The sequence below is a fragment of the Pelecanus crispus genome, chromosome 6 (assembly GCF_030463565.1).
Source record: "Pelecanus crispus isolate bPelCri1 chromosome 6, bPelCri1.pri, whole genome shotgun sequence".
Taxonomy (NCBI): domain Eukaryota; kingdom Metazoa; phylum Chordata; class Aves; order Pelecaniformes; family Pelecanidae; genus Pelecanus; species Pelecanus crispus.
In genome coordinates, this window is record NC_134648.1 from 3416980 (window position 1) to 3523066 (window position 106087).

Sequence of the window (106087 nt, forward strand, 5' to 3'; positions counted from 1 at the left end):
AGTATTTTCCTCCTCTCTTACAGGTTAATTATACTTTGAACCTTTTGATGTGCATTTTCAATCCAACAGGTGCTAGAAATGGTGATCTGATGTTGCACCTGAAAGAAGAACAGTCCTTTATTTCCCACTCTCTTGTCCTTCCATCTTTTTATTTCCCATCTGATTAAGAAAAGCAGACACTTAAAAGACAGTAATTTCTGCACAGTGACTTTTTCCACTGATGTACCACCATCTGTCAAGCTCTTGCTCATTTTAGATGAAAAAGTGGTATTAAAGCACTGACTCAATATACAGTTGGGGGAAGGTTTGTAGCAGAGAAGGTATCTCGTGTTAGACAAGCTGATAGGTTCCTTGTGCTTAAACCGTCTTAGGTTGCAGCATTTTTGCTCTACTATATGGCCAATGTCTCTTTTTTGATGGTTGGCACTTTTAAACCTGTTTGATTGCTGCATGGTCTGCATATGTAAAATACTCTTTTTTTTTTTTTTAATCACAAAAAGAAGCTCTGTATTTTGTCTGTCTGATAATAGTGTGAACAATAATTTTTAATATTTGGTTTTTGATAGCCTTGAACACTTTCTTGTCTAATCTGTCATATTTCTCCTTCCTTTCTCTTCTAGAAGCAGCTTGAGCAATGAGTCCTTGGGTTTTGCGCTCTAGAAGGACACTTCTTTTGCAAAGATCAACAGGAACATTGTTTAATTCTTATGGTGAGAATGCATGTAGCAAAGTAAGAGAATTTGCTATGGTAGCAAACAATTTTTAAAAAGAAGACTAGATTTCAAGTGGAAAGCATCCCTTTTGTCCCTCTCCTGGGAAAGGTAGATTAGTTACGTAGGCTGATTCTCATCTCACGCCTTTTACAAGCTAAAGGGTGATGCGAGGTTTCACATTTTGATATCTATTTGCATCTTCTAAGCCTGTGTGGTCTGACTGGTCAGCTCTCTCCTGCAGAAAGAGTTGTTGAACAGTGACTGTGGGTTGAACGTTGGCACTTCTACTGCTGGTGTATTACATCCAGATTTGATGGCCAGCCCTCGAAGATGGGTAACCAGAGCCACCAAAACCTTAGATCAAATACAATTCCATTTAGTGACAGTAAGACAATATAGTATAGGGTGCCAGTGATCAATTCTGCATACAAGTATCGCATCACTGCCAATAATTGGTTTTGCTTTAAGTTTGCATACGCTTGAAAGACAGCTCCATCTTTGCTCTGTAGAGCAAACAACCCTCATTAGGCTGTTACAAAATTTTCTGTAGCAGTAATGGGTCATTTGTGTGTGTAGCCTTGGTACGGTCTTGTGACTGTTCACTTTTACGTATGTCCCTACTCTTAAGTCAATGATTTTTGTACTCTGTGTAACAGTAATGTATGATAATTTCTTGACTCTTATTTATATCTAATTATGGCACTGTTACGGGATGGACTGGAATTTAGCTCTTTTCTAGTTGTAATGGCTAATTACAAGGAACTGCAGGGCTGGTGGGCAGTCACAGAATCACAGAACGGCTGAGGCTGGAAGGGACCTCTGGAAGTATCTGGTCCAACCCCCCATGCTCAAGCAGGGCCACCTAAAGCCAGTTGTCCAGGACCATGTCCAGTTGACTTTTGAATATTCCCAAGGATGGAGACTCCACCACCTCTCTGGGCAACCTGTGCCAGTGCTCGGTCACCCTCACAGTGAAAAAGTGTTTCCTGATGTTCGGAGGGAACCTCCTGTGTTTCAGTTTGTGCTCATTGCTTCTGGTCCTGTCACTGGGCACCACTGAAAAGAGCCTGGCTCCGTCCTCTTTGCACCCTCCCTTCAGGTATTTATATACATCGATAAGGTCCTCCCTGAACCTTCTCTAGGATGAGCGGTCCCAGCTCTCAGCCTCTCCTCATAGGAGAGATGCTCCAGTCCCTTCATCATCTTGGTAGCCCTTTGCTGTACTCTCTGCTGTATATCCATGTCCCTCTTGTACTGGGGAGCCCAGCACTGGACACAAGTACCCCAGATGTGGTCTCGCCAGCGCTGAGCAGAAGGGAAGGATCACCTCCCCTGACCTGCTGGCAATGCTGCTCCTAATGCAGCCCAGCATACCATTTGCTTTCTTTGTTGCAAGGGCACATCGCTGGCTCATGTTCAACTTGGTGTCCACCCGGACCCTCAAGTCCTCTTCTGCAAAGCTGCTTTCCAGCTGGTCAGCCCCCAGCATGTACTGGGGCCTGGGGTTATTCCCAGTCTTTGGGGTGGGTGTCACAAAAAGGGGCTTGAACCCCAGGGACTCCTAAGTTTAGGCCATCCTCACCGGGAAGTGCAAGTGCCAGATATTTTGTGTGGTTTAGCTGTGTCCTGTAAGATACAGGACAATGCAAGATATATTCAGGGTGAACTGCTGTATTACTGTGCCAACGTGCCTGGCGCTCTCTGCAGTGAGTGCTGGGTAACCCCTGTTGTCTGGGGTTTTTTTCATTTTGTTTTGTAATTATCTAAATGGTTTGCTCTGTTCTGAATTAGTGGCATGATTAAAAACTCATCCTTAGCTGTGTACCTTTGAGCATGCTTTTTTTGCCAATACACATAATTTATATACTAATGGCCATCTAACCATCAAAGAGTGTTCTTCCCTGCATCTGCTTCTCAATAGTCATTGCTCTCCTAATCACTAGTCCCTTTTTTGGGGCACAAGTTGGTGAAGGAGTTATTTTTCCCTATAGGCATATGAAGAAGGAGCTGGTAAATGGAAGCTGCAGTAGCAGCAAGCGGTGTGTGCAGAAATTCATTCTTGGGATCTGTCTTTGCTATTAATTCCTCCTTCAATCCCTCCTCCTACTTTCTGCCTTCTGCGTGGTGGTGACTAGCTGTCCTTTGACTTGAATTTGGGCATGGAGAGCATGGAAGCACGGTAGTACTGGTGGGAAGGTGGGGCTGATATACCTGGTTGGTATTTTGCTTTATCCTGAAGTCCATCCCTAGTTTTGCCATCGCTCCTCAAAGATAAGGTGGGCTATCTCCGTGCTATTTCAGGATGCAGGAAGCTGTGAAAAGAAGCAGATGCATGGAAAAAAACAGAGGCAGAGCAAGCAATTTCTTCCCACTTCTTGTTGGAGCGAGAGGAATGAGGAAGCTGACCAGCAAGGAGCTTTTGTTTTGTAAAAAGGAGGAGGAATTGCTGAGATAACGAAGCAGTCCCAACAGAGAGCTGCACGTTAAGTAACTCGCTATTGCGCTAACTGGGACATGTGGATACTGCTGTTACATAAACAATAAATGCATTTAATAACAGCAGTGTTCCTCCAGCTGGAAGAAGGTTTAATCTGTCTGAATCTCTACGTATCTCTGAGGGTCTTGCATCTTGCTGGTAAATGCAGTCAGTCCTAGGGATGGCATCGTAAGTTAGGCTGCAAGCTACACCTAAACAGCCAAGGCAGCGTTATCTGCAAGATGCCCACGTGTGTTTGGGCAGAAACTAGTGCATCGCGCTTTCTGACTCGGTAACACAACGTTAATATTGCACTAACAGGACTGTGATAACGGCATTCTGTGGTTTAGAGAGGGAGAAGAGAGCAGCTAATTTGGCTGTGGGATCCCCCAAAGAAGTAGGTTGTCATTTCCACTCCCATTTTTCCAAGAATAATTTATACATTGGGGTAAAATAAAGACCTGCAGATGATACTATCTTTATGTGTTTATATGCTGCATTGATTATTACAGGATGACAGCTTACAGCATAGGAAAAGCTGTTCTGGAGCCTAGAAAAGCAAAAGCTTAAAAATACTTTTGGTTTCTTTCATGTAAGTGGAATGAATAAAAAAAAAATGTTTGGAGCAAAGTTTCCGAACAGAAAGTTTTCTGAAATGAGAAACTAATTCTGAAGAGTCAATTAAGATGATGATACAGGTGTAGACATGAAGCAACAGGGACCTAAACACAGCGCGTTCCCCCAGGCAACACCGATACCCATGTCCCCATGCACGAGAGCTGAAAATTCTGTAATTCTTGCTTCCTTCAGAGAATACAGGGCGGGCTCTACTCAGAGACCTATCTTTCTTTACATGCAAGCTGTCTATACTGATATATTTTTGCGCAAACCTTCTGCTTCTGCTGCTCTTGGTTTTACCTCAAAGGCCCAGGTGTTTGGTTAGCTATGGCTGAGGACGGCCGTGCTGTAACAACGGCTGTTAGCAGAATTTCAATTGTTAGCAGAATTTCAATTGTTAGCAGAATTTCAATTGTTAGCAGAATAATTTCAATACTGCAGATACAATGCAGAGAAATCTCTGCTCAGAAAGGAAGGAGGAGGAAAAATTACCTGAATATAAAACTACGGTTTCATTAAAATGCACAATATTTTTGAATCACTGGGTAGCCCAACGGTGTTTTGAGGGCGCGACACGGTGCTTTTTTCCCCCATTTGTATGATTCCTTTACAGAAAGAAGCCTTTATTCTCCTGAGCGCTCTGCGCCGCACTCAAGCCCTCAGTGCTGTAGTCCATTTCATGCTCATACTCCTGTTTCCAGAGGTGCTAATGTCTTCCAGAGGACTTCAAGCACCCATCTTCAGCAGCTGTCATATTACTAAGTGGTCAAGGCATGGGTGAGAGCACGCACAATGCAGCATCATCATTTAGCTCGCATCGGAAACGAATGAAGATAGTCTGCAGTGTTGCACCAGGAAAACATTAAAGTGATTAAAGTGACAATTGCATCTTGAAATCTCATCACTTTTAAAGCCTGATGGGTTTCTTCCTTCCTGTTCCCAGTCATGTTAGTGTTGTAGTCTCCGGTAAATTAAGGCTTTCTCTCTGTTCCACATACTATAGGATGAAGTGATGCTTGTCTGGGAAATGCTGGGGCTGTAGCTGGGACACACCAGAAACCAGATAGTGCCAGATACTGCTAGAAAGCTGCAGTTTGCACCCAGATAAAATGACTATCTAAACTATTACAGGAGGCAAAATACAAAAGCTGCTGCCGTCAGACACAATGTATAGCTTGGTTTTGTACTTAGGAGTATGTTCTACCCCATAGAGAGCTGCAAGTGGTTCTTTTTTCCGCTTAGAAAAAGGACTTTCAATCCACTGGTCTCCCTGAAAGCAAGAGCAATATAGCTATTGTTATGAAAATTCCCCTCCCTAACTATATAGCAACCAGTCTTCATCGCATGAAAGGGTTTTACCTGTGTTAATACAGTTCCATTATACACTGGTGTGTGGTGAGGTAGTGGAATTTTACTGGAGACCTTGGCATTGTTCGTGTGTAAGCACAACAAACTAAAGGACAGCCTGGCCCTGGAAGGAAGGACTTCTTGGAAGCTTAGAGCTTTCCGTGAAGGATAAAAGATACCCCTGACCAACCAAGATAAGGCCAGCGTCGTCTTGCACCTGAACGTTTGAAGGGTGTAAGGACCCTGTGTAAAAACCGCACGCGGGGTGCCCCGATTTGGCTGGCACACCTCATGCATGTCAACCGTTTACTCCTGGATTTCTCTACGTTGCGTCCTTGCCTCTCTCCACGGCCGGCACGGGCCAGCTGCGAATTTTCGTGACGCTATAGAATCCTAGAATCCTAGAATCGTTGAGGTTGGAAAAGCCCTTTAAGGTCATCCAGTCCAACCATTGACCTACACTACCAAGTCCCCACTAAGCCAACCAAGGGTACGTGCACCTATACCCTTACTAACCTTGAGGACCTCTGCTGCAAGCGATTCCTTCTCTCTACAGGAAATTTATCAGAGAGCTTCACTTTTTCCTGGTGTTTAACTTCATCTTCCTTGCCAAAATTTAAGTCCATTACGATCAGTCGCACACATGCAAAGGACATTCTGGTCCTTTTTGCAGGGTCACCTTTCTCCCCCATGGGAATTCTTCATCGGACTGGGAAAGTACCACCAGCTCATCCAGCCCTTCCTCCAGCATTCTGGTCTTTTCCACTGAATAATTACCTTTATCTCATTTTTTTATTGTCTTGGAGGATCCGTTTTTTTTTCCCCTCGGGTAACTTTTTTTTTTCCTGCTTTTATTTGCTTGCCAGGATGACATTTTGAACGGTTTACAGCCCATTGTGCTTTAAAACAGCCCTAGGCTTCTGCCGGGAGGAGTACGGCATCTTCCTCATCGCCTCCGAGGGGCAGGCGCCCTTGCCGCCCCGGGGGGACCGGGGGAGACCGGGGGGAACCGGAGGGGACCGGGGGGGGACCAGAAGGGACCGAGGTGGACCGGGGGGAGACCGGGGGGAACGGGAGGGGACCGGGGCAGACCGGGAGGGATCGGGGGTGATGGGGAGGACCGGGGGGAACCGGAGGGGACCTGGGGGGGAACCGGAGGGGACCGGCGGGAGACCGGGGGGAGACCGGGGGTGATGGGGAGGACCGGGGGGAACCGGAGGGGACCGGGGGGGGGTCGGGGGGGACACCGGGGGAACCGGAGGGGGACCAGAAGGGACCGAGGTGGACCGGGGGGAGACCGGGGGGAACGGGAGGGGACCGGGGCAGACCAGGGGGGATCGGGGGGGGGAACCGGAGGGGACCGGGGGGGGTCGGGGGGGACACCGAGGGTGATGCGGAGGACCAGGGGGAACCGGAGGGGACCGGGGAGGGGTCGGGGGGGGCATCGGGGGAACCGGAGGGGGACCAGAATGGACCGAGGTGGACCGGGGGGAGACCGGGGGTGATGGGGAGGACCGGGGGGAACCGGAGGGGACCGGCGGGGACGGGGGGGAGACCGGGGGGAGACCGGGGGTGATGGGGAGGACCGGGGGGAACCGGAGGGGACCAGGGGGGGTCGGGGGGGACACCGGGGGAACCGGAAGGGACCGGGGGGGGACCAGAAGGGACCGAGGTAGACTGGGCGGAGACCAGGGGGAACGAGAGGGGACCGGGGCAGACCGGGGGGGATGGGGGGGGAACCGGAGGGGACCGGGGGGGGACCAGAAGGGACCGAGGTGGATCGGGGGGAGACAGGGGGGAACGGGACGGGACCGGGGCAGACCGGGGGGGATCGGGGGGGGAACCGGAGGGGACCGGGGGGAGACCGGGGCGAACCGGAGGGAGACCGGGGAGGGATCGAGGGGGGCCCCGGAGGGAGCGGGCGCCGCCGGCCGGGCTGCGGGCGGGCCGCGGTCCTCCGCGCCGCCGGGGGGCGCTGGCGCCGCCGGTGACGTCTCCCGCCGGGGCGTGGGGGCTGCGGGGCCGCGCTGAGGAGGCGGCGGCGGCGACGAGCGGCGGCGCTTGGCAGGGCCCGGCCGGCCGCCCCCGCCCCCCCGCAGGTGAGTGGGGCCGCAGGGGTCCGCTCCGCCGCGCTTTGTTCCCTTCCCGCCGCCGGCGGGCTCTGCTGGGCCTCGGCGAAGGGCGCCGCGCCTCTCCGGGCCCGTCGCCGCCTTCCGCGGGGGGGGGGGGGGGGGGGGGGGCGGCCGGAGCCCCTCGGGCCGCTGCCGTAGCAGGCCGTGCCCCGGCAGGGAGGCTCCGGGCCAGCCCGGGCCCTGCGGGGGTAGCGGCGGTCCCCTGCCTTGTGCCTGCGTCCGAACCGGGCGAAAAGGTGCCGTGCGTAAGGCGTTCGCCGCGGGGGGCCCCGCCGAAAGCGGGGGGGAAGGAAGGCGGCGGGGGGTGCCCTGCACCTCGGTCCCGGGCCGCCGGCAGCCCCGCACTGCGGGGGCGGCGGGAGGAGCAGCTGCGCCCGGCTGCGCTGCTGGAGTAGCGCATCCTCCGCACCGCACCGCACCTGCGCTGCAAACCTTGCTTCTGCAGTGCCGGTGCACTGTAGCGAACAGTGCTTCCCTTGTTGTTACAGCTCTAAGGGGAAAATGCCGTCAGTGTTATTAAGAAACGGCGTTCATAAGAGACACGAGTAATAGCTCTGTAAATGTAGTGTTGTGTTAACTTCACCGAGCGCTTGTGGATTGATGAACGAGGCTTCAGTGTTTGTGCTTCTTCGCTGTACGTCATGTGCTTGTGCAGTTTTTATCCAAGAGCTTTTAAGTCATAGGTGGCACAGAGCATTTGGAAACAAGCGTAGCTTATTCAGCAGAAGAACCGATAGCTTGGCGAGCCATCACGCAAGGATGAAAGCAAAAATGTGCAGATACAATAAGAAAATAATTATATTAAAATGCTCTTCTTTCGGTGCGCGTGTGTAAAGCGCAAAATTGCTCTAGGAAATGGATTTAAAATAATAAACCGCTTCCCTGAGTTTTTACACCATTCTGCTATTGTCTGCTTTTCTGCTGTAGTCTCGTGGAAGAGAGGAGAAAGGGGACTGCCGTTACCTGCCTTGGTAGTAAGAGGAGTGTTCTGCCTCAGCGTTTTCTTCCATCGTCTGTATTTCTGCAAGAGGAGGGGGAGAGGTCCTACTTAAGTAGCTTCGTAGTGAGAACTCAAATGAGTGCTCTTTGAAGCCATTTTTAATATCAGAATAATTTTTTTAATAGGAGTGGGGAAAGTTCAGCAAACATGGGTAGTTCTGTGGGAGTCAGTGGACTGTTTCTCTGCCTGGGTAATCATCCAAATAGGTATTTGTAACAGTGCAGTTTGATATTTTACCAGGTAGATTGGTCACCCTCAAGCTGTGGGACTTCGGTGACCACTTCAGTATGAGCTGCAGCTGAAATCTGTCCTGTGTGCTCCTGAGAGCCCCTTGTGCTGGGCCCTGTGATATCTGACTCAGGGCAGTTAAGTAGGCTGGAAACTACTGAGATGAATAATACATGGTTAGTTTTTTTTAGCTGGATTTGGCTGCAGCTAGCGCTGGGACAACAGAATGGATGAGTGTGAAGGCAAAGCTGCCAATGGGACTTTTCTTTTTGGTAACATCCTGTTATGATAAGAGCTAAAACCTTAATTGTACTTTGAGCATCGGGAGAAACTTGTTTCATAAAATTAAGCGGGCCTCTTGTATATTGTGGAATTTGTAAAAGGTTTGACTATCCTGCCTGTTGTTCTTCAGTGAGGAAGAGATTAATAGAAATGAGTGCATAGCGGATGGCAAAGAATGGCTGTCAACACAGTAGAATGGAATAGAATCGTTTAGGCTGGAAAAGACGTTTGAGATAATCAAGTCTGACCCAATATGCAAGATGAAGACTGTGATGGGATACTGGCAGTGATGAAGCAATGTGAAACTTTGAGGATGAGTGGTTTGAACTTACAGGGGAAAGACAAATTATCTGTCGCTGTGAAAGCTTCAGAGAGTGTAGCCACAGATAATTTGGACTCCTTGCTTCTCTTATGCTTGATGCCTGATAATGCTATGTCCAGGACATAGGCCGCCAAAGGAAGGACAATGGTGATAGAAAACTTAATTGGATTTTGTTTAGATGTACTGCAAGGGGAAGGGATCGAGCTGAGCAGTCCAGCATTCAGATTGCAGCTTCACCAGCTTCAGTGCTTTAACTTGCTGTCGCTACCCCAGAAGAAAAGCAAAAAACATTATTTGTTGACTTCATGCTGGGTAAGGAGAGTCTGTTGAGTTTGGTTTCCCAGCTTGATTTGGAAAACCCATCAATATTTAGTGTCCCTGAGGTAAATAAAAATACATCAGAATGTAACAGTTAAGGTATTCATGTAGGAATGGTGGCATGTGAAGTGAGCAAAAGTGATTGCATCGGTCAGAGCTGGAAATGAGCTAAAATATTCATAAATTAAATACAAACGCACCACCACGTTACATCTAGTGAGTCATTTTGGCCTCTTTGTACCTGGGTAACCTGTTTAGGTATCTGGAAATGAGTTTTTCACTGAGAACAGGTTTGATGTTATGGTGCTATGAGCTCCTCTGTGAGAGGAGGTTTTTACTTATAAGTTCGGTAATTCCCATCCCCAAGCCCATGTCTCATTTGTTGATTTTAATGTTAGAAAAGATTCTTAGCAGAATCCAGTTTGGCCTTGTAGATACTATAGGCCATAGATTGCAGTCTGTGGTTCCTGGTTTTAGCTTTGAAATGATAAATGGCTTTAAAAGCAGCCTCTGTCATCATTCTGCATACTTCTTAAGATAAGCTATGTGCTGATGCTTATTGTGAACTGTTTTCCAAATTCAGGAGTGATCTGTGTATGCATATTTCGTAAATCTCTAATCCAGATTAGAAAGCACAGGTTATTTTCCTCTGGATGTTGCTCCTTGAGAGTGAAAATTACTGAACAGGTACAGCTTCTCTTTTCACTTCATGCTGCTATTGGGAATATTATCCAGAGGCCGAGCAAGATATGTTAGTCTGCTCTTAAGATTATATCTCCAAGACACAATTTGGAATTTACCGCATGGGCTGTTTTGTAGATTTTGCCCATTTTTTTTCTCAGCCAAGTTTGTCACTATTTTTCAGTAAAAGTCTTAACCGTTGAGCTGCTTTGTACCTACTCGGTCTTTAGGATTTTGCTTTTTAAAACCTTCTTATGGCCTGCACTTGTGTTTGTTAGGAAGGTACAGCTTTCCACGGTCAGAAACTGCAATTATGTGTATGTCTGGTACTTTGGTGCCATTTAGAAATTTGTGGTACCTGATTGTGAGCAAAAGAAGTAAGGACTGCTTGCTGTTCCTGGGGTTTCAGATGCGGGCACTTTATGTGCTGAGCAGTGACCTCAAGGGTTGCAACACTCATTGTATTTTTCAGATATGCAGCAGTCACACAGCAGTTAATGCAGTTTGGTGTTCTTTAATGTGTTTAGTCTTATGTATGATTTTATAGAAATAAGCATTGATATAATCCCTCTTATATTGCAGTAGCAGGCAGTGTTTAAGGTCAGGTTAAATATTAGCGAACTATATGTGGCTTGTATCTTCTACTTATACGTGGAAGAAGCAACTATGCTGAATAATACTTCATGGCATTTACTCTTTAAAGACTTTGGATTATTTTTGATAGTATTGACATTTTACTGCCTAGCAGTTTTTAGAAAAGGCATATTATGCAATTCTACACATAGTTTCATTATTTCTCAACAACTAATAATGTGGTGGAGATCAGAAGTGCTGACAGAATTGAACAAATTAGTTTCAAGCGTTTTACAGTGAATATATGTAGAGAGAAGTACAAGTTAATTACAGTTATCTGAGAGTCACTAGTACTTACTGTGGTATTATTTCATTTATTTTTTCATAGTCATCGTGAAACTATGTGGAAATGGGGCGGTGGAGATGATTCTCCCTCCAAAACAGTAGTAAGTATTGAATTACTATTAAATAATATTTTCTTAAGAATTTCTGACTTGGAGAATCTTTAATTGATGATATACTAGTAGTATGTATTTGCTCTTTCGTTAATAAGTTGCTTAACTAGTTTTGCCTACAACCATGACGTGGTTGTAGGACTCTGAAAGTCGGGTTGGGTTCTTGCTTCCTGTCTGCTTGGTATTTAATCTCTCATGTGTAACACAGCTGCTCTATTCCTCTTCACTATGCTTATCTTGCTTTAAGTAAACATCTGTAGGAATTACATTAAGCTTTATCCCAAGTGTGTATTTTTGTGTGTGTTATGTTCAATATTGATATTTTGTTGCCGCTAGGTTCAGTAACACTACTGCTGGTTGTTACGATGCAAATCCAGTAAATGAGGAAATTCAGTTTTAGGTACCTAGGTGCTTTGATGGTTTTGCTGTATTTCAAACAAATATTCCTAAACCAGTTTCTAAGATTTATAACTTCATGTATCTATCAAACTTGCTAAAACCGGTCTGGTATAGGTACATATAGTATATGTAAGTTTTAGTATTGCACTCTGATAAGATTTGCTGACTGTGTTTAAAAAAAAAAAAACCAAACCAACCCAGACAAACACCAACGGGTGACTTTTTTGCAGAAGCAGTATTGTCTGCGCCATTTTGTTTGCTCAAAGTATACTTAATGTCTGCAGGCTGCCGGCTCACAAGATGCAAGAAGCATGTCGGTGACAGATTTGACTGAACAGCTGACAAGTACAGAACAGCTGGTAACACAACTAAAGGACCTTGTCAGAGAGAAGGATGCTGAGCTTCGAAATAAAGATCTTCAGTTAAAGGTAGCGTGTGTGTATCTTTGTCAAAAAGACCATTTAAAAAAACCCCTTCAGTCCTGTGTATCATGAGCTGTTTTCGTAGATACAGGCTTATAGTCAGTTATAGCAACTCTAGGAACACAGGAAGCGTTGGTCACAATTAGCTATTATGGTTCCTGGACGTTACTGCTTTTTGCCACTGTGTCTTCTGTTCCAAAATTGTAACTGGGTTTGGGTATTACACAGGCAACGTGTTCCTTGCGTGAGCAGATGCACTTAATAATTGCAAGGAAGAGACTGACTTTCTGAGAGCTAGAGGTGCATGGTCATGTTGGGCTAAATGTGGGAAAAAGCACCATCCAGATCGTTACTGGACATTTAGGGAGATGCCAGCTTACCTCAGACTGAATTTCTGTGGATAACTTTTTATTTCTTCTCCCACTATACCTGTCTTTTTGTTGTATAATGATCTTACTATTAATGCTGCTATATATTATCCTCTGCTTTTGACTGGCAGTAGGAAAGACGGAACGAGAAAGAATTTATATCTCGTATCCTGAAGAGTTTTGAGGGTTTGTTATTCTTTACTCTGTTGTTTTTGAAGCAGTCATGAGGTTGGTCTCTTCCTGCAAGAGACTATTTTTATACCGTTTAAAAAATCTCTTCTGTGGACACTAATGGCCAAGTATTAAAATACTGAATTTTCTATAACTCATTGTAAATTAAGTCGTCCTTTTAAACAAAATGAAATATGCTTTTATAGTATTATGAAGGTGTCTGTCTTTTTGCATCCAAAAAAACCCCCAACCTCTTCTTGTTAGAAAATCAAGTCCTGAATTTGTATTGCTATCAAAAAAGAAGAGAATTTCTAACATTATAATGCCCTGGATTCTCTACAATGATAATAACCGTGTGCAGAAAGTTTAGATGATGAAGGCAAGGTTGTTTCATATATGCAGACCTGTTGCATGTGACATAATGTCTCTTCAGGGGAGAGATTTGGTAGTCACTTTAGATACCTCTCTCTCTGAAGACTTGAAGGATGCATTTGTTCATGTAGCTAATTTAGTCCTTCATGACTTTGATGTTTGTAGGAGGAGAAGGAATCTGCTGATGCCAAACTTTCCAAGTTGAAGCTGCAAAACAAAGCCAAGGTTGCATCATTAACCGCGCGGTTGGAAGAACTTAAGAAACAGTTATCAGTATCAGGAGGCTTAGAGGCGAAAGTAGAACAAAAAAAGGTAAGTGTCCTTACATTTTAAAGCAGACAGAATTTCTCTAAGGCTGTAGACCGTTTTGTGTGCTGGACTCAAGTGTGAAACCAAAGTTCAAATTTTGAGCTGAGTCAGATTAGGATCAGGGTAGACTGTGTGGGTGCCGTCAGTCCATCTGTGTACTTCTATTTCATTCTTCTTTTATCTTTCTATAGAAAATTGTACATCCCTTTCAGATTGTTTTAGTAAAAAAATTCTTACTGGTATTCACCTTATTAGCAGCTCAAAGTTTTAACATATGTGAATCAGGAACGTAAGTTTTTGAGAAGAAATGAAAACAAAATCTAACTTGTTACTTTAATGTCCAAGATAAAAATGGAAATATAAAAATTTCCTTGGTAGCAAAACATAAGTTACGTGTAGGAACATCTCATTTAAGTGACCAGTGTTTTACTGTTAACAAAGATTCTCAGATCTGTTTGTAGTAGCGCGGTTGTATGAATAGACTTGTATTTCTTCAAAATAGCATATTTTGACTTCATACAGCCTCTAAAATAACTTTAGTGAGGCTTTAATATTTCTAGGGCATTTGTTTTTTAAAGGTGTGCTGAAAGGGAACAGAAACAGATCAGTTTGTTGAAGTCCCTAGGTGTCCTTGAAGACATGCAGTAGCTAATTATTTATGCTTCTGATCTGTTTTGCTAATAAAACATACTCTTAGCAATTGCACTTGATTTCTTTTGTAATGGCAAATAATTTCCGTAAGCCAGTAGTTATACCTACTGAAATTCTGATAAGAAACATTGTGCTTAGGAACAGTTTAATTTACACTTTCTTCCCCCAATAGTCCTTTTTTCCCCCTCAGAGTTATACGGACTACACTTGCCAGATTATATGGGTTACAATTGCCAGAGGAAATGAATGCCCTTAATGTACGTTCCAGTCCACTTTGCAGCAATAATTATCATTAATAATTTAAATAGAAAGATTTTTACAGGCTTGATACAAATTCCGTGCCTGATTTGTCTAACTTCTACATGGAATATGTAATATATAAGAGAACTGAAACACAAACAATGAGTAAAGTCCACTTTTTCTCAGCAATATTATCTGAATAGGTAGAGGTACAGAAGTCAGGTGTTAACCTATTTATGGAATGCAAAGCTCCCTGTTTTTGCAGGCATCAAAAGATGGTGACCAGGAAAATGCTGCAGCAAATCGTGGAAAAATATTAGTACTGAGAAGGAGAATTGAAGAACTAGAATCCCAAATCACACAAAAAAATGAAGAGTTACAAAAAAAGGTAGTGTTTTATATGATGCTGTGTGTGGCTTTTCACATTTGTGGTATAGGATTATGTTTAACTATATTTATTTAAATATATTTATATATTTAATTATATGTTACATTACTAAACAGATATTCTGAGAATTTTCTGTGGAGTAGACAGAGAAGGTTATATGCTACGACCTGCCCAAGCAAACACAGCGAGAATTCTGTCATTGTGTCTTCAGTGGGCAGTAAATCCTCAAGGATGCTTTTGTAGTTGTTTGAAAATGAATGGAATGGGATACACAAATAAGAACTTTATGGGTTAATGTTATATTTAAATCTTGTATTTTGAACAAAAATGCTCATTTGCTTCAATTTTTCTTGTTGCAAAAATAAGTCATAACAGGAAGAAATGTAGGCAAGGGATGATCTCATGTTATGGTTTGTAGCTGTTCTGTGCAGTGATGAGTTTTGTGGACATGACTGCTGACTGCGGAAAGCGGCAGGAATGTGAATGCTGCAGAAGTTCAGAGAGAAAGGCTCAGTAATTAAAGATTACACTTAAAATTGAACCAGGTTATAAATTCGATTGTAATGTTTTCAGTACCCTAAAACAGGCAATAAGGAAATAATGCAAACTGTTCTTCTGTGCTGTAGATGGTGGAACTATAAATTAGATTGCAAGCGATGCTGTCTTTTCGTTTTCAGAGCGTTGAACTGGAGGCCCAGCGCTGTCGTGGGGCTGAAATGGATGCCATGCTGGCAGAGAAAGAAAAGAAGTTAGCTGAAAGAGATGCTTATATCATCGATTTACAGACAGCGTGTGGATCAAGCGGTGTTGCCAGTGAAATACTCTTGCCCAGTGAAGAACTGAAGGTATATTAGCAGCTCAAATGTAAACTCTCCATAGAGGTTTCAAGGAATCAGCAAATTCTGATGTATTTTACGGTGGATCCTTCTCTGAAGCACAAATCCTCTGCAGTTATTCATGTGAATAAAAATTCTTTACTGATTATTTTCATTTATATTAGTAGATCTATATTTATTTACTTCTTTTGTCCGCACCATTTATACGTATTAGTATTGACTTCAGAATCTGCTGACAAATTTCATTCAAATTAAAACCAAACCTGAATTTTGAGTTTAATGTTGCTTTAACTGAGGGAGCGGCTAGGGGGTGGCTTCATGATGATTACTTTAGCTTTTTTCTGGGTCCATTCTTTTAATTGTCTTTTGATTTGCCTTCTAAAGAATCAGCTGGCTGTTAAAGAGTCATCACTACAAAGCATGCAGATTCTAGTTCAGAACCTTACCAAGAAGGTTGGAGACAGTGAAGAAAAATGTAGCTTGTTCCAGGAACAGATTGAGAGTCTTAAGAATATTCAGAACAAAGAAAGAGAGCATTTCCAAGGAAAAGAAGCTACATATATGGAAAATGTAAGTAAACACACTGTAAAAATATTTACAGTCTTTAGTGGAAGAAGTGGTATCTTGTCTGTAGCGTTTCTACCTCAATAGTTAAGAAATACCATTTTTAATTTGGGATGATTCTTCAGTAAAGATCTATATGGTGATCAGATGAAATGAGAATAACGAAGCAGTAGATGGTTTGTGCGGGTGATAATTGAAGTTGAAAGTTTTATGCAAGAAAGGAGTTTAACGATGCGGCTGGTGTTTGGGCACGGAGGAACTAGTGTGTAACAGTGAAATGAGTTGTGCAGAATTCTACTTGAAGAACCTCCAAATATCTCTTCCTTGTAGCACTACATCTGAAGGTGCAAAAATGCACACATACAGCAGCTGGTAGTGTTTTTGGATTATTGTAATCATTCTTGGCGCAAATGGCTATTTGGCAGATCACTTTCACTTGTGCTGTGAGCTATCTGGCACACTTTTCAGTATGATAGCATGGAAAAAAAATTGCGTTTTCCTTCTGACCAAAAAATAGTGGAAGAAGTTTGGTGTACTTAATGGGAAACTTTTCTAGAAGTTAGCAGCTGATTAACAGGCCAAGAGAAACAACGATAACTTTGTTAAATAGTACTTAAAAAAAAAAAAAAAGTGGTACTAGGGAGTGTATTACCCATTCCTTGATGTTGTCAGGCTCTTCCAACTCCCTTGGAAGCTAAATCTCAGATTTTAATGTGATGTGCCTGATCTTTCAGCATTTGACCTCTACCATGTATGAGACTATTCATCTCAGTATTTCCCACGTTGTTTGATGTCTGAGGTTGCTTTATCTGTAACAAAAATGCTACTTTTGATCCTGAACATGACCACATCTGTTCAGTAGCACACAGGGAATTAGTTTTGATACAGGAAAGAAAGAAAAAGACAAACAGCTGAGACTGTAAAAGAAATTTTGATGAGCACAATGTCATCACTCAGATATAAATCTGGGTAGGACTTTATGTGAATTTATTCAAAGTATCACTAGTGAGATTCCAAAAGTTATATCGAGTTCTTACAAAAATTGTAAGATAGCTAACAAACACACGTTGGGGGGTAGAATACAGGTTTTTGAGGAGGAGGCAGCTAGGTTTCAAAGCTGCCATTTGGGCTTAATTGATAGGAACTTGTTAGAAATGAACATCATCAGTGCAATCTTTTAGAAATTAGAAGTCTCGGAACAACGGCATCCAAAAAAGAAAGGTGGAGGTCTGTGATATTAATCAAAAATGAACGGCACCGTGCTTCTCATTTAAAGTTTGTTATTGTGGAATTGAGACAAATTTTCTGTAAGTTGGAGGTTTACCTGCATGCACCACTGACATCGATAATCACTGACTAATTAGTATATTTACTGTTAAGTGGATGCAAAATTCAGACTTAAGATAGAATACATTATCTTGCTGTACCTTTAGTTAGACAATTCAGCATACTTCTACTATAGCTTTGTGGTTTCATATTTACTTTCTGTGTGTTTTCATATTTACTTGCTATGTGTTTTTAGATACGCGTGTTTCAAAATATTATCCAGGAAAAAGAAACAGAACTGGAAGCACAGAGAGAAAAGCATGAGCAGGAGCTCTTTAAATTAGCTGCGAAATCTGATGCAAGTGCTGACCTAGAACAGGTATGTTGCTTTGGAAACTCAATAGCTTGCTTTGATTTAGTTAGACACGGGGATTTGGAATCATGTAGTTACTAACCTCTGTGGCAAAGTTCAGATGTCTGGTTGGGAAAATAAAGGTAAGTCGTCGTCTTTCTCCTGTGAAGGTTTTAACTCCTTTATTGATTGCTTTTTTTTTTTTTTTTCTTCCCCTGCTAGCTGCTAAAGGCCTTGAAACAGAAGCTCCATGAAAAGGAAGAAGTCATGCTGGGAAGGACACAGGTGATAGATGTCTTGCAGAAAGAGCTGGATGCCAAGGACCAGCAATTGAAAGTAAGAAATAGCATACGTGCACAACTAAACTCATCAGGTCAAATACAAGTTGAAAAAGCTGTTTGGTTGTGCACAAAAGATAATTTTGCATAACATATTTAGGCAGTTCTGTGGGAGGCTTTGACACGTGCTAATAATGCAACCATGGTTGTGCAAACAAATATTAATTCCAGTTAGGAAATTAACTTCAAGGAGAAGGAGATATATTTTTATATATATATATTTATATCTTTATATTACAAGGAGAGTCCATGTAATATAAAACTGTCAACTCTCACCCATAGTTTGTCTTGATCTGTTTTGGGAACTTGCCATGTAGGGAAGACTTTGCTGTCAAAAGATTTCAGCTTCTCTGGTTAGAGACTGCAGTGAGCCCCAAAGCTGAGGCTTTTTTTTTTTTCCCCTCAGAATGTTTTGGTAGTAGTATGCCTTTCCTTTTGCTGTATTTCTACTGATTGCAAAAGGTTCTTTGTGTTTAAGCACCTAGCATGAGCTCTGCTTATAGCCTTTGAGTGCTGCTGCTTCAGTTCAACGGTGTAGAAAAAGGACGTTGCAGTCTTTCAGATAGCAGAGTCCAAAAAGCCTGAAACAGCCACATTATAGCCTGTCCGGGGTGTCAGGTCCAGCATTTTAGCTATACTATTTCCAACAAATTTTCTGTTTACCAAGAGGGCTGCCAGAATCAAAATCTTACTAGAAATAGTTTCTGCTATGTACCCAGGTGGGTGTCCTGCTCAAGTAGCTAAGATCCATGGTATTTTAAGCCCGTTTCATTTGTGCTTCCCATTTGTTATGCCTCCTGCCTTATGCAGGGCTTTGTTTGGGTTTTTTTTTTTTTTTTTGGGTTAGATGCATCTTGCTACACTGATGCTCTGCAAGAACTGATGGCACCTAGTGCTAGTGCATTGAGGGGACAGAAATGCACACCTTGAGGGAAGATTTAACTATGACGACACAAACCTAAAGCATTTGAAACTGTAATGGAATCTCAGCTTTAGTATTAAAATAGCAGGAAGCCTTGCTTTATTTGCATAAGCAGTTTTAACCAGGTTTTGGAAATGTTCCCTCTGCTGTTTTGCACAGCTTCTTTACTTGGACAGTTTATATTTCTAGGTTTATGTATCATGAAAGTAGTTTGTTTTGAGCAGCAGGTCTAATGTGAGTGGACTGCTCTGTTACAGTGATCTGTAATCTTTTCTACCTCCGTATTAACTAATGTAAAGGCAGTAAAAGTAGAATAAACACCAACAGAAAGCTAGTTAGCAACAAAATATTGTAAAGAAGAACTAGATCAATTTGCCAACTTTAATTTTAATGGATGCAGGTGACAACACCTGGGTGGCATTGTAGTGAGCATCCTTAATCTTTGGGATCACTGTTAAAGATCTGCTTCTGTGTTTTTGGTGGTTTGTTTGGGGTTTTTTTTTATATATTCCATAGAACCAAACATTCTTTTTTTTACTCCATTTTCACATATGGGAGAGGTTGCATGTAGTTTGCACTCAAATAATGATGCCATTTTGCTAAAGTCCCCACTTCTGTCTTGGAAAGTCAGAGCTGAGTAGCTTTTTAGTAGAGCCAGGTTACCAACAGTAGCACTGATTTCTGGTTATAATGTATGTAGGAAAACAGATACAATATTTGACAGTGGTACTGAAAATACTTTGCATTAAAAAATAAAGGAGTTGTTTGGCTTGTTTGGTTTTTTTATTTTTGCAGGAGATTAATGAAAACCTGAAACGTCTTCTGTCTGAAAAAGAAAACCTCCAGTCTAAACTGGATGCTGAGAAACATGTAATGAGAGCCCAGTTAAGAGACATGATGGAGAAACATGAGCTTGAAATGACAAAAGTTAAGGAGAAATATAATGCTGAACTGCATGAAATTCAAGAGAAACATGAAACTGAGCTGCAAGAGAAAGATCAGGCCCTGTTTCAGCTGAAGAAACAAGTGGCAGAATTAAGTAGTAGCGGACGGACTAACTCAGAAGAAGTTAGAGATCTGGAGGCTGTAACCAAAGAGAAGATGGAAGATTTAGAAGGTATCCTACTTAAACAGTTGGTGCATATGAGGGGTTCCTTTGCCCCATGCTGTTACGTATTGTGTGCCAACTTCATACCTCTCGCAAGTAGAACTACGTTAAATTTGGTGGAAGAGTTACTGCCACACTAACCAAAAAGTATCAATGCTCAAATACTATAATAATGAGGGTTATAGGAATACCGGGATAATCACAGGAACTGTAGATTTCTTAGTACATCTCTTACTGTTGGGTTTTTCTTTAAATGCAGTTGTCTTGTATAACTGTGTAACTTCCAATTGCTAAAGGAATTAAAACACAGGTCTTGTATTAATAATCTTTCTAGAGTTTTAAATAATTTTTTGTGTCTTGTTTCTTAGTACTAGTGAAATTGAAAACAGAAGAGGCCAGCAAATCTGAAGCAAAGTTTCTGAAAATGAAGGCTTGGTCTAAATCAAGAATTAAGCAACTGGAGGATGAACTAAAAAATGTATGTGTGACGTTATGTTTAATATTACGTGCGTGTTTTTAAAAGTACTTTGCTGGGAGCTTTGACTGAAAAAAATAAAATATGTGGTAAATAGAATATTAAAATAATTTATTCAAAGTGTCTTTATGTATGAATAAATGTATAAAAATTGAATGGACATAAAATGTTGATACAGGATAAACTGTAACAAAAAATAGTACAAACTGGTGTTACCAGCATCCAGGAGTAAATCTGCTAGAGATTAGTTTATTGCACTCTCAAATATTAGAGAAACAGCTATTCTAACTGTTACTAAAAATCAGAAAAAAAAGTTGCACTGGCTTTGCTTTGTTTCCGGTGTTTTGGTGCATTTGAAAAACTCATAACTATTTTTTTCTTTTAGTTTTCATCAAAGAATAATGATGTATCTACCTTAAACAATCGTGTCTCAGAATTAGAAATTGAAAATGAAGAACTACAGTCAAAACTGCAATCGTTATATGAAATCAGGACTCAAAATGGTAAAAAAAACCCAAAATCTGTTTTTCTCTTGCAGATGATTCAAAGTAAAGAGACAAAGATAAATGAACTTTCTCATTTTCATTTTCAAAGTGTATCTTTGTTTTTAAACAGATTCTGAAATAACTTCATGTGACTTTGAACAATAGGATACAGTACTTAAGTCAGGGTTACAGCTCAGCTTTTCCTTCCCTAAATCTACTTGTGCATAGTACTTGTTGCGTTTCGGCTTAGGCAGAATATGTGTAAACTTTTCTGGGAAGTGGGAGAGGTGTCTTCTTAGGAGGAAAAATGAGACCAAACATACTTGGTAAATTTATCAGAGTATATACAATAAACTTTTGAGAACAGTGAGTTTCAAGTAAATTAAGAATTATATCAAATATTTTTCTTTTGTAAGGATTTGAGTGAGAATTTTTGCTTAAAACCTCAGATAGTTTAAAGTAGAGTTCTGTGAGAGATTTTTCTGTTTCACCTTGTGTTATTTTCTCTGACATCCTTTCTGTAAATGAAAAACAGTAGAGTTTTCAGTTCATCAGTCTAAATGGTTAGCAGGTTAGATTTAAAGCACTCATCAAGATTTAATAATCAAGAAGTCAGTTTCATGGATAGGCGGATAACACAGCCCAACAGAGGTTTTCTAACTGAAATGAATTATCATCTGAATTTTAATTTTGCATCTTTATTTTAAATTTTTATTGATCTTCCTATTAGTTTTGTGTCCTAATGAGCCAAATTTATTATGTTTTTATAGAAGAATTGCTGACTAAGCTGGAAATCTATGAAGAGCAGCAAAGGAAATTGCAAGCTGATCTTGACCAAGTTACAAAAAGGGCAGCTTCACAGGTTAGCTGTAGAATTTATTTGTATGAATTTCTGATTAACTCAAACAGTGGTAATTAGACTTGGAAAAGTGTGTTAGCTGGATTTTGGAGCTGAAAGTTAATTTAGTGATACATGGAACTGTCAGTGTCGGCAGCTGTTCAGTTGGGTAACAAGCTGACAGGTTTTGAGTTACTTAAAAAGATCGATTTCTACTTACTTTTCCACATATCTTAAATTACACTTTTTTCCAAGCAGTTTGCTATTTATTTAGTTGCATTTAGCATGAGTCATCAAAGTGTGGCTGTTACTTTATATACAATACAAATAACTTTCAGAAGGAAATAACAGCTGTAACCTTGACAAATGTACAGGTCTGGATAACAAAGAAAACTCTGCTAAAGGGCTTTAGATGGATTTATGCAGTAATCGTGGTAACTTTGTACAGACCTAGCAGCAGAGCCAGTTTGAAACAGTTAATTGTAGTTTGCTAAAAAAGAATTATTTTTCCCAAAGTTTGTGGAGAAGGTGAGTTTGTTTGGTAAAAAGCTTAAAACAGTTTTTATTTTGATGGGAAGGCAGAAATATTTTTATTCTGTTCGCGGGGAAAAAAGTTAATAGAGATTTGTTATCCCACATAAAGACAGTTGAATATTGTTTTACTTTGCAATATTGCTAAGATGAAAATGTGCAACAAAAATATTTTGGTTAAAAAAGCCATTTTTCATTTAAAAATATTTCAGATTAAAATCGCAACTGGCAGTAGCATTTTTGATACTTTACAAAGTGGTGAGGCTTGCTTTTTACATAATCTATGATAGCAATTATCACTTTCACAGATCTTTATTTATGCAAAGTGGTGAATTATGATGGGTTGTTTGCTCTGTGAACGGTTTGCCAGCTATAAGCATTGTTTACATTTGCAGTGGGATTTGGTAAATATATTTTCATGCGCAATTTCTCTTGTTAGGCCAGTGAATCAGGTAGTGTGGATGAATTGCCGAGTCAGCTCTTGGAATGGCAAGAAAATGTACCAGAGTCAGAGGAGTCCCATGATCAAGTCAGAGAAGAGAAATCTGCTATGGCCTTGAGGATGGCTCAGATTGAGGAGGAGAGAGAAGGTGAATTGTTTTATTTGCGATAAAATTATCATATTTATACATTTTATATATATATGTTTGGTAGCACACCACCATGACTCATTTATGTAGTCATAAGATTTGTATAGCTAGTGAAATTGCTTAAATTTGCAATTTTTGCTTTTTCCTATTTCTGTGAATCTGTTTTTCATACATTCACCTTTTTTGTATAATTTTTATGAGTAGATGTGCTCGTTCTGTTTGCCATTTGAGTTGCTGCTCTGTAAAACTGCTTGAATTTGCTTCAAAAGCTTATTATCTGCATATGAATGATCAGTGATAAACAGTTCACCATTGAAATCTTAAAGCTGCCTGCCCAGAACAAGCAGTGAAGGCATGGGGAACTACAGTGCTGGTTAGAATTTGATGAATGAAGGTGATGCTTTAGTCAAATGTACCCGAGACAGAGTTTCTCTTTAAATATAATTTATAGGAAACCTTTCCTAGAATATTTGGTAATCTGTTAGTAAGTGTCACTTGTATAGGTCAGCTGAATAACATTACCTGGCAATGGTTTGGAGCTAGTGAAAAATATGAAATTACCTACAGAAAAGAATATTTCAAGTAATCTCAGGTTTTATAGTTTTCTAAATTATTAATAAAACAGATGATGAGAAAGTGAAGCAGCTTATATTAAAACTTATAAAAGTCTGGTTAAATTTCAGATAGTTTTTACTGCTTTTTTCCATGCCGTCTAGTATTATATTATAATTCTTGTTCTGTTAGTTAACTGTGTGGGGATTAATGGCAAATTTTAATGTGTACAACCTACCATCATAATTAATACAGTTAGTTAATTTGAGCCTTCTGTTTTTAATCTGCGGTTGAATTATTTTTCATTTACATGATCAATTTGGAACTTCAGCATATAAGCATAGAAATGTTTTAAGGATCACGTCTCTTCTTTTTGAGCAATTTACGCATGTAATGCTTCGAAATTGAAAGAGAATAATAATCCCTTCATTAAAACTACCTGTTTTCTCATCTGTGGTAACTACAGATCCACAAGCAATAACAGTTGTAAAATTTCATCTGCATCAGTCCGTGTTTAATTTTGCAGTTTTTTTTTTCCCCTTGGGATAAGCATGATCTTTCTGTTTCTTTTTTCCTGCCGTTACACCTGATGAGCACTCAGCGTCCCTTCCCCCTCCACTCCTACCCTACACTGCGATTTGGTCAGCCAGTGAGAACATGGTTTCCCATCAGTTTTGTGCATGCAGGTTCCTGCAGCAATGGCAACTTGTAATGTACTGTTGCTGATTTCTTCTGTTGTTGCTTCTTTTGAGGAAATCGCCAACAGTACCTTATAAGACTTGCTGTTGATGGTATGTGGTTTTTAGCAATACATGTAACAAATGCTGGTTTTAACGTGAATTTTTTTTTTTTCTGGCTTGCGATATCTGTTTCTTCATTTATATTAACTGAATCGTCTTCATTTTTCTTTGTAGTAACAGCTGACTCCATATTTATGTTGTAACCTTATCTAGAGAAAAATTTCTTGGCTTGCTGCAAGTGGTTGTGGCTAAGTAAGAATCAAATTTATTTAAATATTCTTAGTAGTACTTGAAATTCTGTAGTATTTTTTTAAAAAAACAATTATATTCCATGCCATAAATTTCAGAACTTTGCATGTATTAATACTAGCTACCAATATTTTAAGAACATATAAACCCACTACTCATTCCATCATAGTCTATGACAATTTGGGGTGAATGTGTGGGGAGCTGCAGAAGCATAGAGGGTGACGGTATTGATTCCATTTATAGACTGGGGCTTGTTTCCTTTGCAAACCACTAAAGGCTGTGTTATTTAGTGTGAATAGCGACACAAGGAAATACAGATGCATCATTAGTTAGCTTAAATGTAGTGTGTATCTGAAGAAGGGTGTTCTAGGAAGTTTTTCAGTTTTTACGTTAGACATAATTGCAAATGAAAAGCTCCCTAAGCTGCTGTAAAACATTAGAAGATGTGTTTACTTACTAATTGTTGTTAAAGCAATGCTGAATTTAACTGAAAGTGTTTTAACATTTGCTTAAACGTTCTAAATCATTCTAAAGCTCCAATTTCTGTACTTTCATATTTCATGTGACAATGGTAATTTCATTCTTTTTTTCATTATCGAGTACTTAGGAGCCTAAATCTTTTGGGTTCCTAAAGGACAGTGTGTTACTCATTTTGATTATACTTAAAACCAGATTACCTCAATTTCAACTTCCAAGAAGTTGAATTCCCCCCACCCCCACCCCAAGCAGGGGTTAAGTTCTTACCTGGAATAATGCTTGCTCCTTGAATTGCTTGACTGACTTCAGTGACAGTTCTTGTAAACAGAAGTTCAAGGCATGTGACCAAAATTTGGCATTTATATTTACGGCTTTGAAGAAGTATGTATAATGATTAAAAAAAAAAAAATTGTAGAATCTACACTGGAAAATAAACAAAGGTGTGTAAAATGACTGCTGATAAAGTGACAGTGCCGGAAGCCAAAGTGTAATTAAAACCAGAAGTAAAAGCCAATTTAGCAGTCCTACTTTAAGAGAGTCATTAATATTTTTTTCTTTAACTTTTTTCCTCTAATCTTTTCTGACATGTTAACTATGTAATTTTGAAATATTACAGGAAGAACTTTAGTAAGTGTTACAGAGTTGTGTGTTAATGAAGTTTGTGGTATAAGTAATCCTTGGACAACTGGGATGAAAGTGGAGTATTTCCAGTAGGGCTGAATCTCCAAGTAGTTTCTGGTGTTTGCCTCACAGATGCATTGACACAAGTACTCTGAATTTTGCATGCTGTGAGGACAGCTGTGGAGTGATGTGGTTAAATGGAAAGCTAAATTGTAATTATCTAATTAATTTTCAGTTAAAGTATGGAGCCACCTTTACTTTCATTTCTTTTCCCTGGCTGTTCTGTTTTGTCTGCTTTGCATGAAACATCTATTTCCTAATCTGTTACCCCAAACATGTTTTGTCATATCACAAAACAGATGGGAATGTACTTTAAATGAAAAATCATTTCTAACAATGAACAGGATGCATACCTAAGCTTTCGTATTCTGAAGTTATTCAGTGTGTTTATTTACAAGTGATTCTGTATTTGTTTTAAAAAGAATGGTATTATTAATTTCTGATAAGATGGCTTGATGCCAGTTTGCAGTGTAACACATGCTTGTGACTTCCTCAAATTATCCGGCTTTGTAGGTCATACTAAAATGAAAATTGAAAGGGGCACATGTCATTTCTGTAAAAATGAATGTGATTGTTCAGATTACAAAAACCACATCTGTTTCAGCTGATACATTTATCATACAAATTAGGTATATTTTAACCTGATAAACTGAAATGAGGTGTAATTTGGCATTTTAATTGGTTGGCTTTTTTTTTAGTATCAGCATATAACCTCACCCTTTCCAGTTTCCTGTATAAAGTTTTCATTTAGAGCTGATGAAAGTAAAGTTAGACTTCAGTTTGCCGCTTCTTAGCGAGATATGCAGACTGTACTATGTGGAACATAAGAATAATGTTGGAGGGAAATCACAAGGTGAACGCAATGGATTGCTTCTTTAATCTTGTTCCTGTCAGTCATTCGTAGGGACTTCAGCCTGTCCCTGGTCTCTTTTCATGTAGTAGTGTCTGATATAAATGTAATTGCTTTCCTGTGGCACAAAACTGATTGAGGATGACTGGTTCTTTCCTGGCTGCTCTGATCCAGCCATAGTCTCAGGGCAACAGGAGCTGGAGGAGGAACTGGCCACAGTTCAAGGAATGGGCAGGCTGCAGCAGGCAAGAAGAAAAAGCAATCAGACCAGCAGGAAGCTTCAGGTGGGTTAAGAGATGAGTGTATTTTTACCTGTATGTTAATAAAAATATGGAAAGTACTACTATTTATATGGTGCTTTACACTTAAAAACATTAAGGGCTTAAGAACTTAGATTAGTTATGTAGCTGAAAACTTTGGTAACTTTAATGATTGTGTATGTAGCCAGAAGATGAGAAATTCCGATGGCGTTACACCTCTCTCTTCCTTGAGCAATGAGTCTACTTAATTTTACACTGAAAAATGTAAAATTTTTATACTGGCTCCTCACTATAAGAAGGACATTGAGTTGCTGGAGCGTGTCCAGAGAAGGGCAACGAAGCTGGTGAAGGGTCTGGAGCACAGGGCTGATGGGGAGCGGCTGAGGGAGCTGGGGGTGTTCAGCCTGGAGAAGAGGAGGCTGAGGGGAGACCTGATCGCTCTCTACAGCTGCCTGACAGGAGGGGGTAGTGAGGTGGGTGTTGGTCTCTTCTCCCAAGTAGTTAGAGATAGGACGAGAGGAAATGGGCTCAAGCTGCGCCAGGGGAGGTTTAGATTGGATATTAGGAAAAATTTCTTCACGGAAAGAGTAGTCAAGCATTGGAAGAGGCTGCCCAGAGAGGTGGTGGAGTCCCCATCCCTGGAAGCGTTCAAAAAACGGGCAGACGTGGCGCTTTGGGACATGGTTTAGTGGGCATGGGGGTGTTGGGTTGATGGTTGGAGTGAGGATCTTAGAGGTCTTTTCTGACCTTAGTGATACCTAGTTTTACTTTCATGAAAAAATAATCCATCCACCAAGCCAGGAAACATGAAATTGCTACTCTCCCCTTAACTGGTTTAGTGGTGGACTTGGTAGTGTTAGGTTAATGGTTGGACTGGATGATCTTAAAGGTCTTTTCCAACCTAAACAATTCTATGAAATAACGAGCTTCCCTCTGGAGTAATTCACATCCTTGAAGCTATGTGCATGCTTAATATGTTAAGGCCATTTTTGGTTTAAGTACAATCTTTACAAATCTCTTTGGTGGAGCTTTACTGAATAGCAAGTAGTGTCAGTTCATTCAGGTGTACTTTTAGGTAGTAGATGCTGTAACTTGCACAAAAAAAATGATAATTTTTCGTAAGAAGAATTAGGATGTCATTGTCATGTTAACATAGCATTGGAAGAATAATTTTATGTTTAGTTAGCTCCGATACTTTACCCTGAGATTCAGAGAACCCTACCAGCTGTAGAAATCAGGGGACCGATTAAGGTGTCCAAACATAGTTATCTATTGGCCTTTCAGATGCCTGAGGGTGTCATCAAAGGCCTGGCAGATACCATAGAAAACCTGTGGGAGACTTGGATTTTCTGGAAGTAATAGCTGGAAGCTGGGTGGGTTACCTCAGTGTCCACAGCGGTCCCGTATACTTACATTTAGGCACCTGAATCACTTGCTGAGTTTTAGGACTTTTAATTGAAACTACACTTAATAACAGAACACGTATTTTACCCTTGCTTCCTTTCTTCTTTAATTTAAACTTCATTCTCATGTTTTATGCATAGGGAGAGTACAACTTCGATAGAAAACAATGCTTTCAAGAATTGAACGTCACCTTGGATAGCACTGATTCAGCCGAAGGAGAAAATATGGGAGGTTGGTGGCCAGAGTACACTTCACCTAATGCAGGTGTGATAGCGACTAGACAGTTTATTAAAGCATGCACAGCATCTGTATTTTGTGTCTATTTTTGTTTTCAAATTCAATTAACAACCCATTTGTGGTGTATTCTAATCTTTGTTGAATTTTTTTGGCTTGCGTTTTCTCCCTTTTCATTTTAAAGCATGTGCGTGCTAGATGAACTGCCTAGTTTTGGTTCAGAAGTAGAATATAAATATGACTGAACGCTGGAATCGGTTGAGCCTTGGTGCCCATGAAATATCCTATGTGGCAAGATCATGTGTTTTTTAAGTTACGAGTCTTGTTCCTGTGACTGTGTTTCCAATCTATATAACAGTTACGTTGCAAATCAGAATTGCGTTCCATTGCTGTATGCTTTTAATTTAAAAATCAAATTCTTATTTTTTAATGCAAATGCGTTTATATCGGTGGTAAAGGCTGCAAATATATTTTATTGTTAAAATGGAATAGACTCACTTGCAAATTTTGATGCAGACCAGTTTACTTTGCTTATTAATAATTGCCTAAGATCTGATCCTGCAAGTACATGATTAACTTGTGATTAAAGTAATGTGAGACACGCTGTCGACTGAGCCACAATATTGTTTGGAATATTTCTGCCAGGTTCTCTAAGTTCTTGAGCGAGGCAACTTTATTTTGTTTTTTCAACAGTTAAGGGTACTTTTGCCATCTAATTTTTGGAAATGCAGGGCCTCAGGCATTTCCACTGGAAATGACTGAGATCCAATTGTGCCCAACACTGGTGAGAATCATGAATAAAAAGCTGAAACCGTTTCTAGACTTCAGAAATTTTAGCAGACCTTTCTTGAAATAATTTTTCTTCTTTGTCTTAAGTAGGTTTACGGAGTGTGGTTGAAGAGTTGGAACTGGAAAGAAATCAACTGCAGGAGCAAATTCTTTTTCTAGAAGAGCGTTGTCAGGATTTGGAAGATAGATTGCAGCTTCAAGGTAGAATGGAGGCTCTTCAGGTGAGCTTTTGTAGTTGTGTAAAACCTGATGATATAGGAGAATCATTTTATTCTCTGTTTATATTCTTGCAATCATAGCCTATAGTAAGACAAAACCATCAATTTGCAGCTAGCAAAAAAGTCTAAAGCCTCCTTTATACTTCGTAATTACGCTGGCAGAGAGTGTACACATACTGTATTGTGCTCTGAAGTTGAAGCCTGTCATCTCTGTTCAGCAAAAGTAAAAGTCCTCACATGGAGAAACTTGTTTGAAAGTAAGCTTTGTTATTTGTTTTAGAAATGTAGTAAAAGGCAACATGATTTTCATTATTCTTTGTAGGGGGCCTTTGTCAGAAGGTCCGGAATTAGATTTTGTTACTACTGGCATAAGTCTTCCTCTTCTCATATCCCTCAAGTTTCTTGTATGTAAATGTGTGTGTGTGTTATTATTATCATTATCTATATATACACACATCTAGAAAAGAAACTGTGTGAATGTATAATTAGTATTTAATAATATACTTTAGTATTTTTATATATACAATCTAAACCACAGATACTAATTTGATATATATTTATATTGTAAAGTTATTCAATGACAGCACCAGAAGGAACAGTAAATATTTATCAGAAAAGTTATTTTTAATGTTTCCTGATTGACAAGTTACTATGATAATTTGTAAACCTTATTTTCACTAAATGACACAACTGAACTCTTACTCAAACTCCTTCAGGCTTAGTACATTATTCATAGTTCTTTATCTGTTGCACGTATATGAAAATGTAGTAATGATTTTGAGATGAAAGACAAGCTTATATTAATTATTACTTGAGAATCTTGTAACAAAGCCTTTCAATACAGGTAACGTTTGGTGTAGATGAAGAAGGGCAGCTATTGAGGGCGGTGCAGGTGTGTTCTGCCTCCTCCAAAATTCTAGCTTATTTTCATTAGAGGTGACAAGTTTGCCATGTCTGTCCTATTTGCTGTTGATTCTGGATATGTGTTCTGCTTTTCGTTTTTGGTTGCTGTTGTCATGGCTTTATTTTTGAATTGGTGCAGTGGATCTGGCTAGGGTAGGAGATTTGTACTGCGTTTTAAAACAAACAAAAAAAAAGCTGTGTGAATGAAGCTTGCTTACTTTTTCTTTTCTCCACAATCCCCCATATGCAGGCTTTTGCATTCCTTCAACCTGAAAAAATAGGAAAAAAAAAATTGCAATATTGGTACTGTCTTCAAACCAATGAGGAAACTATTTTTTCAAAGCAGTAGCTTCCCCTTTTAAGATAAGTAAGCTGCCTTAACACAGTCTGAGTGTGTGTGTTGTTTTGGGTATACAGCAATCATCCTTGAGTTCATGCTGTCATAGCATTGCTGAAGGAGGTATTTCTGAAAGGTGGGTTGCATCTATTTGGACTAATATCACATCCGAACTTGTGATATCAGTGTTGTATTTTGCACTGATATCTGCTAAAGTGCTGGAATAATGGTCTCTATTACCATGTAGGATGTAAGTCTCCTGAAGAGTCAGATTTTTCATGACTCCAGTTATCTTATGCTATTCTGGGTGTCTGTATGTGATAATCCTCTTCGTTATTATTTTGTTGCAGAATGAAAATGAACGTTTGCAAACTCAACTCACCCAATTACGCAACCAACAAATGCGAGATGCGGAAAAACATCAAATTCTGATCTCTGGCTTGAATGAGCAGCTTAAAGGGTAAAATAAAGGTTCTTTACAACTCCATACAGGATTAGCTTTCTTTGCTTTAAGCTTAAACTTCTAATGAGAAGTGTAATCTCTTAAAAACACTTGAAAAAGAGACTTGATTCCTGCTTCTGTTTGCAGTAATGTTATTTTTGTACTTGGAAATTTAAATGGAAAGTGTAAAAATAATTATTCTTTTAGGAACATAGCTTGGGGCTAATAAGTTTAGAAAGCTTAAATCAAACTTTGTTTTCAAATACCTAAATACGTATCTTCTTCTTAGATTAAGTGACAGAAATAGCTTCCTTGAAACTTCACTTGGAGAAAAAGAACAAAAACTGTTGACCACAACAGAAAAACTAGAACAAATTGAAACTTTGAGGAAACTGCTTCAAGAAAAGGACCTTCTGAACAAAGAGCTTGGTGAAAAGTTTGTGCATACTGAGCAAAAAGTAAGTTAAAGTTATTGTTAAATAGTATTTAATTTATTAGAACTGGCAAGCATTAGCCATAACTTTCTATTTGTGTCCCAGCAGCAATATTGCGGTTTTCCATATCTGAAGGTTTTTGCTCTGTTTCTTTACAGTTTGTTCACTTCATGTAACTGCTTTGCTTTAAGTTGGGTTTAAGAATTTCTTAGACCCAACACACAGCTTTGCATGAAAGTGTTCATGTTTTATTGGGGTGATAAGTTATCCTCATTCATTAATTTCAAAGTATAAACTCCACTGTTACTGTAAACTCAATATTATAACTCTAACATCACAATTTTAATATAATTCTATATATTTCTATCACATTGACTTTTATTTTTAATACTAAGCTGAATGAAGCCTTAAAGAAATGCAGTGTTTATGAAGTGGAGAACACTGAGCAGAAAACAGTCATCGGTGATCTAACAGAAAAAGTTGCTACACTGAAGGAAAAGGTAACTCATTAAAATAAAGTAAGAGAAGAAATTTTATGTTCTTTTGACATGGCCCATTTTAATATCAGCAAAATAACAGCATTAGATGCTAAAAATTTCATACACTAAACTTTCTGTATGCTAAAACAATCTGAAGAATAACATGGTTATCTTGTGATTATACAGTTGGGTACAGGTTGATTACTCTAGGTACTCATTCTACATGTGGAGTGTAACTTCCATTCTCCCTTTAACATATGTTTGAAGTATTCTTGTAATGTTGTTTTCTTGATGTTTAGACTTTGAAACAAGATGGCGTGGTAGAGTCGATGCAGCTGGATCTGGACCAGACAAATGAAGAGCTTGACAAATTGAATACAAGCCATTTAGAGGAAAGATCTCAGCTTATTCAAGATCTCCAGAAACGTGAAAGAGAAATTGATAATCTTAAAGAAGCACTGGCAGAAAAAGACAGGGAGATGTCTGTCCTGTCTTTGAATATGACAGAATATTCTGAACAGGTTATCATCCTGAAGCGTCAAGTGCAACACAAAGAGGAAGAAATACGAGGGATGGAAGAGGCTTTATCAAAGGCTGAAAGGGAAACTCATTTACTGAAAGAAGTACAAACAGCTGATGTAAAAGATGCAAGCATGAAGATATCTGTCCTTTCTGAGCAAAGTAATACAATGAGACTAGAGCTAGAAAGAGTTAGAGTTGAGAATGAAGCTAAAACCAAAGAAAATGAGGAATTAATAAGACAAAGCAGTGAGAACAGCATTACAATTAAGGATCTCCGTTCTGAAATCAAAGCCAACAATGTTGCATACCGTAACAAACTTGCAGAGTGTGAGTCACAAATTACTTTGCTGAAAGAACAAATTAGTAAATCATCTGAAAAGCTACAAGAAACCGAGGATAAACAAAGAAAAGAAACAGAATATTTGAAATCTCAGCTTGAGGAAAACAATACTCTAAAGGAAAAATGGAACAATTTACTTGAAGAGAAAGAGAGTAAAGCACAGACACTTGAAAATGAGTTAAAATCAATTAAAGATTCATACAACAACCTGGTTTTGGAAAATGCTAAAAAAGATGAAGAGTTGGCTGAGTTATCTAGGAAGCTTATAGAACATACTGAACATCAGGAAACAATTAAAAAAGAATTACAAGAGAAACAAGAGGTCATTATTTCATTAGAGCAGAAGCTTGGGGTTTTGGAGCAGCAAAATGAGGAGACTAAACTTAAATTAACTGGAGATCTGAAAGCCAAAGAGACGTGTTGCAAAGAACTTAATAACCAATTAAATGAAATACAGAAACAAATTACCAAGATGGAAACAGAGACACGGGAGAAATCTTCAGCTAATAAGCAATTGCAGGCAGATCTTGAAGGGAAAGAAGAAAAACTGGCAGAGCAAATAAAAGCAAATGAATATCTGAAAAAAAGTATAGATGTGGTAGAAAAAGAGAAGGAACAGCTGATCAGTGAAAATGAGAATTTGTCCAAACTCCTGGATGTAAAAGAGTGTGAATTGTTAAAGAAAATCCAGGCTGTGGCAGAAATAGAGAGTAAGTTATCTGTTAGCACTGCTGAGTACGAAAAAACTCTTTCAGTACTAAATTGTGATAAAAACACTCTGGCAAAAGAGGTTGAACAACTTTCAATACTTGCCGAGCAGAAAGAAAATTCAGTTGCAGAACAGCTGCAGGAGAAAACAAAGGAATGTAATGTGCTAGCTGATCAGTTGTTCAAAAGCAAGGAACAGACACAACAGTTGCACGAACAAATGCAATCACTTCTCATTCAGCTGAGGGATACTAGAGACAAAGAAATAAAGAAAGAAGAAATGTTAAATAATAAGTTATCTGAATGCAGTAGCTTAATCCAAGAACTCAGCCATAGTAAGGAGAAGAATTTACTACTGCAGGAACAAATTCAAAGCGTAACTTTGGATCTTGAAGCTACAAACAGGTGTCTAGATGAGAAAATCCTTCAAAATGATTCGTTGTGTAAGGCAATGGAAGAGAGTAAGTTTTGTTTTGTAGAGTTGCAGGATGAAATTAAAAATCTTAAAGATGAAAAAACAAAGCTATCTCATTTGGTAGAGGAGAGAGACCTGACTGTAAAAAGTCAGCGTTCAGAACTTGAGAAGTTTCATAGGCAAGTTTCTGACAAAATGGAAGAAAGTACAGTGTTAAGTAATCAGCTACAGCTATTAAGCAAAGAAGTGGATGTGCTTAAGCATGAAAAGGAGGACTTTTCAAACTTACTGAGCGAGAAGTTACGTGAATATGAAGTTCTTCAGTTACAGTTGGTACAGCAGCAGTCTGAAACTACTTCAGCAAGGCAACAAGCACATACAGCAGCTCTAGAAAATGAAAAATTGAAATTAGACATTGAAACAGTTAATGTTACAGTAATGAAAAAGTCAGACGAAGTAGCTGCTTTAACTTCACACTTGTCCCAACAAAGTCATAATATTTTAGCTCTAAAGGACCAAATTGATGGCCTCTTGATTGAAAAAGAAAACTTAAAAATTGTCTTGGCAGAAAAAGAAACTCTCCTTTCTGAAAAGGAGGCTTTGATTCAGCAAATGAAAGATAGTAAAGTGGCAGGAGAAGGGCAATATATGCAAATCATTTCAGATCTGCAAAAGCAAATACAAGCTCTAGGTTTTGAAACCAGCCAGCTTAGACACACAATGCAGGAAAAAGAAAATGAAGTTAAGAGGCAAGCCCAAGAATTAAAGTTATTAAAAGATAAATCTGAAGAGTCTGATGTACTTAGGGTTCAACTGTCTGAGAATATGGAGGTTATTTCTGACCTTCAGTATCAGCTTAGAAATGTGACAGAAAAATCATCCCAGTTGAATGATTCAATTATACAGAAGGATGAATCTTTAAAACAAAAGTTAGGTGAATACATCACTTTAAAAGCACAGCTTTCTGAGGTACAGGAATCTTCTGTTTTGCAGCAGAAACAGTTGGAGCTTTCAGTCTCTGAAGCAGAAAAACTAAAAGTGCTTGTTTCGGAAAAAGAATTAACCATCAACAATATTTCATTATCTAGTGAAAAATTAAAGATGCAACTTCAAGAGAAAGAGAAAGAATGTGAGGTCTTAAAGAAACAGGTGGTAGAGCTGGAGGAAGTGAAGGTGAATTTACAAAAAGAAATACAACACCAGAAGAATGTAATAATTGAGATGGACCAGTGCTTATCAGAAAAGGAGTCATGTCTTACAGAAAATAAAAGTCTCCTCAAAACTCTGAAGGAGAAAGCAAGGAAAGATGAAGAGAAGACAAATTTAATTTCTCAGCTCAAAAGTCAGGTACAGGAACTAACACAAGAACTACAGAAATCTAAAGAACTAGTCCATGAGAGAGAAAATGCCTTTTTATCTCTTCAGGAGAAAATTGAAGCACAGTCTGAACAAAGAACTGAGTTGAATGCAGCTCTTGGGAAAAAAGAAGAAGTTATTGCTGAACTGCTTAATTCTTTAAAGGAGAAAGATACCAGTGTACAGTTGGCAGATAGCAATGTTAATGCTCTTTCTAGTGAGATTGAGGTTCTCAGAGAAAAATTAGAGAAAAGTGATACAGCCATGAAAAACCTTACTAAGGAATTTCAGGAAAAGAACGAGAAGCTTGGTATTAATCAGAAGGAAATTGATTCTTTGACAATTCAACTTGACTCTCTTAAAAACGAACACCAAAAAGCACTAGACCAAATAAGTACAAGGGAAGAAGAACTACAGCAAAAAGAATTGGCTGTGGAGTCTCTGCGTGTGAAGTGCACTGAACAGGCAGATAACATAGCATGTTTGAAGTTAGAGTTGAGCAATGTAAATTCCAAATCATCTCAAGACTGCCATGACAGTGCGCTTTTAATAGGTAGTCTGCGGTACCAGATAGAGTCTTTAGAGAAAGAAAAAAATCAGTTGCAAGATGATGCTGATAAACTGATGGCTGAAAACACACAACTTAGTACATCTCAAAATCATTTGCAAAAGAAATTGGAAGAGCTCCAAGAAGTCAATGAAAAACTAGAAACCAGTGAGAATTATTCAAGAATGCAGTTAGATGCTGTCAAACTGCAGATGAAGACTGAAAAAGAGAAGTTACAGATGCAGGTTAGTGTGAAGGGTGAAGAGCTTTCTAAATTAGAACTTAAATTTGAAACTCTAGAACGAAATCTACTTGAGTCAGAAAACAAATGGGTGACAGAACTTGATAGGGCAACTTTACAAAATAATAATCTTACTGAGCAATTGAGCAGTTTAGAAAGTGAAATGAAATCAAAGGATAGCAAAATCCAGTCTTTGCAGCAAGAGCTGGATCTTATAAAAGAGGAATTAACTCAAAGCTTATCTCCATTACTTAGTAGTAGGCTTTTATGTAAAGAAAAGAAGGCACAGACTTCAGATTCTGATCTGCAGCTAACTGATAGTAAAATTCAGTTGGAAAAATTCTCCACTCTGATAACCACTATTTTGAGCAAAGAAACAGAAGGAGAACAGTTGCAACAGATGCTTTTAGAAAAACAGAAAGAAATAGACACCATGAAAGATGAATTAAAAAGTATGCAGTCACTTGAGAAGGAGAAGGAGTTGCTGCAGAATGATATTGAAAAGATGAAGGGCAAGTACAAATCTGAAATTGAGTGTTTGTCAGAAGAAATGGTCACAGTCAAGGAAACATTATGCAAACAACAGTCTCTCTTGCAAGAAAGGGAAGAGTCTTTTGCAGAAATAAATAAGCAGGTTGAATTTCTTCAAGACAAGATAAATAAATCAGAAGTAATAGTAAGAACCAGTCAAGAAAAACTGCACGTTGAAGGTAAGAAAGTAGCAAGTCTCCTTGAAGAAATGGGAAAAAAAGATCAACTCATTGAGAACTTAACTTCCCAGGTAAATCAGCAGAAGAATTTAATTTCTGGTCTAAGCCAGCAGCTGAAAGAGAAGGACTGTTCTGTTACCCAGATCATGGAATCATTGTCTAATGAAATGCTGAATTTTTCTGAAGAGAGAAATACATTAAATAGCAAACTGCAAGACCTTGAAGCTGTTCATAATAGTTCTGTAGGAGAGCTAAACAGAGTATTGCAGGAACTTGAGGACTGTAGGAAAGAACTGGAACATAGTCAGGTTACGTTAAGCAGTAGAGAAGCTGTGTTTAAAGATTTAATGAATGAAAAAGAGGAGATGCAGTTTAAGCTTGAGAAAATGGGCAAGGAAAAAGAGAATCTGAAAAAGAAACTTCAAGCGGCATTGATAATAAGAAGAGATCTAATGCAAAAAGTTGGAAAACTAGAAAAGAGTGGACAGGAAGAAATAGAAAAAGAGCAAAAAAAAGCAGAGGAGCTATTGAAGAAAGTTAATGAGTTAACAGACAAGCTGAAACTAGTTGAAGAGGAAAATAAAGATTTTGAGTCTCATCTTGGAACTTTGAAGCAACAACTCTTAGAAAAAGATGCCAAAATAGGTGACTTGACTGAAATTTTGTCTTCAAAAGCTGCTTATTTAGAGGAACTTCAGCACAGTATTGCAGAACTAAATGATGTCATCGCTGAAAAACAAAATACATGTGAGCAGACCCTAAAATCTTTAGAGGAAAAGGACTGCATGGTTGCTCATATGCAATCTATGCTTGATGAAAAAGCAAGTGCATATGAAGAGGAACGTTCTCAGCTGCTCTTAGCTCTTGAAAAGGTGAAGTCTGAAGTTAAAAAGAAGGAAGAATCGTTGAAAAATTCCAGTTCAGAAGAGCCTGTTTTAGGTGCTGGGGACACGAAGAAGTGTCTGGACCCCAACAATGACATTAAAGTCGTGAATCAATTAAGAAAAGAAAAAGAAGCCTTACAGAGGGAGCTTTTGGTCAGGAAAGAAGATATGAAAAAAATTCAAAAAGAAAGGGAAGAGCACACTAAGCTTGCAGCAGATTTTGATGAACAAAAAATCCACCTTGAGCAACTCAAACAAGAACATAAAGCACTCTGGGAAGTTCTTCAAACAAAATGCAAAGAACTTGACTTTAATCAGTTAGAAGAGTACCCTCTAGGGAAAGAGCTGGCTTCACCTAAGGCAGTGCTGGGAGAAGAAGCAGCTGACCTAAGGAATTTGGAATCAGACAAACCAAGATTCAAGATTCAGTTTGCATCCTTAAAAGAGTCAGAAAACATTGCTTCAGTGGCAAGTAAAGACGCTGAGTTGAAAGAACTAAGAAGTAATTATGCAAAACTTCAGGAAGAAACAGAAATGTTAAAGACAGAGTTGAGAAAAACATCAGTTGAATTTGGTGATGAAAGAGAAGAAACAGTCAACTTAAACTCTTTGAGACAGCAGGAGGAGTACCAGCAGCAAAGTGACGGCAGCTTGTTGGAGGACATAAAGCAGCTACGGAAAAAGCTGAAAGCATACGAGGCTGAAGCTACAGACATTAAGACAGCGCTTGAATATGTGAATAATGAGAAAGAAGCACTTATTAAAAAAAGTGAAGAGGATTACAAGATGAGCCAGGAGAAACTGCAGAGATTGAGAATTGAAGCTAAGAAAGAGGTTGCAGAAAAGGATGAGGAAATAGAAGCATTGCGTTGTTCACTTACAGATTTCAAAGATAAACTTGATCGGGAAAAGGAATTATTAAACAAAGCTATAAAGGAGAGCCAAGAAGAAGCCCACCATTACAGAACAGCATTTGAAGAAATGAAGAGTGAAAAAGAGAAACTTCTCAGTTGTTTAGAAAAGTCCAATTCGGAGCTAATGAATATGAAAAAGGAGGTAAAACATTTCAGTGAAGAAAAGAAAAAACTTCTGACAGAGCTCTGTATGCTACATGAGAAGGCTGAGATGAGTAGACCTGTGGTGTCATGCAAAGAGCTTAAGGAAGTAAATGATACTGAAAAAGAATTGGGAGAGTTTTGTTCGGAAAGTAGTTCCTTTCAAGGAAAGTTAAAAGGTAAAGGCACCTGTTTTCAACTGTCAGAGACTGATTACTCAGGGAAGACTAAACTGAGGGAAGCAACAGAATGTCAACTCCAGAAACAAATGATTGAAGAGCCGCTGGCAAAAACTGCAAATGTAAATGATTCTAAGCCCCAAGAGCAAAGAACTATAGCAGAAGAGAAGTCCAGAGAGCGCCTTCAAAGAAAATTACAGGCGGCTTTAATATCACGTAAAGAAGCCCTGAGAGAAAATAAGTGTCTAAAAGACCAGATTGATAAGCTGATGTTGGAAAGAGAAGAACTGGTGAACAAGACAGGTATGCTTGAACACCTGTTAGAGCTTGGTAGAGAAAACCAAAGTTCAAGTACTGTTTCTCCATTGTCTGAAGAGGAGAGCCTTGTTTCTGAAAATGCTAGACTGTTGACTGAAAATGAAAACCTCACTGCGGCATGTGAAAGTCTTAAATCCACCATGGAGACTATAGTTCAGGAAAAAGAGGCCTTTTCTTTCCAACTAAATACCTTAAAAGATTCTCAGACAGTTGAATTAACAGGATGGAAGGCTAAACATAGTGAGTTAAAGCAGGAGTATGAATCACTTCTTCAGGCGTATGAGAATATCAGTAGTAAAATAGCAGATATGAGGCAAGTTATTGATATCAGTAGAAAAGAGAAGCAAGAGGCTATTCAGAGACTCAGGAAAGGACAATCTGAGAAGGAGGCTCTTGAGAAGCATTTACAAAACCTGATTGATGAAAATGAGGTTATTAAGAATCAACTGAAACAACTCAGTGAATCCAAGAAAATGGAAGTTGACGAATTACAAAGTAAAGCAGAAGGGCAGATACGTGAGCAAGAGGCAAGGATGCAAGAACACCAGGATCGTCTCCGTGAACTCACTGAACAGAATCATCAGCTAATGGAGGAAAATGAGCAGCTGAAACAAACTTCTGAAAATTTAAAGCAGGCTTTAGAGAAAATTCAGAATGAAAATGATATCCTTCATAACAACATCACTGTAACTAAAGCAGCTTTGGGAGAGCTCCAAGTTCAAATGGAAGTGTACCAAAATGATATGCAATCTAAAATCAGTGAGGCATTATATGAGAATGAATCGTTGTTAAAGGACGTTAATGTGTTAAAGGATAAACTCTCTGAAAAAGAACAAGATGTGCTTGTCCTAGAACAAGAAAGAAAACTAATTTCAGAAAAAGCAAAAGAAACTGAAAAATCTTTGGACCATAAAAATAATTGTCTAACAAAGCTGGACACGGAATGTAAAAGTCTTGCACAAGAAATTGTTAGTCTAAATGAAAAAGTTAAGATTTTAGAGGATGATAAATGTCTGTTACAGGAAGAATTAGAAAATGTACAAGAAAGTTCTTATAAAGTAAAGAATGAGAGAGAGTTTCTTGAGACAGAATTGCTTAATCATGTTCAAAAAGTTGATCATCTTACTGATAGAATGAAATCAGCACAGGTACAGAATAACTTGCTGTTACAGCAACTGGAAGAATTAAAGGCAGAAAAATGTAACGTGATTAGAGAAAAAGAAGAACAGCAGTTACATCTTGTAAAAATGTTTGAGGAGAAGGTGAAAAGTGCTCAGAGGGATAATAATGGAAGTAAAAACAAAACGAAAGAATTGCAAGAACTCTTAAAGGAGAAACAGCAGGAGATCAACCATTTGCAAAAGGATTCTATAAAGTTCCAGGAGCTGATCCTGGATTTGGAAAGATCTGTGAAACTGTCACAGTCAAAAAGTGAAAAATTTGAAAAGGACCTAAGTAATATGTCAGAAAAGCTTGCGAAGTCAAATGAAGAAATCTATCATCTCAAGGGAAAGCTTGCTTCACAGATGAACTTGTTGGATCAGTCAAAGAATGAAGTGGACAGGCTTATAGATGAGAATCTAAATTGGAGAAAAGAACTTCAGAAGAAAGAAGACGAACTACAAATTCAAAAGAGAGAACATGAGAAAGAATTGGAATTTAATCGTCAACAATTAAAATTGGTTCACAAAAGAGAATTTTTGAACCTAGAGGAAAGACACGGTGCCCTTGAGAGAGAAAAAGATAGGGCAGTTAGTGAGATTCATGGTTTGCAAGAGGAGGTTAGCATTAAGGACTCTGAAAACAAGAAACTTCAAGCAGATTTGAATGCAGCCTTGGCACGATTAGCTGCTTTTACAAAGTGTATGTCCTCTCTTCAGGATGACCGGGACAGGGTAATCACTGAAATGAAAACCTGGGAAATGCAGTTCAAAGAGGCCATCCAAAATAAAGAGAAACAGATAGAAGACAGTAATAAAAGAATAATGTCTCTACAAGATGAATTGAAAGACAAAATTACTCAGATTCAAGAATTGAATATCAAATATTCTGTGGTGGAGGAGACAAAGGACGAACTGTATTTGAGGCAAAAATCTGTTGATATACAACGTTATGAAGAGCTCTGCAGAATAAAGGAAGAAAATACAGCTTTTTTTAACAGGCAGCAGGAATTGGAGAGTGTTCTTCAGTCCAAAGAAGCAGCTTTGCAAGCACTCCTTAAAGAAAATAATTCTCTTAATCATCTCATAGAGAATAGTAAAAGTGCAGGAAGAGAGATAAAAGCTCTGGAAAGTAATTTTACAAGACAGGAACAAGAATTGCAACAGCTTCTAGCTGAGAAGGAAAAAATTAATGCTGAATTGCAAAAGCAGATCACCATTTCTGAGCAAATGAAGATCATGCTAAATAATAAAGACAAAGAAATTTCTTTACTCATTTCTTCAAAAGGTGATGAAATTTCTGACTATCTGATTCAGGTACAGACTCAACACACAAAACAAATCAAAGAGTATGAACTTCAGTTAAGGTCTTTGCAGACAGAAAGACAACACTCTGAGGAGTCCTGTCAGAGGATGGAAAATGAATTGAGAAATCTCCAGATGAAAGCAGACAAAGCAGGTCAAGATAAGGCTGCAATTGCCAGTGAAATAGATGCCTTTAAAAAATCAATGTCATCTCTTCAGAATGATCGGGATGATCTTTTTTCTAAATACAAAGAGCTAGAACATCTTCACCAGGATGTCTTAAATCAGCGGGACAGTCTTATAGTTGGCAATGCAAGCGAGAATAATGCTTTGAAACAAGAAATAAGGATACTTCTCAATCAGATAGATGATCTTCATTCTGAAAATGCAATGCTAAGTGCACAGCTGATAAAGTATAGGGAAGATCTTAACCAAGTTTTATCTCTGAAAGACCATCAGCTGAAAGACTTACTTAAGCAGAAATTGGATTGTATTAAAAGCCTTGAGCAAGAAAAATATGATCTTCAAAAACAAATAAAAGAAATACAGCTTTCCAGTGAACTGCAAAAGGATGCTGCTGTATCATTGGGACTTGAAAATAAAAAGTTATTGTCTAAAGTAAATGATTTAGAATCTTTAATTGCATCATTAAACAAACAGAAGCTGGTTTCTGAGTCTGGAGAGAAACTGCTAACTAGTGATAATGTTCAGAAAAAAGAGTGTGTATCAAATGGCCAGTATGGAGAAAACCTTCAGAAGAAGGTTCAAGAACTCCAGAAATCAAGAGGCAGAAATACTAAGGATGCAGATGAGGAATACAGTAAGACTCTTTTGACACTTGAACGTGGAGATGAACCCGATGCATTTGCAGAGATGATATTCCAAGTTCAGTCTCAAAATAGTGAGCTGAGGTCCCAAAATGAGGCCTTTGGGAAAGCAATGACTGCTCTGCAAAATGATAGAGATAGGATAATAGAGGAGTTAAAGGTGCTTCAGAGCAAATACACATCTGAACTCAAGACTGAAAAAAAGAAAGGAGATGAACTTGAAGCTGAATTGGATGGCTTTAAATTACATCTTATCAGTACACTCAAAGAAAATGCTCTTCTGAATCGGGCTATTCTTGATGCTGCAGATAAGGTTACACTTGATCAGATTGCTAATGAAATTGAAAATCTCTGTAGGACATTAGTCAGTCGAGAGATGGAGGTTAGCAGGCTCTCATCTGAGTGTGGGAGTTATGTTCACCAGATTGAAGCGTTTTCCAAGGCTATGGCCAGTCTTCAGGATGACCGAGACAAATTACTGCAGGAACTCAGCAATCAGAAGGTAACTTCTGAAACAAACCAGGGCACAGCTTCATTTCCCATTGGTTGCAACAGCATCAATGAGATAATTTCTTTTAAAAGTAATTTGGATGTGTCTCAGAACAATAGGGAAAGACTGGTAAGTTTTAATTAGCTGCATCACTTGTAATTTTTTTTGTTTATGCAGGGAATGCTTAGAGACATGGATTCTGAAGTTTAACTTCGTAAATTATGTGAGGGCTAAGAAAATGTGTGACTAGAGAGGGCATGCTTACAATTTGGGGAGTTTAGGTAATTATCCTGTTAAACAGGAGCAAGCGGGGAAAAAACATACTGTATCCTATAATTAGAATCCTAGCACTAATAAAACTTCAACCGTATAGTTTTCATTCCAGTTCACTAATCATGCTTATTAAACGTAGGCTAAAGAAGGAGCCAGCCTTGCAACTGTTGAAATATCAAAACTGAAGACCAAGGTTGATGATTTGGAGAAGGCATTGCATCAGACAAAAGCCTTCCAAGCAGAAGCTGAGAGAGAGATTGCATCATACCAGAATGAGCTTGCTGGATTAAGGTATAGGTGTTAAAATTAACAAAGAGTGCATGTGGCTCTTGTTCAGAATTCTTCAGTGACTTCACAACCTGACATAAAACTGACACAAAACCAAAATTATGTGTGGTTTAGCAGGAAGTAAGATAAGAATATTTCTGTAATGTGCGAAATCAGCTTCCACAGAGTTGTCTTTGGTGGTGGTTATCCTTCTATCTTTCTGTAATGGTCTTTTTGTTTATGTAAAGTTTCAGGCAGTCTTAATTTAATGTTTTCTGTTCTATTGGTGACTTGGATGTATGGAACTACAGTTTAAGAATCTTATTTCAATGCTTGGTATTATATTCTCTTACTAGAATAACAATCGATATGGCTGGACATTTCCACCCTCCAAATCTCTCTCTCTCTCTCTCTCTCTCTCTCTCTCAAAGATGTCTGAGGTGTTGCATATTTGGCCCAACTACATATTGAAAATTAACTTCATTTCACAGTTGAGCATTATTTTTGTAGATTCAAGAGTCCACTTCAGCACTGTTCACAGCTTGCGTCACCTGTAACAAATGAATAATGTGACACCTTGGGCCTAAATTGATGAATGCCTCATGAGGTCAACTTCAAAGAAGGCAGTAGGCATTTTTAAGTGGCACTCAGTGGAGGCAGATCAAGGTTTGGTCATCTTAGACTGCTGTTCTCATTCAAGCTTTTAAAATTGTGCAGATGAGTGAAGTGCGAAAGCATGCGATAATCGGTTCAGTGAGGATAATTTTGTTTGAATTTGAGGCCAGTAGGCAGTATCCTAGTGCCTTACTTGCATTTTATTGTCCGTAGTGCAATTTCTAGATTTCTAATTAATGTCTGTGTAAGATAATGTCTGGTTTATTTTCGAAGCTTTTGGGGGAAGGGGATGTAGATCAAAAGGCCAGCCCCACATTTATCTCTGCAAATGTGAGCAAGTTAGCATGAAATACTCAAACCTCATTCTAACTTGCAGACTTAACCAGTGAACAACACGAATAGTCTTTTTGCATTTTTTCCCCCAAACTTTAAAAACATATGTTAAATTGAATTCAAAAGGATTTAAATGACTTTTATGCCCTTTGTGATAATGCCTGTGTATGACAGCAGTTGTTGGAGATGTGGCATGTTTGTTTATTTCAGTCTTCTGAGTCTAGGGTGTTCCTTTTCAAACTAGTGTACTTGCAACAGGGTAGACTGGCTATCTTGAGCAGCATTCTACACAACTGCAACCTAGAGCTGCTTTGCTGCGGAACCTTGGTTTTTAGGTAGTTGAAGTATGTGCTGCGTTAACAGATGTTAATATCTTTACAGCCAAATAACTTCTTTCATCTCCAAGCCAACGAAGCGAATGTGATGTTACCACTTTCCAGGCTTTATTTTCTGACTTCTTTTTTTTCTTTTTAGCAGATGTCTTTAAACTGAAGTATGTATTGAGAACATTCATATAGTCCTCCATATTTGCATATAACTGTTCAAAAAATACCATTATTTATTTCAGAAGTAACAGTGAGTACAGCTTTATCCTTTTCATTCACTAGTGTGTAGCATATTATCATTTAACGTCTAGTCTAATATTTTATATTCAGAATGGAAAACAACCTCCTCCTCTCAGAGTCCCAGGCACTGCGAAATCAATGTCAGATCACAGTTGCTGAGAAAGACCGACAGATTGCAGAGCTACAGAAGCTGCAACAAGACATGATTGTTAAGAAATCAGTCTCCGCTGGCAGCAATTACCCAGACAAGGTAAACAAATGCAATGTAGCAGGAGGCACGAATCTCTACTTCCATCAGTTCATTGTATTAAATTTGCAGCCTTGCTTCCCGCATGAGAACTATAAAGCATATGATAGTGAAGTATGGAAGGCTGATGAGTGCATGACCTGTATGTCAGTGTTGCCTGGGGTCAAATGAGCAAGTTACAACTATTTCAAGCAAATTTGTTGCAATTATTAAAAACACTTTTTAATGGAGTCTGATACATTGATCAACTTCTTTTAAACAAAGAAAAATAATGAGTTTCTCATATATTGATAAAAACCTGCTGGTGTGGTGTATTTTAGTGGTTAAAGACATGGAAAGCACCTTCATAAAGAAATGAAATGGTTGTGAAGCAAAAGGTGAAGGTCATGAACCAATAATGGTTACTGGTTGTTAGTCAAAGAGGAGTAACAGTTTGCTGTGGTTATTTTGTAAGGTAATGGTGTTTGCTTGTTGTTGAGTTGGTAATGTTAGTAGATTACGTAAGTAATCTTGTAAGGTACTATTGTATATTAGTTAAATCCAGAATATAATATGAAGAAGTTTAAACATGGTTCAGCAGCAGACTGGGTGTTGATAAATAGAGACACATACTGGAAAGGGAAGAAAGAACTAATGCAATTTACAGGTTTCTCAATCAATTCTTTCAAATCAGGAAGAGGATAGGGATCTTTCAGGCAACTCCAGGAGGAATTCTTCTCATGTAGTACCTGTTATGTCCGTAAGTGGGAATATAATTCTGGCTTCTTGTGCCAGTTTCATATCTATCATGAGTCTCTTACTGTTCACACTATTATAACACCAGCGTCGTTACTTGTTCCTATAGCACACTTGTTCAAAAGAAAATAGGATGCTGTACTGTTAACGTGTACGATGCCAGCAATGTCTTGTCACTGAGTCCTTGCGTGCTGATTGACTTAATCACCTGCCAGACAGCCGGTTCTACAGCTGTGTTCTACCTATTTCTTTTTCTCTCAATAGGTAATATCAAGTTGGACCTGTCTCCCCCAGTTCAGTGATTATTACACTAAGTATAGAAGCATCTTAATTTTTGAGACAGGAACCTTCTTTTAAAATCCAGTTTTAGAATTGGCTGGCTGATGCAAATATTATTGAGGGAACAGATATATGCAAGTCATCTTGTTTGTCTGTCTTATTTTTAGAAAACCAGTCTAAATCAAATCAGCTATTTGAATGTTGAAGAAATGGTAGGAAAAGTGGCACAGAAAACATAATTCTTCAGTGTAAATATTTTGTAGTACGCTTCACCTCAGCTTCATAGAGGTATTACAGAGTATTGCCATACAAAAAGAAGTTTCAAAGGAGGGAGGTGGAAAGCATGATACAGGAAAACTTCTAAGAAGAAGATTCAGAAAAGATTTGGATTGTTTACATTAAGAAAGAAATAAATGAGAGGAAAAAACCCCAACCTAGTAGTACTGTGGGATGTAAGTGAAATGAGAATTTACACTTTCACTTCTTGTAAACCTAGAATAGGGGACATTTGGTCAACAAATACAGAACCAGTAAAAGGATGTGCTCTTCCAGGTAATGTGAGCATTTTTTCAGATATATTGTACCTGCAACCTATTTTCAGGGGCAAGGGTTTTAAGAAGATCAAAAAAGAACTTGGTAGTTTACATTGACAGCAGTTTTCAGAATTTGTGTACTCGATGCTAAAAAATTTTAAAGCTCTAATAATGTTCGTTCATCAGAGCCTAAATCAATCTCTGATTACTGCAGGTTAGAATGGGACCTAACTGGGGGGAGAAGGGAGGGATGTGCCTAATGGAAGTGTTCTTGCCCTTCCCTGAAGCAGCTGGAGCTGGCTTCTGCCAGGAACAAAATACTAGATTTAGAAAGGCAGCAGCTGAGACCCAGTCTGGCAATTGCTGTCTACTTTTGTAGGCTATCATTACAGGTTTGAGGAAAGTGTTATTTAGAATAATACTCTTCTTTGCCTTTTCTGTGCCAAAGGAGGTAAACCATATTCCTTTTAATTTCATTAAAAACAGTGTTTTAGTTGGTCGAGTTCGTGTCTCATGCTGTTCATTTTCTGTGATTAAAATAATGAATAAAAGCTATCGAACAGTAATGTCTGTTGGATTATGGAATATTTTATGTGGTAGAAGTCTTTTATTTCATGATTTAATAGGAAAACAGATTCCATAAAGCATTAGAGATGGCACACTTCCCTCCGTTACTGGAGATTAACGTAAAAATGTTGACCTGCCAGAGATAAAGAAGGCCAAAGCTGTGAATCGGTGATAAAGTTGGGTTGTGTGGGATTTTTTTTCCAAAATAGACTTTCAGCTTTAAATTCACATTTAGAAAATAGCTGTTCTTTTACAAGTCATGAGTACCATACACAAGTCATGAATACCATACATTATTAGTTTGAAAATAATTTTTGAAAGGTGTTTTATATTCACCTGGCTTTTAGTATTTTTTCCTTTTTTTGTGTGTGCGCTTCACACTGTGCAAATTAAAAATTAAGTTGGGTTGCCTTTTCATGGTATTTTTTTTTAATTGAAGTATTTAGGTTGAAAACCCTAAGTAGAAGATTTTGTTTGTATATAAGGTCTCTTGCAAATATGGTATTAACTTGTGAGAAGAAAATGATCTTGTGAAAAGGAAATTATTATGTAGTCCATATGTATATTTAGTGTTGGAGTTGTATATTATTTAGAGAGCTCCTATACCATTTACCCTGAATATGCTGATACTTTTTAAGGTTTTGGAAACTGCCTCTCTCGCTGGAAGTGCGGACGTGCCAGAGGAAATCAAACACGTCTTAGCTGAGAAGAATCACCTTCAAAATGAACTGCAGCGCTGTCTTCAGGAGATACACCAGAAGGATCTGCATTTTCAGCAGATTAATTCAAAGGTAACTTACAACAACAGCTGTGATCCTAAATAGCTCATGTGAATCTGAGCTGGTATCAACACAGAAATATTGCTAAATTGGCGGTGTCTTGTGTAATTGAAAGTTAGAGTGCTTTAAAACGTAGATTCTTCAAAACAACCCCGTTGGCTCAGACTAGAAATTTCAAACTAAATGTCAGTATTACCTTTCTGTCAGGCTTTCCTGACTAGTTATTTGTCAGAGAGAGGTTTATTTGCATCTGCATTCTGAAGAGATAGATGGGGCACTGCTGAACTTCTACTCAAAGTAAAATATTTTTCATTATAGACAGAAACAGATGTCTGTCTGAGCTGGAACAAGATTTTAGCTATCTCATACCAAATTTTAAATACCTCAGAAATGTTTCATTACAATTTCTTGATGAACCTTTTCGTGGCTGTTAAGACAGTAAGTGTGTGTGTGTCCCCACATGCACATGTGTGTTTATGTTCAGTTTTGTTCCCAAAAGTTTGTAAACGGAAATTCCCTTAATGCTTATCTCTCTCTGTGTGGCCTCATGTTGGAAGCAAATGAGGTTTCTGTTACCTTTCATCTGTCATTGTGTCTCTCTTCACTCCTTCACCCAAACGTTTTATAAACCTAGTAAGAGTTTTAACCAACCTTTGAAACGGGTGTAAAAATCTCAAGCTCCTGCAAGTGAAGATGAGTGTTTGGGTAACAGGTGGAGACCCCAATTATAGTCTGTTTTTTGAAAAAATGAAAACTCAACTGCTGTGCATTCCTGGACTGCCTGATGAACATGTTTATATTACCGGGTTTATTTGGCTATATGCATTGTCCTGAAGTAGCAACTACGTATACTGTCTTTTGTCAGGTGGTGATACCATAGCAAACATGGGGAGGAAGGCATTGGGGCTTAAAGCCCTGATTTTCTGGTTTGGGCATATTGATGACAGGGGAGATAAATCCTCAGGTTTCATTACTTCCACTGCTCATAAAAAACAAGTTAAATCTCTCCAAATGGTGAGCTTGCCAAAAAGTTGATGCAATTTTGAAACTAGTATTTGGTTGTTTTCAACAGGAGGTCTCAATCTGTAGTAATTTCCTGGAGGAGATAATTCCTAATTTTTATTTATTTAAATGTTAATTTCTTTCAGGTTGTGCAGTCAGCAGAAGAGAATGCCGTCTTGTCTGCCCAGTTGAAGACTCTTTCGCAGACTCTAAGGGATAACCAGCTTCGTTACACGGACTTGCAAAATCGTTATTTAAGACTGGAGAGGGAATATCAGACCATGCAAGTGACATCTTTCCAAGGCACTGTTCAGGTAAACAAATATATGGAAATGTTTTTAGGTTGGTGTCCTGGTTTCGGCTGGGATAGAGTTCATTTTCTTCCTAGCAGCAGGCACAGTGCTGTGGTTTGGATTTAGGAGGAGAAGAATGTTGATAACATGCTGATGTTTTTAGTTGTTGCTGAGTACTGCTTATGCTAGTCAAGGACTTTTTCAGCTTCCCATGCTCTGCCAGGGGCACAAGAAACTGGGAGGGGGCACAGCCAGAATAGTTGATCCAAACTGACCAAAGGGCTATTCCATACCATATGACGTCATGCTCAGTATAGAAACTGGGGGGGGTTGGCCGGGGAGCAGCAATCGCTGCTCGGGAACTGGCTGGGTATCGGTCGGCAGGTGGTGAGCAATTGCATTGTGCATCACTTGCTTCGTGTATCATTATTATTATTATCATTATTATACTGTTACTATTAGCATTACTATTTTACTTTATGTCAATTATTAAACTGTTCTTATCTCACCCCAGGAGTGTTTCTCACTCTTCCTCCTCCGATTCTCTCCCCCATCCCATCGGGGTAGGGGGAGTGAGCGAGCGGCTGCGTGGTGCTTAGTTGCTGCCTGGGGCTAAACCACGACAGTTGGTTTGGTTTTTTTTCCTTCTGTGCTTACACTTCTCTGGTTCTCATGCTAAAAATGAAGTAAATACTTTTTGTTGTACGGATTCAGTACTTTAGCTAGCCCATGATGTGCTGAAGATAACTGTCTTTATTGCTGTAAAGCTGTTTTTATTTGACTTTTCACTTAAGGAAGCTGTTTATACCTGCTTTTTTTTTTTGTTGTTTTGAAGTCTCATCTTGCAGGAATAACTGGATGATCGCTAATCATTGGATCAGCAAAGTTTAGTAATAATTTCACAGCAGTCATGAATCATTTTGCAAGGTGTTTGAGTAATATTTTCACAAGTGAGATCTGTATCACCAGTTAAGCATTTCAGTACCCTTTGCCAACCCCTCATATACGTCTGTAAGCTTATTCCTTTGTGATCTCTTCATTTGTCAAAGGTTTTCCTATATTGCCTTGGTTATTCAGTAACGATCAACTAATATAAAACCCTAAAATATCATATCAATACATATATAAAACAACCCTTACTTTTCTGTAAACGGAAATAAGGACAAACAAGGAGAACTGTAAACTACAAAATAAATTAATTCCCTGTTTCTTATCTCACAGGCCGTTTGGATTCTACCTCTTTCACATACTGATTGCAAAGCATGGGGCTGCTTAAGCACAGTTCCCAGTGCTTCTGCACTGCCTAGAGCTCACTAGCTCTGAATTTAAACACTGCTAAGGGGATGCTTTAAGCTTTATGTTAGGCATAGATTATCTGAGGGAGGATAAAAGGGAAACTTCAGGCTCCTAGCATTGCCTCTTCTTCACTTGCATACAGCCATTACTCCCAAACAGTTAATCAGTGCCACCCTGACTGGTGATCCCAACTTGCTCATGACTTGTCCTAGTCCTACTGCATGTCCAAGAATTTCTGCTCTGCCATGCATGTTATGCTGTAGCAGTGACCTAGGCAGCTATAGCTGCAGTAACTAGTCCAGATAGTCCGAGGGTATTATGAGGACTGGAAATATAATGTAGAAATCATGTGCCTGGAACAAAGTCCACAAATGTGAGAAAAAGAATGCAATCCTGTGCAAAATATTTCCGCTACCTCTGTGTGAACTGGCATGTCTATATGGCATGGTGCAGTACTACACAGGTATTTTGTCTCAGATTCTGTTAGTGGAATAGCTGCATTACTTAGGAAACTAGGACCAGTGCTATATTACTATGTGTTTGCATAAATACATTTCTTCCCCTTATTGTTCAGAGATTGCTGTGTTACGCAGTGTACATGTATCCTTCAAGTCCTGCGACACACAGAGGCAGTATTCTTCATGAACTTTCTGTTAGAAAACAGGTTTGGAAAAGTGCAGCTCAGGAAATGAAAAGATTAAATGGCACAAAGAGTGGTTTGTTCCACTGCTTTGTGGTGCTTATGGCTTCTTTAATTGAAATAAAGATTTTGAGCAACTAGAAAAATTGTGACTGGCTTTTTTTTCCCCCCTTTAATATTTTCTAGGATGAAACTAGAGCAGAAGTTCCCCCTGGAGCACCGCAGGAAAGATCTGCAGTTATTGTTGAAATAGACAATATGGAGCTAAATGAACTCCGAAAAAGGTCAGGACTGAGAGCATGTATTAGCAATATTGTTTTCCTCACAGCTGTGTTGTAAGCGCGAAAGTAATGTTTTTCTATCCCTCTAAGGCATTTTGGGGAAAAAAGGAAAGAAGTACATTTACAGTGGATTAAATGAATCATAGTCATATTCTTGAATTATTATTATCTGGTAATACTTGTGGTTTGTTTTTGTAAAGATATGTACTTATCACTGACTTTATTTCAAAATCGAAAGCATCTTGTTATAATTACGTCTCCATCACAAAAAAGAACATTCCTTAATAAAAAAGAACACACAATTAACTCTTCAAGTACGTAAAATACTGATTTCAGTTTTCATTTTGTCATAGGCTTGCAGAGTCTGAGCAACAATATGATTCAGTGCAGCAGGCGCTCTCACAGCTGACAGAAACGCTGTCGGAAGAGAAGAGGAGGAGAGAAGCTGCAGAAGAGGCTCTTGGACTCTCTGAGGAGCGAAGTAACAGGTAGAATACTTCTGTCTGTAAAACACGTTTTGGTTTTTTTTTTCTTTTGAAATAGAAGTGCCTGTAAAACACGTTTCTTTTCTTACATTTTTGAAGTGTGTGACAGATTGCTGCATTAAACCCTTATGTAGGTATGAAATAACTTGCACGTTCAGAGAGCCAAAGCCATCCTTCGCTTCTGCTTCCCTTGGACAAATGCATTCTGAGGTTTTCATTTACACTATGCCTGGTGTAAATGCAAAGTGTACTACAGAACTGGAAAATGGAGTGTCAGACTTTTAGTTTGCCTTTTATTTTTAGTGAGATTAGTGATAGGTTTTGCTATGGGTGTTAGATTTCTCAGCAAATAATTGAACAAACAAATAATAGAACCTGTTTGTGAGTCCACAGTACCTGACGCAATGAAAATGCATGTGTAACTGTGTTAAAAGCTAAGTCTAACTCTGTGGATCAAGAAATTTTATGGCCTTTGGGATATTTTTTTTTCTTTATTTGATTTTTTCCTTCAGATGGTGGACTCAGTAGTGAGTGGTATTTGTTTTATTCCGAGTTAGAAAAAAATCTCACATATAACAGCTTTAGTGCAGCCACTGTTTAGATTTAAAATGTCATCACCCATCTGCCTACATAAAGTGTCCACCACTACCATCATCTGAAAATCACTCTTCAATCAGCTAGCGATGATAGGGGTTATTCTGAATAAATAAAACACCTTGAGAGTAGATTGCAAATAGAGGCTGAAAAAGACCTGGCAACATAAACTAAGTCTTACTGCTTTTTGTGGGGACCTTCCCCCAGTAATGTAAGGACACAAAATAATGTTTGTTCTGTGAATTCAGTACTTTAAAAGAGCAGATAATTCAGTGCACCGTTGTCTCCTTTTAATTTTTCTCTAGATTTGAAGTAAGCAGCTACAGGTCTGTACCGAGTGAATACACGGTTCAGATGGAAACTGAGGAGGAAAGGGAAGCCTTAATCATCAATCCTAGTGAACATGTTATTGTGCGAAAGGTAGGTAAAGGAAAGCTTTTAAAAACCCCTAGTTATAAGCTACTTAAAAGTATATTGTATACTGCTAGTTGCAGACTGAAGATGGCACAGCTCATTATCTCCTTCATGCTACCCCTTTCTTTTTTATGTCTTACCTCTGCTATACGGTTCTTTCACCCTTACTCACTCTTGGAGTGCCGATTTCCCTTCTGGGTTGGGTTGTCCTCTTTACATGTAAACATTGATGTGAAGCAGCTACTTGTCTGATCTGCCTTGTCTCTGAAGAGCTGACTGTGAAGTGCTTTTTTTATTGTGTTAGGTATCATGGGGATGGGTGGGCCATAGAGGCATCCATTCAGAGTAGCAAACTACTACTGAAACTACACTTTACTGAAGAAACATCCTTAATTTCTTTCTGTTTGGGTTGTGGCTGGTGAGTCAAATACAAGCAGCTGTGTAAGCTGTACCATAGAGCACATTACATATGTCCAAATTAAAATGTGAGTAATCATATTTATATTACACATGCAACCATTAAATAAAATGTGTATGCATATAATTATGCATTTTCATCTCCAGTATGTATATGTAATTACATAATACACGAATACCTTGTATCCATTCCTCTCCCCTTTTATTAATGCTGTTTTCTTTGGCCTTTAAATCATTTATGCTTACAGCCTGTGCTGGAGCATCCATTGCTGCATCAGAGGCAAAAGGTTTATAGTGCCTCAGAAATCTAAGTTGCGGTGGAACTTCTCATTTGTATTTGTGATTGCTTATTTGACATTTTTTGTTTCCTAACCAGATGAAAGGGGGAGCCCTTTCCTTCCGAAGATGGCTTCGAGGGAGAAGTCTTTACTGTTCTAAGCTGCTGACCTCCAGAGCAAAATCCCGCTATTTATTCCTCACGTACCTGGTTACACTGCATCTTGTTGTTTTACTGTGCCTCACTGGTGTTCTCTGAATACGCTACATTTTCTGGGTAAATTATTTCCCTGTAGGTAGTGGTGTGCCAATTCAAGATAATAGACTTTTCACATGCTGCTGTTAATCTATGCACTGGACACAGTTGTATATATTCTTGTTACACTACATGAATCTTGAGCTTCTTAAAAGAAATTTGTGTATATCACAGTTGCTCCAAAGTTGACTTGAATTGCTCTTTAACAGTGGAATATTATATTTGCTAAGGAGAAAATATTCCCCTCTGCCCTATAAAGAAACTGCTGCATACCAGTTATTTAATATTGTTTGTGAGTACATAATGATTGATTACTACTGAATGGGTTGTAAATGATATCTTTTCTATATAAATTTTATTTTAAGAGTTAAACTATAAATTTTAAAGGAATATTCAGCTATTACTGTTTATTGGCTTCTTGATTATAACAAGAAGTTTTATAGAGTGCAATAAAGGAAGAACTACTGGTTTGGGTTTTTTTTTTTTTCTTTTTCTGAAAATAAAAGATTCAAGAAGGTTCTTTGGCCATACAGTTTGTAATGGCTCTGACAAGGTACACAGATATGTATATGGTAATGAGGTAAGCGGATGATTAAAGATTCAGTAAAGATTCAGAACTGAGATGACATGAAGAAATGTCTTCAACTTCTTATATTCCTTTTCTGTTGGTTGAAGGTGCAATTTCTGTAGCTTTTCTCGTGGATTTTTGTTTGGTTTGTTTTTTGGTTTTGTTAATTCACTTGCACTTCTCGTCTTGGTGGGTTTAGTTACTGCATATCTTTGGGGCAAAATGTTGCTCAGCTGCTCAGCACGTGAAATTCTTCAAGCTTATAAAGACACAGCCTGACATATTTTACATGTTTGGGCTTCGAGATACAAACGAATAAAGGGTACATTCTCAGCTAAGAGGCTATAAGCAGCAGAGGATTTGCATTCAGTTTCTGTAGACATGTAATAGTGTTACGCATGGCATATTAATACATCCGTGCTCTCTGAAAGTGCACAACTATTTCTCTGATTCAGAAAATAGCTTATTTATGAAGACTGTGGCCGCTGGAAGCTAGAAGGTTGTTTTTACACCCTGTATTGTTTGTTGGTGTTTGTTCTGTCTGCGTTTCCACTCACATCTGTATAAAATGGAGATAAAATCACAACAAGCCGAGTCTAAACAAGTAGACATAAAATCCCAAAAAGGGAGTAGCCATTTGATTTCCTCTTTGCTAGACTAAAATCCTAAACATCTTGTGGCAAAAGAAAAACCTAATGAGTATGGAAATGGAAGGATTCCATCGGTTTTACTGATGGGCAGATGTAAGGTTGACTTTGAAGAGATGCGAGTTATCTGCTTAAGGTCCAAGGATTCTTGTATGCGGGGTCTGCTGCGCAGTTGCGTGACAGGTAAAGGGGTTGGCTGGCGTTTACGTTTGCAGAGTTAGCATTTACCAAATTGTATCTGATGTTCTGCATCACTTGTGTTTGTTGTATGGAACAGGAAACACTGCCAACTCTAGTTACCACTGTAGGTAAATCCTGTAAACTTTCTTCTTTTGATGGTTCTTTAATATTTCTTAGTCTAGTAAAGGTCCGGATTTTTATATAAATCCAATATATTCCAATATAATTGATGTCTTTTTGTTGTTGTTGTGGTAAAATGGCAATGGCTTATCTCTTTTGAGTGGCTGATTGCTGATTCAGTCCCTGTTTTCAGCCATAGAGTCACCCAAGTGCTGAGATAAGTCAGCTATTTTCAGTCTTTGCGCCACACCAGCAAACAGGTACAGTTGAAACATGAGTACTGTACATGGTAAGACTTTTCCCTTTCCAGCTCGAAGATGGGTGTTAACAGAACGATAATGCGCTATTCTTAGCTAATTGTGTTATAATGAAGCAGAATGCTTTCCAGCGACAACGGTGGACCTACAAATCCTTCCAGTGTTACTCATCTCGTGTGAGGGATTTTTGTCTTCGGGGGAGACGACAGCCCTCTGTCATGAGGCATAGCAAGTTAGCGAGTGGGAAAGGATCCAGCGATGTTAGAAATTCTGCCCTAATTTATCCAGGCCTTTGTGCTGTCACTGTGATAAGCAGAAACTGAGAAAAAAGTTTCCAAAAATGGCTTGACACGTGTAGATATTCTGTGAACTCCATTCCAGAAGCTGATATAAATGTAATAGAAGGTGAGATCATGTCATTTACAAAGAGGCTTTTACAAATCATCACCATTTCCTGGGTAAGTATTGCCCTGAGAGTTTTTTCATGTTACAGTTCATGATTTTAATGCTTCGCTTCACTTGGTCTGAGATTTTCTGGGGATTTACACACTTGCCGGACTTGGGTGCTGTTGCCTCAAGCTTTGAAGGAATTCCAAAGGCTTTCCTGGTGTCAGGTAATTCAGGTTTGACTGCAGGGTGGCAGGGAAATGTGCAGACGTTCCTCACTGCTGGAAAGGATCGGTAGTGTGCAATGAAGCCTTCTTAGCCTGTCTGAAACCTGGAAGAACGCTTCAGTAGTGTTTGCTGTCGGGGTGTCGGGCCTTATGCAGAAACCAAAAGAAAGTTCTCTGTTAACTGTATGTAATTCTGCACTGGGAATTAGAAAAATAAAAATTGAAACTGAAAATCAAAGCGAATTTAGGAAATTTATTTAGGAACTTCATCTGGTGAAAAGATTTCCAAACAGCTGCTTTGTGAAAATGATTGTTAAACCTGTAACTGCAGCAGCTGTAAAGCAATAACACAACTCAATCAATGAAAGTTTTCAGTAGTGCTCTTTATCACTTCATTAACCTTGTAATTAAGTAATGATAAGCAAAGCAAGATAATTTAAAAAAAAGGGGGGGGGAATGAACAAATTCAGCCATTGGTTTTATTAGTAAGTGTCAGTAGCTTCTCTGGAATCTAATCAATATGGAGCAAAAGTGTAAACCAATTGCTGCCAGCACTCCAAGGTGTAACCTGTGCGGAGCAGCTGGGGTTTCCCCTCTGAATTTGGTTTCTCTGAGCATGGCTGTACTGACCTTCGTTTCTCGTGTAAAGCTATGTAGGAAATGCTGTGCATACGAATGAATGGGAATATTACTTCTAACCACAGAGGATTAAACATCTTGGTCCCATCCAGCTTCCTTTAGAGCCAAGGAGCGATGCTGAGCTCTCGGAGCTTTGTAGCATTTCTCTACTTCAAAATTCTCTACTCTTAAATTCTAATACGTGATGTCATTTTGGATGTATTTAAGAACTGCGTTTCCTTCTGGTTTACATTGATGGATTCAGCCTGGGTGCAGTTCTGAAATGTTGGATGCTGCTGGGAAATGGTTGGTTTATTGCGTTCCAAAAACTTTTTCCTGAGGGTTTTAGAAGAAAATAACAATTCATGGCAACATGAATGAATGTTCCAAAATACCGGCTACTAGAATTAATGGTTAAACATTCCTATATTAAAGCTGTTAACAAATGTATGTGATAAAATTATTCTGCTTCCTTATGTGAAAAAGAATCTTCCAGTTATAGGCACATCAAGAAGAATTAAAATGATTTTTCTTATTTAAAAAATGTCATATTTTCAAATTAAGCTTCCATTTCACCTGCGAGCATTGGGATCAGTCATGGCACAGCCTTGCTTTGTAAAGCATATGGGAAGGGGTTGAACACCAGCAACTTCATGCAGCTCAAACTTTACAAACCACAGCTGTGGTGTTTGTAAATCTCCAGGGACTTCGGCATTCTTGCGGGGATCCTTTGAAGAGCGTGAGATCTTTTAAACCCCACGAATGGGACGGCAGGAATTGGTTGCAGGGCAGACCCTCATGCTGGAGGCTGTTCTGCCACCGCTCCTGGCCTGCCTGTGCACGTAGCACTCAAGTGGAACTGTAGTGCCATCAGAAGTCAAATACATTTTTGAATTATCGCAAAAGTGATGCTTAATACATTTTTACATTGTTAGGGACCAGAACTTTGCTGAACAAGTGCTGGTTTTCATTCCTTTCGCGTTTCTGAAGTACCCTTCCTTACCGAGTGAAGCGCCAGAGAAGGAAAAAGAAAATCCATCCCTCTCCTTGCCTGCCTAAAGAGGCAATCGTACCGTCCTAAAAATAACCAAGGAAACCGAAACAGAAGTCTTGGTGAAATTCAGGCCCTCCCTCGGTGGGAGTTTTGCCATGAATTTCAATGAGTTCAGGACTTCGATGCGTTGGCCAAGCGCTGAGGTTGAGTTGTTCCCGGGCGGTTGTGCCAGCTGCCCCTTGTTCTGTTTCCCAGAATAACCACTTCGATAAGGTATTTATCGCTTACAAATATGGAACGGGTCCTGTAGTGAGCACTTCACGTTACAGAGGAGCTGTCATTTAAAAACACGCAGCAAATGCTTCCCTGAAACTTTTTGCGGGGGTTATTTTTAGTTGTTTGTTTAAGATTGACGATGACCCTCTAAGAAAAAGGCCAATTTAAACATGCCGCTAGGGAGCAAGCGCAATCTTTGAAGTAATGAATGTCCGGTGATTCTTATTTACCGTCGAACTACTAACATTATAACTGGTAGGTGCATATGATCAATTCGTTTTTAACAAAATGAAATTTCTAGAAGATAATTCAGCCGTGGAAGAGATTGGGTTATGCTTGCTTAAGTCCAAGTAGAGCTGAATGTATCCTCAAGCTGAACTTGTCCCATGGCCATGAGGCCAACGAAGGGAATATCACAGCACCCCTTGAGGCTAGAGCAGAGGTGATTTCCCTTTTGGAAAAAAAAGGCTGAATGTCTCGATTAATTTGCTTTGGGAAAACCTATTCAAGCTGAAATTTATGTGGACCCTTAACGTGCTTTGCAAGATCGGGACTTTAGCATAGACTTTGCTGTTGAGGCTTATTCTTTTCTAAGCGTAATTCTTTTTACAGCGGTTTGCTCTCTATAAATGATGGAGAGCTGCTTCTGTCCCATTCCCTTCCATCTGCTCCCTCCCCAATTACTGTTTTGCAGCCAAAATTGTGAGGCACGATGTGCGATGACGATGAAACCACTGCCCTTGTATGTGACAATGGTTCGGGGCTTTGCAAAGCTGGGTTTGCAGGAGATGATGCCCCAAGAGCTGTATTCCCATCCATCGTTGGACGGCCCCGACATCAGGTCAGTTAGTTCTAAAATGGAAGCGCGCTCTGGTTTGGGGGGTGGTTTTGGGCTTGTTTTGGGTTTTTGTGGGTTTTTTGAGACTTTAGGTGTGGCAGTGATAAAGCGTCAGATTTATTCAGGCAAAACTCCCATCGGCCTTTGTAGTTTAGCTTGTTAAGAACTGGAGGATTGAGCTGCACATCTTTAATGCTATGAGGTAAACTTACTGATCCTTTGGAAAAGGTGTTCTTCAGCCATAAAATGTTGACTATAAAAGAACTTGAGCGTTTTAATGAGATGAAGGTGTCTTATGGGGGGAAAAAAAAACACCCAAACCCAATACTGCTGGATTAAGTAATACTTGCTGTATTAATACAAAGAAAAAAGATAGGCAGAACAGTTCTAGCATGAAAAACAATAATAGTGATAAGTTCCTCTTTTTGTTCCATTAAGCAACAGTATAGCCCAATAAACTTCCAAAAAAGGTCTCTAGCGCATCACCATATCAACTCAAACAGGACTGGAAAGGATAAATGTGACTTTTCTTGACCTTGGAAGGGGTCTTCCTGCTTCATTAATTTCCTAACAGTTTCTTTATAAATAGAAGGTGCAGATTGTTGGTCATTTTATTCATATCTGAGTCAGATTTTAATTTTCTGGGCTGTAAAACCCCTTTTCTGAAGTTCTGTGTGTCCTTTTGCTGAGCTAAATAAGCCTGGCTTGACAGGTGTAAAAATATTAAGCATTTTAAGGAACGCGTTTTGGACACCTCTGTGAGTTGTTGAAGTTGAATATCAGTGGTTGAAAACATGCCCATTCTTTAACCTCTCAAATTGTTCATTGGCTTTTATTAGTGATTAGAGCTGGCATGTAATTTTGCACAGTTTAGCAGCTCAGCAGCTGTATTATTGAATCCATGGAATTAAAACGTATCCATGAGAAAAAAAAACATTTTTATGCTAGCTGATGAATAATATTGTACCTTGTATGTTTTTATATTACTTGGGGCAATCATGATAGGCTTCCTAATGCAAACATGATAAACTTAGTAAAACTATTATTTAATAAGTGAGCTTTCTTTTAGAAAATCTGCCTCTGTTTTATATAAATTAAGGCTTTTTGGCAAAATGTCTATTTTTCAAACCATTTTACTTCCAGCGGGGGGGGAGAATCTCACTTTTTAAAGGCAATAGTGGAACTGCCTAGACAGAAAGGGCAACCACATACATAAAGTAAATCTAGGGAGATTCAATCTTTTTCACCTATAATTCCTTCCCTTTACTCCTTTGTGCAACCACGAAGGATCCATCCCTTGTGGAGAGCCAGGAGGTTGCTGATGCCTGCCTGGGCTGGGCTCCGGCATGGGCATTAGCACCAAGCATGAGATGCCTTCCTTCCTTCCTTGCTTTTTGAGGCTGCCTTGCTCTTCCTGGTGGGTTGACAGGGGGAGTTAGTACAGAGTAGGTGGTTACCGATAAATTCACATTTTAGTTCCTTGCACGTTTTGGGGGTGCTTTCTGGAACGGCAGTAGCAGTAGCGGACTTAAAAATTATATTCTCTCTCTAGTATGCATGATCTACTGCACTAATATTAGAATAATACACTTTGCAGGGTGTTATGGTCGGAATGGGTCAAAAAGACAGCTATGTAGGGGATGAAGCACAAAGTAAAAGAGGGATCCTGACACTGAAGTATCCCATTGAGCATGGAATCATCACTAACTGGGATGACATGGAAAAGGTAGGTGTTTATTTTTAATGTAATTTTGTTTAGACATCATCTCATCCAAGATGTACAATTTGCCATTACCTTCTTGCAAACCAAAGGGAAAATCGTTGAAGAATTTGTAATTGCAGTACAGGTAAAGGGTATTACAGTACAGTATGCTAGTACAGGAGTTAATCGGATCTTGGCACTTCTGGAGTGACTGTTCTTTGAAAAAGTAAATGCTTATTACTCAGTGGATTTGGCAGTATGTTATAAAAGTATTTTATGCTTTGTACGTACTGGTTTTGGTCTTGAAGTTCATACAGAGGTAGAACATTTGACAATGATAGAAAGTAGCTAAAGTAGACAAAAAACAAATACAGGTTGCGATTCATCAGAGGTGACTCGGAGAAATATTAAAGATACACTGCTTAAGCTGGGAGCAAAAACTGTAAAGTGGAGGGATGATTTTCCCTCCTCAGTACTTGCCTACATGAACAAGACGATGGGTGATGCCCACATCTTGTATTGCATATGACATTCTCGCTGTCAATTAAAGAGGAAGAGACAGATTGGGGCTTCCTATCCCTATGCTAATTCTTAGAGAGTGCTTTTTTTTTTTTCTTTTGCTTTTTTTTTTCTGAAGCATGTTTTTCTTTGCCAATTCCAGTTAGCTTTTAATGTCTGGATGGTGAGAAGGTGTCTTATTCCCTGTGAAGCCTGACTTTCTTGGCATGTGGTCAGTGCAACGACCTCTTTGTGAAATGCCCGCTTAAGGACGTCCCAGAGCAGGCTCAGGCGATGAGGTGTGCTCATGGGAGAAGCTGGAGAGGCAGGAGGAGTCCGAAGGGCGCTCTCATTCTGCTAAATATCTCTGATATCCCCTATGTCCTGGTGTCTTGAGGAAGCATCTGAGTCTGTATGTGGAAATATTGTATGTCTGCTTTAAAGACAGGATTGCAATTCAGTCCCTTGTCATCTCCAGGTGGAATGGTATGGGAAGGAAACTCCACAAACGAATGCTTCTAGGAATGTCTTCCTGTGGAAAATACCACCGAAAGGAAGACACGGGCCGGTGGTGTTCTGTACTCACACTCGCTGAGGCGAGGTGTATACGACTCTAATACGTATCTCTAAAGTCAGTTCTTGTGTCGTATTTGTGAACCTGAATTGATAAGCACAGAGCGTTCCAGATGAACAGACCAAAGTCAATACAGGAACGGTGGGAGTTCCTCAGCTCATATCTGGAAATAAATTGCCCACCCGCTCCTCTAGATGGAAGCATAGTATTTGCATTTCGTTACTGCACTGCTTGCTGGGAGGACACCTTGCTTGTTTCTGCAGAGTAGAAAGTCTACCTCGTACAACCCGTTATGGTGTTCTGCCTGATAATTTTCCTGCTGTCTGCATTCAGCGAGAAATTCTATTTCCCTGTAGGGGATAAAAAAAAAATTAAAATAAAATTGGAGGTCACTATGTTCTTCCCTCAGCAATTGGTCTCTGCATGTGGAAATTGCCCCGTGTATAACACATACTGGTATGTGTTCTTTTTCTGGGTGATGCTGGATGCTAGAGCAGACTGTCTAAAATCTAGTTAGGAAAAGGAATTAGAGAAGGTAGAAAGGGTGGCACGTGCTTTACTGTAGTGTAAACTCATGGCTAGATTGATTGCTTTTAGGGTGTAATGTGGTGGAGGCTTCAGGCAGTGCTGTAATTCAAATAATGGTCAGATAGCATATGGGTTCTTGTAGTTTAAGCTTTTCCTTCTCTTTGTCACTGTCGTGGTTTAGCCCCAGCCCCAGCTCAGCACCACGCAGCCGCTCGCTCACTCCCCTACCCCGATGGGATGGGGGAGAGAATCGGAGGAGGAAGAGTGAGAAACACTCCTGGGGTGAGATAAGAACAGTTTAATAATTGAAATAAAGTAAAATAGTAATGCTAATAGTAACAGTATAATAATGATAATAATAATAATGATATCCAAAGCAAGTGATGCCCAATGCAATTGCTCACCACCCGCCGACCGATGCCCAGCCAGTTCCCGAGCAGCGATCGCTGCTCCCCGGCCAACCCCCCCAGTTTCTATACTGAGCATGATGCCGTATGGTATGGAATAGCCCTTGGGGCAGTTTGGATCAACTATTCTGGCTGTGCCCCCTCCCAGTTTCTTGTGCCCCTGGCAGAGCATGGGAAGCTGAAAAGTCCTTGACTGGCATAAGCAGTACTTGGCAACAACTAAAAACATCAGCGTGTTATCAACATTCTTCTCCTACTAAATCCAAACCACAGCACTGTGCCTGCTACTAGGAAGAAAATGAACTCTATCCCAGCCGAAACCAGGGCAGTCACTTAAACGGATGAAGGAATTACTTTTGAAAGTGGGTCCCTAGCCCAAACTTACCTTCTTCTGACAGACTGCTTGCAACATGCAGTAGCTGGCAAAGGTGCCCCACCACTGAGCTGTGCTTGGACTTCTTGCTGAGGCCAGGAGCAGAGCGGGGCAGAAAGCGGGGGCTGCTTTCAAGTGAACGAGCAATGGGCAAGACGCACGAGAGAAAGGCAGTGGGAGGGAAGAGACAAGAAACAGCGCTGCTAACGTTTGTGATTATTGCAAATAAAAAAAAAAGGTTTTTTTCTTTTTTTTTTAATATACGGGCTTCTCTGATTCAACTGTATGTCTCAACTTCCCCTGAAGCTCTGTAACATGCACATGCGTGCACACATGTACGCACATGTGCACACGCTCTTATGGCTGCGAGAAGTTCTGAAATGCAATTCCTAAAGTTTTAATGCTAAGGGAATATCTTTCTGAATGCATATTCCCCCCCCACCCCCCACCTTGAGATTTTTAAACCAGTTGCATGATTTTGATCCGAACCACAAATTTCTTTCCAATGCTTGGAAATCATACTACTAAAAGTATCATGATATGGAAGAAACAAGAGAATTACTGGGTAGTGTGCCAGAAATGGGCCAAAGGCATAACAGTGCAGTGCCCACCCATCCACACAGTACAAAAAGAGGGGGGCCACCAAAAGATTAGGCTGAGCGTGCATGTGTACGAGAGAAAGCGAGAGCGAGGATGCTGCAGGATGCTCAGACATTCGTGTGAATGGAGGAGGAGACCGTGTAGGCGATGAAATGAAGCATTCTTCTTCTCCTGTGCTTCAATTCACAATATTCAAATTGGGACTGCTCTGTTTTCCGCTGGATAATAATACAGGGCATTGTGCATCACTGTTAATTTGTTCACAGCGACTGAGCTGACAGCATATGGGAGGGAAAGCGTTGGGATGGAGCCTTTTCTGGCTCTGGTGACTATGTAAATGTTTAATATAAGTGTTGGAATAATTCTTCCTCAGTAATTTCTCTTTGCTGTCGTGCTTGCTGCTTACATTTAATTCTCGTGACCTATAAAATCCAACACTGAACTATTTTTGTTTCTTGTCGAATATCATTATCCATTAACATTATGGTTATCGGTAGGTCAAATCTAACGGGCTGTGCAGTGCCTAATCGTGCCTGGTTTTGAGGAAAACACCTGCAAACTGGCCGAGGTTTAGGCAGGGTCCTGATTTATGAGTCCAGGTTTGTTCCTCACTGCTGAAATGGCCACTACTTTGTCAATTATGCAAGCACTCGGGTTTCCTTCTCTTCCTTAGCTCTTTCCTGTCTGAAGTGGCAGTCTCTTTCTTCTTATATCTGGTTTTTTTTTAAAAAAAAAAAACTTTTACCTGATTACTTTCTGTTTTGTTCAACTTCTCCCTGTGTTTGTATTCTAAACCTTCAAATGGAAGATGGCCAAGCATCCCAAGCCCCAGTTCAGAAACATCTGATAATTTTTTTTAGGGGACTGAGATGGAATTAAATTTTTTTTTTTTTTTTTTTTAAGGGCTGATAATTTTCTTAATGAATAATTCCAGCTCTGGACAGCTGTTGACTTTGTAGGTGCTTCAAATTTAGAGAAGATCTTTTTTCCACTTAAGTTCATTTTGGAGCATAATAATACTTGTTTCTAGGATATTAATCAAATAAACTTACCCATAAAACTATCCTGATATTTTGTGCTCAGAAATAAGCTTGTTGGGTCAGGCAAAGCTGAGCTAAAGGGAGGAAAAAAAAAAGAAATAAGGGTAGGAAAGAATTAAATGAGAAGATAAGAAGTATTTCGTCGTGTTACTGAACAGTCGGTCTTCGAGCTGGTGTCAAGGAAAAAAAAGTCCTTTCAGTTCTTCACAGCCATAGTCCTCGGACAATCAAAGCCAGCATCGTTTGATACAGGTAGCACCTTCCAACACAAAAAAATACTTTACAGTAGTTTTCATGCCAACATGAAAAAGTACTTTGCAGATTGTGACTAAGAAATTTAGTTACTCTATAGTGAGAGTTTGATTCAAGAGGAGGCTGAGGGGAGACCTTATCGCTCTCTACAACTACCTGAAAGGAGGGTGTAGCAAAGTGGGTGTTGGTCTCTTCTCCCACGTAGTTAGCAATAGGACAAGAGGGAACGGGCTCAAGCTGCGTCAGGGGAGGTTTAGATTGGATATTAGGAAAAATTTCGTCACGGAAAAGGTAGTCAAGCATTGGAAGAGGCTGCCCAGAGAGGTGGGGAGTCCTCATCCCTGGAAGTGTTCAAAAAAACGGGCAGACGTGGCACTTTGGGACATGGATTAGTGGGCATGGTGGTGTTGGGTTGATGGTTGGAGTGAGGATCTTAGAGGTCTTTTCCAACCTTAATGATTCCAAGTTTTTACTTCCATTATAAATAATCCAGCCGCCAAGCCAGGAAACATGAAATTGCTACTCTCTCCTTAATTGGTTTAGTGTGGACTTGGTAATGTAGGTTAATGGTTGGACTGGATGATCTTAAAGGTCTTTTCCAACCTAAATGATTCTATGACTCTATGAAATATCTGTGGCATAAAGGGCCTTTCGCTTCTTTGGAAATAATTAGATTTCTAAAAAGCATCTTGGCAATGACTTGCATGACTTGCAACTGGATCAGTCTCAAGCAGCTTGGAATGGAGAAGTCTTTCCAGGTTCGAACACCTCAGTGCTTCACTCAGCTTCTGTATCGGAGCACTGGGGGTGGGAACTAACAGTGCCCCTGCTTAGAGAGGATGATCCGTGCTCTGTTTAGGGAATCCAAACTGGAAGGACTCCATTGTGTAGCTTTATTCTGTGGTTACATACAGTAGAAACCCAGTGGTTTTGTTTCTAATTTGGAGTTGAATTGGGCAGATTCGCTCTTGCATGCTTTCTGTCTATTTTAATATGTCTGTAAAAAAACCTAATCACTTGGACTGTATTTGACAAGCTTTCTGTGTAGTTCTGTGGACAGGAGAAATGATTTTCAGAACACTTTTCTAAAGTGATTTTCATTTTTAGATTTGGCATCATTCTTTCTATAACGAGCTCCGGGTTGCCCCAGAGGAACACCCCGTCCTGCTGACCGAGGCCCCTTTGAATCCCAAGGCCAACCGCGAGAAAATGACTCAGGTAATCGTCTGAATGTTGTGCTGCAGGTCATTTCTGCACAGAAGCAGCTAAAAATATAAGTAATCCTGGGTATTCAGCTTTCTTCTTAATCTGGGAGAGAATCCTTTGTGGGTTAGTGTGGGTTAGCACGCTGGCTAAGTCATGGGCAGGGAGCAAGAGTTTCTGCTGCTCACGCAAGTTCTCTGGATGGCCCTAAAATGTTTCGTGCTTGTGTGTGGCAGTGAGATGTATGGAACTAGCATCTTAAAAGCTTGAAGTAATTTTCTTTGTTCACGAGACTGTGTGTGTGATCAGTTCTTGAAGTGGGGAAGCTGGTGGCCAAGGTGGCTCCTGATGCTGAGTTTCGGTGTGTAGGTAATGTTAACCCAGGATTCGTGTAATTTTTTGGATGGAGTTACGAGTCACTGACGTATTTAAATCTGAGGTTTGCAAGCGCTGTAACGTGGGTCGTGTACCAGCTGAATCACACTTCTGTGTGAGTTTTGGATCAATGACATCTTTCATGTGCCTGCCTCTGGCCACCACGAGTGCTCAACTTGTAGTAGCCCAACTCCTCAGCTCATGCTGTATCAGCTCCTGCTTTCTACCCTGAAGACTGTCGCTTTATCAACACTTTTGCATCAGACAAAATGCTAGTTACCGTATCAGAATAGCTTTTTTTTTTTTTTTTTTTTTTTTTGAGGGGGGGAGATTTGAATAAAGATATTTGAAAGCCATCATGCAGATGACTTCGTGGAGCTCCCAGCTAGAGCACCTCTTCAGGGATCAAGGAAAAACTGTTCAAAAACTGCAATGTTTGTGCTGGCTTGGGAAAATGAGTTGTCTGAAGCATTCAAACTTAAAGGATGCTTTGCGAAATGTTTCGGCCTGTGACATACCCAGTCTGATTTAGGAAACTCAGATCAGAACCAAAAGCTGACCTCTGAAGTTTGTGTATTTTGGAGCAGCCTTCTGGCCAAAAGTCCATGTTATAAATTTAGCCAGTGATGTAACCGGAAGTGTGATTTAAATACAGATATAGGTATAAAATCACCTGGGAAAATTAGATGTGGCTCTGCACTTCCCTTTGTGCCCACTTTTGGCATATATTTAATAGGAAGATTATGCATTAATTTAGCAACAGTGTAAATAAACTAATTAAGTAGTGAGCTTGACAGCACGCATTGCTGGGAGATAATACATCTGGGAGATAATAAACAACAACAGACCATGAGAAAAGCCGAGTTTATAACAACCAGGAGGAGCAGTTCATACAGTAGACATGTCTAGGACTGTTTCTCTGTCATTATACTGTAATGATAAATCCTGTTTTCAAGATTGTTTAAAGGCGTATTGTTTATTACTGATTGCATTAAATTCATTACATTAATTAACTATGAAATATCGGTAATTTGTGTATTCTTTAATTGGAAGCATACTTTTCATTAAAAGTAGACTTCATTGGCAAAGGTGTAAGCTTATGAAATCCAAAGTTTAAGCTTAACCCCCTGATGTCAGTGGCTCTGACGGGTACAGTGGTGATGGTTGAGTCCCCATCCCTGGAGGTATTTAAAAGATGTGTAGACGTGGCGCTTAGGGACACGGTTGAGCGGTGGACTTGGCAGTGCTAGGTTTATGGTTGGACTTCATGATCTTAAGGGTCTTTTCCAACCTAAATGATTTTATGGTTCTATGAAAGGTGGTCGCAGCGGCAGTAGTGATGGGGTAGCACTGCCTAGGGTGGGTGGCGTTGGTTTAAGAAAGGATACAGGTCATAGGGTTGTCCAGAGCGTGTTAGTTCACCGGGAGCCCTTAACGGTTTTCCTTAGCAGAGCTCCAGTGGAATTCCAGCTGGAAACAAATGTTATTCCATCTGCTCGGATAAAATTGCAGGGAATCTGACGCAGGAGATGGAAAGAGCTGGAGCTTGTTAGAGTAGAGGAGGTAGGGGATGAGGCAAGAGAATGTGGCGAAGGTCGCCATAAAGAGAAAAGATGAACGGCTGTGTTTGCTGGGGGGCAGAATGAGACGCAATGGGTTTAAACTAGCCCAAGTGAGGGGTTAGCTAGACACCAAGAAAACCCTGATAACAGCCAGTATGGTGTATCACTGGGTTTGTTTGCTGGAGGAATCTGTGGGTGCTCCAGCAGAGGAGTTCCTGAGACAGAACCAAAGCTGTGTTAGGAATGGCTGATTCTTCCTTGAGATGGGATGAGACAGGTTATTCTTTGTGGCTTCTTCCAGCTGTGTCTACTATACATTTTTTAGAGCGCATGCACACACGCGCTCTCTCTCTCTCATTAAATATATATATAACCCCCCCACCTTAGATTGCTGCATTGTTGCAGTCCTGCCATCAGGGTAAAAAAGTTATTCCAAGGTGTCATCTTCAATTAATATTATCAGTAAAAATCTGACCTAGTCTGAGGTTAATGGAAAGATATCCACTGACTTCAGTGATTTTTTTTTTTTTTTTTTTTTTAAAGTGAAATACTAAAGAAAACATAGTGTGCTGTTCACAGAAGAACCATGTTTCAGGAGGGGACTCGGGAGTAGTAACTGGCAGTATTCATTAAAAAAAAAGCCATTTACTGTCTCTTCAGATGCTCATAAGTGTAGATCCTAAAGGTTTTCAAATTCTTCATTCTAGATTATGTTTGAGACGTTCAACGTGCCAGCCATGTATGTAGCAATTCAGGCAGTGCTGTCTCTGTACGCATCTGGAAGAACGACTGGTGAGTCTTGCTGGGAGTTGTATTTTCCACCTGCCCTTCTCCTGCGGATGTATATGCACGTAGGCGCACACAGGGATGTATGTTGATTATGATGCACCAGCTGTGTGTTAAGAAGAACTGAGAGCCATATGGAAGCAGAGTAGTTCCCACCGTGCTGTGCAAGTACCACTGTTGTTTTCAACTTCGCGGCAGGTATGGGCGTACGCTTATGACTTTCTGCTTCAAAAGCTCAAGTGACTATGGCTCACCTCTATGGACAGATGAACGCTGATACAGTTTGATACTGCCCTTAATTGCACAGCATAGAGAAGAGGCTGTTTCTTAACTAGATTGTTCCAAACCCATGGTTCCTTCTTACTTTAGACCTACCTCTATTGTTAAGCTCCATTCCCAGTAGAAAAAAAAACCAAACCAAACCAAAACATGCAGTAGCTAAATGAAAATATTTCATTTAAATGTTGAATTTCAATCATCTAATGATGTCTGCTGTTAAGCGATCATTAGAATTAGCATGGAGGTCTCTTCTTACTGCCATTTAGAGTCTGATCAAGCATTGAGATGACAAATTACTTCTCAGCAACACTTGAGTCTTCATATACTTCGAAAAAAATTTAAATACCATCTGTCTTTCGTAGCCTGATGCCACTATAAAACTTTGTATAAAAAGATCACCAGCTTACAGGAATTACAATTGTCATAAATACTTGTTTTATGTTTAAAATTCAACTATTTGTGTGTGTGTTTGGTATCAGAAATGCTCTATTCATTTTGAGTGGAAAACATGTACTTTATTTCCTATCCAAGAATATAAGTAACATGGCTGTGCACAGATAAACTGTTGTTATATTTTCCTTAATGGGGTGGTTTATTTTAATGGCAGATTCAAATTTCTAATTTTTTAGATTTTTTTAAAAATTTATTTACAATTTGTACATTATATCATGTCTGTAAAGTGCGGGGGGTTGTCTGAAATGAAAGCCTCTGCATCCATGTAAAATCATTATTGGTAGTGTCCATTTGGCAAGAACAATACAACCAAATTGCTGAACGTTACATGTCTCTTTTCCCCCAAATGCAGTTGCTGCTTAGTCTGTGCTAACGATTCCATCTCGTGTGAGCAGCTCTTTAGTTATAGAAATGACAGAAGCAATTGCCATGTGAGCATCTTCATTTGTTGTTGCGTGTTTCAGTTGAGAATATGGAGTATGTGGAGACCCTGTATCAGTGGGAAATAACCAGCTTCTCCTTTTCTTTCACTTTCCAGGAATAGTTTTGGATTCTGGGGATGGTGTCACACACAACGTGCCTATCTATGAGGGCTATGCCTTGCCTCATGCCATCATGAGACTCGATCTGGCAGGCAGAGACCTGACTGACTATCTCATGAAAATTCTTACGGAGAGAGGCTACTCTTTTGTCACCACTGGTAATGAGCTGTGCTTTGGATGCACCCTGCATGCGTTTTCTCTGTCAGTTGTCTTATTATGCAGGAAGTGTGTACCTGGTGAGGTGCATCAAACCATCACTAGGCTGGCCTGGGAAAAACAGTTCATGGTAGCTAATGGGGTTCTCCTGACTTTGGCTTTCAGCATGTATGTTGAGCATCAAGGACGAGGATGCCACCTCATTAGGAAATGCTAAGTCACTGACAAATATAACTGTTGTGTTTGATCATACCTCTTCCACAGACAAAGGAACAAAGCCAGTAGCTGGTAATGGATGAACCTCTGGAGATTTGGTCAAGGTTTTGGGACATAAACATGTAAACATTAATCTTTACAGTATTCTGTAGTACAATATATCTTTTATTTGCCGATGAGGGAAATTTGGCAATGCAAAGAGAAAGTAATGTTGTTGAGACAACAGAGAAGTCAGAACCCAATGAACTGTATGACTGTCATGAACTCGGGGAGACGTGCATGAGAAAATCCGTGTCCTGGCTGTCATACTGTGTGTTGATTAAAAACTTGTTGGCTGTCTGCAGCGGAACGGGAGATTGTGAGAGACATCAAGGAGAAGCTTTGTTATGTGGCTTTGGATTTTGAAAATGAAATGGCAACTGCTGCTTCTTCCTCCTCTCTTGAAAAGAGCTATGAGCTTCCTGATGGACAAGTCATCACCATTGGGAATGAACGCTTCCGATGCCCAGAAACTCTCTTCCAGCCATCCTTCATAGGTGGGACAGGACTTTTCTTTCTAGGGGCTTGACAGAGAATGAAAAGAAGAATTTCTTAGGAAGTGTAGACAACCTTCAGCTGTAGGAACTGAGGTATTTATCCTCAAACGTCCTTAGAAACATGCAGGTTCTATTGACTTAATCAGTTCTTCAGAAGCTATGAACACTGCTGCTACAGCTGCTGGGCAAAAAGATGCCTGTCAGTTTAGAAGTACCTGAATTCTAAGATGGTTTAAACCTCTTATAAATGCAGTAGAGTTTCTAAGATGATGTTTCAGAGTACTGTCAGAAGATCATGCTTTTTATCTTGACTGGCTGATATAGAACCACACAGGGCTGTTTATGTGGGGTTTTTATCTAGATGCTGCTTCCATTTATCATTTTATTATATTAATCTGTAATTTAATCATACAAAATCAAATCGTACATTATTTTTCAGTAGTTTTATCTGTAGTGTTAAAATTCCCATTCTATCCAGTGGATGCCTGACACTTTATGTGGTTAACTTGTACTGTCCTCACAAATTTCCTAATTTCCACTCAAATTCCACTCTTGAGGACAGAGCAAAATGGCTGCAGGCAGTTTGGCATGATTTCCATTAAACTAAATAGTGAAGCTGGCTATGTTTGTATGTAGAAAGGAAACTATTCAAGTATTAATACAGCTCCAAGTTCTGTATTTGCACATCAGTAGGAGTGATGTTCAAATATGCTGTATTTCAACATTAGCAGGAGAAATTCTTTTTAGTAGGTAGAGGGATTTGGCTGCCAGGAACGTATCAGGGGTCAGAGTTTGGTGCTCAACAATGGTCAGCGTCAGAAACATAGCGATGGAAGTCAGTGTTTCCTGGATCACAGATCTTTGTCAAAATGTGTGTGTTAAGCTAGTTAAAAAGTCCAGTACTTAAAATTCAAACTGTATTCCCAGGATTGTATCTGGCCTGTTCCTTTTCTTTAGCAAAAAATAGTACCATAGGTTAACTTCACTGTACTGGCATTCAGTAGCAAGGTAGCTCCCTGAAATGCCAAGTGGGCTTCTATTTCTAGCTAATGGCATCATAAAAAATTATAAAAATGGCAAACTATTGCAGTAATGCCTCATTTAAAATTTTTCCTTAAATAATGTTAATTTTTTTTTTTTTAACTTGAGTAAGTAAAAAAACCCAGTATGAAATCATAATGGGGATCTTCCTTCCTCCGAAGTGTATTTTGCTTGTATAATTACTATGCTGAGATTACAAAGAAGGTGAGAAGTATGTCTTGTTTTTCTCCTTCCTTTCCTAAGCATCATATAGCTTTTTTTTTTTTCTGGAGTTTTCTTAAGGGAGATGGCTTGGACTAGTGAGCCTTCCTTTCATTTTAACAGTAAGAAAAAGCAGGGGACAAAGAGAAATAACATGTTGAAACTTCTTTGCACTCAGGGATGGAATCTGCAGGTATCCACGAAACGACTTACAACAGTATTATGAAATGCGATATCGACATCCGTAAGGATCTCTATGCTAATAACGTCCTCTCTGGAGGAACCACGATGTATCCTGGGATTGGCGATCGTATGCAGAAAGAGATTACAGCTTTGGCTCCAAGTACTATGAAGATTAAGGTAATTTTGAACACCTGCACTTACAAAAGAAGCTTCTGTTGGAAAGTTAGATCTCGCAAACAAATCAAAAATATCTGTAAAAGAACATCCAGGTCTTGCACCCCAAGTCCTGATGTTAGGAGAGCCTTGGACAGCCTGCTTAATTTATACCTCTTTTCCTCCTACCAGCCAAAGCAGAATTAAAAGAGGGATTTGAGAGGTACTGGAATAAAAATGGTTGCTGAAGCCATGGAACTTGATGAGGTCATTTTGAGAAAATGCGAAACAACAGTTAAGGAAGAGAGTCCTGTGGGATTCCCAGTGAAATAGGGCTATGAGGGAGAAAAGGGCTACTTGAAGAAACCCACAGAACAAGAAGAGAGGTAGGGATGAACCTGGAGAAGATGGAGCTGTAAATACTAAAGGGGGCATGAACAACTTGAGAAGATACTGGGAATACTGTAGGCTTCAAGGCTTAGCTAGCAGTGACAGTCAGTAGTGAAAAGGGTGAAAGAATAAATCCAAAATCCAAGCAGCATGCAAAGTCTGCAGCTTGTTGGCTATTTGAAAGGACCCTTTTGGCTTGGACTCAAGACAACGTACAGTGAAACAGAGAGGCCCCTTTTATCAGGCAGCAGATGGCATGCGGAACGGGCAGGACATGGGGTGGCAGGAATGGAGGCAGGAGCACGCAGAAGCAGGAGTACATCCAGTGTATTTTAACAATTCAGTGGCTAAGGGGGGAATCAGCAGCAGGTCTTCTAGCTCTACGTCTAGCACTTAGCTAGATACAATGCCAGTGTACCTTGGTGTTTTTTGGTTTGGGGTCTTTTTTTGTTGGGTTGGGTTTTTTTTTACGTAAAAGAATTCCTTTATACTTAAAAATGCTCAGACCATTCTGCGTAGTGTTGTCCCAGTGGTCTTTATTTACAACCAAATTAGGTCAATGCTTCAGAATTTTAATTTTCTTTCGTACATGTTTATAATTTTTTGGTAGCTGTGTTATGGGCCATCTGCAGATATCTCATGGGCTGCCATATTTGTCTGCTCATAGTGACATTATAGCATCTCTATCGACTTGAGGTGGAAGACAAAATATGGCAGCCTTGCTACCTTTTAGGTGCTTTACTTCATTGGAGTCGTGCTTCTGTGATGAAAAGACTTTCACGTAGTTATTTCATCCAAAGAGATGTGTACTGTGTTATCTGCTTGTCGCTTTATTTACAACAGATTGCCCTTCTCTCCTAGATGATTGCACCACCAGAACGTAAATACTCTGTCTGGATTGGGGGTTCAATATTGGCATCTCTGTCCACTTTTCAGCAAATGTGGATCAGTAAAGATGAATATGAGGAAGCTGGTCCCTCTATTGTCCATCGCAAGTGCTTTTGAATACTTCCGTCATGTACGCTGTGTTAAGTAGTGCTGTTTCTCTACACACCACCTGCCCTCACTCACCTCTTGAGGGTGGTTTGGCTTTCTTCCACATGTTAAAAAACCCACGCTGTATGGATGTCATACGAATTAGCAAATTACTTCTAATTTTTGATGATAAAATGAGACTAATATTTCAGTGATGTGTGTTTTCCAAGATTAATAACAGTAGTTATACTATACATTTTTATAGACCTCCCTTCCCCCCGTTTTTAACTGTTGTACTGCCATCCAGGAGGTGACGCACGACGCTGCTGTGTGTTAGTCTCTGCTAATCGATGGTAAGTCTGACATGCACATAAGCGATTCTTTCAAACTCAAACATAATGCAAGACTTAGGTACCAGAGAAGGCTTATTTTATGCAGTTAAGTGGTACACAGGGTTTATTTTACTGAGGATACAGTGGATTTATGTGGGTACTGGGGTGCACATGGGTACCAGTTCTTTTGGTAGAGCTTGTATGGATGTCTTTCCTTGGTACCCTGCAATTGTTTGGCAGGAGACCTTTGTCTCCCTGTGACCACCAGTCCCCATCAGTAAGGAGCTTCAACAAGCTACAGTACTTCTGAACTTACACGTAATAGATTAATTTATTGGATGCATTATTGCTTGCTTCATCTCTCTTCCTAAGCAGCTAACTGATGTTTCATTTACTTTTGCTATATATGTGCTATGCTAAGTGAAGCTAATGATTACAGAGTAAATAATAACCTTCTGAATATGTTATTGAAATACTCTGGGTTTAATGGATCAATAAAAGTGTAATTATCCATGTAAGACTGCTGTGGCTTACATTAATTTCATAGTGACTAGTTTATCTGTTAAAGATAAAATAATAATTACTGATTTATATTTTAATTTTGTTATGAAAAAGGTTTCATTCCCTGAGTTTTCTAGATAAGCAATTTTTAACTGAAAACAGAATTGTTTCACAGTTTCTATTAAAAAAAACCCCAAAACTTCCTGGATGACAAATTTTCATAATGTTCTGTATGAAGATTAGGGTCAGCTATGAAGATTTTACTGTTTCAGGTACCAGGCGAGCGTGTTCTATATGACTCTGGATGCCATAGACTTTGGATTGATGTGACGTCAGGCTTGACGTCAATCCAACATCAAATCAAACCTGTCAAGTTCTTGCCAGTAAACACAATACCCTCTTTCCAAAGATGGGGAAAAGATATGAGTTGGATCTACGGACTTCTGAAAACGCATCTGGGGGTTGTTTTAAAGAATATTCTTACTACTGTGAGTTCCAACTCAAGGTGATCTCATTTCCTTATCCAGATGGTCTCATAATGGTAAAAGCTGGAAGACCTGTAAAGGAAGGATTCTTCAAAGGTCTGCTGTAGCTAGCACTACCTAATAAATAAGAGAGATGGGTCTTACCTTCATTCCCACTTTTGAAGAGCAGTCAGTTCAAATTGCCAGTATCCATGTCTTCTCAAGGAAATGTAAACCATTGCAAATTTTTCAGCCTCTGAATGAATTTTACTTTATTATCTTGGTCTCAGCTTATATGATTGCTCACTGCTTAAGTTGATAATAAATCCCCTTACATATAGGAATAGCACTGTCAACTGGCCTTACCAGCCGCCTAAGAAACATAACTTACATTTTAGTCTTGACCTCTTGTAGGTGTGATGTTCAAGAGCATAAACCTAGGTACTCAGATCTCTGGAGCTGAGGTACATTTGCAGTCCCCTGTAGTATCAAAGAGAAGTTCCATTTGGTTTGCTAATAATCTACTTGTCCTTGTTTCAATATTAAAACCAAAGGATCTGCTTTAGATTTTCAATTTCTTTTTAATATATCCTTTCAGTATATACTTACACCTTATTAATAAGGAGAAAAAAAATGTTTAAAAGTGTGTCTTTTTTTGTAAGTGGCAAGGGAGGTACATGTTTACAGCATTTGCATATACCTGAAAGAGTTCTTTGGGCTTTTCTTCTTTCCTCCCTTCCCCAGGTCTCCTTCTCTCATTCTCCACAACAAAATTCTCTTCAGTCCTTGGTTGGCATCTCTAGCCCCTGGCACAGCTGGGGCTCAGACGTGAGCTCTCAATGGTTAGAATATGAATCTTCATCCCACAGCTGACTCCTTTTTCAGTGTGGAAAAGCGTGATTATGCTCTGAATACCTCCCTAACAATCTGCATGTGGAATCTTATTCAAAATTAACACGCATTTTGAAAATAGAATTAATTATGTGCTAAGAGCAAATACAGATAAAAATAAGTAAAACTATTAAGCTGTTTGTGTGATTTGGCAAACCTCTGCTTCTCTGAGAGGAAATTGCCTTAGCCACCACGCAAGTCCTGCCTTTCTGTATGTGGCTGTACAGAACACTATAGCCATTGGAACCAAGAGGAGGGATCACCCATAGCCAAGAAAATAGTTCACAGTTTTTCCAGACACTCACCCGCTGTTCCCAACTACTCCTTGGTTGCCATTTCACTTTAAGGTTATCTTTACACCCTTGGACGTGTTAACGTTTATGCTCAGCCATACCTGTGCATACCTTACTCTGTAATCTGCTGTGGAAAACTAGCATGGCTGACAATAAGTATCCCAAATTTGAAAGAGCGTCTACGGATCGTGTCTGTGTAATATCAACCGTGCCACCAGTGCCAAATGTGCAGAAGTCATCTGGTTCTGGAGAATGGCTTTGCATTTCAGTTTTCTAATTTAGTAGGTTTTGCGTGCTTAATATTCACTTAGGTTTTCTTCCCTAGAGCCATACAGGCTATAAACACCTTCTCTAAAAAACAAACAAACCAAATTTCTTTCAACTGAGAAGTTAGGACTCAGAAGACACCTCCCCACCGCACTAATGTATCTTGAGGTTCATGATAAATTGTGGCTTTACCATATCATATTAAGTAGACCTCATGGGCAGAGGTAGTCCAGAAATTTTTTATCTTAAGAGCAGATGAACTTGATAGAGAAAGAAGATCATCTTCTACAATGAGGAAAGAGGTATATGTATTTTTAATAGATCCTATTGTTTCTGTAAATCACATCAACTTGTGGGTGAGACACTCCAAAGGTAGAACACTTATCTTCTCAGAAATGTAAGACAGCAAATCAAAGGCTACAAATAACTCTTTGTGTGGCTGTGGGTGATCTACTTTATTCAGTCCATGATGGTGATTTAATCACATTTTTCTAAAGAGCAGGTAGACTATTACCAAGCGAATTTGCATCACTATTTTACTTCGAGGTAAGTGTATCAAGATCATCTAACTAGAAGTTACCTTAAATTGTTAAAATATTTGTGTCTTTGGAGCAGGAAGTAAGAGTTACTGTTATAAACTGTCAAGGTGAAAGGAAATTCAACAGCTCGCTCCATACGGGCCAAGAGCGTGTCATATCCTCACTACACACAAACTGAATGATGCAAAGGAAGTGTGTTGCATTGGTCAGAGTTTGTGGCTGTCTTGGAAATAGTGTCTTGCAACAGAAATACTAATGGTAATGACTATCAGCCAGTTTTTTCTAGTTATGAAGATGTAAACTGTTCTACATCAAGAGCGTGCTTTTTCCTGCTGGCCAAAGCTGTCTGGTGGGGAGCATGAGGTAAAGGGTAGGGACCTACTCCCATTCCCAAAGGAGAATCCTCAGCTACGTTTGGGTGGTTTGGGCAATGAGTCTTCTCCAACTTTAACAGTGAGCCATGTTCAGTTGCGGATGCTATGTCTGGTTTTTGAAGGTACGGTTGTTTTTTTTTTTTTCAGGATATTTGCAAGGTAAAATTCTTAAAATTCTCAACATATGTTTTGGTTAATGCCACATCCTTTTATTTGACCTTTACTAATGAAATCTTGTATCTTTTCAAAATATGCTCCCTAAAAGATAATTTTCCTAGCCGGTGTCTTTGATTATTTTACCTCCTTTCTTTATTCAAGAAATGTATGTCTTCACATTCAAGACTCTTTCATAGCTTTAATCTGCTTCCTCTTTTTCCCTATTAAATGGTTGATTTATGCTTCTGATGAGCTTCTCTTTCAAATCAAGCATGCTGTTTCTTCGCCCCCCGTGGAGCAGCTCACTATAAACATCTTCTTCACAACTTCAGTCCTTCTAAATGCTTCTGTAAAACTTTATAAGGTCTTGATGCCTCTGAATCCTAACCAGACTTACAAGCTCAGATGGTTTTCTATGAAATGTTGCCCTGCCTTTTGCCACCCCAGTGTTATCCCTTTTCCTAGATTAAAAAGTTCTCATGAACAGGAACCAATTTTTGGTTTTTGTCTTTGTACAGAACCTTTTGTAGTTGGGTTTTTGGCCTCAGTTGGGCAGCTGTGCAGTGTAGGTGTATCAGAGTTATTGTGTGCTTCCAGGCTGTCCTTGCTGCGCTCCTTAACCTTGTGGAAGTGGCCTGATTCTTTCACCTGCTCAATTTCTTTAACAAGCTATAGTGTAAAATAGCAATGGGTGTGTGAAGCATTGTGTTTGAATACAATTCTTAAAAGTAAGGGTGCTCTTAGGTGAGAATAAGAGTATTTTTCAGACATATTTTTTTGGACTGATGTTGTACTAGGTATATACGGTGTCGTATATATGCATATTCGTATACATGCATAGCATACGAGGTTCATCTCAGAACCCTGCTGCTTTCAGACTGTTCAAGAAACTGTCTCCTATGTACTTTAAAATTTTCCAAGTTTTTCTGAACTTCACAGTTGCTTCTTTTTTAATTTAGTAATAGTTAATTTAATAATAAGCTTTCATTAACATTCTCAAAATTGCTTTCCTGGAAAGATGTTAAATAATGTGTCACTTCAAATACTCCTGTATTCCCTTTTAGCAAAGAAAACTTTCTCACCATCATTTAAATGTTATTTCTTCTAAAGGAAAGAAAATCTATCCAATGCAAGAGTAAGCAGATATTCCCCCTCAGACATTTTTCCAAGGGGAAATACCTTCTTTTCATAAGAAGGGGAAAATACTCATTCATACGAAGGTTACCAACTTCCATACATATAAACTGGCATAGCTGCAGTTGCTTCTGTGGACATAATTTATTAAAACCACTGAATATTTGACATCCAGCTTTTAAATGTGAATGCTGTCTTGCAAGTGATTTCTGAGTCTCCTGTAACACTACCTTTCAATTCTGCATTTCACATCAGCGGTGCTTTCCTGTTAAGTGATTGGGATCCGAGGTGAAACGCTTGTCCTCAGTTATGACACAGATCTTGATGTTCGCTCGTAAATACAAGCAGCATTCTGAAGGCTTCTTTTGGGGGCTTTTCTCTCCATTTTTGCTTCAAGTTAGATGTTGCATCTGGTGAAAGAGTGTTTTCTTGGAACTATGAACTAGGAAACTAGTGAACTTGTATTAGGGCTCTGCTGACATTCTAAGAATCTCTAAATTCTGAGAGAGTTCAGGGTCAGAGGCACTTTTTTTTTTTTTTTCCCAACAAGAAAATCTGTTTGAAAAAGCAGTAGTATTTTGGAGACACAAAATATGTGAGCACTTGGGTAGCTCCAAATTTCAAGGTAATACAAGGGAAATGGAAAATCCTGAAACTAATCATTAACCTTTGATCAAAATGATGGTGGGCTTCAAAAAGCAAATGACATCTGCTTTCCCTCATGCATGCAGAATAGGGAGGGAAGAGAGGAAAATGTATAATGGTGAAAGCAAATCACCTTTGTAGAAAGCTGCTTGAAATCACTGGGGACACCATACTTGAGATGAACTGACCCTTTTTTCTGCCTGGAAAGCTTTTAATGAAAGAGGAGAAGGACCTGGTGATCTTTTATTGCAAAGGTTAATAACATAAAATACTGATGAGCATTTTAGGTAAGAAGCAAAGCCTCCAGATCTCATTACCTGGGCCTCCTGATTGTGCATTCACGTCCAACAAGAGAAGTGGAAAATACATTTGACGCATTTAAAGGGTTATAGTGGATAGTGTTCACACTTCTGATCCCAGTGCACTTCTCTTTTTAGTAGAAATATGGAAGACCACTGAGGTCATCCAGGCTGTCTTCCAGCCCAGGCAAGGTTGTTCACTCACCAGACACCGACAGCTGAGACACACATGTCTGACTGCAGTGAATGTCAAGGTGAGGGCAAGATTTGGGTCCCAATTCATTGATCAGCAATTGCTGCAACTCATTTTTTGCTTGCATCAGTTTTAGGTAAAGATCTTGGTTTCTGTTGCAAATCTACAGCTGGAAAACCTGGGGAGAGGCACCAAGTCATTGACTAGAGTAAGGGCGACAGCGTGGCCGAGGCTTCATCGCGTTGTGGGTGGGGAGAGGGCGGCAGGGATCAGTCTACAGCTAGAGGGAAAGGAACTGCCTGTTCTGAGAAAAGTTATTTAAAATATGATTAAGGGTAGTTTGCAAAGTGTTGTACAGTGAAAACCACCCAAATTCCATATCGCTCTTTAACCGGGGATTTCAGAAAACAGTGGTCCTGAGAGACAAGAACAAAAAGAAGACAAGAATTGTAACCCAGCACCAGCAAGCAATGAAGATTGCAAGCTTTGACATGAATTGCATTTGCAAAGGCAGAAGCCATGCCCAACAACATGACAAGCTAATACAGAGGAGAATGAGATTAACAAGTTGAAATATCTCTTTCCCATTTAAGGTTAACCTCAGGCAAGAATGAGTTTGTTGGTGTAATGTCTTGCTGAATTTTAATATGGAAATGTCTCCTGGCATGTATTCCAAACACCCTACAAATAGTGATGTTGATCTGACCTTCAATTACTGTGAGAGGCCCTTTGCAAAAATCAGATCTGGGTTTGAATGGCAAATAGCTTTAATATTCTGAGGAGAGTGGATCAGTTTGAGACTATAAATCACCAGGATTATGGCTTTTTTTAATTATCATTTTAATGCAGACTGCTTTCCCTGGAGCAAAAGACCGAAAGCATGGTGTATCATTAAAAAATCATGTCAGTAGGTACAGACAACAAATAACGTTTTTGTACAGAAGGGAGTTACTTGAAATCCATTCCTGCTCTCTGTTGCCACGTTTTCCAGGTATCTGCTGTCTTTTTGGCAGTGGGCTAGAATGAACCTTCCCATCTTTAGCCTTTACACAAGCTGCAGGTATCTTCCCCTTGCAGTTCCCGCAGAGCATCCTTCCTAATGGCCAGCCTGTGCCTCCCTTTCTCCTTGGTCTGGTATCCCATATCCCATCCTACAGTAAAGGATCACGAGGCATTTGCACTCACGACTCATTGCTACCAAGACTACATAGTGAGCTGAACGGTCTTGATACAGCCATATGGGTTTTAATTAAAGAAAAGCAATTTGTACTTTTGTTTGCTTGTGACAATAATAAAGATGTCACAAGAAGACCTACATACCTTCTTGTCTTACCCATTCTTGAAGTCTTTATATCATCTTATATCACCAGTCTCTGAATTCTCACACAGTTCCATAAGTATAGTAACAGCTGGCAGTACTTTTGTGGTTGTCCACCTGTATTTTAGGGAATGCCTTAACTCAGGTGGGCATCAGTCCACTTTTCTTACAGATAATTTTTTTTTCATAGCAGTGTTTTTCCATCTAAGATGTTAGCAAGTAACCTTTCTTAGCCATGACGTAATATATCATTTCACTGAAGCTGATGCTGATATTGAGCTGTTTTCTATAGAACTGTTCATGATCTGGGTGTGAACTTTGCAGGTTTACTCTCTTAATTGGTTTCCCATCTGCCTCAGAGAAAATTGTGTTCTTACAGGACTTCAAAGCCTCTAATTATACCAGAGAATAATTTCAGCCAGTCATAGCCTCCACTGGTCTGTAAAATACCCAAGCTGAAAGATCAACTTGACCAACTGGTCCCCATGATTTGACGATATTATTCATAGAGCTGGTGGTGACCTTAGGCCTTAAGAACCATCCTTCCTTGGCAGTTTGACCTTGGAAGCATCACTTCTATTTAATTAAAAAAAAAAAAAAATTGAAGATGGTCTCCCATTTGCCTAAACTTGCCTGTTCCAGAAAACAATTCTGTCTGCCCACTTTCTGCCATTTCTTAGTCTTACCTGTGTTACTGGATGAATCTACCTATTCCTCTGCTCAAAGGTGGAGGAGGTGGATGAATTGAGTAGAGGTTTGCCATACTTTCAAGGTGAAAAAGCGTTAAATAAGTGCTGAGGTCTGGGCTTGGATTTTTTTTTTTGTAAGATTTTTCTTGTACAACAAAATATCAAAAATCCTCTTCTGATTTCTTATATAGACTTACTGTACATAGCAGCCCAAAGGGGATGTATGGGGCTTGTCTTGAGAAAATATTACTACTCTGGGCCTTTTCCTACTCCCATTCCAGTTGCTGTTGTCCTTGGTAATTATGAGAAGATGTGATTCTCTGAATATGTGCGATTCTCTGAATATGTGCAATTCTCTGTATAGCTAACCACTGTTAGGGCTTGCGAGGAAGGTTTCTTTACGGTAGCTCTTCCACTCTGGTAGTCTTGTAAAGAGCATTTTGCAGTGCAGGTTGCACACTAAATCAGTTGCTTGGCTCTCACGCAGAGTTGCTGAATTAACATGATGTGACCCAGAGATGCAAAGGGATTTCTTTCATTAATGGTGCTGGGATGCTCGGGAGAGCACAAGATGTGTTTCCTAGACAACAGCCGATGTTACTGTGTAACTGGAAGAAAGTACAGCGGCTGAAAAGAGAGTTTATGAAGAGTAGGGATCAATTCAGGAAAAAAATCTGCATAGCAAAATTCAAGTTCTTTTACAAAACGTAAACCACATCAAACAGAGAGACCTGCTTATAGAGTCTGTGAAACAGCTGTGATGGTCTCAGAAATAAAAAGTCCCCCCAAAAACCAACAAAGAAATGCAGTTTGAAACACAAGTACATCACCTCCTTAAGCCTGTACATGCTGCAACCTTAAAGTCACAGTCCTTATCCAACTTTTTCCTCCAAACAAAGCAATCAAGAATGATAATCCTGATAGAATAAACAGATGGCAGCTTGCACGTGATCTCATTCAGCTGAAGTTTTACTTCAAATTCTGTGCAGGATAAATAAATGTCAGCTGAAGTACCATGTCTCCTCTGTTCTGGATGCTTGCGGTAGGAAGACTGATGCAGACTTTTGGTTAATATTTAAGTGGCATTCCTGACAGCGGAATACTGTGCATCAGCTTGAGAAACCAGCTTACATCTAGCCCTGTGGTTCATTTTTGAAAAATAGGTTAGAAGCTTGGATGCATCATTCATCTGCTTCAGTAGCTAGAAAAGTATGACTTAAATTTCCCTCATCTGACCATTTTTAACTGATTAGAAAGAAGATTATTTTTCTGTGCTTGCAACTATAGCTAGTTGGGTTAACCATTGCTCTAGAGAAGTATTTTAGGATCGTAAAGGTATTTAGGTTGCAGTTTCACAGACATCCAAGCTGATCTGTTGGCTTGCTGCCATCAGAAAGGCATGGTCCTTTTCTCCCCCCTCATCTCTTACCCTCCTTTTGCCTAGTCTGCGGTGATTTTTTCATGACCTCATTCACTAACCTGACAAACAAAAAGGAAAAAGGCCTCTTTTTTTTGTTTTGACTAGTTAGCTTTCAGGTGGGTTAGTGAGTTGAATTGTCTTCTGGATAGTCCTGGCAACCGTCAAGGCTGACACGAAGCTAAGCGATGCGGTGGGAGACGAAGGGGGAGTTGGCTGCCCCTTTCATTGGCAGGATGCTATTGGATTGCCCTCCTGTTTCATGAAACTGCGGTGTCGGGGAGAGAATTCAGTGTTTGCTGAGAAACGGGTTCTCATCTATGTCCAAAATTCAGTAACAACTCTTTCTATGGCCCTGGACCAGGACACTTGCATCCTATCATTCACCTGAGGATTTTATAACCTTTTACAATTCATTCTTGTGAATTAACTAATATGACAGGAAAAAGGAAATGCTACACCATCTCCAGGGTAGGCAAGCAGGAAGGCAACTACAGGCCAGTCAGCCTCACCTCCGTCCTTAGGAAGATTACAGAGCAGATCCTCATGAAAACTGTTTACTGGCACATGAAGAATAAAAATTTGAACAGCCAGCATGGATCTACCAAGAGCAAACTGTGCTTGGCCATCCTGACTGGCTTTTAGGATGAAAGGACAGGTTTTGTGGATGAAGGGAAAGGAATGAGTGATGTTCACTTTGACTTGAGAAAGGCTTTTGGTACAGTCTCGTGTATTAGCTTAGTAGCCAAATAAAGGAGATGTGAACTGGATGGGTGGACTACAAAGTGAGAGAAAAACTGGTTGGAGGGCAGTGGTTCATGATTCAAAGTCTGACTGCCATCTGCTTACTGGTGATGTTTCTCAAGGATCAATACTGAGGCTGATCTTATTTAACATTTGCTATAATGACCTGGATCATAGAATCATAGAATGGTTTGGGTTGGAAGGGACCTTTAAAGGTCATCTAGTCCAACCCTCCTGCTAGATCAGGTTGCTCAGAGCCCCGTCCAACCTGACCTTGAATGTTTCCAGGGATGAGGCATCTACCACCTCTCTGGGCAACCTGTGCCAGGGTTTCACCGCTGGCACCTGGATGATGGGCCATAATGCACCCCTCCACAAATTTCCAAATAACGCCAGATTAGTGGGGGTTGAGTTGATGTGCTGGAAGGCAGCGTAACATTCAGAAGGGACTACAGATGGGGAGAGGCTGAGGGAACTGGGTTTGTTTAACGTGAAGAGGAGGGAGGGAATTGCATTGTACTTTTCCACTGCCAAAAAGGTGGGGATGGGTGGGTAACAGAGAAGAAAACCGTTCTCAGAAGTGCACAGCCAAAGGACAAGATGTGACGGTTACAGGCTGAAAAAGTGAACTTCCTGTTGGACTTAAGGAGACAATTGTTCATGCTGAGTGTGGTTAAGCACTGGCATAGGCTCCCTGGAGCAGCAGGAGGATCTTCATCCTTAGAGGTTTTTAAAACTTGACGGGACAATGCCATAAGCAACCTGATTTAATTTACAAGTTAGCTCTGCTTCAAGCAGGGGGTTGGACCAGGTGAACTTCAAAGGTCTCTTCCAATCTAATTTTTTCTTCATCTGTGTTTACTTTGTCTTTTTTACAAATGCAGGGTAATTTGTTCACTTGCCCAAGCTCTCAAAAAAAAATCAGCAAATCTGAAAACAGACATCAGAACAACTGATGAGAGTTCTGTGTTGTAACCATGAAACTGTTTCTGTATGTGTCTCTCTTTTTCCACACCAGCATCTGGTAGACAATTGTTAAGCCACTACTGTTGCTGCAAACCTTTATCTAACCAGTTATGCTTTCAGTCCTGTTTATTAAAAAAGGAGGATTATTGGAGAAATAGTAGTAAACACCTCTGACTTTATTGCTTGCTTTTAATTAATAGCTTTTTCTCTCTCAGAAGTATTTGCTAGGCAAATATCACTCTGTGAGGCTCACATTGGGCAAATATGTTGGTAAAGTTTGTTGGAATAAGAGCTCTGGGATGCTGCAGTTTATTGAGCTGCTTGCTTGATAGGTTCTACTCTCCACTACCTGCCAGTGGATGTCACACTTACACAAAAATGGCGTAACTAATGAGCCAAATTTCTACTCCTCCCATAAAAAAATGTTCTTGCACTAAATCTTTACGATCTCCTCAAAGAAAGCTTTGACTTCGGCAGGACTGTAGCCTGAGGAAGGACAATAAAATTCAACATAGGCTATATATTCAACATAAATTCAATTTCTGTTGTATGAAACTAGACCAATGACTTCCTAACAGATGCAAGCAGTTGTATTGTGAAGAATTGTCAAATTTCTCTGTGAGAAAAGCTTTCTCCCTGGTTTTATCAGTGAACTGTATCCATGCAAGGGAATTCTCTTATAAATAGAGCTAAATAAATATAGTTCAGCCACAGTAACGTTTTCATCATTATTTCATTATCAGAGCAATATCGTCCTGGCATTGTCTTCTAATTCTTTCCATTCTGACTTCACGTATTCTGTCTTAGTAAAGCATCATGGCACAGGCATTGCAAGGCAATAAGGTACTGCTGCTCTTAGGCTTCTGTGCCCTGAAAAAAGCAGTGTCAAGATCATCGCGTGAGTTTCTATTTAAATTGTGAAGCATTTAAAAATGAGCACTAGTTCAAATGGTGCTTGAGTCAGAAATCAAAGTATACAAAAGTATCTTTTAAAGACAGTTCTGGGTACTAGAGCGATTATTCCCATTCCCTGAGGCCCAGGAAACTTAAGAGGCTTTACCAAAAACTCTGCAGGAGTTCATTGTCAGGATCCAGGTCTCCTGGGCTAGCACCAGAAATACAGAGCCATTTTTATATTTCATTGCTGAAATCTCAGGGATTAAAAAGACCAAATAAAACAAAACCCAAAAAACAACCCTTCCCCTCCCCAGACCTCTACAGAATTAGCGGCGGAATGTTTTCTATTGACTTCACTGTCCAAGATATTCACTTTGAGACTGATTCTTACAACCACAATTAGATTGCTATAATATTTAAAGCCCTTGGATTTGTCTTGGTCAGTAGAACTGAAATAAGTAAATGGTTGGCAGCAACCTTTCTTTCCTACAGAGGCATCCTGTTAAAGTCTACTCAATTACAGGCCATGTATCAATCATAATGGCATCACAGTTATATAAATTACTATGTTTAGACTAAACCTTTTAGCTGGCAGTGTTTTAGATTCTTTAAAGTATTTAAAAATATTTTTACAAAGGTTGAATGTTTGAAACAAACAAACAAAAAAATCAAACCAAGCAAACACAAACCCACAAACCCAAAAAACCTCTTACAACTGAATCTTATTTGATGGTGAAAATGCTGTCTCTTGCTTTGTGTCTGTGCCTGGGAATCACCCACAGAGAAAACCAGTTTGAAGAGAGAATCATAATTCAGAGACATCACAACTTGTTTGCGCCTCACCCCCAGAGTCGCAGGTTGCTTTTGAAACACGGCGAAGTGCTTCAGGACACACTACCAGCATGGGTGCAGCTCTTCTCTTACTGTGTTCCTTACCTGTTAAAAAAGGACCCGTTACCTTTGTACAGTCTTTACGTTTATACTGCAAACCTTCGGCTTTGACTTTCTTCTTTTAGGAGAATAGGATAGAGACAAATGTCATTCCTGCTCTCTGATCCTTTGCCTTGCCAAAGACAGACCAGATCGGACGCAATTTCTAGCTAATGACCGTGTATCAGGATAATCATTTAAATTATGGTTGTGTTATTTGTGCCATATTGGTAAGAAAAAGATCCCAGATACAAAATCGGCGTAGAAGATGCATACAGTTGAGGTACATTGCAACTCAGCTGGCCGTGCATAACTTACACGGTGAGCTCCCGCTCAGTTCCCTGTGGCAAGGATCCTGGCATGACAGCAGGAGGCTGGATCCAGTCCCCTTGAGCTGGGGGATGCTACGCGTCCGTACGTGTCCTTCGTGCTACTACTGCCTGAAACCATGCTGTAATGTTCATTGACCACCTGTACAACCCAACATTACTGTCCCTGTGATGAGAAGGGGTAGCCTCAGGTGCAACCTGAAGGGCACCTTTTTGGCTAGGCGAGAGGGGAGCCCAAGAAATATCGTCGTGTCCTGTGCTGTCGGCTGTCACCATTAAGTATTTCTTCCTGGCCGGAATGATGTCTCCAGGGAAGGACCTCCTCCCTGCGCTGCAATGGCTGAGCCTTTAATGGAAGGGAGTTTGGGTTATGTTGCTGTAGCCTCCTGCTTTGGCAACGCAGATATAGCTTCAAAACTGGGAGCAGTATAGTACTAAGATTTCTGACATTTAGGAGGCGAAAGGAAGCTAATTTGTATAGCGGCACGTGGCCGAACTGTGCCGCTTTCCGAGGAGAGCGTCCGATCTCCCACTGACACAGCCTTTTGTCAGAAGGTGCCGGAAAAAACTGTATTATCAGCTTTTACAACAATGGTAGCTGAGGTGAAAAAGTCTTTTCTATCCTGATAATTAGGTGGGGACTTGTCTAGCAGTACAGCCCTACAAAGAGGGGAATTAGGGAAGCTGAGTTTGACTGTAGGAGGGAGAGAGGAGGACTGCCAGCAACGCGAGTTCAATACGAATTTAAATGAAACATTTCAAGCCACACTGGCAGTGACGATGAATGTGACATTTCCTAGTGCTGGAAATGGCATCGTAACACAGATGGCTTTTTCTTTTCTATTTGCTTCCTTTGCAAGATTTTTCAGGGACTTGAATATACTTACATTGGTGATCCTGGAGGCAGAAGTTTTGTGTTTAGAACAAAATCTGATCAGAGCAGGTACGGGTGGTTAAACAACTAGAGGTTAGTTGGGGAGGGAGGGATGGGTAGAGACTGAGCTATTTGGGCCCTATATTTTTAGGCATATGTGTAATATAATAATTCCACTCCAAATGTAAGTGGGTAGCAGTTTGAGTTTGTATCAAAAGGGGGTACATGCAGCAAGCTGTAGATGTTGTGGCATTACAAAGTGTCTAAGGTAATATAAATATGATATTTCAAATAATATATTTACAATATAAAGCAATAGATATATTTACAATGTAAAACATCTGAGTTCTAGCCATTAATCATGAAAATTGCTCGGCAAAAATATTTTTTATAAGCAATATGCTGAATTTCAGGGACTGAAAGGAAACCTGTTTCCAGCTGTTTATTTCATAATCAAAGGAGAAAGAAAAGTAAGTTCCAAATGTTTTTTTAAGCTGAGATTCGTTTAAAAACAGTCTTCACCTCTCCAAATCAAACAAGCAGACTTTAAGGAGATTATAGCTTCTGTTTGATAAAATCAGCCTCTTGCCTGAAAAATACATCTGCTTCAATGAGCTTTACGGTAGTTGTCAAGACCCACTAAAACACCTCAGAGACCGCAATGTGTGAAATCGCTCCAGGCAAAAATACTCTAAATTACTTGGTGCATGTTTTTTGGTATTTAAATATCTCATTTTTTTTGGTAAATTATGTTAATATTTTCCTTATCGATACAGCTTCTCTATTATTTAAGTTATAAAATTTTCCTTTATATCGCAGCATTATAGAGTTGTTCCTGTTGGAAGGGGCTTTGGGAGGTCTCCAGTCCAACCTGCTGCTCGAAGCAGGGTCAAGCCTGAGCTTGCATGAGGCCAGTTCAGGGCTTGTCTAACCAGGTCTTCAAAACCTCCAAGGACAGAGATTTCACAATGTCTGTGGGCAATCTGTTCCCAGACATAGTTATCCTCAGAGGTTTTTTTCCTGTTGTAGAGTTGGAATATGGAATATTTCCTAAGGACCAGTGAGAAGGTAACTCCCTTCTGTGATGAGAGTCTCGAAGCTGAGTTAACTCTGAAGATAGTTGCACTTATATTGAAGGCAGAGATGGCAAAAATGAACTCTCCAAACAAAAATCTCTTGTGTTATATCAAAAATTTACCCTGGTCCCTTTCTCTCCTCCACTTCCATGCCTGTGTTATGCCAACCCAGACGCCTGCACAGCCTAGTGATACCTCCCTAGTAATTTTGTTAAACTTCTGCATTAAAAAGTATAAAGTTGCCTGCTGCTTTTATTTTTCTCATCATACAGCTCAGCAATCATAATACAGCTCAGCAATAATATAGAGCTTTTCACCGTCATTAACTAATACAGCTGTTAATTAATTAATCATGCTTGCAGATCCCTCTATTAAATTGCTTGTCTACTAAAATGTATCCTTTCTATTCCCTGAAGGTATTTTATACATCAGTGAGGTCTTCTGTTAATCTTCTCTTTTCCACAGCGCGTTTAACCTTCTTTCGCTTATCATTTAGGGTCATTAAGGCCTATTATCTCAGTTATCCTCTCTTGAACCTTCTGTGTTGTCCATTTTTTTTTTTCCTTCGTCTAACCAGAACTGTGTAGTTGCCCCAGATTGTCTCTGCTTGAGTGTAAAAAATCAGGAAAAACTGTTATCAGGGTTGACTCTACCAGAAGCCAGACTGTAGAGTCATTCTCAGGAATTCAGACCTGACTTTCTGGTCCATACCAAGATGCAGTGCTATCTGCAATTGCTTGGATTTTCTTTTTTTTTTTAAATAAGATTTATCCCTGTGTGTTGATTAGGCATTTACTAGCAAATTGTGTCTAGTTTATGTGGACACATGGTGTACACGCTTCAGAGAGAAACTTAGAAATTTGAGAAGAATGGAAGAAAGATTCCAAGAATGATTTGGTGTCTCAAAATCATGATCAATAATGAGAAACTAAAGAAGTTCAACCTACTCCAAGATAAGGTAGCTTAGAGTAAACCTGTAGAACCTCCAGGGAGGGGATTGCAGAGCGCACTAAAAGGGAACAAAGGTGCAACAAAACCTGGAGTTTGAAAACGGGAGACAGACTAATTCAGAGTACATTTAAGATTCGCTGAGAGTAATTAACCGTCAGAACAATTAACTTCTGGACATAGTGAATTTGTTGAAGTATTCAAATTGAGAGTAAGTATTTTTCCTAGATATATGGTTGCCAGGCCAGAAATTACCGGGTGAGATTCTCTGGCGCTGCATTCTGTATGAAGTCAGAATAATTCATTACAGTCTCTTTCAGCCTTAAAATTTAAGACTCTCAACCTCATAAGTTCAAAACTTTTTGTCTGTCTTTTTTTTTTTTTTTTTTTTTTTTCTAAGCATTTGGGGAAGAGGGTATGGCTTATTCCTGATTAAATACAAAACATCACTTCTCTTGGGATTCTTGCCCACACACATTCTCAGGTGTTTTCCTGGGAATAGTGCAGAACATGCCTTGTCACTCAAGACCCTTTGCTCCCTTGGTGTCCTGTAATGTAAGATCTCTTCTAATTTATTCCTGTTCTTTACTATTTCTCTTCTACCATAACACTGCATTGACTGAAGTTGGATTGTTGTGGTTGCTCCCCTCTCCATGTTTAACTTCCAGCTGGTTATTCTGTCAAAAGTGTTTCCTGCAGGCCATGTAATTATACCCACAGATTCTCTCCCTGTAAAATCTTTTCTGTTATTGCTGCTTCTTCAATGAGGCAGTACGAGATTTGTTAGGCAAGCTCTCTGTGGGTAAATGTATGCAGACTGTCTGCAATTTAGGTATAATTTGCTAAATGTTCCATGCCAACTATTCTGCTATTCTTATTATTCAGATCATGCCTGTAGAGCCTGCTAGTTCTGTGGGTTTTTTTCTTTTTTTTCTTGATGTCCGTAATAAATGTAACATTGACTTCATCCTGCTACTTCTGCCTATTCTGTCAATCCCAAGGAACCTGTTAAAGCTATACAGTAGCGTTTGGCTGATTTCTGCCTAGTCAGAGATTTGAATTGTCATTTATTTGCCTCTCTTCCCCCTTTGTTTTGTGTGCAGTCCCTCCTCACTCTCCTCATGAAAACCAAGTGAAGAATAATGAGGCTTTATACCTCTTACGACGACTTTCTTCCATTTCTACCTCTTTTCTTATCACCCATTTTTCCACCTATTTTTTTTTTCCTCCATAAACATGCTTCTCTTGTCTACCTGTGGCTCCTAGCCTGTAAGCAGATCCCATGTCGCAGGCATTTGCCCCCACCTTTATTGCCAAAATCTCCTTATTTCTCCTGGTTTCTACTGACAGTGGGCGCCTTTGGTGAAGAGTGAGTTAATCTGTTCTTCAGTGTTACGTGTTCCAACTCTTCCATTTCTCCCAGGATTTACAGAGTTGAAAGCTATCAATATCCTTGCTATAAAAAAGTATTTTAGTGCCACCTGTAAAAACAAACAAGCGGGCAATACCTACCCTCAGATGATACGCTTTTGCGTTGTGTGTCTACACAACGATTGCTTTTCTCTGCATCTCGTGTCTATGCTGCAAGTGTAACATCCCTTCAAGGGTAGGATATCATAGCCTCTTGCTAGTGCATTGATGACCCATTTTTATTTTTTATCCTGCTGTTCAAAGACAAAAGAAGGTGAGACCATCTGAGGCAGCTTTCATGATTAATTGGTCTGTGCTACCTGTCCCAGAATGCAGATTGAAACTGGAACACGCCGGCTCCCAAAGCTAAATTCACAGAAAGCAGCTGGGGGGTTTTCTAATAAGAAGCAGAAACGCACACCTGCCACTTACTGTGTGAATGATCTTTAAAATATGGGGTTGTTTCACCCAGATCAAACCAACAATGGCTTTAGATACAGTCGTTTAAACCCACTTGTATCCTCTTTCCTGTTGTCTGTCACAGCCAAGGAGAGGCACTTTTAAGAATGATACATTCCCATGCATTACATTCGTGTTTCAGTTTAAAGCCCCCAGCGGTAGCTAATTTCCATTCTTTTGACCATATGAGATCATCTCTGATAAACTGTTCATTTGGCACATTAATAACAACAGAGAGTCAAGCCAGCTACAGCACTGCTACCATCACTGTGGTACTTGAGCAACTCGCTGTCACTGGGAATTTGTTTTCCAATACTTAACGCAGCGAGAACAGTGATATCGCCGTTAAAAATAAATAGGGAATGGAAGCATACAGCTATGCAAACGCTTCTATGTCCACGTGATAAGTAACATTGGAATGAGCAAGCCTCCTCACAGGAGTCAAGTTAAGCATTCAGACGAGTATTTGAAGAAATCAGAGTAGAAGAACTACACTTTCAGCCCAGGAGCATAAAAATGCTTTGAACAGATGGGAAAGGGATCTCCAGAGTCACATGCCAGCACTTATAAAGCTCTGTGGCTGAATGGAAGAATATCTCACTTAGAATAATACTTAAGGGGAGAAGGGACAATAGGAGGTAGAGCCACAGCTAGGGAATAATTAAGTGGGCCCTTTGAAATCTTTAAAAACATGGTTAGTAATTTGGTTGAAAAATACTTTGGAATGAATTAATGGGCTCTAGAAAAGAGACTGTTTATTGATCCTTGCTTATTTGTTTGGTTTTGGGAAGGGTGGGTAATGTAGGGAACTTGCTGGCACTTTTAAGACATATAAGACACTTCTTTACTTTAGGTTTTGTTCCCTTTAGAAGCCTTAAAGCAGGTAACTTGTGGCCATGCTCTGCAGGTGTCACAAACACAGCAGAGGCAGGCATTTGCAGAAGATTGATTCAAGGTGTCGTAGGAAATAACTGCATTATGCTTCCTCTGAAAGCCTGTGGCTTTATCCTGCTGCTGTTGCTCTCATGCCCGGGGAAAACCTCTGCCTTAAGTCTCAGTCATCTTTGGCTGTCAAAAATGCTGGGCCACCAGGCTTCGTGTTCTTCCAAAGTCGTGATTTGTATAAGGGAGTTGTGCCTAGCTGAGCAGGCTTTCACTTTGGGTCAGGTTGCCTAACTTTGCTTGGTTCTTGCCTGGCGATGGGTGGCCACCTCAGCCCTGCCTTAGAGCTACGCGGTTTCCACTATTCAAGTTTCACAGTGCAATGAAGCAACCGATATCCACATACAACCACTCTCGCAGAGGATGTGAAAGTGGCGAACCTGAATTATTTGATGTTGTAAAGTGTTCCAGGGATCTAACCTGGTGGTACAAAGCCTTTTCTTGTTTGTTTTCAAATGGATTGGAATATATAGGAGAGCGCAAGGGCTTTTCCTAATTATTGACACCACCAGATAATTCTATTCATGGGCAAATATACCATTTCCATATACTGCCAAGGCACCCAATAGCAATGGCAATATCGTTACGAAGGGGATGTCTGCTTCTGCGATGACCTTACCGGGAGGCACAGGCAAAGACCAGCTTGTTTCTATTTAGCAGCTGTCACAGGTAGGCTCAAGTAGCTGTATGAGCTGTCACCCGTTGGACGGGCAGCAGATTTGTTTTCTAAGAAGCACAGAGGTTTTATTATTCTCTGCGAACACTGTGAGATCTGGTAATCGTTCTGAACGTGAAATGTGGCATCTTACATTCCATATTAATGCCCAAGAAGCTTTCTGAAGGGAAGGCTCCCACAGCTGCCTGCTCGGCTCGTGGCAGCCTGGAAAGGAAGGCATTTAGTCATTGGGGAGGACAGACTTCATAAAGGTTGTCTGTATGATATATCTATATATAAATACAGATATATAAAAAATACATATATGGCATTTAAGTAACAGCAGGTCATTGGAAACTGTGGTGTCATGTACAGAAGATAGACACTTGAAATAGTGAACATAGCCTAATTTAAACTCATACCACTGAGACAGAAGTGGTAACTCCAGTGAACGCTGTCATGAACACAGATAATATATAATGATGTACCTGTACATGGGCTTTGGCTGTTGTCAGGCCCTGAGGAAACCCAATCTGTTACAGCCGTTCTAGAGACTTCTGTGCCAGCGCATAAAACTTCAGTTTATCTTTAGTGCTGATGGTTGATGTTTAGCACTCCTGGGGCACTACGAATATCAAAGGTGCAGCAAATGTTTTACATATTTTCTTATAGAGCTAATCCAACCCAAACTTTATGTTCTGCCACAGTGCTACGACCCAGTTGATCTCAGTAGCGTGGGTATGACAATCAAGGATAGCGTGCAGCTCCTTATTTCTGGGTTACCATAAAATGATCTATTATGCCCTGCAAGCTACTGACAGACAATCTGGGACAACAAGGCACATAACATCATTTTGATATTTTGAGAAACAGGGACAAAAGAATTAGAACATTCTTGTTCGCTGCCTTAAAAATTTCTTCATGACAGCAAGGAAAAATTTTACAGTACAGAAAAATTCCTAATCTTTTCAACTGCAGGTTTTTTTTTTTTGAAGAAAAAAGGCACTTTATGGACATCTTTAAAAGCAAATGCAGCTGTTTAAAAAAATAAATCGAAAAAAGGTATTCTGAGCCTTCTAGCAATAAAACCATATGATTACATTTCCCTCACCAGTATAATTTACTGCAAAGACAATGTTGATGAAATTTAGATAAGATTTTAAATGGTATACAATGATAACAGGGTCTGTTTTAATGGTAATGCATATCCCAGCTTTCTAACACAAATTTAACTATAGAACTTGAAATCACTGTTGCTGGATCTAGCACATTTGTAAAACTTTATAAACAAATACAATTCAGCTTGACTTGATAAATGACTTGATGTCTTGTGCATCAAATTTTGAATTATAGAAACAAACAATACTCTTTGGGAAATATTTTTATTCTGCTGCTTTTGGATTTAATCCACTTTTCTGTTACTAAATTTTACCAAATGTAAACCTTGATAAGCAGCATACAAACAAAATAGTCCATGCAGACCTAAGTTGTCTTTAAAGTACCGTTTAAAAAATAAACCGTTGCTTAAAAATATCCAGAAAACTGGATTCAGAGAACTGAAAAGACATTAAGATAACAATTATACTGTAATTACTTCAGAAGACTGGACTGAGCATCCTCTGCCCAGGAAATTTCATGAAACAGCGTCCCTAAATTCAAGCTTACACTGGGGCGTGGGTTCAAATGGTGTTTACCTTATTGACACAGAAGTTAGAAGTAAAGGGTTGCTTCGTGCTGTCGAGTTGATTAGGACAAGTCCCGCAGGGAAACCAAACCTCTTTTATTTGTTCCTAGGCTTTAGTATGAGTTTGGTGTTCAATTTATTATATAAACCCTCAGTAAATGGACGCTGCCTACTGTGAAACGCTGCCTACTGGGTTGATGATGAAGGGAAATCTCTGAGACAGAGATTATAACCCAGATGAGGCTTTATTATAACTGAAAGTTAAGTAACCTCGCTGACAAAGGAGCATAGGTGTGTGTCCCATTCCTATCAAGCTACTACCACTGACTCTAAAAACCATGGCTGGTGTGAAACAGACTCTTCTAGACCCTTAAAGGACCTGTCACCTGTACAAAATGCATGCCATAGCAAATAAAAATTAATTTATACGGCATTTACCTTTCTTACCATGAACAACTGCACCCTCTTTTCCCTGGGATTTTGTTTAAAGACCTCCAGAGAAAAACTCAATTCATTTGCCTTTCGCTATGGGATTAAGATAAAAATTACCTACTTTACTACTGCCTTATTATTTGAGACCCGGTGTTGACCATCCCCATAAATTCCCTCAGTTAAAAGCTCTATCTGTCACTTGGGATAAAATAGGTTTTCAAGATGTTACCAACATAATTTATAAAGGAATATGTATAACTAGGGAAAATTTTTCAAGAAAGCTAGATTAAATTGGCTAAAATGAGCCATGGAATATTTTTACATGTCTGAACATTGTCATATTTTACTTGGGCAAGTACAGCAGATAACAAACTGAAAATCATTCTGAAAAATCCAACAGTGAGTATTTCTGTATCTCGTCAGATGATCTATAGCATGACTTTTAATGTCAACTGCAAGTTGTCTTTAAAATCTGATTTTAGACATCCCCTTAAAAAAGTGCAAGCAAGAAACTTCATTGGCTTTAACAGAGCAATATATGATTGATTTAGCTCCCTACTGATGCAGAGAGATTTGCTTGGATGCAAATTCAAGCAGGGAAATGGTATGGGAAGTTGAATAGCGGGAAGCCAATGAGTGCAGCGTGACATTAAATACCTTGAGCATGTCACAGTGGGCTCAGCATAGTTTCTTCATAGTGTATGGAAGTCTTGGATTTTGCAAATTGAGGCAGACTCTCATGGTATATGCACACCTAGTGTTCTCTCGTTCTCTACTCTGCAGGTGTGCATCACACTTTGCAGAAAAGTCAAGAAGACAACAATCTTAGAATAGAACGGAAATGCAAAGATGCAAGTGGTGAGAAGGAACTCTTCTTTGTTCTTGTGCTCCTTGGAAATTTATGGGTCCACAGCGGTGAATGCGGTGCGCCATCCAGATGAATGGGTGCCTCTTCTTGACTAAGACTTGTGAGTAAAGTTGGCTCCAGATTTCCTTTCTTCACTACCTCCCTTCCAGATTTCAACTGGAGATTTCAAGGCTGAGTCAATCAGTTAAAATCCTTAGGCTCAATCTCAAAAGCAACAGTGATTTTTTTTTTTTTTTTTTTTAATGGCTAAATTAGTTTTATGTTCTGTATCCCTGGAATAAGTTAAAGCACATTTTCAAGCTGTTCACAGCTATCTGCAATGGGTAACAACACAAAAACTGATTAAGAAAAGAGTGAAAAAACACAATCAACCCAAAAAAGAACATTTCTAGTCTGAAACTCAGAAAGTTAAAGTAGATAACTATTTTTTAGGGTAGTTAAGTGATCGAGCAAAATCACATAGTTCCAAAGAATATAATTTCTACCTGGAGAATTTTCTTGCTTTTTTAATTCAAAGAAGTGCTCTGAAGTAGATTCTCTTTTTTTCAGCATGAGGATTAGTCATGTTACGACTAGCCATGAATATTCAAAATTTGAGCTATTATTTGAATACATTTGGCCAGATACATTGTATGTAATTCCTGCTTCTTGATTGGAGAAATACAGAGGAATTCTTTGTTCAAATATTTGCATTGACACATTTTCCATTTGTTTTTAAACAATATTCATACATTTGACTTTTAAATTATTTTTTTCATGAACGTTGGTTTATGAAAATTTGATTGCTCGGATTTTTCTCCAAAACGCACTCAATAATGATGTGACTGAGGCCAGCCTGTGTTAATTTGAAAATGAGTAAGAATATTCATGATAGTTTTTTCTATACTTTATTCCTAACTTTTATGAAATGTATTGTTTTATGCACACATGGCTGTGAACCATTTGACTAAATGCTGCTCAGCAAAATGGTTGTGCTGGTATCTTGGTCCTGTTGCTTCTCAAAGCAGCTCGTTGCAGTGCTTACTGGTAATGGCATGACTCTTATTATTAAATACTCAGGAAATTCTTATTGAAGCACTGCTTTTCAGCTGAGATCATGACATAGTTTGATACCCAGTTAGAAATAAAATTCCCTTGAAGGATAACTGAGTGTTGAACTTAGCAGATTTGTAAATCACACAAATATGGTTGATAAGTTTTCAGTATCTCATTTGCCTTTAAGCTCATAATTCATAGAATCATTTAGGTTGGAAAAGACCCTTCAGATCATCGAGTCCAACTGTAAACCTAGCACTGCCAAGTCCACACTAAACCACGTCCCTAAGCTCTGCATCTACACATCTTTTAAATACCTCCAGGAACGGGGACTCAACCACTTCCCTGGGCAGCTTGGTCCAATGCTTGACAACCCTTGCGGTGAAGAAATTCATAACGTCATGCAAGAAGGTAGCTGATGCATGCCTAGGTGAAAGGGGAAAACAGAAGTAAGATGATCAGTGTCCTACAGAGAATCTGGCAGAGAATTTCTGCCCACTTCAGGACTCCCAAGGCAAGGTAAGAAAAAAAACATTAAAAAATGAAGCTTGAGTTCCATACGTCTATGTATATGTGTCTAGTGCTGGCTTTGCAGAGGTGAGGGCTACTCTTCTTTGTTTTTTTTTTCTTTAATATTGAGGATTCACAGCAACTTTTTATTTCCGTAGCTGTTTGGGGGCTTCATTTTGTTTTTCCCAGCTCTCAGGCCGCCCCTTGTAATACATGTCTTACTACTACTGTGTCAGACTTGATGCTGAGGCAGGGAAAACCTGATGAGGGTGACAGCCTATTTGCTGCTCCCCAGTTAGGGACAAGTCTGAGTTTCAGCTTGGATGAGCTGATAAAGAGAAATATGTGGACTCAGAAGGTGAAATGGCACTGGAAATCACCTGTCATTTCATTAGTGATGCTTGGATTAATTCATACCAGTGCCATCTGGATTTCACACCCTCTCTTCAGGCGGGTGCTTGTTTTCCTTCCCTTAATGGCCATTGCCTTCAGCAGGAGGGGAGGCCTTTTCTGCTGTCCCCCAAAATCTCTTCGGGAGCTGTCTTACCTCTGTGTCTCCTGACATTGGCAGAGAAGAACTTGTACATCAGCACAATTTGCTGGTCACCGCCTATCTGTCCGCCTCCTGCGCTTGTACCAGTGAGTGCTGGGAAAATCAAGTCCCATTTTCCCTATCCCATCAGCCAATAATAAGGCACGCAAATATTATGCAGACAGAATGACCTCAGAGCACCAGCAATTGAGATGAAGTGTTCACAGTAGTGGGCAATTTATAAAATGCATACACTTTTAGGTACCATAGGTTGCTCTGCATTGTACTGATCCACCCATGTCTCCTGCTCCCGGGGGAGCGGAGTGGGGGTGGTGTACCGCCCCTCCGGCTGGTGTTTGCCCAGTCCTCTGCTCGCCACACACCAGGGACGTCCAGATATGGGGCTCGTGGCCTTTTCTGCACTCAAGGGAAGCTGTCCCTACAGCAGTCCCCTTGGCTGTCTTGCTACAACAGGTCTAGCAGGGGCCTGAGGCACTCCACAACTTAACTGAGCTGTTGGGGTTGCAGTGGGAAAAAGACAGAATATTACTACAAGTAGCACGTGATCACTGGTGAAATTCAAAGGGCCGAGAGGATAGCAAAGTTGTTAAAAGCTGAAGAACACCCAACAGTGACATGGCTTATGCAATTTGTTACAAGCTAAGACATTGATCTCAAGCAGCACGATGTAAAATGATCCCATGCCCAAGTCAGGACCATTTTCTTCTGTAGCTGGGGTTTCTTGCGTGACCAAATACTTTACTAAAGGGAAAGAAACCAGTCTGTTCTATCCATTGTCAGTTCTAGTATAGTAAATATGTATAATGGAATGATTTTTTTTTTTTGAGAGCAATAAAAACTGTATGAGATTGCAAAAGGTTTATGTATGTTTTATAGCAGGAGCAACTGTTACAGTAAAACTACATTGTTTTCCTCTTTCATGCTTCCTTTCTGCTTTCAGACCACATTCCCTGTGCAGTCAAGCAGGAGGTTCTTTAGTTTTGGCAAATGTCTCTGAAAAAATTTAGCAGTACAATTATGTATTTATGCAGTGGCATTAAGCAGATCGTAAATGTTATAAATCAAACAATACTGCCAAACAGGAGGTTACATATGTTAATGCAGTACGTTTCCCATTCATATCCCCTAATCAGGCAGGAAAGTCAGGGTACAATATTTCTGATGTAATTCACTAAAGGCAAAGGCTGGAGTTTTCCAAGTCTAACTCCACTGGATGTGTCCCACCACTGATTCACTCCATCTTATTTCCAGTACAACGGGATTTTCAGCAATGTAAAATTACTGCAGGGGGGTTGGGCTCGATGATCTCTCAAGGTCCCTTCCAACCTAAAGCATTCTATGATTCTATGATTCTATGCTCTGAAAATGTTCAATGACAAGCCCATAGATGGTATAAAATTATTTAAATGAAGTTATGCTAGTTACATGTCATTGCATTTATGTATGAGTGGTCGAAAAGCAAAAAGTTTAATCCCTGTGAACGTATTGGTTGCTATTAAGTGTAGACATATTTTGAGACTAGGTAATTTTCCAGTTCCCAGTACTTCTGGAATGCTGGTAGGCTTTTGGTGCCTAGAAATCTTCTTCCAACTGACATTGTTCTGTTTCCTGAAGCACAGATAGACTCCTGTCCTCCCTGAATTTAGGGTCAATTTATTGCCTTTGAAAGTAATAGGAAAAGATAACCATTTTGAATTAGGGAAGAGTCAGAAGTGGAGGAATGTATGATCATGTAAAATGTGTACTAGTTAAGAGCAAGCTGCCTTCTGACTCAAAGGAAAAAAAGATGGGATTTTTGGTATACAAACAAAAACCGGCAAAGAATTGGCTGCACCATTGACTCAAAGGATTTGTTATGTAAATCAATTCCCATGGGAGGCTATAAATGTCACGGTGCTCTAAATTACCTGAGGATGACGATGTCCTCTAAATTAGGTGAGGATCAGTTTGTCCTCAGACAGCCTTCTGACTGAAGGAATGTATTTCCTATCATTACAGTAATTTGCTATGGGAAATTAAAAACTAAACTAAATTTGAGGCCTTTTCCTATCCCTGAAACAAACACTGTAATCATTTAGCTTGTCTCTAACATTCTAGTAGTTACAATTCAGTTTAAATACTAATTAGCATTTAAGTACTAATTAATATTAGCATTTTCCATCAAAGATTTAAAATGAAATAATCTAAAAATATCATGATGGAAAAATGTTTTTGTGAAGGAAGGGTGTTTTGCATCAAATGAAGAATACAACTTCACCACTTTTAACTAAGGAAAAGCCATCTTTTTCCACTCAGACATACTGTTTTCACCAGAGTCTAGTTAGAAAAATGCACACTGAAAAAATCCTTAATGTGCTTATTATAATTTTACTTTCAACATCTGAAAATACTTTAAAAGCAAGATCCCAGTCCAGTTGGTTATTTTAGACACAGCTTAGATTTCTTCTCTGTTGCATAAAGCATTTAAAGACATATTTCTCTTCAAGAATTTGCTTAAATGCAGTTGTTATTAGGTATATGCATAAACACTTTGCTGAATAGGGGTAGATTGCTGCAGCAGGCTCTAAATGAACTAAGAATCAAGCGGATAAAGGGATGCTTTGGGTAAACTGTGCTAAATTTTAGAGAAGTGAGATCCCCACTACAGTGAACACCATGCATCCATCTTAATCATGGGAGCTAAAGTTATAATCTCCATTTTTCTTATCTGGAAATTATAATGCAGGCGGAGGCAGCAATTTTCTGGTGGCTTATATGGTAAGTGGGATGTGATTTTCAGACCACAGCCAAATGCAGATAAACTGGGCTTTTCAGTAACGATGTCTATTCCATTCTCCTAAGGGGAGTATTTTCTTTTTGATTTGAGATTTCCATCTGATATTAATGAGTGCTCTGTATGGACCTTGAGGAAAGACCATGAGCCAAGATAGTCTGGTTCTGCAAAGTGGCTACTCCATAACAAAACTTCCTATATTTCTGAGTTAATGGGCCAAATGCCCTCCCACTGACTTCAGTGATGAACCTGGCCCATTATTGCTAAGTGTTACTGACTGCACATGTTCTTACTTGGCTGTTATATGGCTGAAATAGGCTGGTGAGCACGATTATACGGAGTGTGTGCACAGAGGACCATGACAGAGACCAGTGTGGCTCATTATGACCGACTGAGAGTGAAAATGAAAAAGTCTTGCTGTGTAATGGGCTCTTCTAATTGAGATCTTGTTCAAAATATGTGTCAAAAAGGACAAATTCTTCAAATTAGCTTTCCAAAGCCATAGTTTGTTTTTCAGTTTTGTGGTGGTGGTGGTGTTTGTTGTTTTTTTTTTTTAATTTAACTTGAGCTGAGATGTAGAATGAATCATTTTCTATGATCGATGAGTAACCCTGAGAAGGCAGGGAAATACTCTACTAATGTGTTCCAAAAACATTTATAGCTTTCACATTTCCATAATATTAAACTGAAGAGTTGCAAAGGGAAACTGCTAAAACATAATGTTTTTCTGCAAGTCAGTGCTGAATTCTGGAAAAACTCAGACTTTGCAGTTTGTAGTGGTTGATCGTGATCATCATCTTCTGTGACAAAACTGAGGAAAAAAAGAAATCCATAAAATAATAGCATGCCCATTTTTCTTAGACTGATTCCAAGGAGTTGGATCATACTTTGAATATATGTAGTACTGAACTTGTGTTCTGATGTTTTGGTAATTTCAGGCTCATCTTACACTGGCCAACTCATAGGTGGAAAAAAAACTTTTTTCTTTTTTCCTTCAGTAACTTCTCACTCTTCAAAACATTCTCTCCTTTTATGGGCACTTTCTGGTAGCTCTAATGGAGCCCAGGACTCTGGGAACTACTCCTAATTCATTCTTACCAAGCAATAACGAAGTGGGGTACAGAAAATGCGGTCACTGACAGCCTGCCTTGTTATCTTCTATCAGACAGGATCCAAGGAGAAGACCCTGTTCGAGGCACATCGTCTACTGAAATGGGTTGTGAGTGATGATTTTGACGTTTTTTGCATTTTTTTGGTTATTTATTTTTATAAGCTTTATGACTGTCAGCAAGATTGTTAAAACATCCTGGAATATGCTGGAAGAGTATATACCCAAGAAATATCTAAATATATCCAAATATCCAAATGTCTATCTGTCATCACTGAAAAAGTTTTGAGCAAGTTAGGACCAAACAGCTGTTTATTGTTTTTTAAATAACGTTATGATAGTAGTAAATCACTCTTTAGAACTGTAAAATAAACATTAAGAGGTCAGTTCATTTATATTTTGCCCTTGTGTAGTTGTTCCTATACAGCTCCATTACCTCAATATATTATGGAATGAGAGCTATAGCAGTCTCCATCATAACCTTCATTTTAGCATCGTCTGTCCTTCCAGCCTTCCCTGTGACTTTTTTCCCCTGAAAACAAGTACCTAGTGTCGGCATTTTGCATACTGTAATTTATCTTAGTAAAATTTCATTTTTGTTTACAACTGTACAAAGGTGAAGTACTTTTCTTTATGAGTTTGGTTTTAATTTTAATTTTTGAAGAGATGAACAGTAATATAATTTTACTGAAATCTGGCAAAACTTTCATGGACTTCACAAGAACCAATATTCTATCCAATGCATGTGTGTATAGAAATATAAGACTGCCTGAATTGATCACTTGCTGGGCTGTGTTTCAGATAACAGTTCAGACTTGGAAATAGGGATGGGGAAGAGAAAAGAGCTGTAAAAGCTGAGAAATCTAGCAGAAAATAATCCGTTCCCTGTTTTGGAAATGTTACTTCTAACAAGTCCTACAGAAACTATGACTTCATTCAGGCTTCTGCCTCCTCTTTACCAAAATCCAGCTCTTTCTGTAAACAGTGAATGGATTTAGGACCTAGTGTTGCATTCAAAACTGTTGCTGTGATTCATTATTCTCAAAAACACTAGAACTTTGTGCTGGCTCCAAGGATTCATTCACATATAACACACTGCAGAATAAACTGCAGCCAAAGGTATCCTAGGAAGAGCTTTGGGAAGATGCCTCAGTAAATGTTGTGATTAGTTTTTAAAATATATTTTGTTAGCATCCTTGTTATCGCTTTACAGTAAGTGGACTTTTACTTTGAAGTGAAAAAAAGAAATATTCTATATAGAGAACTAAACAAAACCATTGGGTCCGTGGAGGAGTCGCTGAACTTGATACAAATGCGCGCTACAGCCGGTTGTGGCATCAAACTTTTGCTCACTATGACCTATGCCTTCAACTTCTGTTAAACCTGGAGAATTATTTGTCACATTCACAGACAGATGCTGGAGCCTGTGATGTCTGGGCTTCCATTTCATGCCTCTGAAACCCAGCTGGTATTACCAGAAGCAGCAGAAGCAGCACGCTGCAAGGGGCCTGAAAATTTGTACTTGAACTTTGCTTGTTCCAGGTGAAACTCGTTTGTAAAAAAAAATAAATAAAATAACTAATTCCATTTCGGCATTTCTACTGTTGAATCTATAGAAACCATTGACAAAGTTGGCCTTGCATGTATTTCAGAAGATTTCTCGTTCTAATCCATTTGGGCTGGTCCTAGGAGCCTAAGTGTCACAGAAAAGAAAGTTATTAGCAGTTTCTCGTTTCGACTTCTTGAATTCCTAAATCTTTTAGTTTCTCACTGTCTCCAGTTTGAGTTTTGTTTTTCTACTGTGTTGCCTTGGGTGTTTTCCTGGAAACATGAATCAAGCTAAAATTGTGTAGCTGTTGAAAATCTCCAGGAGCATGCAATGTAGACCTCTGGTTCTCTTCTGACACCTCCATATTATCCGCCAGTATTTATATGACTGTTCGTGTTATGTTCAAGTAACTGTATTTGCAGGAAATGCATAAAATTCCAGTGAACTAGTAATCTTTTTGTTTTCAGTTGTTTCATACACAGAGATTTATTTCGACACCAAATGATTTTTCTCTTTCTTTACGTTACCTTGGAAAAAAAAGTTATTACACGTTCAGTTCTCTTAAACTGTTGTTCGAGTCAAGAGCTGGAAGAGGTTGTCAAGGTGTCTCCAGGAGATGCTTAGTGACATTCTGAAGTTGGCACATGCGGGAGCTGAACTTCAGAGGGTAGTGAGCTTTGTAAACAGCTGCAACTTTGCTGCTCTTAACTGCTTTTTACTTGCTTGAATAACTGTAGTTTCTATGAAACTAAGTAAAGCAATGGTGAAGGAAATTAGATGTAATGACTATAAAAATAAGTGAAGGAGAAAGAGGACATGCGTGACTTTAGTGTAACTTATCTTTGACATGCTGATCTGTTATTTTTCACTGATGTAAAGGTTAAATCCATTAACTGGTGGTCTCCCAGTGAGGACAGAGAGCTGACAAGGCATGAAGGGCTTGGGCCAGCAAAACCACAAAGTACTTGATCTTTGAATGTATGACTTTTATTGTCAGCAGCAGAAATGACTTGACTTTCATAAGTTCCCTCTATGTGTGAGGAAATGAACATAAATTAATAGCTACAGTAATTTCCTCTGGGTAAATCTATCTAAACGATCTTAAATGTTAGAATGCTGAAAGGCTAATGGCTTGAATATCTGACATGATGAACATCTACAGTTGTTTGTGAAGCCAGAGGGAGGTCTGGGTGCTCACTGTCTTTGACAATCGGGTCACAACACCAACAACGTCTTTATACAGAGAATCCCCTTGATTTCAGTAAAATTTACATAAACTTGCAGCAGGATAACAGCCTGACGTACCAATGCTGTGTCTGAGTTTCTAAAAATTACAAGGCTTGGAGATGATTGCCTTGTTTTCCTTCCAAGAGATGTTAGACTACGGGCAGAGTGTTTTTACCCCCAACTATTGAATGCACCACTGGTTTGCATTTATTCTTAAGAGTGAAACAGTATGTAGACCCGAAGAATAAATTGGAGGAAATGAGCAGCTGATTTGGGCTTTACAATTCACTTGTATGAACTCCCCGTGCTAGAATTATTGCTCAGTGATAAAACTAAAATGTTCATGTCAAAGTGATTATCATTTTTCTGTGTCACAAGGTATTTGTAAATCTGTTACATGGGATGGCTATGTTTTTATTTTGTGTTTATTGTATTTTTTGCCTGC

The 106087-nt window shown here is 39.5% G+C and overlaps 2 protein-coding genes across 9 annotated transcripts; both read left to right on the forward strand.

Annotated features, from left to right (window-relative positions):
* The first annotated feature begins 7751 nt into the window (after positions 1–7751).
* Positions 7752–54531, forward strand: LOC104031827 (uncharacterized). Of its 4 annotated transcripts, none has more exons than XM_075713331.1 (30): positions 7752–7831; positions 11079–11136; positions 11829–11972; positions 13043–13189; positions 14343–14465; positions 15143–15310; positions 15686–15871; positions 17388–17510; positions 17706–17819; positions 19539–19860; positions 20220–20329; positions 20712–20829; positions 21582–21673; positions 22620–22770; positions 26494–26603; positions 28124–28247; positions 29097–29227; positions 30069–30116; positions 30815–30924; positions 31196–31364; positions 31736–31840; positions 32119–42888; positions 43289–43440; positions 45021–45180; positions 47930–48082; positions 49219–49386; positions 51488–51585; positions 51936–52070; positions 52967–53081; positions 53869–54531. In XM_075713331.1, exons 1-30 carry the CDS (start codon positions 7788–7790, stop codon positions 54025–54027), a joined length of 14607 nt encoding a protein of 4868 aa, XP_075569446.1. In that variant the 5' UTR covers positions 7752–7787; the 3' UTR covers positions 54028–54531. The 4 variants fall into 4 exon arrangements, with proteins under 4 accessions (XP_075569446.1, XP_075569447.1, XP_075569448.1 ...); XM_075713332.1 differs by having other exon boundaries at positions 28124–28214; positions 29094–29227; XM_075713333.1 differs by having other exon boundaries at positions 28124–28214.
* Positions 54532–58220: 3689 nt separating this feature from the next.
* Positions 58221–74711, forward strand: LOC104031825 (actin, alpha skeletal muscle B). Of its 5 annotated transcripts, none has more exons than XM_009483946.2 (8): positions 58221–59139; positions 60734–60862; positions 66218–66328; positions 68958–69042; positions 70307–70468; positions 71027–71218; positions 72639–72820; positions 74048–74711. In XM_009483946.2, exons 1-8 carry the CDS (start codon positions 59011–59013, stop codon positions 74189–74191), a joined length of 1134 nt encoding a protein of 377 aa, XP_009482221.1. In that variant the 5' UTR covers positions 58221–59010; the 3' UTR covers positions 74192–74711. The 5 variants fall into 5 exon arrangements, with proteins under 5 accessions (XP_009482221.1, XP_075569461.1, XP_075569463.1 ...); XM_075713346.1 differs by having other exon boundaries at positions 74030–74057; XM_075713348.1 differs by lacking the exon at positions 71027–71218.
* Positions 74712–106087: the final 31376 nt, after the last annotated feature.

Coding starts and splice junctions, on each gene's coding strand:
- LOC104031827 (XM_075713331.1), top strand. CDS start 7,788: ATGCCGTCAGTGTTATTAAGAAACGGCGTTCATAAGAGACACGA. Junction 19,861..20,219: donor GAAGATGGAAGATTTAGAAG/GTATCCTACTTA, acceptor CTTGTTTCTTAG/TACTAGTGAAATTGAAAACA. Junction 53,082..53,868: donor AACATGTTATTGTGCGAAAG/GTAGGTAAAGGA, acceptor TTTCCTAACCAG/ATGAAAGGGGGAGCCCTTTC.
- LOC104031825 (XM_009483946.2), top strand. CDS start 59,011: ATGTGCGATGACGATGAAACCACTGCCCTTGTATGTGACAATGGTTCG. Junction 66,329..68,957: donor ACCGCGAGAAAATGACTCAG/GTAATCGTCTGA, acceptor TCTTCATTCTAG/ATTATGTTTGAGACGTTCAA. Junction 69,043..70,306: donor CGCATCTGGAAGAACGACTG/GTGAGTCTTGCT, acceptor TTCACTTTCCAG/GAATAGTTTTGGATTCTGGG.